Source organism: Lithobates pipiens, unplaced genomic scaffold (genome assembly GCF_037356315.1).
Source record: "Lithobates pipiens isolate NorthernLeopardFrog02 unplaced genomic scaffold, aLitPip1_a1.2 Scaffold_16, whole genome shotgun sequence".
Taxonomy (NCBI): Eukaryota; Metazoa; Chordata; class Amphibia; order Anura; family Ranidae; genus Lithobates; species Lithobates pipiens.
In genome coordinates this window covers 111,155,490-111,299,668 of record NW_027507748.1, presented here as the reverse complement: position 1 = coordinate 111,299,668, position 144,179 = coordinate 111,155,490, and the positions used below count along the sequence as shown (strand labels likewise).

The 144,179-nt window shown below is 43.9% G+C and overlaps 1 protein-coding gene across 2 annotated transcripts; it reads left to right on the top strand.

Moving 5' to 3' along the window:
- Positions 1-30,836: 30,836 nt before the first annotated feature.
- LOC143981969 (transient receptor potential cation channel subfamily V member 3-like) lies at positions 30,837-128,555 on the top strand. 2 transcript variants are annotated; one of them, XM_077480259.1, is made up of 16 exons: positions 30,837-31,066; positions 38,230-38,310; positions 41,867-42,012; positions 47,325-47,501; positions 52,504-52,644; positions 63,427-63,707; positions 66,918-67,094; positions 80,190-80,345; positions 83,623-83,721; positions 90,062-90,135; positions 90,918-91,083; positions 112,695-112,761; positions 113,059-113,330; positions 121,399-121,511; positions 124,134-124,204; positions 127,393-128,555. In XM_077480259.1, exons 1-16 carry the CDS (start codon positions 30,957-30,959, stop codon positions 127,497-127,499), a joined length of 2,238 nt encoding a protein of 745 aa, XP_077336385.1. In that variant the 5' UTR covers positions 30,837-30,956; the 3' UTR covers positions 127,500-128,555. The 2 variants fall into 2 exon arrangements, with proteins under 2 accessions (XP_077336385.1, XP_077336386.1); XM_077480260.1 differs by lacking the exon at positions 80,190-80,345.
- Positions 128,556-144,179: the final 15,624 nt, after the last annotated feature.

Genomic DNA, 144,179 nt, shown 5'->3' with positions numbered 1-144,179 from the left:
AATCGATTAAAAAAAAATCGATTAATCAAACACGAAAATTTTAATCAGTCACAGCCCTAATTGAAAAGCAACAATGTCATATATCCCAGTAACGGGACAGGGTCATCCAGCACCCAGGGCAAAGATACTGAATTATGCCCCCCTTCCCCACTAATAATACATGCCATAGAATGGGTTTACCATCCTCTGTCCATTTTTCTCCTTTTGCTTCCCTGCACCCAGGGAAACTTTCCCTCTTGCCCACCCCTTGTCCCGACCCTGCCTCCATCCATCCATGTCTCTAGGAAATCACTTTGAAAAACAACCCTCTAGCAATTTTGGCTGTGCCCATCTTGAGTAGGGGCAAATGATTCATTTACTTCCTGGAATCAACCTGCCCTTAGCTCAGGCATGCATGCACGAGATTGTCCTTAGCTGAGAAAACCCCTCCTCCTCTCCTTCCCTCCTGAAGTCTTCTGGGATGTATGACATTGTTTGCCTAGGCAAGAAACCAGGATGTAACTGAAGAAATGTAAAAAAAATGTTTAAAATAAGTAAATAGTATATACTTTTCTATCTTTTTTACTGATGCCAGCAGCCTAAGGATTACAAATAATAAATGTTGATTGGGAGAGTGAAGTTCCGCTTTACCAATGTATTGCCCATACCTCCCAAAATTTTGAGATGGGAATGAGGGACACCTACTAACAAACGTATGTAGGCATAGGACACGCCCCCTGCCACACCCTCTTAAAGGAGAATTAACCAAAAAAAGGTTAATTAAATCCAGAAGGGCTTTTTTTTTTTACCACTACTATTGCTTTATATTGGCTTTTAAAATGTACAAATGAAGCAATTTAGAAATTGGATGGAAGGTTTAGCACTGGGAAACACTTTTTGAAAGATAAAAAGTGCATTTTATATACATCTATACAGATCAGATCAAAATGAGGGAAAAATGAGGGGGAATCAGGGACAGTCCCTCAAAATCATGAACAGTTTTGAGCTATGATTGCCACCCACAGCAGATCGCATAGGCAGTGCACTCTGAGAGAGGTGTGGGAAATGTGCACAGAATGCGCCTTTCCCACACTGCGTTCTAATGTGAACCGGCCCTTAGTCCGCTCTGGTCAGGTCACATGATCCTGCAGCTCTCGCTCCATTCCTGGAATTCCCAGCCATGTGGCCTGAATAGTCAAATCAAGTTGAATGATTCAGTTGTTTCTAATGCGTATTCCCCAAATACATCACCAATGGTATGAAATCTTATAAATGCTGCTTTTATTTTACATATCCTACCACTATTACAGTACATAAATAGTAAAATAAAAAAAAAATGGCTGAGCCTGCTGAACAAACATTGTGTTAACAGTGGAAACTATTGTCTGTCAAAGTCTGGGGGGGGGGGGGGGGCTGGGAACCTTTGGCCTGGGGGGTAAATTCAGCTAAGTGGCCCTTTGATCGGCTTTGAGGGTCTTGGTATTCAGTCAGATGACATCATAGGAACACAGTGCTGTAAGACTACCCTCTGACAGATAGCAATTTAATGCACAGCACTTATTGCAAATCTTGCTCTGACAGTTATTTGAGTGGTGAGCTATCTGTACTTAGGGCTCCTATCCCATCATATCTTATTATCATCTCCCTCCATGCCCCCCAGCCCAGTCCTCCCTTAAATTCTTCCCTTAACCATTTCAGCCCCGGAAGGATTTACTCCCTTGATGACCAGGCCATTTTTTGCAATACGGCACTGCGTTGGTTTAACTGACAATTGCGTGGTTGTGCGACGTTGCACCCAAACATAATTGATGTCCTTTCTTTTCTGGGTATTTGATCACCTCCTGCGTTTTTTTTATTTCTTGTGCTATAAACAAAAAAGAGCAACAAATTTGAAAAGAAAATAATGCTTTTTTCACTTTCTTACTTACTGTTGTTATAAAACATATCTAATAAAAATATGTAAAAAATGTAACTTCATTATCAATTTCGGCCAATTTATATTCTGCTACATTTGTTTGGTAAAAAAAAACCTCAATTACCGTATATTGATTGGTTTGCGCAAAAGTTATCGCATCTACAAAACTATAGGCTATATTTAGGGACTTTTTTTTTCTTTCTTTACTAGTAATGGTGGCGGTCAGTGATATTTAGCGGGACTGCAACATTGCGGCGGACAATTTGGACACTAAGTGACACTTTTTGGGGACCAGTGACACCAATACAGTGATCAGTGCTAAAAAAAAAAAAAAAAAAAATGCACTGACACTGTATAAATGACACTGACAGGGAAGGGGTTAACATCAGGGGCGATCAAAGGGTTAAATGTGTTCCCTGAGAGTGCTTTCTAACTGTGTGGGGGATCCTGACACTAGATGAAGAGAGAGATCAGTGTTCCTGATTAGCGGGAATCACAGATCTCTCTCTTCCTTTGTGACAGAACGATGGTCTGCCTTGTTTACATAGGCAGACTACCGTAATGTCATTCCCAAGAAAGATCGCTAGTACCCTCTGATTGGCTCTCACTGTGTCTAATCACAGCTGGAGCAGGTCACCGGTGGCACATGCACACGCCCCAGACCGGGAATCATGAATAACGTACAGGTATGTTTTTTCACGCAGCTGGGCCATCCTGCCGCAGTATATGTGCGGTGGGCAGTCTAGTAGTAGTTAAAGTGTTACTAAACCCACAACAGTAAAATCAGTCTAATAAAAAATGCTAGAACCTCCAAAGAAAATACCAGCATTAGCAGCGCTAAAATAACACAAAGTTTAAAAGTCCTTGTGAGTAGATTCCTGATATCACACACAAAGTCCTTAAAACCAAACCCAGATAGGGTGACTGGTGAGTTGAAATATCATGTAATTAGGAAAACGCCTTGTAAAGTGATCCTCCTGTCACCACAACTTGTACTGCACCGCTCCCTTAGGATGTTAAACTCACCAGAAATCAAAAGGCATAATGCCTTATAACACATGTAGTTGTAACATCTCATTCTCCCATTAGCAGATCATGGTATGTACTACCTCCAAGGCTCCAATTAACAATACAATAGAGTGTGCATGCTTGTTATACTCAATGTGGAAGGGGTTAATCCTTTGCATTGTGTAAAAGGGCTGTTTGAGTCTATCTTCTCTGAACCCACCCTTCTTCCACTGTCCCCAATCCATCTCCTGATAGAACAGAGGCTTGGTGGTATCGCGCTCTCTCGCTCTCTCATATTCATATATATATATTTTATTATTTTTTTTTTTTAGTTCTTTTCCATTTTTTCATACTGCAGGCAATACTTCCTCCTTTCATGCCTAAGTGAAAATGATGTTGAGCACGCCTGTGCAGATGTGTTGAAAGGCGCTACCGAGCTTTGGAACCCGGCAGAGAACTTCAGCACATCTGTGAATGTGTAGATCTCTATCTGCAAGTGCACCAACATGGCGTAGTGAACAAGGCCCGGGACCTCTTTTCTTGTACATGCGGGAGCATAGTTCTATGTGCAGATGCGCTGCAGGACAGGTCCTTGAAAGTTGGGCATCTGCGAACTCACTGGACAGTTAAAAATGGCGGCACCAGTGGAGGGGCAGAGCCATAATCAATAGGGAAGGATTTGGGTTTCTAGAGCACTGGGCTGACATTTCATTGCGCTACATCCTTGCTATTTATGGTTTGCATGCTAAATGCAAGGGGGTCTGCTGTGCTGGGGAAGGGGCTACAGAATTTTTCAAACTAGGATTGAGGGGGGAGGGAGAATTAGATTATAATGGGGCAGAGGGGAGAGTGCTATGGCAGGTTGATAAGAAGGTCCCCATGTTACAAACAATCATTGGAAATGATACTATTTGTACTAAAATAAAAAATATGCAAAATACGTGTGCAAAATGAATTAAAGTGTTTGCTTACCAATGCCAGAAGTCTGCCAAGAAAATAGGTGGATTGGACGGTGCACAAAGAGAACTATGCTTTAATTGGTATTGCGGAATCTTGGCTTCATTCTTCACATGACTGGACAATTAATTTTCCTGGCTATGCTCTCTTACGGAGAGACAGGGTAAAACGGAAAGGAAGTAGTGTCTCTCTCTATGTGAGAAGTGATCTCAAAGCGAGTGTGAAAGACGACCTAGTTTATGTAGAGTGTTATGAGACTGAAGCATTATGGGTGGAACTGTATATTGGTGTACGTACTACAAAGGTAATCATTGGAGTTTGTTATAAGCCACATAGTGTTAACCACTTCAGCTCCGGGAGATTTACCCCTTCACAACCAGGCCATTTTTTGCAATGCGGCACTGCATTACTTTAACTGACAATTAGGCGGTCATGTGACACTGCACCCAAATCAAATGTATGCCCTTTTTTTTCCCCACAAATAGAGCTTTCTATTGGTGGTATTTGATTACCTCTGCATGTTTAACTTTTTGTACTATAAACAAAAAAAGCAGCCAATTTTGAAAAAACAAAAAAATAAAACATAGCCAATAAAAAAAATGTATTTTATATTTTGAGTAAAAATCACAATGGGTATATATTGGTTGGTTTGCGTAAAAGTTATAGCGTCTATAAACTATGGGATATATATATATATATATATATATATATATATATATATATATATATATATATATATATATATATATATATATATATATATATATATATATATTTTTTTTTTTTTTTTTTACTAGTGATGGTGGAGCTTAGCAGCTTATGGATTATATATAAGTTTGTGAAAAAACTTTTAAAGGGTAACTCCACTTTTGTGGGTAAAAAAATATCAAATAAAGAAAAAATAATATAGCGCAGGGGTAGGCAACCTTTTGAGCACAGTGTGCCGAAAAGTGTTTTCAAAGAAATTGAGCGTGCCAATTTTATAACAAAAAAATGTTAACTTCACACTTTAGAAAGTAAATGCTGTAAACGACTTGAGTAATAGTGACTAATTAACATCCTGCACTCTCGTGCCTTAGATCAACCCCAATTCCTGTACCTCCAGTCCTCAGTTTAGCCCCAATTCCTGCACCTTCACACCTCAGATCACTGTACCCCCTGCAAATCTGTTCCCCCACTGCTCATCTGTCCCCTCACTGTACTACCCGTCACATCTTCCCCACCTCTGTACCCCCCTGCTCATCTGTCCCACCACTGTAACCCCCTGCACATCTGTCCCACCACTGTACCACCCTGCTCTTCTGTCCCACCACTGTAACCCCCATGCTCTTCTGTCTCACCGCTGAACTACCTTCTCATCTGTCCTAACACTGAACCTATCTGTTCATCTGCCCCACAATTGTAACCCCCTTTCTCATCTGCGCCACCACTGTTCCCCCTGCTCTTTTGTCCCACTTCCATTCCCATGCTCTTCTGCCCCACCACTGTAACTCCCTGCATATCTGTCCCACCAATGTACCTTCTTTCTCCTCTTCCCCACCACTATACCTCCTGCTCTTCTGCCCCACCTCTGTACCCTCCCAGTGGCATCTCCAGCTTTCATATTTAGGGGACCACAGGGACAAAAGTAGGGGGGGGCAGCTATAAAATGCAATTCTATCTATCTATCTATCTATCTATCTATCTATCTATCTATCTATCTATCTATCTATCTATCTATCATTGGGCCCTTTATTACAATCCCGCAACGAGACCCTTTTACATGTTTTGCAGTGAGCCCCCTTCCTACTGTATTGCCCCCCCCCCCCCCCCCCAGGGTGGCAGAAAGCAAGAGGTATGTCACCAGCACACCAGGAAAATATAAGGGTCTAAAGCAGTGGGAGAACTACCAGGGTTGCAAAGGTTGTACTTGTGACTGGGCCCTGGTTTTCTGCCACTGTGAGGTTCCCCAGCCTCCTCTTGCTGTCCTGCCACTGCTATTGATAGCACTGGTCTGGCGTCTGTCTCCTTGGCAGCAGTGGCAGTCTATTAGGACCCAGTGCTGGTGACATTATGGGTGCATGCAGGGGGAGGCTGGCATTATTGGTTGTAGAGAGCTGAGTCCCCAGCTGGTCACCTAGCAGCAGTAATGCTACATAACCTTCTCTGTTGACATGCTGATTGGGATGTGATCCGGGTGATGCTCCTAAACAAGTTTTGTTGGCGGAAAAGTTGAGAACCTGCTATCAAACATTTGTTGGCAGAAATTCAGGCAGCAAATGTTCGATGGAGCATACACACGGTCAGACTCTCCGACAACAAGCTCACATCGAACATTTCCCATCGTTACATTACAGAGCTGCAGCCACCAGTTTCAAAAATTACAGGCTGATTCTCAATGAGGATGCAAGGGGAGGGAGCAGATCGGGCGGCCGTGGCTATGTGAGCAGCTCTCGCATAATGCATTGCAGAGTGTCAGCGAGCAGAGGGAGGGGGAGAAATACCCCCGCAGGAGCCGTCAGGGACGTGCTGCATCTCAGGAGAGCCTGTGTCCACTCGGTGGTGACCCAAGCAAGATGCTACATATAGAAACAAAAGGTGTTTTATTGGGGGGGGGGGCACATGGTAGGGCACAGCATAATGTTGGGGGGATCAGGGCCCCCTCTGACGTCTCCTTAGTGATGCCACTGGTACCCCCTGCTCTTCTGCCCCACCTCTGTACCCCCTGCTCATCTGTCCCACTAATGCACCTCCCTTTCACATCTGCCCCAACACTGAACCCCCCTGCTTATCTTTTCCACCACTATAACCCCCTTCTCATCTGGCTCAACCCTGAACCCCCCCCCCCCTCTGCCCCATCACTGTACTGTGCTCTTCTGTCCCACTGCTGAACCCCCTTCTCATCTTTCCCACCCCTGTACCTCCTGCACTTCTGCCAAACCACAGAACTCCCCTGAACATCTGCCCCACCACTGTCCCCCATTCTTCTGTCCCACTTCTGGACCCCATTCTCATCGCACCCACCACTGTAACCCCCTTTCTCATCTGCCCCACCACTGTACCTCGTGCACATCTGTCTCACCTCTGTATCTCCCTGCTCTTCTGCTCCACCTCTGTACATCCCACCAATGTACCACCTTTCTCCTCTGCCCTGCCACTGTACCCCCCTGCATAATTGCCCCACCTCTGTACCCCCTTGCTCTTCTGCCCCACCAGTGTAACCCCCTGCTCATCTGTGCCACCACTATAACCCCCTTCTCATCTGGCCCATCACTGAATCCCCCCACTAGACTGTTCCACCAATGTAACCCCCTGCTCATCTGGCACAATTTTAACCCCCCCTGCTCATCTGCCCCATCACTGTAACTCACTTGCTCTTCTGTCCCACCACTGAACCCCCTTCTCATCTCTTCCACCACTGTACCCCCTGCATATCTGCCCCACCATCGTACCTTCCTGCTCTTCTGTCCTACCACTAAACCCCCCCGCTCTTCTGTCCCACTGCTAAACTCTCCCTGCTCATCTGCACCACCGCTGTACCCTCTTCTCATCTATGATGTGCTTGATATACAGAGTAGTGCAAGGACTATGAGATGAGGCACATTTACCTGTCCTGGCACAATCATCCCCACTGATCCACCTTTTGCATCCAGCCCACATGCTTGTATGTGATGTCACAAGCATCTGGAATGGATGCGAAATGATAATCTCAGGTCAGGGGTATTTTTTGAAAGCAGTGGGCTTGTATGGAAGATTGAGCTCTCACATCTGAGAAAAAGTGTGGTGCCGAGCATCGCAGCAAAATTGGGTGTGATTTTCATTGCGCTGAATACTGGCTGTGGTGTAAAGGGACACAGAGTGCAGGGGTTTAGTAGTAAGTGATGCAAAGGGCGGGTGTAAGTGACGCAGATTTCAGGTTGGTTGGGAGTAGGTGATGTAGGTGATGTAGAGGTTGATAGTTGTAGATGATACAGAGCTGAGGGGTCAGTAATAAGTGGCACATACACATATACAGTATCTCACAAAAGTGAGTACACCCCTCACATTTTTGTAAATATTTTATTACATCTTTTCATGTGACAACACTCAAGAAATGACACTTTGCTACAATGTAAAGTAATGAGTGTACAGCTTGTACAACAGTGTAAATTTTCTGTCCCCTCAAAATAATTCAACACACAGCCAGTAATATCTAAACCTCTGACAACAAAAGTGAGTACACCCCTAAGTGAAAATGTCCAAATTGGGCCCAATTAGCCATTTAGGCTCCCCGGCGTCATGTGACTCGATAGTGTTACAAGATCTCAGGTGTGAATTGGGAGCAGGTGTGTTAAATTTGGTGTTATTGCTGTCACTCACTCATACTGGTCATTGGAAGTTCAACATGGCGCCTCATGACAAAGAACTCTCTGAAGATCTGAAAATAAGAATTTTTGGTCTGCATAAAGATGACCTAGGCTCTAAGAAGATTGCCAAGACCCTGAAACTGAGCTGCAGCACATTGGACAAGACCATACAGTGGTTTACCAGGACAGGTTCGACTCAGAACAGCCCTCGCCACGGTCAACCAAATAAATTCAGTGCACATGCTCAGCATCATATCCAGAGCTTGTCTGGGAAATAGATGTATAAATGCTGCCAGAATTGCTGCAGAGGTTGAAGGGATGGGGGGTCAGCCTGTCAGTGCTCAGACCATACTCCGTACACTGCATCAAATTGGTCTGCATGGCTGTTGTATAAGAAGGAAGTCTCTTGTAAAGTTGATGAACAAGAAAGCCTGCAAACAGTTTGCTGAAGACAAGCAGACTAAGGACATGGATTACTGGAACCATGTCCTGTGGTCTGATGAGGCCAAGATAAACTTATTTGGTTCGCATGGTGTCAAGCATGTGTGGCGGCAACCAGGTGAGGCGTAGAAAGACAAGTATGTCTTGCCTACAGTCAAGCATGGTGGTGGGAGTGTCATTGTCTGGGGCTGCATTAGTGCTGCCGGCACTGGGGAGCTAAAGTTCATTGAAGGAACCATGAATGCCATCATGTACTGTGACATACTGAAGCAGAGCATGATCCCCTCCCTTCTGAGACTGGGCTGCAGGGCAGTATTCCAACACGATAACAACTCCAAACATACCTCCAAGATGACCACTGCCTTGCTAAAAAATCTGAGGGTAAAGGTGATGGACTGGCCAAGCATGTCTCCAGACCTAAACCCTATTGAGCATCTGTGGGGCATGCTAAAACAAAGGGTAGAGGAGTCATCATGGAGGAGTGGAAGAGGACTTCAGCGGCAACCTGTGAAGCTCTGGTGAACTCCGTGCCCAAGAGACTTAAGGCAGTGCTGTAAAATAATGGTGGCCACACAAAATATTGACACTTTCGGCCCAATTTGGATATTTTGACTTAGGGGTGTACTGACTTTTGTTGCCAGGGATTTAGACATGTTGTATATATGTATGTATATATGTGAGTTTTTTGAGGGAACAGCAAATTTACATTGTTATACAAGCTGTACACTAACTACTTTACATTGTAACAAAGTGTAGTTTCTTCAGTGTTGTCACAGGAAAAGATATAATAAAATATTTACAAAAATGTCAGGGGTATACAAACTTTTGTGAGATACTATATATATTTTTTTTCAACAAAGTTCCCAGAAGCTCAACAGTAATTTCTGATTGTGGTTTTTGCAATCACAGTGAAATCCCTTCTTTCTGAGATTGGTAGTGAGTCATCTTCCTCCAGATGGTGGGCAGGGCTAGCAGAACTTTGATTGGCTTTAACAGTGGCCAATCACAGTCCTCCTCCTCCTGGAAACAGGGACCGCCCCCCCTAGCAGAAGTGCACCCAATCTCTTCCCCATCGCAAGAGCTGACGATCGCAGCTACAGCAAAGTTAGATAACCAATCAAGATTTCTCATTCTTTACAATGTGTGGGGGCACAGTGCCTTCCCCCAGTGCAGGTGCAGCATGGGGAATTGTGAGATTGGAATGCATTAGTGTCTCACTGACACTTCCCTGCACTGCTCTGCTGTTGGGGAGGGAGTCGGGTGCTGGCAAAAGATGCTTTGTGTTCCGGGGGATGCCTACGCCAGATATAGCGTATAGAATTGCAACACAAGTCATATTGTATTGTATTGCATTGTATTTTAATGTTATTAAAAATTACCTTTACTTTTTAATCTGCAGCCACTGTCATTTTCTGAAAATGTAAAGCAATATGGCTACCTGGAGTTGTTCTGTACACAGAATGTGTACTGACCACCTCCGAAACATAATTTCCTGCTTGTGTGATTGGCTCATCAATTTTTACAGAAGTCTGCCTAAGATACAAGTCAGATTTCAGGCATCCCCTGCAACAAAAATTTAATTTTTGGTAAAATACTCCCAATAGGAACGTGCCTAAAGGGATGCAGGCCCAGCAGATGTCTTCATTAGTGCTCTGCAGCATCACAGCTGATAATTATGAAACCACTCCCATTAGACCTAATCAGCACAGAGACACAAACAGGGAGTTCTTCAGAATAACAAAAGGTAGGAATCTGAAACAAACCTTGCAATGTACATAGATCACCCTGGGGGGAACTTTTTTTTCTCAACAAAATTGGAGTTACGCTTTAATCATATTTTTGAGGTCAAATATATTCAGATCCTGAACACAGCGGCTGCCCTGTAGCAGTAAAACTTAATGAGGAGTAGGAGACTGAGCTCCTTGCAGATAAAAAGGGCTGCAAGGGCTGGCACAGTGATAATAATATGGGATTTTAACTCCCCGGATATATACTGGAGTAATGGCACTGCAGGAATAGTTAAAGGGCAAAAATTTCTACCCCTATTACAAGACAATTTTATGGTACAGTTTATAGAGGCCCTGACTAGAAATGACGGTCTGCCGGACCTGGTCTTCTCAAACCATATGAATGGAGAATGGAAAAAACTCTGGACAGCCGCACTCCGGGTCGAATGAAAAGTAAAACGTGCCTTTATTTTCTCTAAATGAAAAACCTCACATCACACAAATCACAGCAGCAAAGGGAAAAATATAGAACAAAATTCCTGACACGTTTCACGCTAAAACTAGAGCTTACTCATAGCTTCTCAAACCATGCTGATCTTATTACTAATGTTCATATAAAAGAACATCTGGGTAACCGTGAACATAACATGATTTCATTTAATGTTAGCTGTAAGAAACAAACACATACTGGAAAGATAAAAACACTAAACTTTAAGAGAACACTTTTTGAAAGTATGAGGGCTGCTCTCCATGACTTAGACTGGGAGGGAATATTGGCATTGATGAACACAGAAAAGAAATGGGAATTCTTCAAAAAGACTATACAAACACACCCATAAAATATATTCCCATGGGCAACAAGTTTAAAAGACTCAAAATTAATTTGGCCAAAGTTAAAAAATCTATAAATAATGAGAAAAGAGCTTTTAAAAAATATAAAAACAAAGGAACACTATCATCATTTAAATGTTACAGAGAATATAACAGAATACATAACATAATATGTAAAAAGGAAATCAAAGGAAATCAAAAGGCAGCAAAAATTCAATGCGAATGAAAGATTGCAAAAGATAGAAGGACAAACCCCAAACATTCTTCAAATTTGTTATTGGCAAAAGGGTCAGGTCTGGGCATGTAGGCCCTTTACAAAATACGTGTGTGACTATGGACAAAGAGAAGCCAAATGTATTAAATACTTTCTTCAGCTCTGTGTATACAAAGAAGCATGGGGGGCTCATGTCTATAATGGGGATGGTTTTGACTGGCCTGCTCACAGAGAGAGTGCCGACTCCTGAAAGACACCTGTCACATGTACACACTTATTGAAACCTTCGTTATCTTGGTAACCACTTGTGTCTTCACACTGTATTAATTCTTGTACTACCGTCTTTATACCCCAATGTACTTAACTTCCCCAATGTGTGCCAGTTACTTGCCTTATACCACTTTAGTAAGTTCAGAGCAGGCAAGGGCAAAGTTTCAAAAGCTTTACTGAAATAACTTGGACATGACAGTCAAAACAGGCTTTCCCTAAACGAATCCCTAACTTAGGCTTGTACACAGGCAAGAGTCCTTCAAGGCATAGTCCCAGAGCCGTCTTTAATATTGATTGGGCCCTGGGCAAAAATTTGCTTAGGGCCCCCCTCCCCCCATGCAATTTCGCTCTCCACCTTCTGAGACATACAATAAATAGCAGCTAGACTTAAAATCAGTTTACTGTATCAGATCAGGCAACGATTGCGATTGTTTGCCAGAGATTACAGCATATCATTACTGCTTACTAACTGGTTGCTAGAGGTTACAGCACTCCTTAAGGCTCACTGATTAGTTTCTAGAGGTTACAGCACATGATTTTAGCTTGTTGATTGGCTGCTAGAGATTACTGTACAGTAATACTGCTCACTGGTTGTTGTAGGTTACAGCACATCATCTCCTCACTGCAGGGGGGCATGATATATATATGAATGCTGCCTTATTTACATATCAATGGTTGGCCTCAGCTATTTACATATGCATGTCACTGCTATTTACATATGAATGCTGGTTATTTACATGTAAACACAGGGTCTGCGGGTGAGTCGTCTGTACACAACAACAGGACTAAAACCTCAAGGGACAAGGAAATGTAAGCTGGGATAGTTGGCAAGTATGGGGCAGCTGCTTTGGGCCCCACAACAATGACAGCGCCCAGGGCAGCTTCCCCTTTTGCCCTGCCTTAAAGACGGCCCTGCATAGTCCATAGTTGCAGATCTCCAGAGCTGGTGTCTTCAGGGAGGAGTGCAAGTCTCAGCATTCCCCCTACATGGTGGATGTGACAGCAGGCAGGCTTGCTCTCTGAGGTAGAACTGCTCCCCCTCCTCTCTTTGTAAGCCGCTATAGGTTACATCTTGTGGCTTGTCTGTGTTTTTTTCCCATGCAGCAGACTGTCTTTCTGGGCTGAGCCCTCCCCCCTTTTATTATCTGCACAGAGAGAGACTAAGCTCACCAGAAAGTGCAGGAAATCAGGTTAACAGTTTCTCTCCTGGTCTATGGTAAGGCATGAACATAGAGTTAGAGGCTTCTTCCCACCCAAATCTCTTCAAAACCTTTCGGACCGATGACCCTGATTCGGGAATTACTGTACAAAACTTGGAGGAAAACCAAAAGCTTAGTTTTTTCTGCTCAGAAACACTTCTCTGAAACCCCTCCCACTGCATAAATGAGAACCATGTGTTGTCTTCATTCCCACTATTGCACTGACAGTGCCTTAAACTGTCACAGCAGGCAAATTGATCAATCCAGATGGCAGACAACAAACATGGTGGATAAACAGACTGAGGTCAGTTCAAGTGGCAGGTGGAGACATGGTCGATTAACAAGTCAGCGTCAGCTCAGGAGGCAGGCAAAGGCACGGTCATTATGCCGGAAAAGGGTTGGTCAAGACAGAAACCTGGTTGAGAAAACAGGCAAATGATTGGTACACAGGACATCAGATACAGGCAAAACTGTTGTTGTTGTTCAGTCGTTTAGTCGTGTCAAACTCTTTGTGAACTTATGGACCAAAGCACGCAAGGCTTTTCTGTCCTGTACTGCCTCCCGGAGCTTGCTAAAAAAGCAAAGTTCTGCCCCGCCCCCTCCAAAAATTAAAAGACAGCATACTGTAGCTGCTGGCTTTTAATACTAGGACACTTACCTGTTTCCATCAGCTGTCAGGTGCTGCTGCCGCCGTTGCCAGTAAGGGAATTACCTGTTCTACATTCCCTTTACTGTTGTGACTCATATGATGTGAAGGTTTTTTAGTGGAAATAATAAAGGCACAACTTATTTTACCTGATCCGGAGTGCGGCTATCCAGAGTTTTTTCGGTTCCTTCATTTTGCCAGTAAGGGAACCCGGCCATGAAGCATTGCAGTTTCACGGCCGGGTCCCTACTGCGCATACTTGAAGCGTGCTGCGCTCTCTTACTGGCCCGGCGGCAGGGGAAGAAAGGGGGAGGAGGAGGGAGCTGGACTTCTGATGCACCTCCCCGCAGCAAGGTCCGGCGGAAGTTTGGACAGGGTACCTGTCAAAAACAGGTACCCGCTCCCCCCAAAAGGTGCCAAATGTGGAACCGGAGGGGGGAGGAGACAGATGAGTGGAATTTCCACTTTTGGGTGGAACTCCGCTTAACTTCATGTTCATTGTTTTGATGATGCTATCTATCCATCTTGTTTTCTGTCGTCCTCTTCTCCTTGTTCCTATAACAGACCAAATACAGGTAGTCAAACATAGGGGAAACACCTTCACCATGCCTTAACTAATAGATTTGCCATCTATCTGGCTTCATGCTCAGATACACTAGTTCCTATGCAAACCTGATCCTGCTCCACTGTTTGCCCATTTTTGTAACTTGTAAGCAAATTGTCTATGGAATTGTATATTATCCAATGGTTATGCTTATCAATAATTTTACTATGGCACAACGCTTTACCCCACCCTCCAATTTTCTTAGGTGAAAATACCGCTCCTCTAGATTAAAGAAAAATATGCTCATGAAGACTCCCAAGATCTATTACATCATTTTGACCTAGGCCAGAAACCAGCAAGCAACAGATAAAATGTAAAAAAAAAAGTTTAAAATATGTAAATATGATATACTTTCCTATCTATTTACTAATGCTAGCAGCATAAAGATTAAAATAGCTAATATTGTTTGAGAGGGTAAAGTTCTGCTTTAACTCTTGCCTAGCTATCCAACAAAGGAACAAAGTATTAGCTTTATATACAGCATACTTTAATTTTGCCTGCCCTCTAGTGGTAAATAAAGATAGATACTTTTTTTTTTCGAATGAGTGCCTTTGCAAAATATATAACAAAATTCTAATGTAAAATATACATACTATATATTTATATTTATATTGTGAAAAGGAAATTAATCAAATTGAATCAATCAGTATTTTTTCTGAGATGAGCTAAAGCATGTGCACTTTTAATGATGTCTGATGGTTAAGCCACTGTAAACATATGTAGGATCTGCAGTCAGCATTTACATTGTTAAAAACTGCATACTAGACATTACACAATGTAGCATTTTTCATATAATTTTTTTTCAAGTGAAACATACTAAAAATTTCCAACAGAAACTTTTTTATTCTCTGTGTTCTTGTAATTATAATAGCAATCAGACCTGATGTCACCTGAATTCTAGCCATCTAGAAAATGGCAAGTAACATGCCTAGCTTTATGCTGAGTGTGTGACTTTTGAATGCTTTGAAAATAAAATAATGGATTTAAAAACACCATTAAATGTATTGCACTTTTTTTTGCCATGAAACTATCCCAAACACCATCTCTATATTGGAATTATCAGTGTCTCCCTAAAGATTGACACAAGTTTCACCCAAAATTCCCACATTCTATTGAGAAGAAAATTGAGACAAAAGTTTTGTGAGTCTTGAGTAAAACACTGATAAATAGCCCCCTTAGGCTACATGTAGATTAATATGATTTGGACACATGATGAATAATTTGCACTGCATTAGTCTCCGACACCATAGGTATATTATTGCCAAGACAGATTTATCAGGTGGGGTTTGGTTGCATACATGCAAAGTACAATGTACTGTATTATATCAAGAACATTAGAGGGGTCTACTAAGACTGCAGCATACAAAATCTGGCATAGCTCTGCATAGAAACCAATCAGCTTTCAGGTTTTATTGACAAAGCTTAATTGAACAAGCTGAAGTTACAGTAGAAGCCGATTGGCTACTATGCACAACTGCACCAGATTCTGAGTGCTCCAGTTTTAGTAAATCAGCCCCCTATGGGTACTGAGTAGTAAAATACATCACATTAAAATATTCTGGGTTGACGTGTGTTTTGCTGCTAGGCCAGAGTCTGAGGCCTATCCTGGAGACATCTGGCTGCTAGGCTGTCTGTGGGCCTATCCAGAAGCAAGAGAGCAGCGTAGGGTTGGGATTACGGCTTGCAGTCCGACCAGAAGTGACGGTTCTCCCGGCCGGAGAACCTGTCGTGGTCGGAGGTAGAGGTGAAGCACCATCCACCTTACTACCAGGGGCCACTGTGAGTAGCTAAAGCAAGTACCGGAGCAGTATTCTCACCAACCGGGGACGGTGAAGTATTGCGAAACTTCAGCAGGCGCCAAGCCAGGGACCCAGCCAGTGGAGGTGACGCTTGCAGAGCAATATTGTCATAGTTGCCAACATTGTAAAAAAAATTATAGGTACACTTTTTTGGCTGTAGGCAGAGTCTTATTATAATTAGGGGGTAGGGCCTGCACCTGTAGGCGTGGCATAGAAACAATAAAAATGTGGCGCTCCGCTGCAGAAAACGGGTGTGGTTTACGTGCAATAGTGGGTGTGGCTTAAATGGGCATGGCTCAAGTCAGAGATAAATGAGGGATGGAGGGAGAAAGAAATAAGGAAAGAAGGAGAGAGTGAGAAAGAAAGAAAGAAAGAAAGAAGGAGAGAGATGGAAAGAAAGAAAGAAAGAGGGAGGCCCAGATCCTACACCACAATAGAAATGTGTATTCCAGAGTTTAATAAATCAGCAGATAAAAATACTCCAAACACCTGGTGTTAGCGCTTCAATCATCCCGGCACCATACAGTGGTGTGAAAAAGTGTTTGCCCCCTTCCTCATTTCCTGTTCCTTTGCATGTTTGTCACACTTAAGTGTTTCGGAACATCAAACCAATTTAAACAATAGTCAAGGACAACACAAGTAAACACAAAATGCAATTTGTAAATGAAGGTGTTTATTATTAAAGGTGAAAAAAAATCCAAACCATCATGGCCCTGTGTGAAAAAGTGATTGCCCCCTAAACCTAATAAATGGTTGGGCCACCCTTAGCAGCAACAACTGCAACCAAGCATTTGCGATAACGTGCAATGAGGCTTTTACAGCGTCCTGGAGGAATTTTGGCCCACTCATCTTTGCAGAATTGTCCTAATTCAGTTACATTAGAGGGTTTTCGAGCATGAACGGCCTTTTTAAGGTCATACCACAACATCTCAATAGGATTCAGGTCAGGACTTTGGCTAGGCCACTCCAAAGTCTTCATTTTGTTTTTCTTCAGCCATTCGGTGGTGGACTTGCTGGTGTGTTTAGGATCATTGTCCTGCTGCAGAACCCAAGTTCGTTTCAGCTTGAGTACACGAACAGATGGTCGGACATTCTCCTTCAGGATCTCTTGGTAGACAGCAGAATTCATAGTTCCTTTTATCACGGCAAGTCTTCCAGGTCCTGAAGCAGCAAAACAGCCCCAGACCATCACACTACCACCACCATATTTTACTGTTGGTATAATGTTCTTTTTATGAAATGCAGTGTTCCTTCTACGCCAGATATACTTCCACACCTTCCAAAGAGTTCCACTTTTGTCTCATCGGTCCACAGAATGTTGTCCCAAAAGTCTTGGGGATCATCAAGATGTGTTGTGGAGAAATTGAGACGAGCTTTGATGTTCTTTTTGCTCAGCAGTGGTTTTCTCCTTGGAACTCTGCCATGCAGGCCATTTTTGCCCAGTCTTTTCCTGATGGTGGAGGCATGAACGCTGACCTTAACTGAGGCAAGTGAGGCCTGTAGTTCCTTGGACGTTGTTGTGGGGTCTTTTGTGACCTCTTGGATGAGTCGTCGCTGCGCTCTTGGGGTAATTTTGGGCGGCCGGCCACTCCTGGGAAGGTTCACCACTGTTCCATGTCTTCGCCATTTGTGGATAATGGCTCTCACTGTGGTTCGCTGGATTCCCAAAGCTTTGGAAATGGCTTTATAACCCTTTCCAGACTGATAGATCTCAATTACTTTCTTTCTCAATTGTTCCTGAATTTCTTTGGGTCTCCGCATGATGTGTAGCTTTTAAGGATCTTCTGGTGGACCTTACTGTGTCAAGCAGCTCCTATTTAAGTGATGCCTTGATTGTGAACAGGCGTGGCAATAATCAGGCCTGGGTGTGGCTAGAGAAATTGAACTCAGGTGTGGACAACCACAGTTATAGTATGTTTTAACAAGGGGGGCAATCACTTTTTCACACAGGGCCATGATGGTTTGGATTTTTTTTCACCTTTAGTAATAAATTTACAAATTGCATTTTGTGTTTACTTGTGTTGTCCTTGACTATTGTTTAAATTGGTTTTATGTTCCGAAACACTTAAGTGTGACAAACATGCAAAGGAACAGGAAATGAGGAAGGGGGCAAACACTTTTTCACACCACTGTAGTTGTTATGGTGTCAGGATGATTGAAGCACATTATTTTCTGTTATTACATTGTAATATAAAATTAAATCATTCAACTCACCATAAGGCATAATCAATGGGACCCCTGAGCGTGTCACCTGCCACCAGATGCCATCAGGTGCTCACAGCAGAGTCTGTCCTTGCATCAGGTGCCCCCAGCAGAGTCCGTCCTTACATCAGGTGCCCCCAGCAGAGTCAGTCCTTACATCAGGTGCCCCCAGCAGAGTCAGTCCTTCACTTTAAGCATTATTAAAATCCCTGCTACTGGAAAAACAGGCGTTTTTAAAACTTTTTTTACATTGATACATGGCCCCTGGGGAAGGACCCGGGTCCCCAAACACTTTTTATGACAATACCATGCATATAAGCCTTTAAAATTACTTTTTATTTCTCCTATAGACTTTTAAAGGGTGTTCCGCGACTTTCGAATTTGCTGAGAACACCCAAAATTGTTTGCTGTTCGGCGAACTGGCGAACAGCCAATGTTCGAGTCGAACTCTTGTTCGACTCAAACATAAAGCTCATCCCTATTCATCGATATGCATTACTAGATCTTTTGAGGAGGATAGTTGTTGTTGCTGTCTATCCAGTCCAGAGTGCACCCGATCCCTGAGTCCCCGGGTATGGAGACCCTAAAACACTGCCCAGGCTGTTCAAAGTACAGCGTATAATTATTAAGAAAGTAGCTATAGAGTATGGCTACCTATACCCATATATACCAGCTCCCTTAGAGGAAGAAATTTAGGATAAAGAAACACAGTAGGTGGATGAAACCGTGTAGAGTTTTTTTGCGGATCCCTGTGTGCTTGGATCTTTATAAGTTGTCACCTAAGGTAGCTGAGAGGTGTACTTCGGGTGCTGAAAACCTGGCATTATGGTCACAAAATGAACCCAGATTGTGTGGTTATCAGCCGGCTAAAACAAAAAGGACATCTGCCAATACATTACCACTGTTAATGCAAGAGGGGAAACCCCCCAGTTGCCGGATCCCAGGTATTACTGGTAAACGCTATGAAACTATATCTGTTCACCAAATCTTGTGGATTACAAATGCGTGCTTTGTGGAGTTAAGGACACTATGCTGGTAGACACTTCACCCCTGCACAGAAGTTGTTGCTAGTAGAGAATATTCCTGTTGGCTGTACTGCTGAGATTGTGCTGGGCTGATTGCTCCCGGCAATAAAGGGAGTGCCCACTTGAGTCACGCTGGCTAGTACTGTTAAATTGACTGTGGTTCCCTCTGAAAAGTGACCTGTGATGTTCAGCAGGTTGTTCCTTCAATTGATGAGGTGATAATATTAATGCACTCTGGACGATTCAAAGACAGTGGGGTGTTATTTAGCTAGATAGAATAGGTTATGGTAAGAAAGGGGGTAAAAGTCGTTACCGTGTACACTGAATAATGGACTGCCCAGTGTCGCATATTGGCCACTAGGTATGAGCCGAAAACCCCCCGGTTCGGTTCGCACCAGAACATGCGAACAAAAAATTTGTACGAACAAGCAAACACTGTTAAAGTCTATGGGACACGAACATGAAAAATCAAAAGTGATAATTTTAAAGGCTTATATGCAATTATTGTCATAAAAAGTGTATGAGGTCCTGCCCCAGGGGACATGTATCAATGCAAAAAAAAGTTTTAAAAACTGAAGTTTTTTTCAGGAGCAGCGATTTTAATAATGCTCAAAGTGAAACAACAAAAATGAAATATTCCTTTAAATATCATGCCTGGGGGGTTGTCCTTAGTATGCCTGTAAAGTAGCGCATTTTCCCCGTGTTTAGAACAATACCACACCAAATTGACATTTCTAAAGGAAAAAATCTAATTTAAAACTGCTCGCGGCTGTAATGTATTGTCGGATCCTGGCAATACAGATAAAAATCATTGAAAAAAATGGCATGGGGACCTGGGTCCTGCCCCAGGGGACATGTATCAATGCAAAAAAAGTTTTAAAAACTGCAGTTTTTTTAGGAGCAGTGATTTTAATATTGCTTAAAGTGAAACAATAAAAATTAAATCTTCCTTTAACTATTGTGCCTGGGGGCTGTCCTTTGTATGCCTGTAAAGTAGCGCATTTTCCCTGTGTTTAGAACAATACCACAGCAAAATGACATTTCTAAAGGAAAAAAAATAATTTAAAATTGCTCGCAGCTGTACTGAATTGTCGGATCCCAGCAATATAGATAAAAATCATTGAAAAAAATGGCATGGGTTCCCCCCCAGTCCATTACCAGGTGGGAAAATGGAAGCGTACAAAGTCACAAATGTGTAATAATGCATGAAAATTAGGCCAAAGACTACCAGTTGATACGTTAAGTAAGTATATTATATCAAAGTAGGTAAACAATGCAACACTTGGCATCAAGCAATAAACAGTTTGAAGTTGTAAAATTAATAAAGTGAATTCTGGCCTAACACAGGAGGAAATACCTAACTTGAGTCAATGTTGGTCCAAACATTACAAAGGAAACAATTAATGAGCGAAGTTAGACCCAAAATAGCTCATTAATAATGTTCTTGAGTGCATCAGCATCCGTACGTGTTCATGAGAGGGGTACCCCTATATAGTAGAAGCAAAAAATTGGCGCCTTAAAGCTGGTATTAGCCGACTTGTGGTGGGGCCCTTCTGTTGTTGGTATGCAAGAGTCTGTCCCTTGAACAGTAAGTAATGTATAGCTGCAGTGCTACTAAGTTGAAGGCAATCTATGTGGAACAGGGTGCAGCAAGGGGTTAAATGTGGGTTGTCCTCTTACCACTCATGGCAGGTGACAGGTCCCATTCTAAATTCTTAGCAGTTCGCAGATCCTGCTGTCGGGTCCTGGAGGCTGAGTCTCTCAATGATGGAACACACATGAGCAGTCTCGTCCTCTTAGCAAGGCCTCTCCTTTCAAATTACCCTGGACCCTTAGATGTGAAGCATGGACCCTGACAGCAGGTCTATCCTCATTGATGTCTTCCCTGGACTCCCCCGCTCTGGGCCGATTTGCACGGGAAAAGACAGTGGAACTCTCCTCCTCAGCAACAGGGATTTGTGGCAACTGAAGTCCAGTAATCATAATCTCCACTAACCAAGATGGTGCAGCTCGCTGCAGGAGATGAAAGAGCAGACACAGTCATCTGCAGCTACCCAGTTCTGCATAGTCATCTGCAGCTACCCAGTTCTGCATAGGACAATTGTTTCCAATGTAAGTCAGCTTATATAACAGCAGGGCTGCATTAATAGATTTTTCGCAGGAACCCATGGAGGGGGGGGGGGGGGGTCTGGGCATGCCATTTAAGTATTATTTTACCTTTTAGCATAGAAGAATAAGTAGCAAAGTAATCATTTAGTGCATCAAGGCCTAGATTAATCATCTTGAATGCCCAGCAGCACCAGTTCATGGGAGGTGAGTTGAAGGCAATGGTTAATAAGTTTAATAACCCCCAAAACCGAGCCACCCACAGGCAGCTACAGAACATGTGTATATACGTGCCTATACCATCTCTACACCAGAGATCCTGCGATCTCTGAGGGTGAAACCTCTGGGGCGTATAATAAACTTTGTGCAAGAATTTCGTCTGAACCAGTTTGTCCCTACACGATATCAAGAATCTAGTGCTATCCTAAAACAATCCTCCCAGTCTACTCTTTCAAGGTCAGGAATGTCAGTCTTTCATTGTTTCCACATGTAGAAAGTAGATAAAGGATGTATGATTTTTTCTGGATTTGGGGATGATATTCCGTCTCTATCATTTAAAATACACCTATGATAAAAAATTATAGACCCTTCATTTCTTTGTAAGTAGGCAAACTTACAAAATCAGCAGGGGATCAAATAATTATTTTCCCCACTGAGTAAGTTGTTTGCCTTAATTCCTAACAGGAACATATGTTATGCAGTGTCTGACCTCCTTAAAACATAGTGAGGTCCAACATAAGGTGAGTGTACACCTATCTGTGTACAGTGGTGGTGTTTGCTCACAGTTTCTTGGTCAGATTTTAAAGTCACAGTGTGGACAATATGATACATCATGGGATTTCTATTTGTTGGAACTACATTTTGCGATACTTTATTCACTATTGTATTTAAAGAGACATTTGTTTTTTTATATGAAATTGATATGAACACATATTTCACACATGAATTAATGGTGCCCAAACATGTCTTTTATTTAGTGACGTTTTATGCAAAATATATTTTTATTATTTAGTTATGTAAAAAAGCTTTTAAATAAGTGTGAAGGAATTATTTGCTTTTATTTGAACACTGTATGTTGTAGATGAGGAGCGCTCCACTATATTTGGGCTAACATAAATGAGAGAAAAAAAAGGGGAGGAGGAGTGTAAAAGGTTTCGCACAATCTTGGCTAACCTCCAAGTCGATGAGCTAGAAGTAGGTCAGGCTGGCAGGGTGCAAGGAAATGAAAGCAAAATTAATCCACAGTTCCCATTCCCATACTCAGTACTGGGTGCACTCTGGTATTCTTGTAAAGGCTCTCAGATGGAGAAGAACCCAGAAAATGGTGTATATGTGTGAACCGATGAGTGGTCCACCATATAAGTGTGCCTGATAAGGTAAAATGGGGTGGTTGGGGGGCATCGGTTTACCTGAGTAATATCTTGAGTCCAATACCTTCAAGCTGGGCATCATCAAGTGATTCAAAGAGGTGGGGCAGACTTTTTTGGGGGGGAGCCATAACAAGCCCATAATAGCAAGAGTCACAATTTGGAAGTTCCAGGAACACCCAGAGAGGATCATTCGAAGTGGCATGCAGTAAGGAGAGTTGTGAGATTTAAACAGTTTGGTAATATTTGGTTATATTTTGGGAAATGTGTGGTAAAAAGTGAGAATCCAGTTCTGAAGAAGACAAAGAAAGCAAGGGGGCACTCGAATTGGTAACATACAAAAGGGTTAAAGCATTTTTAAAAGGATGGTCAGTTTTATTGCATGAATGCGGTCTATGAAAATTCATTGACATTTTCAAGTTTGCATGAGGAAAATGAGAGTGCGTAATAAGAGGTAGTAATTAGCTGCAAATAGGAAACTATAATGGGAGGTCAGCTTGACATCTAGGCAATCTAACGCCAATATGTCCATCGAAAGGGAAAATAAGATTGGATATTGTGATTTCCTGAGAAAGAACTTTAAGGGTAGAGGATTTGGTTTAGTTTAGCATGAGGCCAGAGAGGACTACAAGTTGTGAAAGGGTTTTCTGGAGGTTCGGGAGAGTGGTGAGAGGGTTGGTAATGACCAGGAGGGTATAGTTCACAAACAAGTTTATATTACGATGTAGGTATGTAACAATTATACCTATATCTGTTGTGCCGAGTATCTAGGCATAGTGTCAGCAGCTAATATATGCATAAATTCAGATATTTCACTTCTCCTATCTTATGATGTAGTCTTACGTTCCAATCTCTGGTTATATCAAGGTTATCCCTGATAGCACTTGCCAGTGGTTCCATTGCCAGTTCGAAAAGGATCAGAGAAGGGGAAAATCCCTGCCGGGTACCACAATATTAATTTCTATTTAATCTTACAAATCTTAAATTTAATTTTCCTTCATGTTTATATGCAGACCAAGATGTTAAAAAAAATAACAACTGCAGTGACAGGAGTTGGAAACACTTATAGTGTCATAAATGCCTTTACAACTATCATCTGTAGCGCTTATCCTCCAGCAGAGCTGCTGATTTTTGGATCCCCTGGGTCTGGATGTCAGCGACCTTCTTGGCAATACCACACCTTCTGACACACCAACGCTAAAGAGAAAATATTTATTTGTGCAACACACAGTAAAATAATAACCAAAAGATGGAAAAGCAGTAATAAACACTTAACAAGTACATAACAAGTACATGAAAACTGGTTCAATATAATGAGTGGCTCAGTAAATAATAAGCGGACCAATAACTTTACCCCTAATCCCTATGTTTAGGGGGGTCCTGACTAAAACCAGCCACACATGAATCCTTTATCAGCTAGTTGGCTGAGCAAAAAAACAAAAAAACAAATGGATTCCTCCGTCCGCACAGTGGAGGTATATGAAAGAAAACCTCTCTGCTGTGCTATTGTATGCTGACAGCAGGACTCCTCTGTTCTTAGAATATATGAATTAGTGCTGTAGGCGATTGGCTGTATGCACTGATCAAACAGCAATTGTTAGATTGTTAAATCAACTTCTCTCAAGGGGGCACGGCCATAGATGGATCAAAATTTGGCTGGTCCCTGCTGAACTGGATAAATTGTAATCCATCTATGGTCAGCTTAAGGGTCAGTGCAAAAATAGAGGTCCAACAGTCACTTGCAAACCCTCTCTCATTGGCGGGCCCAAATCCAGCATTGGAACGCTCAAATGGTCCCACAAACCCAGGTCTAAGTGCCTAAATGATGTTCCAGGTGGCAATACCGTTCCTTTAAATAGTGTGTAGAGGGTATAGCCATTGGCCTCTCACTGACACATAGGATTATAAATTGCATCCTCCCGCTTTCTGCCTGCTCTCTGTCCGAGGCTCAGTAATACCAGCTGTTGTGAAGTCCTCCCCGTGACTAGGCGATGACACCAGAATTGACAGTGGTGCCGTTCCCATAGACCAGATTTCAGTGATTTTGCCTTTCTGCATCCCAGCCTAGTCTAAAGTGTGCCTCACATAATCTAAAAAAGCCTGATATTACTGTTAAAGGACATTTTCAAAAAAATATACACAGTAGGTTTACTTTATATCAAAAATTGATGAATGATCCATCTGAGTTGTTTCAGGGATCTGAAAATTGTCAGTCAACTAAAACTAAAATAAGCCACATTACCGATGAATGGAATATAGTATTCGTGTCATAAAACATGTTTTGTACTTTTTCCCGCGTCACATATCTTCCAGTGTCAGCCCTCCTGTTTTGGGCGCAGTGTGGACAGTAGTGCCATTACTCATAGACAGTGTATGCACGACTGGAGGAACCAGAGGAAAATACTTCAATGGATATCTTTATGCTCAAAGGCAAATTTTTGAAAGCGGGTGTATAGGCAACAGGTACAAAGGCAGAGCTATTGCCCTTATTTATATTGTTTGATTTCTGTAATAACAGAAATTGAATAGTAATCATGCTGTTTACACAAAATTTGTTTTGTTTCGTTTTTTACATTGCTATGAAATTGTTCCCCGGCCATCTGGGAGGTTGACCTGTACTGTACACTTATTAATTTAGGAAAACCTGCAAAGATAATTTTCATGTGGATTGATCCTTTATTTAACCTGCATTAGGACATGTCTTCTAAATGGCCCTTGCATTGGGTTCACAGCAGGGTCCATTGCTGGCTAAGCCTAGAAGAGAGCGAACTCCAGGGAAGACTGCTTAGGTCAGGATGGGTTACCAATGTCCTCTATGTGAATAGTGCTAAGGTTCTGGGGGCCCTATGATCAAAGCACTTTGCTGAAGAAGGAACCACCTGAGGGCTGGGCAGGAAGGGGTTAAAGAGTGGATGTGCTCCACAACAGAAACTACACAGGTAAGAGGAATCGACTAAATGATCACACAAAGTGTGACTATAAACAAACAGGGTCAAAATGGCAAAAGGGTGCGCAGACAGTACAGAGCAATGTTAAAGTGGTAGTAAAGCCCGCTTTCTTATTTTTACCTACAAGTAAGCCTATAATGAGGACACTAGAGCTGGCCATAGATGAGTAGTTTATTCTCATTCAGCCAGTGGGCAGGACAAAAAAAAAGAAACAGCTTCCTTCATCCATGCAAACTGGGTGGATGGAAGAATCTCCTCTGATAGGATATTATATTCTAATAGTGGGACCCAGTGCTGTCAGTATACACTGTCGAACAGGGACAGCCACACACTGATCAAAATTCAGGTGATTCAACCAAATTTTAATCTGGCTAAGGCCAGCTTAGGTTGCTGTTAAAGCATAGTCTCTAAGCTTCTGCAGTGACAGTTAATGGGGAATGACCACTAAATAGTAAACAGTACTGGTCAGTACAAACAGCTACCTGTTCTTAACCTCTGCAGCACTGTTTCCTGCACTGAAGTCCAGGGTAGATTTGGGTACCCAGGTGAACATCTGGAGGGCTCTTTGGGTTGGAACCACAGGCAAGCATCTGAAGACACAGGGACAACCCTATTTAAGCTAAATACTCTGCTGAAATTGGTGCAGTGCTCTCAAGAGTGGCTGGGACTTCTTTGGGAGCTTGGTGCTATTACGCTCCAGCTGCTCACATGAAGGAACTAACTGGAGGATCAATACCTAGTGCCAGATCACATCCTGTGTTTTCAGATGTGTGGGGGGCAGAGCAGCCAAAGTCATCAGTGCTTTCATATTTATATTTTGCCCAAAAGAGACACCCCAAACCAGCAGCTGTATGCTCTCAGCCCCCCCAACACCTATATGCTCTCAGCCCCCCTAACACCTGTATGCTCTCAGCTCCCCTCACATCTGTACCCTCTCAGCCCAGCTCACATCTGTACCCTCTCAATGCCCCTCACATCTGTACACTCTAAGCCCCCTCACACATGTACACAGGCACACACATATGTACACATGAACACAGGCAAACACACATGAACACACATGTACACAGGCACACACACATCAACACACACGTACACATGTACAAATGCACACATGCACTGGCACACACACACATATGTACACAGGCACACACACATATGTACACAGACACACACAGGCACACACATGCACACACACATATATATATATATATATATATATATATATATATACACAGACACACACATGTACACATGCACATAGGCACACACACACATGCACACACACACATGCACACACACACATATGTACACCGACACACAGGCACACACATATGTACACACACACACACATGTACACATGCACATAGGCACACACACACACATATGCACACAGACACACACACACACACACATGCACACACATATGTATGCCGACACACACATGTACACCACCCCACCCTTGTTCCTCTTCAGTTGTACATGAGTCCTTACTTGGAAGGTGCTGTTCCTGGTTCCAGCTCTTGTGCAAAACACACGAGCCGTGCACATGCTGGAATTGACCAGAGGTGGCAGCAAGGAGCCCGATGTCAGTGACACAGCAGCTGCTGACTCGCACACATTCTGAAAGCCAGCGCAGCCACGGAGCTTTCATACACCTCTCCCTGCCTTCTCTCATCCTCACCAGACAGTCGGGCCCTTCTAGACTGTGGGGCCCCTTGCAAGAGTGTGGGCTGTACCCCCCTGATGGTGGCCCTGTGTGGGGGTGCCATTAAGAATTAATGGCACCCCCACATGTTTGCTAATATAAAAATATTTTTTTTTTTTACATTTTTTATTTAGTGGTATGCGACATACAATGAAAAGGTAACTTCACAGAATATGTGATAAACAATTACAAACATATGATCACTTAGCATGGGTATCTGAGCTAATGGTGATTATTCTGAGGAAAATAACATGTGCACACCTCTGTAAACATGCCAAGAACCCGGATATCCAGGAGGTATGAGATTAAGGCTTCACCTCGTTGGGTTACCAGATCACTTATAGTACTATAGGTAATAGCCCGGATACCCTTGGAGAATTTGGGTATCCATACATAGGGGAAGATTATTGCGCAGTTGTCAGTTGGGGTCGAAACATACCAGCTTTTTGGGTTAAAATGGGAGATAGTGGAACTAAAAGAGAAAAGAAGGGAATAGAGAAATAAATGATGGAACAGGGAAAGAAGAGATGGGGGGGATTATGGGTGAAGTGGAGAGGGTGGGAATTCCACCCAGGGAGCAAGGGTCACCCCCGGCTCACCAGACCGTTCGTTGGCCATGGTTTGGTGTAATAGCCTCTGGCGATCATGAGGACCGTGCTATATCTCACGGAGGTATTCCTCCGAAAAGCAAAACTGGGTCCAGTAGAACCACCTGGTCCCATGGTCCTCCGTTTTATCCCGGATCGTGGCTGTCAGGTCTTCCATTCATTCAATGTCATTTACTCTTGCGAACCATTGGGCCACTGTGGGAGCAGATTGCTGCTTCCACTGACTTGAGATGCAGGCTCCAGCAGCATTGAGGAGGTGTTTAAGTAGGGATTTGTGGTAATACTTTCTTGACATGGGAGTGAGATTGAGAAGCACGGCAGCGGGATCATTGGTCAGGGATATGTCTGTGTACTTGTAGATGAGTCGTAGGACAGGTTGCCAGAAAGGTTGTAGTTTAGGGCATTCCCAGAAAATGTGAAGAATGGTGCCGGCTTGTTGCTCACAATGCCAGCAACAGTCAGATTGACCGGGGAATATTTTGGCCAGCACGGACGGCGTGCAATACCAGCGTGTGGTCAACTTGAAGGAAATCTCCTGGTATTTGCTGCAGAGTAATGACTTATGGGCGAAAAAGAGTATACGTTCCTTCTGTGGAGTAGTAAATGTGGTTCATAAGTCTCTTTCCCATTTGGCTAAGAAGGGAGGGTCTGTGGAGTCTTGTATGTCCATCAGGATTTGGTAGGACTTAGAGAGGGTACCGCGAATTGGGCCATCGTTCAGACAAAGTTCTTCGAAGGGATGGAGTTGTCGAGAGAAGAGTGAATGTTTGGGTAGGGAGACGAAGAAGTGGGTGAGCTGTCCGGCTCTCCAACTATCCAGCGCAATGGGTGCCTGTTCTAACATTATGGTCCCTGTGGGGATCCAGCCTGTGGGTATTAGAAATTGGGCTGCTCATAGAAGCCCTTTTGGTGCTTGCCTGGTAAAAGCCGGGTCAGATAGGCCCGGAGGGAATCTAGGATGACCAATGATTGGGGTCATGGGAGATGGAAAGTTAGTCAAGTAGGAAAGATGTAAAAATCGTTCCATCTCGGCGAGTGAGGGGCCGATCAACGGGTGAGTAGTCACACAAGGTTCCAACGGCCTGCCCGCCCAGGGCAGACCAGCCAATGGAGCCCGTGCCATCTCCTGCTCTAGTGTGACCCAGAGCTTCAGTTCCCCGTGCCGGCACCAGTCTACCACACGTGTCATGTGCGTCGCTGTGTAATAAAGAGCAAGGTCTGGGAAGCCAATACCTCCCCTCAACTTCGGCCATAGCAGCATCGCCCTACCAATATGCGGATGTTTGCCACGCCAGAGGAAATTAATAAATGTTGAACGAACAGCATGAAAGAAAGTCTGGAGTATCTTGATAGGTAAGGCTTGTAGCAAATATAGGAACTTTGCGTTCATCTTCAATACATTACAGCGGCCAAACCATGAAAGGGCGAGGGGGTCCCATCTCTTAAGGTCTGCAGTGAGCGTCGTCAAGAGAGGTTGAAAATTGAGGGAGAAAATATCCTTGGGGTTTGCAGGTATTCTGGAGCCCAAGTACTGTATAGATCGGGTAGCCCATTTGAACGGGAAGAAAGGTCGTATACCTGTCAGTGTACGGTCCGATATGGAAACGTTCAGAGCTTCAGACTTTTGAAGATTGACTTTAAATTTGGATAAAATACCATAGCGTTTTAATTCTTGTAGCAATGAGGGCAAGGATGTTATAGGTTTTGTGATAAAAAATAAGAGATCGTCCGCGTCCGCCGCATAGTAACCTCCAAAGCACCGTGTCCCCATGTTGATGGGGACAAGGGCCTCATCCTCACAACCCTTGCTCGGTGGTTGTGGGGGTCTGTGGGTGGGGGGCTTATCCGAATCTGGAAGCCCCCTTTAACAAGGGGATCCCCAGATACTGGCCTCCCCCTGCCCACAGACCCCCACAAAGCACCCTCCCCATGTTGAGGGTATGTGGCCTGGTACCTGAAGGGTCTGATATGGATTTTTGGGGGGACCCCTACACCATTTTTAAAAAAATTGGTGCAGGGTTCCCCTTAATTTCCATATCAGACCCGAAGAGCCTGGTATGGATTATAGGGGGACCCCCACGCAATTTTTTGTTTACATTTTGGTTTGTGGTTCCCCTTAATATTCATACCAGACCCAAAGGGCATTTTAATGGACTTGGGGGGATCCCATGCTCTTTTTTTCAATGAGTTTTATCTATATCGCAGAGACCCAAAAATTCATTACAGCCGCGATCAGGTTTGAATGACAATTTTTCCTTTAGAAATATCATTTTGCTGTAGTACTGTTCTAAACACGGGAAACACGCGCCACTTTACAGGCATACTATACACACCCCCAGGCAAGATATTTAAAGGAATATTTCATTTTTATTGTTTCACTTTAAGCATTGAAAAAAAATCACTGCTCCCGAAAAAACTGTCATTTAAAAAAAAAAATTGCATTGATACATGTCCCCTGGGGATGGACCCGGTTCCCCAAACACTTTTTATGACAATAACTTGCTTATAAGCCTTTAAAATAGTACTTTTTATTATTCATGTTTGCGTCCCATAGACTTTAACGTTGTTTGTGTGTTCTGACAAATTTTTTGCCTGTTCGCATGTTCTGCTGCAAACCGAATAGGAGAGTGTTCGGATCATCCCTATTTATCACTGATCTTTGTTAATAGTCATTTACTTTATTCAAATTTAACTGCACGAAGAGCGGTTTACTTTTTACATTTTTATATTGTTCTAAAAAAAAAAGTTATCAGAATTTAGAGACATATTTGATTTTCTTTGTTCTGTATCACTGTCAACAAAGCAATGCATCTCATAGCATTATGCAATGCTGAAGCTCGAATTTTTTATTTTATTTTTCCAGGTCAGTGTTGATATGCACATTCAACGTCGTGTAACAGGTTTGGCCAGTAGTATAATGTCCCAGCCCCCAAGTGAGTGTCTTCACCTTCATGTACATTCATGTTGCCTGATCACACAGCCGATAAAGCCTGCTACATCTCCCCGACAAGCAATGGAAACGGATTTCTAAATTTTATAAGATATTATTTAAACATATACTATTGAATTTTGGCAAAATGACTTCAGAAGCCCCCAATCTCGTGGAGCCTAAAGATTTTATTGTTTCATCATTCACGTTTATTTCTCCTGTGTTTACAAAGCCTATGGATTCAAGTGTTACTGAAAGGTGTGTAAATTGCTTTATAGTTACTTCCTAAAATGTAAGTTTATCAGAACTGGTTTATTAATGCTGCAGCAAAAAAAGGCACAACTTCGAGTTATCTGTAGCAAAAAAAAAAATCAGATCTAATCTTTTATTACTATAAAATTGAAACAATGCTCTTGTTTTTATATGCAGCATCTACAACTTTGTTCCTGTTTTCCTTTTTTTTACAGTACTATGTTATTATTCTTCAGTTACAACAAACTTTGTTTGGAATATAACTAAAGTTACACTATTAACATAGCCATGCCCAGGATAAAATATAAATGATTTTAGCTACAATTTCTTTGAATATGGCATCTGAATAAATTCAATTAAGAAACTGGTATCTATTTCACAGCCTTGCAAAGTTTGTCTGTGCTAGTGACACAGAGCTGAGCCCAAACAAGCCGGTTTTTCCTTGAGAGAACAGCTAACAACACAATGAATAATAGTTGTGAATGTTGGGTGTATATAGGATTGTGAGTATCAAATGCAAAATGACAAATACAAATGCTGCTATTGCCGACTTCCTGGAAAATACTATTGCTTGGCTGTTATGCAAATCCAAAAGCTTCTTTCTGAGTCATTGTCCCAAAACAAAATTGGAGTTCAGGAGAATCAATGAAATGACATAAGTACTTATCTGTAAATTTGTTTCAAGTTAGTGAAGTATAGAAGTAAGCGGATTAGCTTTGCAGCCAAGCATTAGCATGTTCAGAAGATTACCACAATGGCAGCCTCCAGGTTTCTTTTCTGACAGATTGACATACAGTGCCTTCAAAAAGTATTTATACCCCTTGAAATTATCCACATTTTGTCATGTTACAATCAAAAACTAAAATTGTATTGGGGTTTTATGTGATGGACTAACACAAAGTGGCACATAATTGTGAAGTGGAAGGAAAATGATGAATGGTTTTCAAATTTGTTTGTGTAATTTAATCTCAGTATAAATACAGCTGTTCTGTAAAGCCCTCAGAGGTTTGTCAGAGAACCTCAGTGAACCAACAGCATCATGAAAGTCAAGAAATTCACCAGACGGGTCAGGGATAAAGTTGTGGAGAAGTTTAAAGCAGGGTTAGGTTATAAAAAAATATTCCAAGCTTTGAACATCTCACGGAGCTCTGTTCAAAATATCATCCGAAAATGGAAATAGTATGGCACAACTGCAAACCTACCAAGACATGGCCGTCCACCTGAACTGACAGGCCAGGCAATGATAGAATTAATCAAAGAAGCAGCCTAGAGGCCCATGGTAACTGTAGAGGAGCTGCCGAGATCCACAGCTCAGGTGGGAGAATCTGTCCACATGACAACTATTAGTCGTGCACTCCACAAATCTGGACTTTATGTAAGAGTGGCAAGAAGAAAGCCATTGTTGAAAGAAAGCCATAAGAAGTCCGGTTTTGCAGTTTGCAAGAAGCCATGTGGGGGGACACAGAAAACATGTAGAAGAAGGTGCTCTGGTCAGATGAGACCAAAATTTAACTTTTTGGCCTAAAAGCAAAACACTATTTGTGGCGGAAAACTAACACTGCACATCACCCTGAACACACCATCCCCACCCCATGGTGGTGACAGCATCATGTTGTGGGGATGCTTTCCTTCAGCAGGGACAAGGAAACTTGTCAGAGTTGATGGGAAGATGGATGGAGCCAAATACAGGGCAATCTTAGAAGAAAACCTGTTAGAGTCTGCAAAAGACTTGAGATTAGGTTAAGGTTCACCTTCCAGTAGGACAACGACCCTAAACATACAGCCAGAGCTACATAGGAATGGTTTAGATCAGTGGTCATACAACCCTGTCCTCAGGGCCCACTAACAGGCCAGGTTGTATGTATTACCTTGGGGAGATGTAGACTAGAATACTGCAAGCACTGAGCAGCAAATTATATCACCTGTGATGTATTTCAGTTATCTTGCAAACCTGGCTTGTTAGTGGGCCCCTAGGACAGGGTTGATGACCACTTGTTTAGATCAAAACATATTCATGTGTTAGAATGGCCCAGTCACATTCCAGACCTAAATCCAATTGAGAATCTGTGGCAAGACTTAAAAACTGCTGTTCACAGATGCTCTCCATCCAATCTGACAGAGCTTGAGCTATTTTGCAAAGAAAAATGGGCAAAAATGTCACTCTCTAGATGTGCAAAACTTGTAGAGACATACCCAAAAAGACTTGCAGCTGTAATTGCAGTGAAAGATGTTTCTACAAAGTATTGACTCGGGGAGTGAATACAAATGCACGCCACACTTTGCACATATTTATTTGTAAAAAAAAATTGAAAATCATTTATTATTTTCCTTCCACTTTACAAGTATGTTCCACTTTGTGTCGGTCTATCACATAAAATCCCAATAAAATACATTTACATTTTTGGTTGTAACATGACAAAATATGGAAAATTTTAAGGGGTGTAAATACTTTTTCAAGGGACTGTAGAATAGAACTCAAACGGTGAATATTTGCTATATTATAGAGAATATCTAGAAGTATAAAACTGGGGCTTAGCTGCAATCTGTACTGGGCCATATGATTTGTAATGGTGACCCTGATGATAGGACAGTGGGGAGGATAACTCTGATTCACTGCATTGACAGTTTGATTTGGCTGCACCCAGTGGCAAGTAGGAAGTGCAGGGCGAGGAATTTTGGGAAAGTAGAAGTTATTGGTGGGACCCACAAGCAGGAGCATGCAGACAGAGCCAGCAGGGGCTGGGGAGTAAGCGACCTGCAGTACAGGAGATGTTGGGTGGAGAGAGGACTGCAGCAGAGAGTGCTTTGTACAAATTTAGGTGAGGCATGAGGAGTGGAAGCCAGGGAGTGAGTAGCTGTGCAGGGAAAAACACCTGGAAGCAATGGCAAAGCCTTTGTATACACAGAGGCAAAGCAGTTCTCTCTGTACATGGTTAGGAGACCCCAATTAGCCAGAAGCTCAGCCCTAAATATAATGAAAAGTCCCTCTATAAACAGCCTTACAGACTGACTGCTTTAGAAACCAGACATTGAAACCTAATGCTTGCCATACACTATACAAAAAATTGGCTGATACCAATTTTCGAAAAAAGGAACATTCGTATGTGAGTGCAAACGATAGTGGCATCATGTAATGACGGATAAATCGTTCAGTGGACATAAATAAATGCATTTTTTTTTCTACATATACCTAGTGCAGACATTTCGGACAGGAAAAACATTAACCTTTCAATTTATCGTTCGTTCGGCAGCAAATTTCCATACTTGTCCTTCGTTTTTTTGGCTCAAAAACATCCCAACGATTATCAGTTTTTGTGCCCATTAACTGGCTGAAAAACTAACAAACTGTCTAAATGACCGAATTTCGGACGATTTTTCGTAGTGTATAGCCAGCATAAGTCCAAGTTTACTATTTACTTCACCGGCAGATGTCCCTACTGGGGGCACTATATATACTGTATTTATACACTACAACTTGTCAAAGCATGGCAGGCGTGCTAATTATTATTCTCTGGGTACTTAAGCCTGAATCTCCCCAGGAAAAAAAATTATCTACAGCTCTGATGTGAGTGTAAAGGCGGGTGCCCCAATACTTTTGGAAATATAGTGTATATATACAGAGAGACTCCCTAGAGAATAACAACCAACCCAAGTGAATGTGCCCAGTTGGGGGAAAGGATGGTAGCAGATTCAGGCAGCCCTGTAAGTGCAGGAGACCTGAAATCCTCCCCCTGTCCTAAGCAGCCCAGCATAGGAAAAATACAGCTTATTAGGATGTCAGGCAACAAATTATATTAAAGTGGATGTAAACCCTCACATATCCCCAGCGCAGCGGCAACTGCATATCAAACAGGGGCAGCTTCCTTACCTGTAAAGGATAGTAGGCTTTGGTTCCCCTTTACCAGAATAGTTCTCCAGTAAAAGTGGCATTTAGAGGGTTGAGACAAACCATTTTTCACTGACAGGGGTGCTTTCAATGGTCTGCTTTTTTGTAAAGCCTTCACCCCAAAGAAAAGAAAAAAGTGTTAGCTGGAGTTCGGCTTCAATTTGTTAGTCAAGTCCATCTAAATCTGCTAGTGAATCTAACGCTACCCTCCCCCCAGACTGACAATGTTGCTGTCAAAGAGTGTCTCCGATGTTCCTTGAACCGGAGTGGAGACACCCTTAGACGCAAAGGAGCTAATTTACTAAAACTGGAGAGTGCATAGAAACCAATCAGCTTCCAGGTTTTTTTGTCAAAGCTTAATTGAACAAGCCGAAGTTAGAAGCTGATTGGCTGCCATGCACACCTTCCCCAGATTTTGTACACTCCAGTTTTAGGCCCCTTTCACATGACAAGCCCCCTCGGATCTGCTGTCCGTTTTTTAAGTGGATCCAAGCAGGCCATCCATTGACTCCTATGGACAGGTGGATGTCAGCGGAGATGCATCCTCTGACACCCATCTGCCATCCGTTCTGCTCAAGACGGACGTGTAGCAATACATCTGCCATCTGTCTTGGTGGATCGGAATGAGATCTGATGAAAACGTGCATGCTGTCCGTTTCGTCCAATCTCCCCATAGAGATCAGTGGGGCGCTGACAGGTCCCTCTCCGCTCAGTGAACAGAGACGGACGTGTCATCCACCGGCTCAAGCGGAGATCAACGGAACGATCTCCCGCTGAGCTGGTGGACTCCACTGAAACGGATCTCCCTCGTGTGGAATGGGCCATGGTAAATCAACTCCAAGAACGCACCGGACGCCTGCTGTGAGCCGCATCTGATTCAGGTGTGAACCCAGCCTTATGGATTGGTAAGCTGCAATATATAAAACATTTTGCATTTGGGTTTAATAGCACTTAACCGCTTCTTGTCCAACCCATGTACATAAATGAGCAGATGGGATGCATGTAGGGTTGCCACCTCATCCCTTTAAACACAAATACATATAAATTACATAAGTTCTGAGGCTAGTTGAATGCAGATAAGGGACTAGGTGAGTTTAATTACAACTTTAACCAGCCCAGAACCAGTGTAATTAATATGTGTTCTGTTTAAAGGGATGAGGTGGCAACCCTAGATGCATGCCAAAGCGAGTGGACATACCCGAACATCCCCCTGCATCCTATGAAATGAAATTGGTCCTGTACCATGTGATTTCTGTGTCCAATCACAGTGAAAATGTAAACAGAAGCCATGTGGTGCAGCTTCCTGCTTCTTCTTCTCACACAGTGATCTATTTGTGAGAGGAGAAGGACTGTAAGGTATTTTCAAATTAGTTTACCACAATGCCATCCACCTTAGTGTCCCTGATCACTGCCACCTGTCACTCAGTCCTGTTTATGCATGCAGTGTGCCCTGATAATCACACAGTGTAGCTTGATCACCATACCAATGGGTCCTGATCACCATCCCAATGGGTCCTGATTATTGCCACGCCAGTGTACCATGATCACTGTCACACTATGTCCTGATCCCTGCCATATCAGTGTGTCCTGATTGCCTTACCATTAGGTCCTGATCACCACCATACCAGTGGGTCCTGTTTCCCATACCATTGGGTTCTGATCACCACCATATCAGTGGGTCCTGATCACCATACCAGTGGGTCTTGATCGCCATACCAGTGGGTCCTGATTGCCATACCAGTGGGTCCTGATCACTGCCATACCATGTTCTGATCACTGCCATACCAGTTGCTTCACAGTCCTGGTGCTCCAGAGCCTCCAAAAATGTGATAAGTCGTCAGAAAGTTAAGTGTGTAGTTTATGCCTCTAGAACGCCTGAAGGTGCTCGTTGGATTTTGGGCCTTTTTTTGTGGCTAGGCTGTAAAAAAAGCCTCACACATGTGGTATTGCCATACTCAGGAGGAGTAGCAGTAAATGTTTTGGGGTGTAATTGTAAGTATGCCTGTGCTGTAGGACATGTGAAATAGGATGGCCACACACTCCACTGAAAAGACCTAAAGCTCAGTAGGATTAAGTGCTGCTGTGAGTGAAATGCGTTAACCTTCCTACCCATTTGTTGTTGTGTGCTGTCATTGTTTATTCTGAATCTTCAATAAAGATTTTGGCATTTTCAGTGTAGTGTGCGGCCATCCTGTTTGACATGTACATCTCTTTGAGGCAAGCCAGAAGGGCACCTTCATCTGTGAATAATATATGGATTTAACTGTACTCACCTTGAGCGGTGTCACCCCTTTCTGTGTGGAATATGTTTGTGATGCTTGTGAGAAATATTTTGTTAAAATTACAATTTTGTAAAGAAAAAAAAAAAAGATTTAGTTCTATCATTTTCCAAAATGTTTGGCAAAAAAATTACAACTTCAAAAACTCACCATGCCTCTTATTAAATATCTTGAGCTGTCTACTTTCCAAAAACGGGTCATTTAGGGGGTATATGTACTGTCCTGCCATTTTAGAGTCTCGAGAAATGAGGTCAGTACATAAGGATAGATCACGTTTCAAATCTATATACCATCGTTTGTAGACTTTCACACAGACTAAATAATATACACTGTATAATATACAGTGTATAATATACACTGATTTGGGTTATTTATACCAAACAAATTAGCAGAATACATTTTGGCCTAAATTTATAAAGAAAGGTTATTTATTTGCAAAATTTTATAACAAAAACTAAGAACAATGCTTTTTTTTCAAAATGTTTGGTATTTTTTTGCTTATATAGCAAACAATGAAACACGAGTGGTGATTACCACCAAAAGAAAGCTCTATATGTCTCAAAAAAATTATAAAAATTTAATTTGGGTACAGTATTGCATGTTTGAGTAACTGTCATTCAAAGTGTGACAGTGCTGACAGCTGACAATTGGCCTGGACTAGAAGGGGGTATAAGTGTTCGGACTTGAGGTGGTCAAAAAAAGTTAATGCATGGACATGGACATTCTGGATGCTTGCAATTATCCCTTAATTGAAAACTTGTCATGTTATAATGGAGTGTACCTTTAACAAGTGGAGGCATGCAGTTAAGCATATGTAACAAAAGCTAAAATGTGCCCTTAGGTAGTCCACAGATCATGCAATTTTCATTATTGCCACCGCGGTTTGGTTTGTACATGAAAAAAAGGGAAACCTAAATAACTGTGAACATATCTATTTAGTAGATTATTTTGCTAATAGCACATTGAAGTAGATGTTTGTTAAAATATTTGTTTCTCATATAAAGTGACAGAAAACACGAAGAGATCGATTCGCCTTGTTCACCTGTTGATGAATCTGTTCGCTTGCTTTTAGAAGAAAATAGCAGGTAATGATCTGGGAAAATTATATTTCATTTGCCATATTGCCATGACAAAATTTCAGTAATCATATAGTAAACACATATTGCATTGGGTTGCTCAAAGGATTGATAAAACAGAGTGTAAAATTGGAAGGTGGCTTTTGATTCGATCGTTTTCAGCATTTCTATTCAACAATACGCTTTGAGGTAAAATAATAAAACATTATTTTGGTGAGATCATAAAGAAATGATGTGCTGTATTGTTCTATCTCAGTTGTTGAGCTAAATGTATTATTAAATTACAGCTTTCACTATACAGTCCTTCAGTGCAGCATTCCATGGTAAAAATTAGGTATTACCAAAATTGGTTAATGTAGAACTAAAGGCAAAACATATTTTCATTTGGATAGAGTAAGGGAGGGTTATAACCCCTGTCAGTTTTATTTTTGCCATATGTTTCCCATTGGGAAGATTTCCCTTCACTTCCTGTCCAACAGCCAAAATAGAAAATGATGGATTGATGGTGTCACCAGGGACAGCAGAGCTAATGTTTCCAGTGGGAAATTTCCTCTCTATTGCTGTTCTGGTGAGAACCCAAAATTTGGGATTTTTTTTTTTACTTTCAGTGATTACGATAAACATGGCAAATAAACAGATTCAATCTCTCTAACGGGGACACAAACAGCAATAAAAAAAACTGACAGGGGTTCTAATCCCTTTCAACTCTATGCAAACTAAAACAAGGTTTGCCTTTAGTTATACGTGAATGGTTATATTGTTATTCTGGAATTGTCATAGGGTATAGTGGACCTGTTACTAGCAGGGAACAGGGAATGGTCATCGAAAGACAACATGCCAACATCATCGAAAACCAAAATTATGAGTTGAAATAAGAGTCAGACAGACAGCAGTATAACTGAACTAAACAAGAAACTGATTGGACAAGATGGAGAGCGTGACATCACTGTCCTGCCAGGGATCCAGAGACAAGTAGAGATCACTACCTTTATCCATACCTGGACTTGTTCTTTAAAATATCAGCACTGGTGAATTACTATGAAGAAAGGAGAGAAAGGAAAATTGGAAAATTTTGGGCCAAGGCAATCACACACAGCTGATGGATTTTAAGTGTCAGGTTCTGAAGGGATGACATGAGCCCGTCTTTACCATTCATAGGTGTAGCACCCTCTAGTCTGTGTGCTAGATGTTAGGGTAGGTAAATTTAGGGGCTCAGGGCTAAGCCTGAGCTGTGAATCTGGGTCAGGGCTCAGTGACTCACCCTATCAGCCTCTCTGGTGCCCCCCCTCCCCCTGCATTTTCTGGGACATTGGAGAATGTTCTAGACATAGTGGGTGGAGGTAAGGAGGAGCTGCTTGGAATATTTGTGAGGGCCAATCCCCAGTAAAGGTCTGGCAGGGGGCAGGCCCCCTCACAAATAGGCATGAGTCATGCCAGAGGGGCGGCCAGATGAAAGATGGAGATGGATTGCGGTGGAGGCTGTCAGTGCCCCCTAGTCTTAAGGGGCGGGGCTTGGGTGCTGGAAGGATCCTGCCAAAACACATGGAGTAAGCCCTTCCTTGAGGCACGGGAGCAAGAGAGAGGACAGCAAGAGCAGGTTAGCACTACTGGGTGATCTCCTGAGAGTCATCCAGGTGGGCTGGTGAGTGTCAGACTGAAGGACTGTGAAGTTAGCCTGGAGGGCAAGTGAAAGGGTCAGCTGCAGCCAGGTGGGTTGGCAGTGCCTGAAGAGGTGGTGCCAAGATCAGTAGACACAGGAGTGATACAAGCTAGACACTATAAATTCTTGCAACTAAGGGGCCTCGGGTTCCTGCCTGTAATGGGCCATTGCTTCTAATTTGACTGTCAGAACTTCACAGTGATCCGGCTGGGTTCTGCAAACAATTGAGTGCTGGAGGGAGAAGTGGAACTGTATATAGAGACTGTATATAGAAAGAGTGTCCCTGAATTTGTTGTTGTCTGTCTAGTTGCCATAAATATAACTAGAACTACTTTGAATTCCTTTTTTAGACAGTAAAGGGAGGAGTTAGAAGGTGTAGAACGGCTTCCAAAGAATATCTACATAAATTCTGATGTCTCTTACATATCTGAATGTTTCATATTCATATTATGAGGAATATCTACAAAATGTTAACTGTGCATAAGCAGTACTTAGAAAAATGTTCCCTTTGTCCAAATGTTCTCCTACAAAATATAGTGTTGTACTTCCTGTTATGTGTGCCTAGGCACTAATGTACCTATCTGCAGTTTGAGATCTAAAGCAGCTGGAGGAAAAAGTGGAGCTGTATATGGACTCTGCTAGTCTCATGAGATTTGGTGATGTCACTACTGTGCTTCTCACTGTTCTTGCTGGAGGCTCGGACATGAGGAAGCAAAGCCTTGCCTCTACTGAGATGGTCGCCTCCACAAAAAGACAGTGCAGAACAAGGCATAGGAAGTCAGTAATGGTGAAAGATCAGGCACAGGGAGACTGCAGGTAATACTGTTGAGTAACCTTTTGCCCTGCCTGCTTTTTTTGGTGGCACAGCTTCCAGAGTTCAGTTCCTTTCTAAGTTATAAATCCTGATCTAGTGACTTTATGACTTTGTGCAGGGCCACAAAAATATAACACGCTGTGCCTGGACAGACTTTTTACTATTACTGTTGGACTTAGGTACCACTAGCACTGGCATATGTGTTTTCGAAGACCAATATTATAACACAATTTTTAGATGTGTCTCTTTACATATCTCTCCAATCTTCAGCCTGAAGTGGAAGTGGAACTTCAGTCATTTTTTTTTCATTTTAATTTTCCTTTCCATCTATTAAATCTTCTGCCCTTGTTGTTTGAACTTTGGATAGTAAAACATTTTTTTCTGCCAGTAAATACCTTATACAGCCCACTTCCTGTTTCCTGTCTGGTAAAAAGCCTAGGCTTATGACATCATGCACAGCTCTCCCTCTCACTCTCATGAGAGTTTGCCAAGAAGGGAGGGGGTGAGTCATAAAAGGGCCAATGAGAGTTGCAGAGCTGGAGGTGTGCCTCTGTGTGTCTGTGTAAATCCAGGAAGTGAACAGGAAGCAGCTTCAGCTGCCCACAGTTAAAACGGTTGCAGCCAGACTGAGTGGAGGGAGATTTCTGCAGCATATTTGGCAAGTAAGGAATCACAGTATATATAAAATAATATGCAAAGTGGTTGGAGGGAAGCTTCAGAATGGCAAAGATGTTTTTATTACAATTTATGTGGGCAGACTGCAGTTCCCCTTTAAGTGTATTTCTTAATTCTTATCCCCATCCCAACATCTATGACATTACTGATTTTTTTTTTTTGTCATGAATGAAGCTATGGAAAGACATACTGTACATATTACATTTTAGTATTTTTTTTGGGCTTGTATTCTGCTTTGTGAGCTTGGAGCTATCAGTATGCAGTAAAGTTTGGGGTGCGGGTGGGGGTAGTCCATAAGTTGGTTGATATGTTATGAAATCATATTGTATTCCTGAGTGATATAGTATACATTTTGCATCTAAATGACTTCTACTAAGTATAATATCTATCTTTTTTTTTTACCATTCTCGGGAAAGTAAGCCATCGAATGCAAATCATGAAATACATAATCATGAAATACTTTTATTGTCTGCTGTTTCTGATGGAGACAGGGAGTTGTTAACGAGGCTTCTCAAAAACATTAAAGACAGGTCCTCTAGCTTTTCAAGGTCTGGTGCTCAAGGTAATTTTTGTGTTGTCAGTACAGTAAATGTAAAATGTTATTGTATAAAGTTGAAATGAGTTAATGCGCAGATAGCAAGAATAACTTGCCACAAATTTGTGGCAGTGTTGAACTACGACCAGACTTTTCGTCAGCAAAGGTCCGACGGAACGAATCCGGAACGATCGTGTGTGGGCTCCATCGGACCTTTGCTGTCCAAAAATCTGACAGACTTTAGAAATAGAACATGTTTCAAATTTTTCGGCCGGAACTCCGTTGGACCCAGTTCCTCTCGAGAAATCTGTTCAGGTGTATGCTAGTGCGACGGACAAAAACCAACGCTAGGGCAGCTATTGGCTACTAGCTATGAACTTCCTTATTCTAGTCTAGTCGTACGTCATCATGTTATAATACATCAGACTTTGGTGTGATTGTGTGTGTCCAAGTCCATTCATTCGGAAAGTCCACCGGAACTCCGCCGAAAGTTAGTAGGGAAGACCGTTGGACCTACCCTGTTTCCCCCAAAATTAGCCTTACCCTAAAAATAAGACCTACAAGGACTTTAGCTAGGGCTTATTTGGGGGGTAAGGCTTATATTGCAGCCATCACCGACAATCACGCTAGGTCTTATTACTAGAAAGTAGTCCGTCAAAAAGTCCGGTCGTGTGTACGCAGCATAAGGCCTCATGCACACGGACATTTTTACAGCCGCTTTTTGAGAGTTTTTTTGCAGCTTAAAAACGCCTGTCCATGTTAGTCTATGGCTTCATGCCCACCTAGGCGTTTTTGAGCTGAAAATGGCATAGGCGTTTTTAAGCTGTAAAAAAAACCCAGGACCAGTGCGTTCCGTGGCGCGGAGCTAGAGCTAGAGCTGTAAAAATGCGAATCGCGGAAAAACGCGCAAAAAGGCGCACAAACGCGTAACATATTTTCTTTGTTTTCTGAGTGCTATAGCCAAGAGATGTGTTTCTTTAAAAACGCTAACGCTAAAAAAACGCGCAAAAACGCCAATGCAAAACACGGTAAAAATCCAGTTTTTAACGCCGATTTTTCCAGGCGTCAGAGCTAGCTTTGCAGCCAGTTTTTTAAAACGTCCGTGTGCATGAGCACTAAGTCTGTCAACTTGCTGCACATTTTCACTGGCAAGTTGTACACTTGCAAAACACTTAAAGCACAAGTTCAAATTGACTCTTTTCCAATTTGTAGCAAATTTGTGTGGCAAGTCTCTAGCAAGAGCAAAGTTGCAGTGGTGAGTTTACAGCAAGAGCTCTGCAAGTCACAGCAACCTCTGTGGTGGGATGACCATTGCACAATATAACAGAACCAGAACTTGCAGCAGACTTGCAGAATGTTTGCAGAGAAAGTTGTATTGGAGTCATGCAATGCTGACTTGCAGCTCAATTGCTTGCTATCTGGGTTGAATCCAACATAATGAAATGGTTGCACACACAGCTTTTAGATAAGGTGTGATCAGGCCAATAAAGTCATATTACTGAAATTCAGCCTATATGAAATGATACTGACCTATCCCACACTATCCACAAATTGGCAGCAGTAGAATGTCTGTAAGCTTTTTACTGCATGTCAGCTATAGAGGGCCAATCCTCATAGAAATACATATGTCATATGGGACGTCATACGTCACTCTGGTTCTGCATTGCTCCATTACAGCAGCAAGGGACCATTAGAGCAAGCCTACACAGGCAAGTGTTCTTCCTCACTCTGCTAAACCCTGTTTCTTTTTATAAATTATTTGTCATTGATTGAAAATGCTTAAAGCGGAGCTCCACCCAAAAGCGGAAACTCCGCTTGTTTGCACCTACTCTCAACTGCCACATTTACCACTTTTTTTTTGGGGGGGGGGCGGATATGTCTGTCCAAACCAGGTACCTGCCTCCACTTCTGAGTAAGATCGCTGCAAACAATGCAGCAATCTATAAAATTTCCAGCCCCTCGCTGTCTTCTGGTAGACACACAGGTCCCAGAAGACAGCAGGACCATTCAGAAAGTGCAGCGTAACTTGCGAATGCGCAGTAGGAAACAGGCTGTGAAGCAGCAAGGTTTCACTTCCTGTTTGCATTAGTAAGGATGCCACCGGCACCTGAAGCCAATAGACGATGGGCTAGGGGTGCTGACATTGCAGGATAATTGTCCTTATATTAAAAGTTAACAGCTACAGTATTTGTAGCTGATGTCTTTTAATTTCTTTTTTTAATACAAGCTGGAACTCCACTTTAACTACCATAACATACTTGTACATATTTGGCAGCTGTAGGGACCCGAGTTACTATTTCCTTTTGGCAGGAACGCCAGTCCACAGAAAAGTCTTTGAAACAAGTTCTTTAAAGATTAGCAGGTACAACATGGATGGCATTATCCTCTTATGCTGCGTACCCACGCTCAGACATTCCGACATCAAAAACCTGGATTTTTTTTTAGATGAATGTTGGCTCAAACTTGTTTTGCCTACACACAGTCTCACGAATGTTGTCGGAAATTCCGAACGTCAAGAACGCAGTGATGTACAAGACATTCGACAAGCCGAGAAAAATGAAGTTCAACAGCCAGTGCGGCTCTTCTGCTTCCAAGCATGCATGGAATTTTGTGCCTCGGAATTGTGTACACACTATCGGAATTTCCAACAACAAGTTTTGTTGTCGGAAAATTTGAGAACCAGCTCTCAAATTTTGTTGTCGGAAATTCCGACATCAAATGTCCAATGGAGCATACACACGGTCGGAATTTCCGACAACAAACTCCTATCGAACATTTGTTCTCGGAAATTTTGACCGTCTGTATGCAGCATTATTCAGTAAACAAGTAGAAGGAGCAAAACACTGGTTTTGTAACCCAAACCATCCCTTCAAATTATACTTGCCTAACTTCAGCAAAGTTAAATTGTTTTTGTTGCAATGGTTTACTCCACTTTGTTGCAGCTGAACTAAGGCTTGCCACTACTTTCTGTCAAGTCTCTAGTGTGAGGTCGGATTGCTGAGAAGGCGTCCCTTGCGGCTGAGTGTAGCACTCCCCTGGGAGTGATACAGGGAATGTAGTGCACAGAGGTGCACAGGTTGCCAGGAATGCTGCAGACTGGCTGGTAGGCTGTAGGTAACTAGAGTGCGCTGGTAGCAATGTGGGCAACCGTGCGGAGAGAAGTTTTGAGATGGAAACAGCAGGGTAAACCAGGAACAGGGTCCGCAGCCAGGCCAGGGGTCAGATACCAGAAAACAGTTCGAGAGGAGTACAGGAACAAGCCAGGTCATATACAGAGGGCAGAGGATCGAGGAGTGGTCAGCAAGCCGGGGTCAGAGTGAGGAGATAGACAGGAACACAGGTCAAGCCAAGTAGAAGTCAAGCCAGGGGTCTTCAGAATATACAAGGCACAGGAACACAGGAAGCTGTTGATAATCCAGCAAACTGCAAGTGTTAGTGGCAGGTTTAAATAGGCCGGGGGTGTGTGCCCACAATGTCATGGCATGCGCGCACTGGCACGCGCAGACTTCAGTGTCCTGGCTGTCACGCATCTGCGTGCGTGCAAGCGCGCGGAAACTCGCCTGGTGCCACCATGACAGTTACTGGTGGAATTGCCCACAACACGCCCATTTCCCTGACACTTTCCCACAACTAACTGATGGTTTGGAGGAGTAATACTGAACAACACTTGCTACATAGTTTGCAGGAACAAGCGATATATATCAATTGTATCAATAATATCAATGATAGCGATAGTTTTCCCTTTATAGAATGCACTATAACAAGCTCTGGGCCCTGCTCTGCTCTTAATGAGATGAGGACTCTAGAGCTGTGTAGCATGGCGGTGCAGAAACCACGGAAATCAGTCTAGCTGTGGGGCGGAATGGAGGATAGAGGAAATAAATCTCCTTATTGATCCCCTAGACACAAATGAGCAATGAACCCTTGCAGTGCTAGCACAGCCCCAATGAAAGGGATCATTTTTTATTTGCCCATCATTGGGTCCAGCTCAGCACAACTGCAGCTGAAGGCTCCCAGCAGGCCCAGACAGGCCATAGATCACATCGGGCTCAACCTCGGGGACGCGGTCCGATGACCGTTGATGACCAGGCCACACAGCCGGACGTAAACGGTGACCGCAGCCTGGAGAGGGTTAACACAGGCCGCGGTCGCCACTCACCTCCCACTATGCCTGTGTCTCCTCTCCAGGTTCTTCTGCCCTGCTGACGATGTCATCTATCAGCAGGGATGGGAAGAGCCGGAGATCTGTACACTGAACAGCCTGGGCAGCAGGTCGGATCCAATTAAAACACTGATCACTGTCCACAGCCGGCAATAGCTAGGCAACGGGGGACGCTGCCAGGGCTGGGGCTGCTGATGTCATGGAAACCTATGACGTCAGGAGACACCACCCACCTATTATGTCCATTCAAAAACCCCAGAGGAATGAAGGAGACAGTTAACGTTAGAAGTGAAGCCATCAGATTGGGAGTGCATACAAGGAAAGGAGACACAGAAGGTAAATGAGAAAAGGTAGAACAAGGAGTAATGGGGGATGCAGGAAAGTGTAAATTAGATAAAGATGAATAGTGGCAAAAAAGAGATAAGGAAGGGGGAAGAAGAGATGAAGGAGAGAAGAAGAACAGATCGAAAAAAAGGGGGGGGGGGGTATGTAAAGAGAGAAGGAGAAAAAACAGAGACAAAGGAGAGGAAGATAATAAAGAAATACAAGTGAAAAATAAAAAAGGATAAAGATAGAGAAATGAGAATAGGAAAAAAGGAAGAAATGAGTGGGAAAAGGAGACAAATTAAGAAGATAAGGTGCAATTGAGAAAAATGTTGTAAAATAAACTGAAAAAAACAAGTAAAGAAAATTACCTAAGTAAGAAAAAATAACTAAAGTGTGAAAAATTAAATATAAACAAAAATAAAATAAAAATATAAAAATAAATAATAATGAAAAGAAAAGAAAAAAGGAGAAATACAAAATGAATAAAGGATAAAATTGAAAGAACACGAAGATTACATAAAATTACATAAAAAAAGGGGCACTGTAATGGGGGGCTGTGATTGGTAGGGGAACTGTGATGAAGAGGGAACTGCACTGTAAAGGGGGACTGTAATCATTAGTTTCCTTTACAGTGCAGTCCGATTTATATCACAGTATTTTTTGTCCTAGTCCAGGCCTGGCCTGGCTCCCAGTGTGTCCCCACACCAGTTTCAGCAAGGCTTTAACACTGGGATTTTTTATGTGATTGGTGAGGACATGGAACAATGTCAATATCACAATAAAATGATAACTTGATAAGACCTGCCCAAGTCGTAAAAAAAAAAATCTTACAGCTTGTATTTACTTTCAGATTATCTTTTGAACAAACTAACAGCAAAGGACACTGGGAAAACATGTTTGATGAAAGCGTTATTGAATATAAACAGCAACACCCCTGAGATAGTGCGTATCCTCGTTTCATTTTCTGAAGATAATGGATTCTGGGACCAATTTATTAATGCTGAATACACAGAGGAAAATTACAAAGGTAATTTAAAGTCTGGGTGTCTTTATGGGAACATATTGTTATTATGTTGAGATGTAAATCATTATACTTCTTTTCCACTCTATATTCTGCATGCAGCCCTAGCTTTTAACCACTTTAAGACCGGGCCTCTTTTTTAGATGTGGTGTTTACAAGTTAAAAACATTTTTTTTGCTAGAAAATTACTTAGAACCCCCAAAGATTATAAAAAAAATTTCTAACATCCTTACAAGTGCAATGTTTTCTGAAAAAATAAGACAACAGTAAAGTTAGCCAAGACAAATATAAAGTTTTTATATTGTGAAAGATAATGTTATGCCGAGTAAATTGATGCCCAACATGTCACACTTCAAAATTGCACCCGCTCGTGGAATGGCGACAAACTTTTATCCTTAAAATTCTCCATAGGCGACATTTAAAAAATTCTACCGGTTGCACATTTTATGCTACAGAGGGGGTCTAGGGCTAGAATTATTTCTCTCGCTCTACCGATCGCAGCGATACCACACATGTGTGGTTTGAACACCGTTTTCATATGCAGGCGCTACTCACGTCTGCATGTGAGCTCAGCTGAACGGGGCACGTTTTAAAAATGTTTTTTCTTATTTATTTTACGTTTTACTTTTTATTTTTACATTGTTTTAGAAAAAAAAAAATCTGTCACTTTTATTCCTATTACAAGGAATGTAAACATCCCTTGTAATAGAAAAAAAGCATGAGAGGACCTATTAAATATGAGATCTGGGGTCAAAAAGACCTCAGATCTCATATTTACTCTGCAATGTAATAAAAAAAAATTGCCATTTAAAAAATTAAAAAAATGAAATGTCCTTTTAAGAGCTATGGGCGGAAGTGACGTTATAACGTCGCTTCCACCTTGCAGTGTCATGGAGATGGGTGCTGGCCATCTTCCCATCACTTGTCTCCATGTCAGCCCAGGGGACAGACGCCATTGCCTATGCCGCTGCCAACGACTCCGGTAAGTAGCGGAGGGCACCAGATAGCGGTGGGAGGGGGGGAGACCCTCTCCTGCCATAGATAAAAGTGATCTTGTGGTGAATGCGCTGCAGAGACCACTTTTATCTTGTACCGGACCGCTGGCCGAACGCGGGGACACAAGGGTTATGGCAGCTAGCTGTTTCCATAACAACGATATCCGTTCCCAAAGTAGGGATGTACATTGGTGTGCGGCAGTCTGGTAGTGGTTAACAGTGCTAAAACATTATCCAATAATTAAAGTATAACTAAAGGCAAAACTTTTTTTTAGTTTTGGATAGAGTGGAGAAGGATTAGAACACTTGTCAGTTTTTATTGCTGGCTGTGACACTTTTAAGGAGATACACCCTCTCTATTTGTCCTTTGTTTAAAATTATCATTGAAAATAAAAGTAAAGGAAAATTCCACATTTTGGGTTGTCCCCAGAAAAGTAATAGAGGGGACATCTTCTAATAGGAACACTAATGCTGGTGACCTGGGGGTCCCCAAGGAATTCCCTTAATTTGCAGAGATTTCCTCACTTCCTGTTTGAGACAGGAAGTAAAGGGATATCTTTACAATAGGACATAGATGGCGAAAAAGAATCTGACAGGGGTTATAACCCTCCCTTACTCTATCCAAAATGAAAAAAAAAAAAGTTTTGTTTATAGTACTACTTTATTATTCAATTGTACATTAACTAAAATGCTTCTATATAGTAATATATGCTGTCTATATAAAGGTGCAGGTCTAGGAACATTTAGAGTTTCTGGTGTGCTAAAGATTTATTTAATAGACTGGCTGTAGCAACCCCTTGCACAAGATATTTTTCTTGTGCCATGGATATACATTTTTATCTCCTACTAAAACCATTAATTTCAATGTATCCAAAGGCAAAAGCAACCTCCTCCTCTATATTGGCAACAGCAATGATTATGCTTGCTATTATAGTAGCTTCAAAGTCCCACTTAAAGAGGAAGTAAACCCTGATGGGTTTACTTCCTCTTTCATTCCCTGCAAAGGCAAAGCATAATGGACTACTATGCATCGCATAGTAGTCCATTATGTGTCACTTACCTGATACAGGAGCCAGCGAAGTCACCGCTGTCCCCTGTAGTCCGGCGCATCCATCTTCTTGGTGGGGTCTTGCAGCTCCGCCGCTGTCATTCGGCCAAGCCGCGATGACGTCACTCCCGCGCATGCGCACAGGAGTCGCCACGCACGGCAGCTCCGTCATTGGGAAAGCCACGCTCAGTGCGCTTGCGCGCCGCTGTCTACGGCACATGTGTTGTAGACAGCGGTGCCTGTCTTTGGGCAAATATCTCCTAAATCGTATAGGCAACTGGCAGGTCTTTAATATTATATGCCTCGGTTAGGGATATGTATTCATCTATCATGTTTACCATGATTACTGAAAGTGAAAGTAAAAGAAAAACTAACATGTCCTTAAAACAGTAATATAGGGGTAATCTTCCACTGGGATTGCTAGTTCTGGTGACCTTGGTGAAGTTTCCTAAAGAACAACTATCATTTATATATATATACATATACATATATACATATGTATATGTATATATATATATATATATATATATATATATATATATATATATATATATTACCATTCTGTCCCTATGGAACAAAGTACGTGTAGTATCCCAGGTGCTTTCTAAACCCTAGCTATGAGATCTGACCTTGCCCCCCCCCCCCCTTTCTAGGCAGTGCTGGGACAAGGTCATCTGGTGCCCATGGCAAAAATGGAAAACTGCGCCCCCCCCCCCCCAGTGATAAAGAAGGAGCGAATTATAGTGGGACTCAGTGACACAAAAGCTCAGTTCACACCTAGGCGTTCCGGATTGCAGGCGGAATTGCTGTGATTCTGCCCACAATTCCCAAATTGACACACAGACACGCTTGCGATCCCACGGTATGATTTTGTGCCAATTGTCCCCCAACAAATCGTGACAAAATTGCAGAACGCCTGTTGCCCAAAATAAGCTCTGGAATGCCTAGGTTCTGAATGTAGCTTTATACAGTGCTAATAATATGCCCCGACACTGTACTAATGACAATGGCTGAGAAGGAGTTAATATCTAGGGGCACCCAAGGGGTTAATTGTGTGCACCCGAAACCCTAAGCCTAGGTTCACACTGTAGCAATGCGAGAACAAGTGCGATTCTAGCACCGGCTCTCGCATCGCATTTCCCCTGCAGGCAGTTCATGCTGCCCTCTGCAAACCACTGTGGGTGTCCATACAATGTTAATAACACCCCCCAGATCGGTTTGCAGGTTGCAGTGCGAATTGTGGATTCGGACAGGAATCGGATTGCATGGGTGAGAACACACAAACATACAATCTGATTCTAGTGCGGGAAAAAAAAGTCCCTGCATCTTTTTTGTGCAAATCCAATGCGAGTTCAGCCATACAACTGTATGGCTGAACTCGCACTGCAAAGATATTGCATGTGATCAACAGTGTGGGTGCAAATCACATGTGATGTCTGTGTTCGCTACAGTGTGACCCTAGGCTGAAACAGGCATTGATGGGTACGTTACGGTGCTTGTAGCTGCCACCCCATTGGAGTATATGTACTGCGACGGGTTGGCAAGTGGTTAATTACCAATGGTATTTGTGATATGCAGCATGAAGGGGTTAATGTGTTTTGTCAATGCTTCATTAGTTACCAGTGGCAGTTTTTTTCATTGTTAATTAACTGCTGCAACAGGGCTTAATTAACACTGACACTTGTGCCACTAATGCAACCCAAAGGGGTTAAATAACTGCCTCTTGTCAATAATGCAGCAGTGATAATACACATTAACTACCCTTCATGCATATTAAAAAAATACTATTGGTAATATATAAACCGCCCCCCAAAAAAGGAGTTAACAAATCCATCTGCAGATGGCTTATTATTGCTTGGTTCCTACTCCTCTAGATCACACTCGTTGCGACAGCACTCTATGCTCCTTTACACTCCCGGCCAGCCTCTCAGTGATGTCACGCCGGACAGGATTAGGACGGAGATGGCAGTCTGGTGGAGATTTCTCCTGACAGGGAATTGAAGGGCTCGTCCTTGCTTGTGCCGGGTGCAGAAGCACATGACACATCATAGCAGCTCTGACTGGCTGTGCAGTATTCTAGCGCAGCCTGTGTGTACAGTTCAGCCACTTCACCTGCGCAGTGCGCCCCCCTTCCTCTTGTAAATTGTCCCGCCCAGGGAATCCGCCCCTGCCTTGTACCGGCCCTGCTTCTAGGATTGCCACCTGTTTGGGATTCACCTGGACAGTTCGGGTTTTGAATCATGTGTCCAGGTTTCAGGCAAACTGCCCACGTAATCAAAATAATCACACTTTCTGGGGGTAGGTTCGGCATCACTGAGGGGGCCGGGCGATGATGTCAGCAAGAGCAATTTGGCCACACCCACTATTCGCTACAACATGCTATGCGCACCACATTATTACTCTACTTGGGGCACCCAAAGGTGTCCCAGACCGCTAAAGTGTTTGGGTTTGACTTGTAGAAAAGGGGGCAAACCTACCCCCTTCCACTCCTTCTGCAGCTGATCTGACAGTTAGAACAGAGACGCAAGCTGCATAACAGCAGTTTGTCTTGACTTTGCACACTTGACAAGCAACAGCAAGAGGTATGTAGAGAGTAACACCTCTCCCTCTCTGCACTCCTCTTGCCTTGCTTGTTTAAAAAAAATCCTCTGAGCCAAGGCAAGCTGCCATTATACAGCGCCCATCTACTTCATAGCTGTGGTCAGCTTGGCCATGCCAGGGATCAGGCCAAACTTCATAGCTAAGGTTAGGAAGCACCTAGCAACATGTAACAAAGTCCCATAGAGGACAGAACATTAAAAATTATATATATACTGATAGTTTTTCTTAAGCTGTAAGGATGTTGCAGCTGAACAATGATATTTTATGTTTTAGAGTAGATCAACATACATTAAATGCATCATCGTATTTTGTGAACCAAGAACACAAAAATTTATTTGGACAACTTTTCGTACTTTTCATCTAGGTCAGACTGCTTTACACATTGCCATTGAAAGAAGACAATTTGAAATTGTGAAGTATCTCATTGCAAAGGGAGCCAAAATTAATGTACAAGCAACTGGTCTTTTTTTCAACCCAGTGGATAAAAATAATGGGTTTTATTTTGGTAAGTGGCAATTTTTTTCTATGGTAAAGCAAGTATTGGGATACAATTTCACTATCTAATACGCATCTCTTTAAATTCAATCCTTTCTAATAACGCATTATTATGTGTTTTTTTACTTGAAAGTAAAAAAGATATCCCAAGCTGGTGCTGAGAGGGAACTGAAACAGTATGCTTGGTGGTAAGAGTATGTGCGCCGTCAATAAATTAATTTCATTCCATTCTGTTTCGTATTAGTCGTTAATTCGTATTTGGTATTTCGTGTCTGAAATTCAATTTGGATTCATACGAAATATGAATTTTCATTAGGTTTGTTAATTTTTCGGAACAATTACGAACGATTATTATGATGAATTTATCATTATGAGGGGCTCCCATCATCCCTGTGCTGTGCTGACTTCCTGGATTTCATCACAACGAATAATCGTAATTAACGAAAATTCTTATTTTGTCTGATTTTGAATCTCCCATTGACTACCGGTCTCCCACTCCCATATTAAAAAAGCTAATTTTCCCAACCCTCACTCAGCAGCAGAAGAAAACCTCTGATTGGTCAACAACACCAGTCACGTTTCCGTTGTAACTGAATTTGGATCTGAAATCGTAAACAAAATTTCTTATTTCATACAAAATTCAGAAGCATAGCAATTCGTATCTCGGATCCTCTCGAATGTATGAATTTTCGATTCATACGAAAATTATCGCACATGTCTAGTACTGCCGCGTACACACGATTGGACTATCCGGCAGACTATATAAGTCAACGCACAACACGTCTCTGCCATTGCGGCTAGAGAAAGTGTCATGTCAACATCGCATGGAAGAAGAAAAGAAGAAGGAGAAGAGGAGAAGAAGGCAAGAAGGCAGCGACAGCGACAGAAGACCAGGCCAACGCTAGTAAAAGAGCTGGAAGAAGGAAGCGGAGACCGGCAAGAAGAACCGAAGAGGGGGACAAGACCCCAAAGAGTGGGACAAGACCCCGAAGTCGAAAGAAGATCCCCCGGATGGCAGCAACGATGAAGAAGAAAGCTGGGCTCCTCCACTAGTAAAAGAGCTAGCAGAAGATAGTGGAGGAGTCTGGCGAGAAGACCCCACAAGACGGAAGAAGAGAAGACCACCGGAGCTGTCCAATAAATTAATTAAAAAAATTGTGTTGTGTTTTTTTATTTACACTTTTTTCCCCCAGGTGAATGGGTAGGGGTACATTGTACCCCATACTCATTCCCATAGGGTGGGGGGCCGGTATCTAGGGGCCCCCTTATTAAAGGGGGCTCCCGGATTCCGATAAGACCTCCGCCCGCAGACCCCGACAATCAACAGCCAGGGTTGTCAGGAAGAAGCCCTTGTCCAGGGCCCCCCCTTCCCCAAAGCACCTCCCCATGTTGAGGGCAGGCACCCTGGTACAGCTCAGGAGGGGGGCGCTCGCTCGTCCCCACCCCCTTTCCTGACCGGCCAGGCTGCGTGCTCGGATAAGGGTCTGATATGGACTTTAGGGGGACCATCATGTCATTTTTTTGGTGTAGGGCTTCCCCTTTAAATCCATACCAGGTGACAGGGGGCTCATGAGGTGTCAATCTCGCTGATGGAGATGGCGACATTCATTTCCTTCGCTAGTCCCATCTACCTGGAGCCACGTTCAAAATGAACTGACTTTTCTCCGTGTGAAGTCTGTTCCTTTCAAAAGTCTGGCGGTCTAGCACACAGACAGGCGGATTGTCCGCTGGGCTGCCGAGTCCGACGGACAATTTTGAGTCAAAACTTCTTTTTAAGTCCGCCAGACTTTTGGGAATAGAAAGTCCGCCAGAGCCCACACAAGGGCAGATTGTTCGGCGGACCAGAGTCCGCCGAATAGTCTGATCGCGTGTACGCGGCATGAGAGTACCTCCAGTAAAGACTGAAGCCCAATACACAAGAGAACATAATCATTTCTAGTCCCCATCTGAGCAGACAAGAATAGTTTTAGATTTGTACACAGTACAATAGAAAAACCCCTCAGATCGGCTGCATCCTTGATAAGCAATATGGTATTCTCAAAAGGTACACCACTCTTCAGTAAGGGATTGTTCATGCTTGACTACATTTCTAAGGCTTAACAAATGCTCCTATAGAGTTAGTATTGGCGTTAGACTCGCGTTAATGAACTTTAGTATCGGTGTTAGACTGGCATTTTACAAGCGTTAATGAAGAGTTAAAATAACTCCCCAAACGCCCTATGAGCAGTTTTGAGACATTTGATGAGCATTAAAAGGTTTGTAAACCTTCTGTTTTTTCACTTTAATGCATCCCATGCATTAAGGTGAAAAAACATCTGAAGATTAACGCCCCCCCAGCCCCCCGGTTTACTTACCTGAGCCCTCGAAAGTCCCGCATTGAAAACGCGCTGGCTTCTCAGATCTTCATTGAATAGACTGATAGCAGCGCAGCCATTGGCTCACGCTGCTGTCAATCAAATTCAAATGACGTGGTCGCCAGGGGGGGTGGGACCGAGACATACACTCTGTGTCTATGGACGCAGAGTGTATGAGATGGGAGCGTGCCTGCAAGGTAACTCCCTGGGGAGAGAGCTTCCCGAGGGAGTTATCTATTGCGGGGGGAGCTGAGAGAGCCGCCGTGGGACCCCAGAACAACAGGTTCGGGGCCACTCTGTGCAAAATGAACTGCACAGTGGAAGTAAGTATAATATGTTTATTATCTAAAAAACAAAACAAAAAAAGAACAAACCTATACAACCACTTTAAGGCATGTTAAAACCAACCAACAAATGCCTATTCCATTACATAAACTAATCCTTATGCTCCACAACCGCACCTCAACTGCCTGCCTGTTTGCAAAGCGTTACCATAGACTTGAATGGGAGGTATTGAAAGGTTTCAAACGCCTCCTGACTGGACATGAGGCTTCAATTTTGAAGCGATACAATGCTAACGCTTCATGTTTTGATAGTGTGAACAGGACTGTGTACTGTCCATTGTATCATTTGCACAGGCGTTAGGCGTTTTTAATGTCTTTCAAATGCCTGCTTTTAATGCCAGTGTGAACTTACAACTAACATCCTCCAACATAAACCCATCAAGAGCTTTTCATAAGCCTAGATGTGTGATTGATATAATTGCTTCTAATGACCTTAAAGCATCTGATTCTTCACTATCTCCTTCCTCCAGGTCTTAACATTTGTGGGTTCTACAAATGTGGTAAATGTAATTGTGTTTATACATGCCTTTATGGGAAATAGAAAACACTCTTTCACAAATGAAAAAGGGTAGAGTTTCAGGTTAGGCAATCCATTAACGTCATATGTAATATACTGTCTCGCTTGTTGCTGTGTAACACAATTCACATCCCCAAGGCAAGATTTGGCAACCATAAAGTGAATATTATTAACAAAAATATGGACCATCATGTCCCACACCATTTTATACTTTACCACAACCCTAATAAAATTACAGTTTGTGGGGTCAAACCATAAATACCTAATGGATTTTCAATATGTAAAGTTTATCTCCACACTTTCTTATCGGAGAACTACATATATATATATATATATATTATCATGGGCGAACTGACCATTCGGGCACTGCCCGAGGGCCTCATGCCACTAAGGGGCCCCATCAGGGTTGCCAGCCTCAATAAAACCAGGGACAGTACGTTAAAGTATGTGTTTTTTTTTTTAAATACCAAGATTATAGCTGCCCCGCCTCTCCAGTGCCTTTTCAGTGTGTGTGTGTGTATTCTGTGTGTATATTGTGTGTCTGTGTGTGTATACTGTGTGGCCCCATTATCTATTGCCTGAGGTCCCCATGATCTCCTATTGCCTTCCATTGTCCTTTTAACCTGAGGGTAGTTTAAAGCGGGAGTCCACCGGGACTCCGCGTTTTTTTTTTTTTTTTTTAAAAGCCAGCAGCTACAAATACTGCAGCTGCTGACTTTTAAATAGTGACACTTACCTGTCCAGCGCGCCCGCGATGTCGGCACCCGAAGCCGATCGCTCGCTCGGCTGCCGGGTCCCGCCGCCATCTTGGGTATGGGAATCAGGAAATGGAGCCTTTCGGCTTCATTTCCCGGTTCCCTACTGCGCATGCGCGAGCCGCGCGGCGCAATCCGGACGGTCCCCGCTGCCTCTGGGAGCTGTGTGTTTCCCAGCAGGCAGCGGGGCACTTGCTGAAGGGGGCGGGGCATTGCGGAACGGGGGCGTAACCTACGCTCGTTCCGCAGACAGCTAGCCCGGAAGTGGGTGCAGTTACCTGGATTATCCAGGTAACTGCACCCCCCTCCCCCCTGAAAGGTGCCGATTGTGGCGCCGGAGGGGGGGAGGGATCAGATGAGCGGAGGTCCATTTTAGGGTGGACCTCCGCTTTAAGAGATATGATGGCAACAATGTGTGATAGTTTTTCTGATACTTTGTTTCTTCTTCCATGTTCCGTTTTGCTGTACTGTAGAAAACTATGAGGATGGGGCGACATCTAGTGGCCAGTTTAAACATTTTACACAGTCCCAATAAGTCAAAAATGCTCCTTTATGAATTTTATTAGATATTTGTTCCCTTTTTTTTAATCACACACATACACTATATTACCAAAGTATTGGGACACCTGCCTTTACACGCACATAAACTTTAACCACTTGCTTACTGGGCACCCCTTTCCTGCCCAGGCCAATTTTCATCTTTCAGCGCTGTCACTTTTTGAATGACAATCACGCAGTCATGCTACACTGTACCCATATGAAATGAGTTTTCAGCACTGGTAATTTTTCTCTTCATTGATGTGCGCTGATGAGGCTGGACTGATGGGCACTGATAGGCTGCACTGATAACGCAGCACTGAAAAGTGGAACTGATGGGCACTGATGAGGCGGCACTAGTGGGCACTGATAAGGTGGCACTGAAGGGCACTGATGGGCACCGGTAGGCACTGCTAGGTCACACTGATGAGCAGCACTGATAGGTGGCACTGATGATGAGGGACTGATGGATACTGATAGGTGGCACTGGTGGGCAATGGTAGGTGGCAATGATAGGCACTACTTAGCACTGCTGATATGCACTGGTGGACACAGGTAGGTCGCGTTTACGCCAGACAGTAAGCTGATTTTTCACACTGTCAGTATGAGGGGGAAAAAAGCAGATGATCGGCTCTGTTTACAACACATGATCAGTTGACATTGGCTGACAGCTGTTCTGATCAAACATTCCCATAGACACATTCCTAAACCTTGTGGACAGCCTTCCCACAAGAGTTATAACTGATATAGCTGCAAAGGGTGGGCCAACTCAATATTAAACCCTACGGGCGAAGACTGGGATGCCATTAAAATTCATGTGCATGTAAAGGCAGGTGTCCCAATAATTTTGGTAATATAGTGTATTTATATATCTTGTATATGCATCCTCCTACCTTTGTTCCAAAGCGATATGCACCTATATGGTTTCCATTACCGTTGCATTGTCATTGTTGTCTTCTATTATTTTCTTATCTTACCTTAACTGGTTGTGGAGTGGTGCACAATATACAATATATACTAACTTTCTTTCTCCAAAGAAAAAGAATACCATTTACAGGAAATTGCTAGTAAATGATATTTACTTGCCAGCTTTGTTGGGGGTTTTTTTTTTTTTTTAACAGCATGGGCACAACCCAAAATACATATCAGACACAGAAGATGGCATGGAAATGTAACTTACTGACTGAGTTTTTTATTTTTTGTATACTGTAATTTTTGTCACCGACAAAAATGTGTGGGGTATCCCCAAAAAGTGCATGCCAGACATTTATCTCGGTGAGGACCTTGTATAGATTTAAAACTGAACCCTATGCAAAGGCAAAAGAAAAAAAGGTGTTGGGTCCCCCCCAAAATCCACACCAGACCCTTATTCCAGCTTCCCTCTAAATAAATGAACATACCACACTTTAAAAAAGTTATTTATAGAGAAAAAAGCCCCCATAAATTTCCTATTATTTAAATCAGTTGTCAAACACACCATCCAACATGGTAGATCCTCATCAATTGTGATAGCCTCTAATTGGCTATCACAGTGATCAATCACTGTGAGCCTGCCCCTGAGTTTGCTTCCTCTTCTGTATGAGGAGAAAGATACATTGGGGCTGATTTACTAAGATGAATGCGCTGCGCCGGTTCATACCTTAATTTGTGCACCAGATAAATTATTAAGTGAGCGTATGAACCGGCACGCACACATAAGCGCAACAGATAATATGCTGGCGCATGCTATAATAATATCCCATTGATAATAGCGCACGCCGTGTCATTAACAGTCCATTCACACAGGGGCAATACGACTTCCAGCGCAACTTTGGGAGGCAACTTGGACATGACTTGAGTGTGAATCACAGAGCGTCTTGGGGCGACTTACAACACGACTTGGGGCAACTTACAACACGACTTTAAGTCGTCCCTGGGCCAGGCGACTTTAATAAAAAAAAAACGGCATGGGTTCCCCTCCAAGAGCATACCAGGCCCTTCAGGTCTGGCATGGATTTTAAGGGGAACCCTGCACCAAAAAAACCCCCTCAAAATCCATACCAGACCCTTTATCCGAGCAACCTGGCAGGCCATAGGAAAAGAGGGGGGGATGAGAGAGCGCCCCCCCTCCTGAACCATACCAGGCCACATGCCCTCAACATTGGGAGGGTGCTTTGGAGTCCCCCCCAAAGCACCTTGTCCCCATATTGATGAGGACAAGGGCCTCATCCCCACAACCCTGGCCGGTGGTTGTGGGGGTCTGCGGGTGGGGGGCTTATTGGAATCTGGAAGCCCCCATTTAACAAGGGGACCCCTAGATCCCAGCCTCCCCCTGTGTGAAATGGTAAGGGGGTATGTACCCCTACCATTTCACCAACAAAGTGGAAAAAGTGTCAACAATGACCGTTTTTGACAAGTCTTTTATTAAAGTCTTCTTCTTTCATCTTCTTTCTTCTGGTCTTCTTCCTTCTTCTTTCCTTCATACTTTGGTTTCTTCCTCCATCTTCTTCTTCTACCTCTGCTTCTCGCTCCGGTGTTCTCGTCCGGCATCTTTCTCCAAGGCTTCTCTTCTTCCTTGCTTCGTTCTCGGGCCGCTCTACGCAATGGGAGGCTCCCACTGTGTGAAGCTTCTCTTCTTCTGACACTTCATATATAACGGAACAGTGCGCCAGAGGGGGCGGGGTCACTGGGTGGCCCCTCCCTCCGTTGTATAAGAACTGTCAGAAGAAGAGGAGCGTCACATAGCGGGAGCCTCCATTTGCACGGCCCGAGAACGAAGTGAGGAAGAATAGACGCCACGGAAGAGGATGCTGGATGAGAACACCGAAGGAAGAAGATGGAGGAAGAAGATGGAGGAAAAAACCGAAGGATGAACGAAAGAAGAAGGAAGAAGACCAGAAGAAAGAAGATGAAGGAAGAGGACTTTAATAAATGAATTGTCAAAAACTGTCTCTTGTAATTTTTACCACTTGTCACTTTTTTGGTGAAATGGTAGGGGTACAAGTACCCCTTTACCATTTCACACAGGGGGGGAGGCCAGGATCTGGGGGTCCCCTTGTTAAAGGGGGCTTTCAGATTTCCAATAAGCCCCTTGCCCGCAGACCCCCACAACCATCGGCCAGGGTTGTGGGGATGAGGCTCTTGTCCTCATCAACATGGGGACAAGGTGCTTTGGGGGGTTCCCCAAAGCACCCTCCCAATATTGAGGGCATGTGGTCTGGTACGGTTCAGGAGGGGAGGGGCTGTCTCTCGTCCCCCCTCTTTTCCTGTGGCCTGCCAGGTTGCGTGCTCGGATAAGGGTCTGGTATGGGTTTTGAGGGGGGGCCCCACGCCATTTTTTTTGGCGCGGGGTTCCCCTTAAAATCCATAGCAGACCTAAAGGGCCTGGTATGGATTTTGAGGGGGACTCCCAGGCAATTTTTTTTTTGGTGCGGGGTTCCCCTTAATATCCATACCAGACCTGAAGGGCCTTGTATGGAATTTCGGGGAACCCCCATGCCTTTTTTTTTTCTTGATTATTTTTTTTTCTTAATGCTAACATGACCTGTGTGCAAATACCCTTAAATACCCTTAAAAAAAAAAAAACATAGAAGTGAACCAGCGCATAAAAAAAAATTAAGTTGAGAGGTGCACCTGTTCAACTTAGGCAAAGATTTTGCTGACACAGTGAACCAAAGCACTTGAACGAGCGCAAATAACGCTTGCGCATGCGCAGTGCATAAATTGACCTTGTGCAGTTCCAAGTGTATTTGCAGGCGCAGCAAGCTTGCTCAGAGAAAGTTACTTTCCATTCTATTTTGGGCATATTTGTTACTTGGACAGTTATAACTATACTTCCTCACATCACCCACATCACCCCCATAATATTGGCACTTCCAGCTTCTTTTAATTCTGAGTTGAATAATGCGTGCTCCATGTCTATAGCGGCACACAGATCACTGCCTCCTGTGCGCCGGCATGCTAATAGTATATGGGGAATTGCGCTGTGTTACAGGCACAAATGCTTTGTGAATATGAAAACGGCCGTTGTGCATCGGCGTGCGCTGCAACTCATGACTCAAACTGTTTGTAAATCAGCCCTATTGTATCTTCCTCTTCTTGCAGGAGAGGAAATGTAAAAAAAAAACAAAGTGTGTAACAAAAAATAAATAAAAAATCTAATAAGAATTAAAGAATGAAAAAATAAAGAAAAAAATAACAACATCAAGATCTGCCAGGGTAAGGCCTCATGCACACGAGATGCAGGTGATAACTCTGCTCAAAAAAAGCTGAAACGTGTGTTTCTAAATGCACGTTTTGCCGCGTTTGCATGCCGCGTTTGCATGCCGCGTTTAGACGCGTTTCGCGTGTTCAGCCGCGTTTGCGTTTAGAAGCGTTTATAAAGATAACATCATGTAGACCCTCCCCAAGCTCTCAAAGCATGTTTTTTTTAACTATTTCTGCTATTTTGATCAGAGTGAGCAGCAGCAGCAGCATAGAGAGCAGTTGCACACTTGCATTTGCCTCTCTTTCTGTGGTATATATTTTGAAATGGATCCCATCCCATATCTGTCCTTTATTTTTTTTTTAAATAATGTCTATTTATAGCAAATTATCCAATTTTTTTAAATATCTAAATTTTTCTTGTGGCAATTTTTAACATGTTTTCATTATTTCTAATATAAAACAATATTTAAATAGTTAATTATTTATTTTTGAATCTTAATATATGCTTTTATTCATGTTTTCTAGTTTCAAATTGTTTTATTTAAAAGCAAATCTATGTTAATTAGATTTTTTATAATTGTTTAAAATTTATTTGGCCAATTTTTTTTATAGATTTTTATCGTGAAATATGTACTGATATATTTTAATTATTTTCTGCTGTATATGGTAGTATAATATTTTTTAATGCCTTATTAAAATATCCAGAATCCTAACCCTAACCATTCTTTCTAACCCTAACCCCAACCACTAACCCTAACCCCTAACACTAACAGCTAACACTATCCCTTACACTAACCCTAACCCTAAACAACCCTAACCCTAATCCAACCCTTAATCCTAAACAATAACCCTAACGGATAACCACTTACCATAACACCCAATCCTAATGACCAAATTACATTGCCACAGATGGTCACAGTTGACTTTGAGGCCATGTATCTCTGATGCAGAAAAGTTCATGACATTTTGTGACCCGACTTTGGGGCCCCTGTGTCTGCATACCAAAATTGGGGTTCCTGGCAACAACTGGCCCTAAGATATGGGCCCCCAACTTCGGGTCGCAAAATGTGATTCTCTGATGCAGAAAAGTGCATGACATTTTGTGACCCAAATTTGGGGCCCCCTATCTCGGGGTCACTTAGTGATAGGAACCCCAAATTTGGATATGTTGTAGTGCTCGATACACAGTGTCTGCATACCGAATTCCTGGGGTTCCTGGCAATAATTGGCCCCAAGATATGGGCCCCCAAACTCGGGTCACAAAATGTAATTCTCAGATCATATTTCTGAGTTTTCAGGTCCAAAAAATTGGGTTCCTTTAAAAACACATATAAACGCAAACGCAGCTAAACGCGGGTGACGCGTTTAGCCACGTTTTGCCATGTTTTGCGTCTGAAATGTGGAAATTTTTGCGTCTGAACCCATTTTTTTGCTTCTGGAAAAACGAGGTTAAACGCAACTGCATAAAAACGGCAAAAACCGAGACTGTGTGCATGGACACATAGGATAACATTGAATGAGTTCAGGGGCAGTTGAAAAAAGTGCCCAACTGCATCTGAACACACGTTTAACTGCGTCTCGTGTGCATGAGGCCTTAGGGTCATGGTTGGGGTTAACAGTCACAGTCAGCATACTTTGGATAAAAAAAATGCAAAATGCACACCATTGTTTCTGGGCTGCTCTACGGGTACAAAAGACAACTGACATATATGGTATCACTGTGATCTTCTGTCAGCAGGAGAATTTATTTTGGTTTGTTCTTTGGTGATAAGTTATGAATAAAACAATATACAACTAAATTTAAGAAAAATATCCTTTGTGAAATAAAAAAAAAAAAAGAAAAATATTGTTTAGTTTTTTACTATTTTGGGCCGACTCCTTTAATTATATATTAACTATTTACCATTAAAAAAAAGCCCAATTTGTCCTGAAAAAAAAAACAAAGTATAATCCACCTGGATACACTAATCTGTTGTCATGATATGTACAGTTTTACTTAAACATGTTAAAGTTGCAAAATTGTACTTAGGCATTTGGATTTGTTTTACCCTTAGGCATTAATGGGTTAATATCTAATTGTATTATATTTAATTATTTTAGGTGAAACACCATTGGCTCTTGCTGCGTGTACCAACCAACCAGAGATAGTTGAACTGCTTATGAATGACAGCCAAACCAATGTTTCCATGCAGGACTCTCTCGGAAATACAGTGCTCCATGCTCTAGTTACTGCCTCAGAGGGCTCAGAAGCTCACAATACATTCATAATAAATATGTATGATAAAATCATACGAAAGTGTAAAAACAAGTCTTTAGAAGACATTAGAAATAAAAATGGTCTTTCACCAATGCAGCTGGCAGCAACGACAGGTAAACTGGAGGTAAGCCCCCAAAAAGGTAAATAAGTATCAAGTATTTGTTTTGTTTTATATAATGTAGCATTTACCATAACTACTTCTGGACCTTCTACACTACTAACATCCCCAGGACATCCCTTAAAGTAATTTTGTCACAAAGAAAATATTCCATAATGTGCTATAAGTTGGTAAAACAATAACTACTCTTGCCAACTCTGCTACCTGACATCTGGTTATTTTCTCATTATATGCTGTTAACAGCTTGAAACTTGTGCAAACCATAATTATTATGGTCTTTGTTTTGTAAAGTAGGTATCGTTTTTTCTTTTTCTTTTTGTCATACGTTGCCTTATTTCAAACATTGTAATGTCAAGAGGCCTGCATTGTGAAAAATAGTTGTAGGCACCAAGGTTTCTCATACACATCAGGGGGGTCTCCAGGATTTATGGCTGATAGAGAAAGCAAACGTTGTGCATTTCTCAGAATTTGAATAAGCTCTGTTCTGGCTCCTGGAGCCCAGAAGCTTTGTAGATGTTAGGATGGGATAAAGTAGAAGTCCACCCTAACACAAAAATCTCTAAGCAGTGGCAAGCCTTCTATACAGAATAGAGGGGCGCCACCCCCCTAATCCATGCTCTTGGCCCCTAATCTATATGCAGGGTGTTGGACGAATGGATTTCAATGGTTTTTTTTTTAACTACGTGATTAGAGCCTGAGGCTCTACTTGGCTTCAAAAAAGAGTGAGGTCGGGGCACAGAGCACTGCGTCCTGAGCCCACCCAGTTGTGTGACAATAGCAAATTAATATTCACTATTGTCTTTCTGATTTTCCTCCCTGCCAATCAGGAAGCGGATTTCACATTCTGTTCAGCCAGGAGGAGAAGCAATGGCCCGACTCTTCCTTCCCCCTGCTTCCTAAGGTAAGGCCTCTGATTGGCACCTTGGTGGGTTCTTTTGCTGCATTCCTGTCACTTTAGTTTGCCCCCCCCCTAAAATATTGAACACCGACTGCCACTGGATCTAAGACTAACCTATCTAGCCATGTAAGGAAGAAAACGCCATACATACCTTTTTTGAAGCTGCTCCGGTCTGGTCTCCAGCGGCGGAAGCTCTACAGAGGAGACAGCTGACAACGGCTGTGAAATTAATGGGAAATGAAGTCACCCATAGATTTAATATGGGGCTTCTGTTGTTGGCTGTGTCCTCTGCACCCGCCTTCAAAGTGAAGCTGCCACTGACAGCTCAGCGCGGGACCAGACTGGAGCGCCTTCAGAAAAGGTATGTATAGCGATTTCTTGTTTACAGGGCTAGATAGGTTAGACTTAGTTTGTGAATACCTGCAGGTTTACAGATTTTAGTGCTATGGTGGACTTTTACTTTAATTCTTAGGTCCACATCCTACCTGGTAGTCAGACCACAATATTAGTTTCAGCTGTCTGTAGGTCTTTATATATGCGGGTTGACTGATGCTCAGGGTTGTTCACTATTTTGCTCTCTGCTGTGGGAGCCTGCTGCAGGGTGAAAAGGCTGAACGCTGACAGAACACAGAAAAAAGTACTTGTTTGTTTTGGTGAACATATTGAGTGGAAGAAATTTCACAGAAAAGTGCTAAAAAACAATGTTATTAAAACTATATTATAACGTACCTAAGCAGTTACGGCTGGTGCTCAAAATATTTGGGGGGTGCAAACAAACTGAAAAATTCTGAAAAAATATAGAAAAAACCTCATAAATTGCATCCTCGCTGTCACAACATATGCAGCCACTGTGCCCATCAAATTCAGCCACTGTGCCCTATAAAATGCAGCCACTGTGCCTTATAAAATGCAGCCACTGTGCCCATAACATGCAGCCACTGTGCCCATAACATGCAGCCACTGTGCCCATCATATGCAGCCACTGTGCCCATCATATGCAGCCAATGCGCCCATAAAATGCAGCCTCTGTGCCCATAAAATGCAGCCACTGTACCCATAAAATGCAGCCTCTGTGCCCCTCATATGCAGCCACTGTGACCCCCCCCCACCCACTCACTCTCTGACCGGCACTTACCCCATCTTGGTGGCGGTTCAGGCAGCGGGTGACGACGGCAAGCTGTGGGTCAGGTGACAGCTCTTGTGTCCTCCATGGTTCCTGTGCATCTCTTCTTCCATACCGCTAGGCGTACAATAAGGATGCCAATCAGGTGACAGGTATTAGAACCGCACTTCCTAACTGGCGGAGTGGCGGTTCAGTGTTAGAAAAGCAAATATTAATTTGCTTTTCTAACACACTTAGGCAATTCTCTGCTCTCCGAGTCCACCTTTTTTTGAAGCCTATTACATCCTGTGCCTCTAATCAGGTGCTTAACAAAAACACCCCCGCCGATGTAATTCAGGCGCCCGGCGCCCAAAAAGGGGCCCGGACGCCTGAACAGGGGGTGGCTACAGTGGCCATGGATAGATTCATGCTATGCATGAATCTATCCACTTTACATATAGGAGGGTGGCATGATAGAGGGCACCCTTAATGGACAGTACCTAAGATCTAAAATAAACTGGTTAGCAGAAAAATATCTGTACGTGTATATTACCTCTGAGCATAAAATGCATACAGTGAACAGTTTTAGAATTAATTATACATTGCCATTGATTGCTGGAAAACTTAAAGCGGAGGTCCACCCTAAAATGGACCTTCCGCTCATCGGATGCCTCCCCCCCCTCCGGCGCCACAATTGGCACCTTTCAGGGGGGAGGGGGGTGCAGTTACCTGGATAATCCAGGTAACTGCACCCACTTCCGGGCTAGCTCTCTGCGGAAAGGGGCGTACGTTACGCCCCTTTCCGCAAGCGCCCGCCCCCTTCAGCAAGTGCCCCGCTGCCTGCTGGGAAACACACAGCTCCCAGAGGCAGCGGGGACCGTCCTCATTGCGCAGCGCGGCTCGCGCATGCGCAGTAGGGAACCGGGAAATGAAGCCGAAAGGCTCCATTTCCTGATTCCCATACCCAAGATGGCGGCGGCAGGACCCGACAGACGACCTAGCGATCGGCTTCGGGTGCCGACATCGCGGGCGCGCTGGACAGGTAAGTGTCACTATTTTAAAAGCCAGCAGCTGCAGTATTTGTAGCTGCTGGCTTTTAAAAAAAAAAAAAAACGCGGAGTCCCGGTGGACTCCCGCTTTAAAAGACCAACGATGTTGTGAAAGGCTGAAAAACATGTTATTTTGATTTGTCTTTAAAATAATGTTCTCTTTTTAGATACTTAAATACATTCTGAATAGAGAAATAAAGGAGAAAGAAAACAGAATGCTATCCAAGAGATTCACAGACTGGGCTTATGGCCCTGTTTCATCTCATCTGTATGATCTGCGCGATGTGGACACATGCTCAGAAAACTCGGTGCTAGAAATAGTCGTATACAATACAGATATTCATGTAAGTGGAATTAAAGGGAATGTATGTTTTATATATTTTTTTACTACTTGTATATTATGGCTAGGACTTAAATTCTAACTATATGCTGAAATCATAGGTGTGCGCACAGTACAGTGTATGTCAGATGTGCTTGGACACACCCTAATCACCCCATGCATATTAGCATTATTGCTTTGTGTGCCAGCGGGAAGATAGGAAAGATCTCCCTCTTACTGGCTCGATCATTAAAGAAGTGCTTACGCACTTCTTTCACTGTGCCAGCAGTGAGATCATTGAGTCAGAGACAGAGCACATCAGGGTACAGAGCCCAGCACATCAGGGCACAGCACATCAGTGTACAGAGCCCAGCACATCAGGGCACAACATATCAGGGTACAGGGCACAGCACATGAGGGCACAAGGCACCTCAGGGCAAAGGGCACAGCACATCAGGGTATAGCACATCAGGAAACAGCACATCAGGGTAAAGGGCATCAGGGTACAGAGCCCAGCACATCAGCGTACAGGGCACATCAGGGCACAAGGCACATCAGGGCACAACACATCAGGGTACAGTGCACAGCACATCAGGGTATAGCACATCAGGACTAGAGATGGCCTTGCAGTTCGCCCGGCAGTCAGTTCGCTGCGAACTTTGCTTGTTCGCGATTCGCCGAACCGGCGGACTTCTGGCGCTGTTCGCGTGGCGGACATATGCGTTTACATTGTGAAGAACTTTGACCCATGATGACACATCCATCATGGGGTACAGGACAGCCAATTGAGACATTTCAGCACATGGACAATTGAACATACCCCCTACCTGATAAATAGACCTGATCTGGCGGCCATTTTACATTGTCAGTGTAGGGACAGGACGCTGTGTGGAGCAGGGACAGTCAATTTAATCACTAGCTATTACGATTAGGTCCACAAAAGTCCTTTTAAGGACTGGTATAGGTGTACACAGTGACGGGACAAGGTCCAGAGCCCAGGGCAAACATGCCAAACTGCACCCCCCGCCCCCAAAGGGGTATGAGCATTGTGCATCATCAAAAATACTGAGCACTAATCGTTTTCACCCCCTAAGCATAAATTCCCCCCCCCTCCCAGTGCAAATCTGTTCCCCTGCTGAAATCCCCCCTAGCTAAAATCTTACCCCCACCCCCCAAATCCTCCCCAATTCAAGTGCCCCCCAGCAAAAAAATCACTCCTCCTAGCACAAATTATCTACCCCTAAGATTACCCCTCCCAATAACCCCACTGCAAATCCCCCCTTCCAGCACAAAGCACCCCAATCATCCTTCCTAGCACAAATCTTCATTCCCCCATTCCTTCTCCCCCTAAATGTTAGCATACCCCCCAAATTTCCCCTCCTAGAACAATACTTACTCCCTGCTGCCCCCCAAATCCCCCTTTCCAACAAAAATCCCCTCCCCCTATTTCCTTGTGGTGCCCCCCCACCGCCCATGATACCACAGTGCCCGGGGCAGCCAACCCTCCTGCCCACCCCTTGTCCCGGCCCTGGGTGTACAGTATATAGGGTTGTAATACACTTAGAATATACTTTCTTTCAAAGATACAAAGTATATTCTGGTGCACTGCTGTGCTGATGAGTACACTGCTGACCGATTCTGCAGCTGTCTTTTGTCAGTGTAGGGACAGGACGCTGTGTGGAGCAGGGACAGTCAGTTTAATCACTAGCTATTACTATTAGGTCCACAAAGCTCCTTTTAAGGACTGGTATAGGTGTACAGTATATAGGGTTGTAATACACTTAGAATATACTTTCTTTCAAGTATATTATGGTGCACTGCTGACTTCTGTGCTGCGTAGTGCTTGCTGACCAATTCTGCAGCTGTCTTTTATCAGTGTAGGGAGGGACAGTTTGGTGTTTGGAGCAGGGGCAGTCTGCAAATCACTAGCTACTATGACTGCTGTGCTGCTGATTGCTGACCGATTCTGCAGCTGTCTTTTATCAGTATGGGGACTGAGGGACAGTCTGCAAATCACTAGCTACTAGGTCCACAAAGGTCCTTTTAAGGCCTGGTATAGGTGTACAGTATATAGGGTTGTACACGTATAATATACTTTCTTTCAAGTATAGAAAGCATATTATACTCGACTGCTGAGCTGAGTGCTGACTGATTCTGCAGCTGTCTTTTATCAGTGTAGGGATTGAGGGACAGTTTGGTGTTTGGAGCAGGGACAGTCTGCAAATCACTAGCTACTAGGTCCACAAAGGTCCTTTTAAGGACTGGTATAGGTGTACAGTATATAGGGTTGTACACATATAATATACCTTTTTCAAATATAGAAAGCATATTATACTTGACTGCTGTGCTGCTGAGCTGATTGCTGCCAGATTCTGCAGCTGTCTTTTATCAGTGTAGGGACTGAGGGACAGTTTGGTGTTTGGAGCAGGGACAGTCTGCAAATCACTAGCTACTAGGTCCACAAAGGTCCTTTTTAGAGATGGTACGAACTTCCGACGGGACGTTTCGCGAACGCGGCCAAAAGTTTGTGAACCGCAAAGTTTGCCGTGGGCCCCATTGACTTTAATGCCAGGTGAACCTTAAAAACCTCCAGGTCATATTTTCAGCCACAAAATACTTACTAGCTGTGCACACATAGTCCCACCACATGGACACTGACATAACAGAAGTATGAAGTGAATCTGGGATCGACAACGACAAGCATTCTTTTTTTATCTGTGAAATATTGACAATTCAGGAGCGCATGAAGGCCATGGAGGAGAGGAAAGGTCAGGGCAGGCTATAAAGAGGGTGCAGGAGATGATCACCAGCACCGTTATAGAGAGCACTGACACCAGCACCGTGATAGAGAGCACTGACACCAGCACCGTGATAGAGAGCACTGACACCAGCACCGAGATAGAGAGCACTGACACCACACCAGCACCAAGATAGAGAGAGAGCACTGACACCAGCACCGAGATAGATAGAGAGCACTGACACCAGCACCGTGATAGAGAGCACTGACACCAGCACCGTGATAGAGAGCACTGACACCAGCACCGAGAGAGAGAGCACTGACACCACACCAGCACCAAGATAGAGAGAGAGCCCTGACACCAGCACCGAGATAGAGAGCACTGACACCAGCACTGAGATAGAGAGCACTGAGACCACACCAGCACCGAGATAGAGAGCACTGAGACCACACCAGCACCGAGATAGAGAGCACTGAGACCACACCAGCACCGAGATCAAGAGCACTGACACCACACCAGCACCAAGATAGAGAGAGAGCACTGACACCACCACAGAGATAGAGAGCACTGACAGCAGAACTGATACCAGCAACTCGTTGCGGGACCCAGAAGTATGACACCACTCAACCTCAGCAGTCAGCAGCAGTGCACCAGAACACTATATATTGTACACCTATACCAGTCCTTAAAAAGACCTTTGTGGACCTAGTAGCTAGTGATTTGCAGACTGCCCCTCAGTCCCTACACTGATAAAAGACAGCTGCAGAATCGGGCAGCAATCAGCAGCACAGCAGTCAGCAGCAGTGCACCACAACCCTATATATTGGACACCTATACCAGTCCTTAAAGCGGGATTCCACCCTAAAGTGGAACCTCCGCTGATCGGAACCCCCCCCCTCCGGTGTCACAATTGACACCTTTCAGGGGGGAGGGGGGTGGAGATACCTGTCAAAGACAGGTATTTTCACCCACTTCCGGGCATAGACTCCCACGGGAGTCTACGCCATTTCCTGCCCTGCCGCGCTGTCTGCTGGGACACACACGGGTCCCAGTGACAGCGCGGACCATTCCCATTGCGCGGCGCGGCTCGTGCATGCGCAGTAGGGAACCGGGAAGTGAAGCCGATTCGCTTTACTTCCTGATTCCCTCACCTCGAATGGCGGCGGCAGCAGCCAAGGCCCGAGCGGTCGATCGGCCTCGGCTGCCGGCATCGCTGGAACCCGGGACAGGTGAGTTTCCATTTATTAAAAGTCAGCAGCTGTAGTATTTATAGCTGCTGGCTTTTAATATTTTTTTTTGAATCCCTCTTTAAAAGGACTTTTGTGGACCTAGTAGCTAGTGATTTGCAGACTGTCCCTCAGTCCCTACACTAATAAAAGACAGCTGCAGAATCAGGCAGAAATCAGCAGCACAGCAGTCAGCAGCAGTACACCACAACCCTATATATGGTACACCTATACCAGTCATTAAAAGGACCTTTGTGGACCTAGTAGCTAGTGATTTGCAGACTGTCCCTCAGTCCCTACACTGATAAAAGACAGCTGCAGAATCGGGCAGCAGTCAAGTATAATATTATTTCTATATTTGGAAGAAAGTAGATTATACGTGTACAACCCTATATACTGTACACCTATACCAGTCCTTAAAAGGACCTTTGTGGACCTAGTAGCTAGTGATTTGCAGACTGTCCCTCAGCCCCTACACTGATAAAAGACAGCTGCAGAATTCGGGCAGCAATCAGTAGCACAGCAGTCAGCAGCAGTGCACCACAACCCTATATATTGGACACCTATACCAGTCCTTAAAAGGACCTTTGTGGACCTAGTAGCTAGGGATTTGCAGACTGTCTCTCAGTCCCTACACTGATAAAAGACAGCTGCAGAATCGGGCAGCAGTCAAGTATAATATTCTTTCTATATTTGGAAGAAAGTATATTACCCTATGTACTGTACACCTAACCAGTCCTTAAACGGACCTTTGTGGACCTAATAGTAATAGCTAGTGATTAAACTGACTGTCCCTGCTCCACACAGTGTCCTGTCCCTACACTGACAAAAGACAGCTGCAGAATCAGTCACCAGTGCACTCAGCAATCACCAGCACAGCAGTGCACCGAACCCTATATACTGTACTACACCTATACCATTCCTTAAAAGGACTTTTGTGGACCTAATAGCTAACAGTGTTTTGTGTCACTACAGTCTCAGTGACAAACGCAATTAAAAAAAAAGTATTATAACTGGTGTGATAGACCAGTGGCTCCCAAAAACGACAGATTGAAGCGGGGTGTTATATACATTCTTGCACATACATACTGCACTTCTCTAGAGACTTTTGTCACAGGGTCATTTAAAAAATGACAGGCAGAGGAAGAGGCAGGCCCTTCCACAGGGGTGGTAGGGGTAGGACAGGAGCAACAGGCTTGTGCCAAAGTGGCAAATTGCAGAAGGTGCGTGCGATTACGTCAAAGGACGCACCAGACTTGGTTGAGTGGCTCACTCAGCCTTACTCTTTTGCACCCTCCTCATCCTCTCGATCTGCACCCTCTTCTTCACTCTCTGCTGTGTGCACCCCCAAAGACACTACCACCAACACCACCACCACCACCATATACTCTCCGCTTGAGTCACAGGAATTATTTTACGATCCATCACAAGACATTGTCGATGCGCAGCCACCCTTGGCATTGGATCAGGAAGAGGAGGTAGCAACAGCGCCACTCTGACGACAGTACCCAGATCAGCCCAAGGAGGAGGTTGGTCCCTGGTGTTGCTGCCTACTCCGAGATCTCTAATTATAGCGTTGGGGAAGGTGACGTCGATGATGACGTGTCTAGTGATGTCACGTGGGTGCCCACAAGAGAGGAAGAGGAGGGGGGTTCAGAGGGAGATATGGACCAGCAGATAGGGAGGAGAAGCAGGCGGAACTTAGATTGCACAGGAGGGACAAAGCAGACTGCTAATGTATCAGGAGCGAGGCATCAACCATGTACGGTCACATCTGGCGCTCCCAGGACGTCGGCAAATGGCTCCGCAGTGTGGGCTTTTTTAACGTGTCCGCTGCTGACAATAGTGTTGCCATCTGCAGCCTTTGCAGTCAACGCATAAGTCGCGGTAAGCCCAACACTCACCTAGGGACAACCGCCTTAAGAAGGCACATGAGCTGCCATCACTGAGCCCAGTGGGAGCAACGGAACCCACAAAGCCACATTCCAGGCTCTCACCGTCCAGCCTCGTCTTCTACTTCTCCTTCTCCTCTCTCCTCACAATTGTCCTCCACTCCACCCTCCATCATGCTGTCCTCACGTTTTTCTGGAAAAAGGCAGGCTTCCGTGGGCCAAATGTTCGAGTGTAAAAAAATGATGACGCCGCATAACCCTCTTGCCCAACGGTTGATGGCTGGCTTGTCAGAACTGATAGCTCGCCAACTACTGACATAAAAACTGGTGGACTCCGAGGCCTTTTGAAAATTTGTGGCCATTGGAATACCACAATGGAAGGTCCCAGGAAGGAAGTATTTCTCACAGAAGGGCATCCCAGAGCTATATGGCAAGTTCAGCGGCAAGTCAATGTATCTCTGGCACACAGTGTCGGTGCCAAGATACATCTGACCACAGACACGTGGTCTAGCAAACACGGGCAGGGTAGGTATATAACTTTTACTGCCCACTGGGTGAACCTTCTGACGACCGTCAAGCATGTAACCCGTGGCACCCATGTAGATTTGGTTTTACTGCCACGGATTGCATGCAGGCCTGGCCCTTCTTCTCCTCCTCCTCCAACTCCATCCTCCTCCCTCAGCTGCTAGCATCTCTTCCGCTGCGCCGCCCAAGATCCCCAGAACCTATTCCACATGCCAGGTGAGACGTTTCCATGCTGTGCTGCGTCTGTTGTGCCTGGAAGCCAAGAGCCACACTGGCCCTGCACTCCTTTCAGCTTTGTGTTCACAGTCAGATCAGTGGCTAACACCGCTCAATTCGACAGTTGGTAAAGTGGTGTGTGACAATGGTGCCAATCTGCATAGCGCATTGAAACAGGGCAAAATTACACACGTGCCATACATAGCATACGTCTTAAACTTGGTCGTGCAGCGATTCGTTGTCAAATACTTTGGGGTCCAGGACATCTTGCGGCAGACAAGGAAAATATCGAGCCCATTACACGGCCATGGCTCGCCTTGCTGACATTCAGCGGCAACAAAATCTGCCGGTCAGACGTCTTATTTGCGATTGCCCGACGCGATGGAACTCAACCTTCTATATGCTTGATAGGCTGCTCCAGCAGAAATGTGCAGTTAACGACTACCTGTACGAACTCTGCGGCAGAACAGGTTCTGGGGAGCTTGTTTTTTTTTCACCGCGCCAGTGGCTGCTCATGCGCGACGCATGCAGACTTCTGCGGCCATTTGATGAGATCACCAAACTGGTCAGACGCAACCATGGCACCATCAGTGACATCGTACCTTATGCCTTCTTTATGGAGCGTGAATTGCGTCATGTCATTGATCAAGCCGTGGAGGAGCAGGAAGATGAGGAAGTCGCAATGTTGGATGAATTCCCAGGGGGGGCTACTTTATCTGAGACAAGTCAACAACGGGAGTCTGAAGAGGAGTCAGAGGAGGATGGTGCCGGAGCGGATGAGGAGGAGCAAGAAGAGCATGTTTTAAACCTTTCTGGGACCCCTATTGTTGTGCGTGGATGGGGAGAGGAGAACGAGGAGGATGACATTATCCTGGATGATGAGCAGGAGCCAGGCCACCACACCGCTTCCAGTTTAGTGCAAATGGGGGCCTTCATGCTCCAGTATTTTAACGAGGACCCCCGTATAAAAAGCATAAAGGTCAAGGACGTTCTGCTTTTGCGTGCGCTGGTAGAGGAGGAATTCCCACTCCCAGAGAAAGAGTTGCGGGTACCAATCCAACAGCGCCTGCAAGAAGAGGCCGGTTTGAAGATGTGTTGGTGACTTCTGATATGAGGTCATTCTTTCAGCTGACCTATCGACAGGTCTCATCCGGATCCAGCATCAGGGAACGCCTAGACCGTCAGGTGTCCGACTACATTGGATTAACGGCCGATGTGGATGCTCTGAGGAGTGATGAACCCCTGGACTACTGGGTGGGCAGGCTTGACCTCTGGCCAGAGCTTGCCCAATTTCCAATGGAACTGTTGGCTTTCCCCTCGTCCAGTATCCTGTCCAAAAGGACGTTCAGCATAGCAGGGGGGATCGTGACCGATAAGCGCACTCGCCTAGCTGGCGACAGTGTTGACTACCTCACATTTATATAAATGAATGAGGCATGGATCTCAGAGGAATTCAATACATGTGATCAGTAGACCATGTATATTCATAACTCTATAAACAATTTATTTAATTGAGCACACAGACCTTTTTTCTACCTTTGGCTCACCTCCTTGTACAAAAAAAGCACACCGTACTATATGCCCGTACCCTCCTGTGTGAAGAGGTTGAGCGGTGTCATATTTTTGGGTCCCGCAGCAAGTTGCTGGTATCAGTGCTGCTGTCAGTGCTCTCTATCTCGGTGCTGGTGTCAGTGCTCTCTCTCTATCTCGGTGCTGGTGTTAGTGCTCTCTATCACGGTGCTGGTGTCAGTGCTCTCTCTCTTTCTTGGTGCTGGTGTCAGTGCTCTCTCGCTATCTTGGTGCTGGTGTCAGTGCTCTCTATCTATCTTTGTGCTGGTGTGGTGTCAGTGCTCTCTATCTTTGTGCTGGTGTCAGTGCTCTCTATCTTTGTGCTGGTGTCAGTGCTCTCTATCATGGTGCTGGTGTCAGTGCTCTCTATCATGGTGCTGGTGTCAGTGCTCTCTATCATGGTGCTGGTGTCAGTGCTCTCTATCACGGTGCTGGTGTCAGTGCTCTCTATCATGGTGCTGGTGTGGTGTCAGTGCTCTCTATCTCGGTGCTGGCATCAGTGCTCTCTATCACGGTGCTGGTGTCAGTGCTCTCTATCATGGTGCTGGTGTCAGTGCTCTCTTTCACAGTGCTGGTGTCAGTGCTCTCTATCATGGTACTGGTGTCAGTGCTCTCTATCACGGTGCTGGTGTGGTGTCAGTGCTCTCTATCTCGGTGCTGGCGTCAGTGCTCTCTATCTCAATGCTGGTGTCAGTGCTCTCTATCTCGGTGCTGGTGTCAGTGCTCTCTATCTCGGGGCTGGTATCAGTGCTTTCTATCACAGTGCTGGTTTCAGTGCTCTCTATCATGGTGCTGGTGTCAGTGCTCTCTATCACAGTGCTGGTGTGGTGTCAGTGCTCTCTATCACAGTGCTGGTGTCGGTGCTCTCTATCTCGGTGCTGGTGTGGTCTCAGTGCACTCTATCACGGTGCTGGTGTCAGTGCTCTCTATCACAGTGCTGGTGTAAGTGCTCTCTAACTCTGTACTGGTGTCAGTGCTCAGTTTCTATCGCGGTGCTGGTTTCAGTGAGGGAGATAGCAGCGGAGAAGCCAATCAGCAGGCAGTGCCAGCATCATGGCTGAGGATCAGCACTGGACTGGCACCTCCAGACCACCGCAGTGGAGCCCTGCATAGATGGGGGTAAGGGCTGGGCAGCGGGAGGGGCTCAAGCACAAGTAAGTAAGTATTTTGTGGCTGAAAATATGACCTGGAGATTTTTAAGGTTCGTCTGCCATTAAAGTCAATGGGGTCCGCTGCGAACTTTGCGGTTCGCAAATTTTTGGCCATGTTCGCGGTTCGCGAAACGTCCCGTCGGAAGTTTGTCCATCACTAATCAGGACACAGCATATCAGGGTACAGGGTATCAGGGCAGGGTAGAGCCCAGCACATCAGTGTACAGGGCACATCAGGACAAAGTAAATCAGGGTACAGGGCATAGCACATCAGGGCACATCAGGGCACAGTACATCAGGGTACAGGACATCAGGGCACAGAACATCAGGTCACAGCACATCAGGGCACAGGACATTGAGGCACAGCAGACCATGGCACAAGACATCAGAGCACATCAGGGCATGGGGCACATCAGGGCACGGGCACATCAGGGCATGGGGCACATCAGACCACATGGCACATCAGGGAACAGGGCCCATCGGGGCACATCAGGGCACAGGACACACATCAGCACATCAGGGCATATAGCACATCAGGGCACATCAGAGCACACAGCACATCAGGGCACACAGCACATCAGGGCACATAGCACATCAGGGCACGGGGAACATCAGGGCATGGGGCACATCAGGCCACATGGCACATCAGGGCACAGGGCCCATCGGGGCACATCAGGGCACGGGGCACATATCAACACATCAGGGCATATAGCACATCAGGGCACGGGGCACAGGAGGGCATGGGGCACAAAGGGGCACATAGCACATCAGGGCACAGGGCACATCAGGGCACATAGCACATCAGGGCATGGGGCACATCAGGGCACATAGCACATCAGGACACGGGGCACATCAGGGCACATTGGGGCACATCAGGGCACGGGGGAAAACCAGGGCAAGGGGCACAGCAGGGCACGGGGCACATGAGGGCACATAGCCCATCAGGGCATGGGGCACATCAGGCCACATGAGAGCACACCAGGGCACATATCAGCACATCAGGACACATAGCACATCAGTGCACAGGGCACATCAGGGCACTTAGCACATCAGTGCACTGGGCACATCAGGCCATATGGCCCATCAGGGCACAGGGCACATGGCACATCAGGGCATGGGGCACATCAGGGCACATGGCACATCAGGGCAAAAATCAGGGCACATTATGGGGCACATTAGAGCACATTATGGGGTACATCAGGGCACATCAGGGCACATGGTACATTATGGGATTGTTTATTAGCCTGGCTAGCATGCAGAGTAGCGCAGGAAGCGCCTGTTTGTAATAAGTTCTCTCTCTCATGTCACACAGCATTGTTCGCTCCCGGCGGCCCCTCCTCTCTTCTTGTCTATCCCCATTGGCTTGTGACATCATCTGGGATAGACAAGAACAGAGGAGGGGCCGCTGGGGAGCGAACAGCGCTGTGTGACATGAGAGAGAGAACTTCTTACAGACAGGCACTTCCTGCGCTACTCTGCATACTGGCTTAATCTCGATCTACCAGTCAGGTGCCAGCTGTCGGCGATTGGCTGGTAGATTGCCGGACCTCCGAGGCAATAGGAGGCCGCTGAAACCGGCCCACTGAGCCATCGGCCCACCAGGAATCTCCCGGTAGTCCAGATGGCCAGTCCATCCCTGTCCACATATGGACACATGTAGAAACACGCGCATATGTGTTTTTGAGCTTTAGGGTGCACACTCTAATGCAATAGGCTGGAAAAACCTATGGCTGCAATGGTATGGAAAACACAGGATTTATAGATTTACAAGTCTTTAAGTTGACCTTGATATGCTGGCTACTTATTGATGGTGTATTAATGGTGTCCCCTAGCTATATTATATAAGACGTGCAGCTGTAACTGCAGCAAAAGGAGGTTCTACAAAGTATTGACTCCGGGGGGCTGAATACAAATGTACACCACACTTTTCAAATATTTATTTGTAAAAAAAAATTGAATACCATTTTTCATTTTCCTTCCACTTCACAATTATGTCCACTTTTTGTTGGTCTATTATATAAAATCCCAAATAAAATACATTTAATTTTTGGTTGTAACATGACAAAATGTGGAAAATTTCAAGGGGTATAAATACTTTTTTAAGGCACTGTATGTATTGGTATCTAAAAAGGCCCTGAAATATGGTGGTGAATACATGTTTGGTTATATACACAAGTTATTTAAATTCCATAGAACTTATTCAGGAAGTAGTACTATATACTATACTTTTGCCTATCACTTGAAAGATTTTGCCTGAGTACATTTGGCCATGTCAGTGCACTTACCTGAGAGACAGGGGTGTCCATTTTGGTCTATTGGGACACACTTTCATGCAAAAAATGTACATGTTATGATTTCCAGTAGATTGCATTGTGTTTTATCCTTTTGTAAAGATCAGTTGTAGGTTCTAATGTATTGATTCCCTCACATGTGCTTCTGAAATAGGAATTCTGAAACGTGAAAATACAGTATGTGTGAATTACACATGGCAAGCTGACTGTTCTCCCAGCACTGGGGAGGATATGCCTCTATGCCTAGTCAATTAGGAAATAGGAAAGCAAAAGGACTGGCAGGATCCAGTGGCGGCTGGTGCTCAAATTTATTTGGGGGGTGCAAACAAACTGAAAAATACTGAAAAAAACATCAATTGCAGCCTCACTATGCCCATCAAATGCAGCCATTGCGCAATCAATTGCAGCCATTGTGCCCATCAAATGCTGCCACTGTGCCCATCTTATGCAGCCACTTCTGCCCATCCTATGCAGCCACTTGTGCCCATCATATGCAGCCACTTGTGCCCATCAAATGCAGTTACTTGTGCTCATCCTATGCAGCCACTTGTGCCCATCATATGCAGCATCGTGTGCCCATCATATGTAGCCACTTGTGCCCATCAAATGCAGACACTTGTGCCCATAATTTGCAGCCACTTGTGCCCATCGAATGCAGCCACTGTTCCCATCATATGCAGCCACTGTGCTCATCATATGCAGCCACTTGTGCCCATCATATACAACCACTTGTGCCCATCATATGCAGCCAATTGTGCCCCAAATGCAGCCACTGTGCCCATCAAATGCCGCCAGCTGTGCCCATCAAATGCCGCCACTGTGACCCCCGCTGTCTGCCGGAACTTACCCCATCTTTGTGGCGGGTCAGGTAGCGGGTGACAGCAGCGAGCTGTGGAATGGCTCCTGTGTTCTTCATGCTTCCCCCTCCTCTATTGTTCCGTTTTGCTAGGTGTCCATCTTTTCTGAATCCTATTAGAGCCTAGGGCTCTAAATCAGATAACGGGTATTAGACCCGTGCTACCTGATCGGCGGAGAGGCGGTTCAGTGTTAGAAAAGCAAATATTAATTTGCTTTTCTAACGCATCTGGGTGGACTGCGAGTGCAATGATCTGTGCCACCAGTCCACCTTTTTTGAAGCCTATTAGAGCCTAAGGCTCTAATTAGGTGCTTCAAAAAGACACCCACCGCCGCTTGAATCCAGGGCCCGAAAAGGGGCCGGACGCCTGAATAGGTGGTGGCAGCAGGGGCCATGGATAGATTCATGCAATGCATGAATCTATCCATTAGTTATAGAGGGGGTGGCTAGAGAGAGGGGGCGGTGCCCATGTGCCCTTAATGGATGAGCCGCCCCTGGCAGGACCACTAGATATTTCGCACAAATGAAGCAATACAAAGAGAACAGGATACTTTTTAACATAAGTACATAGTACCATATACACATATCAGAAATATGAAATGTTGGGGTAACATATTCTTTAACATTTAACAGTTTATTTTATTTTTTCCCCTTAGAACCGCCATGAACTGTTGGCTTTAGAACCCCTCCAAACTCTACTTCGGATGAAATGGCAGACGTTTGCAAGAAGCATGTTCTTAGTGTCATTTATTTTTACCTTTAACTATAATTTAGCTTTTACTCTTCTCTACTACCAACCACATGCAGACAAGGTACTTCAGCAGCCTATGTAATAAAAGTAAACACACATTTGTTACTAAACCCAGGACCCTGCAGTTACTATATCTGGTCTCCCACAGTACACAGAACATGGAAATGCAATTATTTTAGTAAATATAAACTGCAAAATACCTTTTCTTATCAGCAGTATTTAGCAGTCTTGTGACTTCTATCAGGCGGAGCCAAGCACTGGTTAAAGCTTGTAGTAGGAGTTTTCATTCTCCGATTGTCCTAAGAAGATGCATGACCCCTGACCCTCAGTCTGGACAGTGCTGATTGGCCCTGTGATGATCATATGCACCCTCCCAAGAAAAAAAAAACTCTCTAGCAATACACGCTGAACTGAGCATGTGCAGAGTTTCCCCAATGCTCTGTTCTATCAGGAGATAGATTGGGGACAGTAAAAGAAGGGCAGAATCAGAGAAGACACAATCAAACAGCCTTTATATACAATGCACATGATTAACACCTTAGGTTCCATAGTGACTATAACAAGCATGCATATACAGACTGATTTTACTGTTCTGGGTTTAGATATGCCCCATACACACGGTCGGACTTTCCGACGGAAAATGCGCGAACGGATCGTGTTGCTGGAAAATCCGATCGTGTGTGGGCTCCATCTGGCTTTTTCTGTCAGAATTTCCAACACACAAAAGTTTGAGAGCTGGATCTAAAATTTTCCGACAACAAAATCCGATCGTTTGAATAACGATCATGTGTAGACAATTCCGACGGAAAAAGTGCCATGCATGCTCAGAATAAATTACGAAAGCTATTGTCTACTGCCCTTTTTATAGTCCCGTCGTTTGTGGTTTACGTCACCTCGTTCTGAATGATCAGATTTTCCGACAACTTTGTGTATGCAAGACAAGTTTGGGCCAAAATTCGTCTGAAAAAATCTGACGGATTTTGTCGTCGGAATGTCTGACCGTGTGTATGGGACATAACACTTTAATATCTCTTTATATAATTATATTATTTCTAAACACGGTTTTTAAAGTTTAATCTGTAATTGGTTGACCTGATCAATTCCTATTGCTGCTAATTAGCATCATTACAGAAACTTTCTCCAAAGTATCTGCTCTATTTTGAATCAGAAGGTTAATTACCTATTTGCTTCTTTCTATGCCTTTTAATGATCCTTTTCAGTGCAATATTCTTTTTGCTTAAAAAAAACCTACCAAAAAGGCCCATGAAATCTACCAGAATTGTACATAATGGTTATAGCTGAAGAGTTTTTACATTCATAGAAGCTCATTCAAATAGACAGTACAGGGAATGATGCAGACGTAATTGAAACAGTTTAAAAATGACTTGAATGTTTGTTATGGGTTATTAAACTTTGCGTGTGTATACTGTTCTTAGTACTACTTCCTGAATAAGTTCTATGGAATTTAAATAACTTGTGTATATAACCAAACATGTATTCACCACCATATTTCAGGGCCTTTTTAGATACCAATACATACAGTGCCTTAAAAAAGTATTTATACCCCTTGAAATTTTCCACATTTTGTCATGTTACAACCAAAAACTTAAATGTATTTTATTGGGATTTTATATGATAGACCAACAAAAAGTGGACATAATTGTGAAGTGGAAGGAAAATGAAAAATGGTATTCAATTTTTTTTTACAAATAAATATTTGAAAAGTGTGGTGTACATTTGTATTCAGCCCCCCGGAGTCAATACTTTGTAGAACCTCCTTTTGCTGCAGTTACAGCTGCAAGTCTTTTTGGGGATGTCTCTACCAGCTTTGCACATCTAAAGAGTGCAATTTTTTGCCCATTCTTCTTTGCAACATAACACAAGATCTGTCAGATTGAATGGAGAGCGTCTGTGAACAGAAATTTTCAAGTCTTGCCACAGATTCTCATTTGGATTTAGGTCTGGAATTTGATTGGGCCATTCTAACACATGAATATGCTTTCATCTAAACCATTCCATTGTAGCTCTGGCTGTATGTTTAGGGTCATTGGAAGGTTGAACCTCCACCCTAGTCTCAAGTCTTTTGCAGACTAACAGGTTTTCTTCTAAGATTGCCCTGTATTTGGCTCCATCCATCTCCCCATCAACTCTGACCAGCTTCCCTGCCCCTGCTGAAGAAAAGCATCCCCACAATATGATGCTCCCACCACCACGTTTCACCGTGGGGATGGTATGTTCAGGGTGATGTGCAGTGTTCGTTTTCAGTCACACACAGCGTTTTTTTTTTTTTAGGCCAAAAAGTTCAATTTTGGTCTCATCTGACCAGAGCACCTTCTTTCACATGTTTGTTGTGTCGCCCACATGGCTTCTCGCAAATGGAAAACTGGACTTTTTATGGCTTTCTTCTTGACACTCTACCATAAAGGCCAGAATTGTGGAGGGCACAACTAATAGTTATTCTTTGGGCAGATTCTCCCACCTGAGGTGTGAATCTCTGCAGCTCCTCCGGAGTTACAATGAGCCTATTGGCTGCTTCTCTGATTAATGCTCTCCTTGCTTGGCCTGTCAGTTTAATTGGACGACCGTGTCTTGGTAGGTTTGCAGTTGTCCCATACTCTTTCCATTTTCAGATGATGGATTGAACAGTGCTCTGTGAGATGTTCAAAGCTTGGGATATTTTTTTATAACCTAATCCTCCTTTAAACTTCTCCAAAACTTTATCCCTGACCTGTCTGGTGTGTTCCTTGGCCTTCATGATGCAGTCTGTTCACTAAGGTTCTCTAACAAACCTCTGAGGGCTTCACAGAACATCTGTATTTATACTGAGATTAAATTACAATCAGGCGGACCCTATTTACCTATTAGGTGACTTCTGAAGGCAATGGGTTCCACCAGATTTTAGTTAGGGGTATCAGAGTAAAGGGGGCTGAATACAAATACATTCCACAGTTTTCAGATATTTATTTGTAAAAAAAAATTGAAACCATTTATCATTTTCCTTCCACTTCACAATTATGTGCCACCTTGTGTTGGTCTATCACATAAAATCCCAATAAAATAAATATTTACGTTTTTGGTTGTGACATGACAATATGTGGAAAATTTCAAGGGTTATGAATATTTTTTCAAAGAACTATATTGACAACTTTTTTAAAGCATTGCTTTTTGTTGAACTCTAATTGTATCTAAAACATTCCTAAAATATTGTGGTGGATACATTTTTATTTAATAGTTTATGAGATGTTGATACAAGTTTTGCTCCCAGAAATATATTCTTGTTTAATGCATTGAAAATGTACATACCTTTACTCATCTTTGTATATTTTTTTTTACTTCAGACTCCAAAAGCTCTGAACTTCTCGGGTATAACAGGATTTTTTGAACTGTTTGGTCAAGCGTTTGTCATGATTTGGGCCACGTACTTAATTGTTCAAAAGGTTTGTGATTACCATAAATTGATGCTTCAAAAATGGACATTTTATGGCAAATAAATAAATAAAAAAAGTTCAACACAATAATTTTTCAGCATACCATATTTATCGGCGTATAACACGCACCCCAAGTTTAGGAGGGAATTTTAAAGAAATTTTTTTTTAGGAGGGAAGTTTAAGGAAACAAACACATTTAAATGCCCATTGATGCAGCCTTGTCAGTGTCATTTGCAGCCTTCCATTGCAGCCTTGTCAGTGTCATTTGCAGCCATGTCAGTGTCTTTGCCGGCTTGCCGTTTAAAAATGGTGCCGCTCTCGGCCGTTCTCGGCGGCTTTCGGCTATTTTCGGCCGCACTCGGCCATTCTCGGTGGCTTTCGGCCGCACTCGACTGTTCTCGAGTGTGGCCGAAAATAGGTGAAAATAGCTGAAAGCCGCCGAGAACGGCAGAGAAGCTGAGAAATGGTGGGGGATCGGCGTATAACACGCACCCAAGATCTTCCACTGATTTTAAGGGGAAAAAAGTGTGTGTTATATGCCGATAAATACGGTAATTTAAAGTATAACTAAAAGCAAAACTTTTTTTTTCATTTTGGATAGGATTTAGAAAATTTTGATTTTAATTGCTGTCCCTATTAGGGAGATTCATCGCTCTATTTGTAGTGTTTACCATTACCATTGAAAGTGAAAGGAAAAGAACATCCCAAATTTTGGATTGCCCCCAGAAAAGTAACAGAAGGGGAAATTTTCCAATAGGGACACTAGTTCTGGTGAACTGGGGGTCCCCAAGGAATTCCCTGAATTTGCAGGAATTTCCTCTCACTTCCTGTTTGGCTATGACACAGGAAGTAAAATGAAAGCTCCACAATGGGAAACAGATGGCAAAAAAAAAAAAAAGACAATATAACCCTACCTTCCTCTATCCAAAATGAGAAAAAAATAAAAATGTTTTGCCTATAGTTCAGTGGCGGACTAAGTGGGGGGCGGGGGGGCGGGCCGCCCCGGGTGCCACACATTGGGGGGGTGTCAGGCCAGCGCCCTCCCCCTCCGCAACTGAAGAGGAGACAGTGCCGTGCCTCGGGTTCGCAGCCCACACAGAGAGAGCCAGAGGCACTGGCAGTGGGTGGCATTGCAGGGGGGAGGTGCGAGCAGCACCCGAGTGGAGTGACACCTTAGTGATCTGGGACCCGGCGCAACAATCCCCATCTCTCTGTGGTCAAGTCGCGCCGTTCTGATCAGTCTCGGCAGCGGCTGTCACTCACAGCCGAGCAGAGTGAAGCCGCTTCCCCCTCCTCCTGCTTGCACAGCACTGTGAAGACGTAAAGGAGGAGGGGGAGGCGGCTTCACTCTGCTCAGCTGTGAGTGACAGCCGCTGCTGAGACTGATCAGAATGGCGCAACGCGAGTCAGATTATTGCGCCGGGTCCCGGATCACTGAGCCACCAGGTGTCACCTCACTCGGGTGCTGTTCGCACCTCCCCCCTGCAATGTCACTGCCTTGGGCTCTTCATGTGTGTTCAGGTACATTATGGGCCTGTGGGGGCTGTATTGTTAGGGGGTCTGAGCACTGTAGGGGGGGTCTGTGCACTGTGGGGGGGGGGGGAAGGGGTCTGCACTGTAGGGAGTGGGTCTGAGCACTAGAGGGGGTGTCTGCACTGTAGGGGGGTCTGTGCACTATGGGGGGAGTCTGCACTGTAGGGGGGTCCTGCACAGTAGGAGGGGTCCTGCACTGTAGGGGGGGTCCTGTACTGTGGGGGGGGTCCTGTACTATAGGGGGAGGGGTCTGTACAGTAGGGGAAGATTTGGCACTGTAGGGGGGTTCTTTACTGTAGGGGGGTCTGCACTGTGGGGGGGTCTGCACTGTAGGGGAGTCCTGCACTGTAGGGGGGTCTGCACTGTAGGGAAGTCCTGCACTGTAGAGGGGTCTGCACTGTAGGGGGGTCTGCACTGTAGGAGGGGTCCTGCACTGTAGGGAGGTCTGCAGTGTAGGGGGGGTCCTGCACTGTAGGGGGGGTCCTGCACTGTAGGAGGGGTCCTGCACTGTAGGGAGGTCTGCACTGTAGGGGGGGGGCCCTGCACTGTAGAGAGGTCTGTACTATAGGGGGTCTGCACTATAGGGGGAGGGGTCTGTACAGTAGGGGAAGATTTGGCACTGTACTGAAGGGGGGTCTGCAGTGTAGGGGGTATGCACTGTAGGGGGGTCTGCACTGTAGGAGGGGTCCTGCACTGTAGGGAGGTCTGCACTGTAGGGGGGGTCCTGCACTGTAGGGGGGTCCTGCACTGTAGGGAGGTCTACACTGTAGGGGGGGTCCTGCACTGTAGGAGGGTCTGTACTATAGGTGGTCTGCACTATAGGGGGAGGGGTCTGTACAGTAGGGGAAGATTTGGCACTGTAGGGGGGTCTGCAGTGTAAGGGGGTATGCACTGTAGGGGGGAGGGGTCTGCACTGTAAGGGGGTCTGTACTGTAGGGGAGGATTCTGTACTGTAGGGGGGGTTTGCACTGTAGGGGGGAGAGGTCTGTACTGTAGGGAAGTCTGTACTGTAGGGGGGTCTGCGCTGTAGGATGGAGGGGTCTGTACTATAGGAGGGTTTGCACTGTAGGGGAGGATTCTGTACTGTAGGGGGGTCTGTGCTGTAGGGGGGGTCTGCGCTGTAGGGTGGAGGGGTCTGTACTGTAGGAGGGTCTGCACTGTAGGTGAGGATTCTGTACTGTAGGGGGGTCTGTACTGTAGGGGGTTCTACACTGTAGATAGGGGGCCTGTACGGTAGGGAGGTCTGCACTGTAGGGGGTCTGTGTAACATGCAGGGGGTCCAGAGCTGTGAGGGGCTGTGTAATGTAAAGGGGTGCAGAGGTGCAGGGTGCTGTGTAATGTAAAGGGGTCCAGAGGTACAAGGGCTGTGTGATGTAAAGGGGTCCAGAGGTTCAGGGTGCTGTCTAATGTAAAGGGGTCCAGAGGTACAAGGGCTATGTAATGTAAAGGGGTCAGGAGGTTCGGGGTAATGTGTTATGTAAAGGGGTCCAGAGGTACAAGGGCTGTGTAATGTAAAGGGGTCAGGAGGTTCGGGGTACTGTGTTATGTAAAGGGGTCCAGAGGTACAAGGGCTGTGTAATGTAAAGGGGTCTAGAGGTGCAGGATGCTGTGTAATGTAAAGAGGTCCTTAGGTGCAAGGTCCTGTGTAATGTAAAGGGGTCCAGAAGTGCAGGGTGCTGTGTAATGTAAAGGGGTCCAGAGGTGCAGGGTGATGTGTAATTTAAAGGGGTCCAGAGGTGCAGTTGTGGAGAGGGGGGGTACACAGTAGTGACAAAAAGATATTGAAGGATGCAGAGGTATGCAGGGGGCACAGTGGGGTGTTTTTACATTTTAAGGTGGGGGGTGCCAGATATAGGATATGCCCCGGGTGCCAAATGCTCTAGGTACGCCCCTACTATAGTTCTACTTTAATAATAAAACGGATCATTTTATATGTTAAACAAAAATGGTGCTTCCCCAATTTAGAACTAGCCTTAAAAGCAAGGCGCTTATGGATGGGCTATGCACTCCACGTTAAGAGTATATATAGCAATGGATACATTCGTGGAAAATATGCCTGGAGTGGGTCCATTCATCCTTAAAGGCACAGGAACACAACAGAAGTCCAGCAGAGCACAATGCCAGCATAATGCTCCAACATTAGACTTAGAACCACAAAATACAGAGGGGCCTTGATGAGACAGTGAGGCTTCTCCATATACAGTGCCTTGAAAAAGTATTCATACCTCTTGAAATTTTCCACATTTTGTCATGTTACAACCAAAAACGTAAATGTATTTTATTGGTATTTTATGTGATAGACCAACACAAAGCAGCACATAATTGTGAAGTGGAAGGAAAATGATAAATGTTTTTCAACATTTTTTACAAATAAATATCTGAAAAGTGCACCATCCATTTGTATTCAGATCCCCTTTACTCTGATACCCCTAACTAAAATCTAGTGGAACCAATTGCCTTCAGAAGTCACCTAAATAGTAAATAGTGTCCACCTCTGTGTAATTTAGTCTCAGTATAAATACAACTCTTCTGTGAAGCCCTCAGAGGTTTGTTAGAGAAATGTGAACAAACAGCATCATGAAGGCCAAGGAACACACCAGACAGGTCAGAGATAAAGTTTTGGAGAAGTTTAAAGGAGGATTAGGTTATAAAAAAATATCCCAAGCTTTGAACATCTCACGGAGCACTGTTCAATCCATCATCCAAAAATGGAAAGAGTATGGCACAACTACAAATCTACCAAGACATGGCCATCCACCTAAACTGACAGTCCGGGCAAGGAGAGCAATAATCAGAGAAGCAGCCAAGAGGCCCATAATAATTCTGGAGGAGCTACAGAGATCCACAGAAAACGAAGAGAAGTGGCAGCACATTCAGGAATTAAAATCAATTACTTTATTGGAACTCCATAAAAAGATAAAACATGACACACAAACGACCCAAAAGTGCTCAGTAGATGTGTTTCACACAATTTTATGGAGTTTCAATAAAGTCATTGATTTTAATTCCTGGATGTACTGTCACTTCTTTGTTTTCCTTGGACTTTTCTGGCTGTGGACCAAGCGAGCATCCAGGTCTTCACAGCAGTATACGAGATCTTGTAGGTTGCTTTGGAGTGGTGTATACCCTGCACTCTCTTTCATTGCAGAGATCCACACCTCAGGTGGTAGAAACTATCCATGGGCCACCTATTAGTCACACACGCCACAAATCTGGCCTTTATGGAAGAGTGGCAAGAAGAAAGCCATTGTTAAAAGAAAGCCATATGAAGTCCCATTTGCAGTTTGCACAAAGCCATGTGTGGGGACCATAGGTGTACACAGCCTTTTTCATTAGGATGTGCACCTTTAAGCTCAAACACATGCATGCGTATATACATTGACAGTGTCAGTAGAGCAGTGGATGGTGTCAGTCATTTTTTATTTTATTACTTTTTAGAATTGTATTTTTATTTTTTTTTTAGATTTTTTTTATTAGTTAAAAAAAAAAATTATAAGCCCCATTAGGGGGCTTTGCTGAAATATCAGGGGTTTAAACAGCAGGAATCTGTGCCACACAAGGTTATTAGGGTGTGCCCAGGCACACCTAGCACACCCTGTGTGCACGCCTATGGCGGGGACACAGCAAACACGTGGAAGAAGGTATTCTGGTCAGATGAGACCAAAATTAAAATTTTTGACCTAAAAACAAAGCGCTATGTGTGTTAGAAAACTAACACCGCACATCACCCTAAATAACCCCCATGAAACATGGTGGTGGCAGCATCATGTTGTGGGGATGCTTTTCATCAGCAGGGACAGGGAAGCTGGTCAGAGTTGATAAGAAGATGGATGGAGCCAAATACAGAGCAATCTTATAAGAAAAGTTAGAGTCTGCAAAAGACTTTAGTCTGGGGTGGAGCAGGACAACGACCCTAAACATACAGCCAGAGCTACAATAGAGTGGTTTAGATCAAAGCATATTCATGTGTTAGAATGGCCCAATCAAAGTCCAGACCTAAATCCAATTGAGAATCTGTGGCAAGACTTGAAAACTGCTCTTCACAGAGGTTGAGCTATTTTGCAAAGAATAAAGGACAAACATATCCCTCTCTAGATGTGCAAAGCTGGTAGAGACATATCAAAAAAGACTTGCAGCTGTAATTGCAGTGAAAGGTAGTTTTACAAAGTATTGATTGGGGGGCTGAATACAAATGCACGTCACGCTTTTCACATATTTATTTGTAAAAAAAAAATTGAAAACCATTTATCATTTTCCTTCCACTTCACAATTATGTGCCACTTTGTGTTGGTCCATCAGATAAAATCACAATAAAATACATTTACGATTTTGGTTGTAACATGGCAAAATGTGGAAAACATCAAGGGGTATGAATACTTTTTCAAGGCACTTTATTGGCAAATGTTGTGTAACTAAAACTTCTGGTTTTAATACAAATTGTTAAAAAGTGTAATTTGTTTATTTTGCTAGATAGCTGGTAAGTGTGCTGGGAAAAAAATGTTTGATCATTTCAAGTTAGCTTAATTTTTTGATATCTAATATTTCATATTTACCTGACAAAAATGTATTTTCAAAAGCCAATAACCTTGACCGTGATAAATGCAGAAAAAGATAAGTACAAAACCAGTACATGTTCCCTTTAATTAGACAACATTTTACTTTAGTTATCATAACCCAAGTGACAGATAATGTTACATTTACCTAAACTGAGATCAAACGGGAAGGAAGGTTGATAACGCCACCTTAGACTTCAAGATTCAATGATTAATATGTAATTAATATGTAATGTAATGTATCCACTTTTTCCATTCTTTAGGGGATTTCAGTGTTCTGGCTGAGGCCCTCAGATCTGAAATCGATTGTGTCTGATGCCTGGTTCCATATTCTTTTGTAAGTAAAATCTAATACAGTATTTCTAAAAACGTTTTCCTCATTGGACTGATTGAAAATTTTTCAGGTCTCGGGGAACCCCTTTTAATAATTTATTTTAGCTAAAGCTTATTGTACATCAGTGTGATCAGTAGGGATGAGCCCTATGTCAGAGTCAAACGTAAAAAAAGCCTAACCCAAAAAAGTCCCTTCTCTGCCTAGGGCCTGCCTGAATTGATGGGACCCAGGGAACTGTACTTTAATTGTTTGAAGCTTCAGCCCATGGTAGTGCCTGCACCCAGATATAATTAAGAAGTCCCCTCTCTGCCCTCAAGCTCCTCTGCTGAAAGGATGGGCCCATTAAAGGAAGGTTGGCTGTACCCCACTATGTGGCCCTGACCACACTACATTAGTATGACAATTCTTATTGTTTCCTGATCTAGCTTTTCAACTCTGTGTCAATTGCCTACTCATTAAGCAACAAATAAAGAGTAATATGATGCTAATGAATTACCATTAAACAGACTGAAGATGGACACATGGTATATCATGAAGGGAATGGGTATTCCTGCTAAAATTGTACGCATCCGGTCAAAATCATAATCGTGCCACAAATACCACAACAATTCATGAGTGGTTGATGGAGTCTTTTTTTTTTTTTTTTAGTATAGGTAGACATTAAAAATACTAAAATACCCACAGACAACCCCAGGTGTTGGCTTCATACGTTACACATACTGTGTCATTTACAGTTTTCAACCAAATGTAGAAGTTTTAAGTTAATTATTTTTTTTTTTTTACAGTTTCATACAAGCAGTCCTTGTTATGGTATCAATGTTCTGTTGTATATTTGGAGTAGACGTGTACCTGGCCTTTACTGTCATGGCCATGGTCCTTGGATGGACAAACCTGATGTATTATACAAGAGGATTTCAATCCCTAGGAGTCTACAGTGGAATGATCCAGAAGGCAAGTACCAATGTCCAAAATTCTTCAGTTAGATATGGACCTTCCCCTTTTTATTTGGGAGGGGCTTTGTTTTCTGTAATTTTGTCACCACAAATTCAGGAATAGTGCCCCATTGTTGGTGTCAGCAACGGGGTTTATGTTTGTATCAGTGGATGGAATAGTGCCCCAAGGGGTGGATAAAGGCAAGCAAAGGGCCGCATCTGGCCCCCGGGCCATAGTTTGGAGATCACTGCTATAGTGCATTGGAGTGACATGATTTCATTTGTTTTTCCTTTTATAAAAATATCATGATATCATATAAATATACAGGTATATCTATATAATCTATATAATAATACAGTACTGTACAAAAGATTTAGGCGGGTTTAAAAAAAATGGTGTAAATTAAGAAAGCTTTCAAAAACAGAAGTGTTAATAGTTTATTTTTACCAATTAACAAAATGAGTAAAAAAAGTAAATGAACAGAAGAGAAGTCTGAATAAAATCAATATTTGGTGTGACCACCCTTTGCCTTCAAAGCAGCAGCAATTCTTCTAGATACACTTGCACGCTGGTTTTGAAGGAACTGGGCAGACAAGTTGTTCTAAACATTTTGAAGAACTAACTACAGACCTTCTGTGAATGTAGTCTGCCTCAAATCCTTCTGTAATCCCAGACAGACAATGTTGAGATGAGGGCTCTGTGGGGGGCAAACCATCACTTCCTGAACTCCTTGTTCTTCTTTAGATAGTTCTTTAGTTAAATATGCATTAATGGCATTGGCTTTGGGGTCATTGTTCTGCTGTAGAATAAATTGTGGGGCAATCACACACCTCCCTGATGGTATGGCATGATGGATAATTATCTGCCTGTATTTCTCAGTATTGAGGGCACCATTGATCCTGACCAAATCTCCAACTCCATTTACAGGAATTCAGTCCCAAACTTTCAAGGAACCTCCACCATGTTTCACTGTTGGAGCCCTTCACAAACAAACTGCCTCTTGCTACAGCCAAGTATTTCAAATTAGACTCATCAGTCCAGAGCACCCACTGCCATTTTTCTGCATCCCAGTTCTTATGTTTTCATGCATAGTTGAGTCGCTTAGCCTTTTTTCGCATCAAAGCTATGGTTTTTTGGCCACAACTCTTCCATGAAGACCACTTCTGACTAGACTTCTCTGGACAGTAGATGGGTGTAACTAGGTCCCACTGGTTTCTACCAGTTCTGTGCTGATGGCACTGCTGCACATCATGTCGAAGGGAAGTAAACATGATGTGTCTTTCATCTGCTACACTAAGTTTGCTTGGCTGATCACTGCATCTATGGTCCTCAATATTGCCCATTTCTTTGTGCTTCTTCAAATAACCATGAACAACACAGCTTGAAACCCCAGTTTGCTTTGAAGTCTTTGCCTGGGAGAGACCTAGCTGATGTAGTACAATTACCCTGTGTTTTGTTGCTGTGCTTAGTCTTACCATGGTGTATGACCTGTGACATGAAACTGTCTTCCACAACCTCAGCTTGGTAGAAGTGGAGAAGAAAAAGTTTGCCTGTTCCTCACTCAGTTTTAAGTCTCCTACACAGCTGTTTCTGTTTTAGTTAACGACTATGTTTCAACCTACAAATTAAATTGATGATCATTAGCACCTACTTGGTATTATTGGTTAAACTTACACCTGAATTTAATTCTACAAAATCCCTAACTTAATGCAAATGTACAAAGTGTGCAAGTGTAAGAATTGATGCTGGTTTGAAGCCAAAGGGTAGTCGCACCAAATATTGATATGATATAGATTTTTCTTCTGTGGGCTCACTTTGTATTTTGAACAACTGATAAAAATAAAAAATATATATATTTGAAAGAATTCTTACTTTACAGCATTTCTTCATGCTAAAATGTATGCACAGTAATATATATATATATATATATATATATATATATATATATATATATATATATATATATATATATATAATTCCCAGCCGGCCAATGTACATATACGGCTGGGTGGGAGCCGCCTCCTTCTGACTGGATGTTTAGGAACGTCCTTCAGAAGGAGGGGGATCGCTCCCGATGCGCTCGTGTCACTCGGACCTCACGGCGCATCTCGGATTGGCAGGAGGGTCACAGCCGTCATGTGATCCAGTAGGCAATCGGCTCCTCCTCTCCTCATATGGAAGTCGTCGCTGAGGAGAGGAGAGCAGATCGCTGCAGCCGGCTGGTGATCAGTGAGTATGAGCTGTTTTTACAGCTTTTTACTCACTGATCACTAGTCTTTTTTTTAACAGAAAATTTTTATTAGACAAATCAGCATTACATTGCAAAGTACAGTAGAACCAATATTACACAGTTGTAAAAAGGAAAGAAAAACAAACACCTTCATCCAGTAGCCATTCTGAAATCAATAATCCAGCAGTACAGATAACAGGAGTGTCCATTACTCTATCATAAATGCAGGACATCCCCAGGTGAACTTCACAGCCATCATGCAGGTACCTGACATTTGCGCGAGCCTGCGGAAGGGGGAGGCCAGGGAGGAAATGGTCAGGAGAGAGAGGACAGGGCGGTCAACCGGGGGGGGGGGGGATCACCACCGTCTCAGCTCAACTCAAAGTTAGGGGGAGGGGGAACCAAGATCAGCGGACGCATCTATCCAGGATGACCAAATTTTATCAAATTTCCCCGGGCATTGTCTACTTTCATAGGTCAACTTATACAGGGGGAGCACCAGGTTCACTGATTTCCTCCACAAGGCCGGGGTAGGGGGGTCCTCGAGTTTCCATTTCAATAGAATCTCGCGTCTGGCATAATACAATGTGAAGGTAAGGCACAGTTTACAGTACCTGTCCCCCTCAACGTCTGCCAAATGGCTCAATAGTAGGGTTTGAGGGTCGACCTGAAGGTTCGACCCGGTCACAGCATTTAGCGTAGAAACCACTTCCTCCCAGTAGGGCTGGATTTTGGGACATGACCAGACCATGTGCCAGAAAGTGCCCACCTCCTGTTTACACCTTTGACAGTTAGGGTCTCTTTGGGGGTAAATCCGCGCCAGCCTCTGCGGGGTGAAGTAGGCCCTATGCAGGAATTTAAATTGTATAAACCTGTCTTTCGCGGCTATCATTGTTGGAATGTAAGAAGTCAGGCACTCCTCCCATTCCTCCTCCCCCAGGGACGGAATGTCCGAACTCCACTTCTCCCGGGTCTTGGTCAAACTAGTATCATGTTCCACCGTTAGGTAAAGATATAAGGTCGACAGGGTTCTCCCCATCACCCTGGAAGTCAGTAGGCGTTCAATGGAATCCGATTCCAGAGTCAGAGGGGCAGGAAACTGAGCCCCAAAGGCGTGCTTCAGTTGCCAATATCTGAACTGGAAAGAAATTGGAAGCCCATATGTACGTCTCAGTTCTTGGAAGGTCATTAGCCTACCCTGATGAACTATGTGCTTTAAAGTAACGATTCCCCTTTTCGCCCACAGAGAAGGGTCTGGGATACTATTCAGGTGAGGGAGCATGGGGTTGCCCCATAGGGGCATATGTGGGGAGATGTGATTGGGCTTTCCATAGCTCCTCCTTGCCTCCCGCCAGACCCTCACCGTGGTACGCATCAAGCCCGTCATGGAGGAGCTCGCTCTAAGCCCCCGAAATGGTAGGTTGCTCAGAGCTGCATAGGAGCCAAGGATGGCTGCCTCCAGGGTGACTGCCGGGTTTTGTGTGGGCTGGGAGAACCACCACCGAATTGTGACCAAAACGGCCGCCCAGTAGTAGATCTGAAAGTTCGGGAGCGCCAGGCCCCCCCCCGATAGTGGGAGATATAGTATCTGCTTAGCTACCCTGGGGGGCTTCCCAGCCCAGACAAATGATATCAACAGACTCTCCAGTCTCTTGAAAAAAGTCCTGGGGATGTGGATGGGGGTATTACGAAAGAAATACAGGTACTTGGGGAGATAGATCATTTTTAACAAATTGACTCTGCCCACTGGGGATAAAGGGAGAGAGCGCCATGCCGTGCACCTAGCCCCTAGTTGTGTCATGAGTGGCTGTATATTGTCCTCCAGATAGTTCTGAACTCTACCACTGACCCTTATCCCCAGGTACATGAAGCTGTCCACCCATTTAAGCTGCGGATGAGGCACGCGAGGGGTCGAGGAGTGGAGTGGGAAAAGAACCGATTTGTCCCAATTGATGCGGATACCGGAGTACCGACCGAATTGATTAATCAGTTCCAGTGCAGTGCCCAAAGAAGACGACGCGTCCGCTAAATAAAGCAGAGCGTCATCAGCATACAAGGACAGCTTTTCCTCGATGGGCCCTACCTGTATTCCCTTTATCCCAGCATCCGCTCTCAGCAAGATAGCCAAGGGCTCCATCGCGAGGGCGAATAAGGCTGGTGAGAGGGGGCACCCCTGTCTCGTACCCCGTGCCAGCCGAAACTGCCCTGAGAGACAGCCATTGGTACGGATTCTAGCAGAGGGGCTGCGGTACAGCATGCGGATCCAATTCGTAAATCCCGGGCCAAATCCGAATCGCGAGAGCACCTCCCATAGGTAACCCCACTCGACAGAGTCGAAAGCCTTCTCCGCGTCAAGCGAGGCCACCACACCAGTCTCCCTCCCGGCCGCTCTATCTATGTGCGTGAGTAGACGTCTGATATTAATGTCTGTGCCTCTACCCGGCATAAAACCTGTTTGGTCGCTATGGACAAGGGCCGTGATGACTAAGTTTAGTCTGTTGGCCAGGATTTTGGCCAGTATTTTCGCGTCCGCATTTAACAGTGATATAGGGCGGTATGACGAGCACAAGGTGGGGTCTTTCCCCGGCTTGGGGATCACCACTATGATCGCCTCGCTCATGGTGTCGGGAAGTTTATCAATATGTGACGACGCAGAGAAAAGATGGTGGAGTCTTTCAGAAAGCTCCGTAGCGTAGTGCTTATAGAATTCCGCCGGGATTCCGTCCGGTCCCGGCGTCTTACCTGCCTGCACAGATTTAAGCGCCTGGAGAATCTCCAGGACCGTGATAGGAGCGTCCAGCCTATTTCGGTACGTTTCCGTGAGGATTGGTATATCTATGTCGGCCAAGTAAGTCGTTAGTTCTTCCTTACTGTAATCCGACCTAGAGGTGTAGAGAGATGTATAAAACTCTGCAAAACAGTTGTTAATTCCGTCTGGAGTGTGAAGCAACTGACCGGAGTTGTCCCTGATATGTGAAATGCTCAACCCCCCTGCCTGTTCCCTGGAGAGCCAAGCCAGCATCCTACCCGACCTCTCCCCCTGCTCAAAGATCCGCTGGGACTGAGCCAGCATTCTCTTCTGGGTGAGAGAGGTACGGAGATCAACAACCTCCCTGGTCAGGATTTGCAGTTGCCGATAATGGTGGGGATCCCGAGTGCGGACAAAAAGAGCCTCCGCGCAGACCGCCTCTCCCTCTGCCCTTTTTAGTTCTGCGCTACGTTCCCTGCGTATTTTGCCAATGATAGTCTGATAGTGTCCCCTCGTGGTAGCCTTAAAGGCATCCCACACTACCGTGACCCCAGCCGAACCTGCATTCTCCTCCCAATAGCTGTTCAATTCAGTCCTAAAATGAGTATCCACAGCGGCATCTGAGATCCAGAACCTGGAAAGCCTCCATAGTCTAACCGCTGGTCCCAGGGAAAGATCCAATGTCAGAAACAGAGGTGCATGGTCAGATATCCCCCTGGGCAATATTTGTATATCTACGACCCTTGGGAGGACTGGGCTCTGCGCAAAGACCAAGTCAATGCGGGAGAATGTTTTGTGGGTGGCAGAGTGACATGTAAATGCCCGAGACCCGGGGTGTCTCCACCTCCAGACATCCGTCAGGCCATATGTGTCTGCCCAGGCAGCAAGCCCAGGTCCCTGTTGTCCCCCTGGAGTCAGTCTGTCCATGTCTGGGTCAGGAACTAGATTAAAATCACCCAGGATAAGAGCATTATCAGAGGCAAACTCGGCCATCTTACTAGTGATTTGGTTCAGCACCAGCAATGAGGCCGGCGGGGGCAAGTACAATCCCACAATGGTCCAGGTCATAGAGTAAATTGTCGCATGAACAATGACATACCTGCCGTCCGGGTCCAAGGCCAGATCCAGGAGCCGAAAGGGGAGGGACTTCAATACTAGGACACTCACCCCCCTGGCAAAACTAGAGTGGGTGGAGTGGTAATGGTACCCCACCCAGGGTTTTTTGAGGGAAAGAAGCCTACTTCCAATGAGGTGCGTCTCCTGGAGTACGCATATATGTGGGTTATAGCTTTTAAGAAATTGGAACACCAGGGATCTCTTAACCGGGGAGTTCAATCCCCTGGTGTTCCAGGATACAATGTTAAGTGTGGACATGGATTCTGGGGGCAGTGGAAGGATCAGGATCATTGTGGAACCCGGCTCCCGGATTGGACCGCTGGACCCGGGACATACATATCTGAGGACAATGCAACACTGAAATATCAACATTTTTAGTAAACAAGTACAACAAAACTAAACAGAGAACAAACAAAAAACTCCAATAACCAAACATGGAAAAAGAAAAAGGGAAACTAAAGTCCCTGGCCCCGTTAGGGGAACAGTCCCCACCCCCCACCCCACCCAACCCCCTTAAACTGAGGAGGGTATCCATCCCAAAGTGCATCAGCTCGCCGGCTGCAACTGGGGGTCCGTGCAGGAGGCAAGTTCCACCCCTCCCAGACATCCTGGGGGGGTGCAGGTAACCAAGTGAGCGGCTCACTGGGCGTGAGGCAACCGCCTGCTCTATAAAGAAGGCCGACAGGGACGGGGATAAGGGAGGATAAAGAAAAGTTGCAGATTGTCCCATCAGTGAAAATGATCCAAAAAGGGGGGAAGAAGGAGCACATGGTATGAGCCCCCATGCTCCAGGAGGGAGCAGGATAGGGCAAAGAGGAGCGGCATGTCACAGTCCTCTCCCGACCGTATCTCAGGTCAGGGGTATCAACTTAAACTCCCGCTACTGGGGAGGTTTCTGCCAGCATTAAAGGTGAGCCCACCAGCGGTGCAAACTGGGCACAACAGGTGCAACAAAGGTCGTGGGCATCCCAACAGTAGAACGGATTGTAAACAATTCCAAAGAGGCAGTTAGGTGATCAGCGGGCGGGCGCCAGCGAATCAATCCAGGCGGATGCCTCTCCGGGGGTGTTAAAGAAGCGGGTCGTCTCTCCATCCTGGACTCGTAGACGGGCCGGAAAAAGAACACTATAGCGGATGTTACGTGCTCTCAAAGTCGCTTTCACGTAATCAAAGGATTTCCTGAGCTTCTGAGTCTCCACCGAGTAGTCAGGGAAGATCATCAGTCTGGCATTCTGATACTGAAGGTCGCCGACCGTCCTAGAAGCGTGGAGAACTGCATCACGGTCTCTGAAATTAAGGAGGCGGAGGATGAAGGTTCGCGGGGGGGCTCCAGGAGGCCCCGGTTTAGGTGGTACACGGTGCGCCCTTTCCACTGCAAAGTGAGGCGAGAAACGAGCAGCAGGGAGGAGGTCCCGCAGCATGCCCTCCACAAAGCAAGTGGGGTTGTTCCCCTCAACCCCCTCCGGGAGGCCGACAATGCGGAGATTATTGCGCCGGTTCCTATTCTCTGCATCTTCGGCTCTGTATTCCAAGGCTTTAACTTTAGTTTGAAGGGTGCGAAGTGCAGCTCCATGCTCGGACACTGTGTCTTCAGTATTGCTCACCCTTTGCTCGGTCTCAGTAACCCTGGATCGGAGTTTGTCTATGTCCTGTCTGATAAGACCCATATCCAGCTGCACGGCTTCCATTTTGGCTGTTAGGGTGGTTTGACAAGTGGCAATGGCCGCCATGACCTCCGCCAGCCAGGGAGGCCGGGACTCGGCTGGATCCATGGGGGCCGTCTGGGAAGCTCTATGGGCACTTCGTGTGGTACGGGTCTCCTCCTGGGGGACCAAGTCTTCCTGGGGGGGGTCCGGCTGGGATGGAAAAGACAGACGCTTACCCCCTTTACTAAAACTCTTGCCAGAGTTCCGGCGCCTCATTCAGATGGAGTGGCGCAGGACAAGTCCAGGTGGGTTCAGAGAGTGTCCGCCGGCAAATCCCTGGCGCCCCGGCTGTAGAGTCCGGGCGTCGTCGGGCCGTAAAGGGAGGGCTGTGGTTTGTGTGGGCAAAAGGGCCCGTTCCCGTGCCAAGGCTGCCCCTGATCCGTCAGCTAGGGTCCCCCAGGACAGCTGGGGCGCTAAAAAAAGGGGGGGTCCCCCGCCCGGTTTCACCCCTCAGGGGCCGTCAGGGGGGCCGCCCCCCAAACTCCCTCCAATCAATGTCCCAGAGAGCGCAGTATACCGGGGGGGACAGGGAGTCAGCAATGTGCAGGCCCGGCAGGGGATCCCACCTCAGTGCAGGGGGGGGTTTGCAGAATGGAGCCCCCGGGCCGTCCGCAGGCCGTCAGGAAAGGCCCCGGTCGCGGCCCAACTGCCTCCAGACGTCCAGGCACTGCCCCACCACGTATGGGGTCCGCCACAGGCCGCGGGGGGTGCCGCTCCGGGAGTACTGCAGGTGCTCGGGCAGGGGCCGTCAGGAAAGGCCGCGGTTGCGGCCTACTCACCGCCGGAGGTCCGAATTCCGCCGCCGGGCCGCCACCATCCGCCAGGCAGGGGTCCACCCTCCGTGCAGCCGCCGGTCTCGGGGGTCCCGCCGCGATCCTCCGCGAACACCGCGCTCCGCAGCCCGGGCGAGGGCCGCCAGGAAAGTCCGCGGCTGCGGCCTAAATCACCGGCAAGGCCGCGGAGCGGCCGGGAGAGCGCCGCGCCCTCAGTCTTCTCCCGCTGGGCCTCGGGGCCAACTAACACCAGCCCCAGGCTCCAGAGGGGCTGATTGTGGAGGAGGAAAGTCCTGGATCCGGGCTATTTTTTCCCCACAGAAGCGGAGCTCACTAGAAAAGCAGCCGCTCACAGTGCCATCCTGGCCACGCCCCCCCACTGATCACTAGTCTAGTTTAAACCTACAGTGCAAACACACATGTCCACTGGTAGGTGGCATTGATAGGCAGCACTGGTAATGACGCACTGATTCATTTATAGGTGGCACTGTGGGCACTGATAGGTGGCACTGTGAGGTTACACTGTGGGTACCGATGGGTGGCACTGTGGGCACTGGTGGTACCTTCATGATCAAGGCCGATGTCCCTCTTGCAGCTGCCGGTAATCTGCTTTTTTTTCCTCCTTGCGCTATCAGCTTTGTTTAAATGACATGATCAGCTGTCATGACAGCTGATCCTGTGGTAAGGGGTCGGGATCGACTCCTTACTTAGATCTGTGATCAGGCGAGTCTCATAGACTCGCTGATCACAGAGCGTGCCACGCAAGCCCTGCAAGGGGTGCACAGGACGCTCGAGCATGGGAGGACATCCAGGGACCCCCTCCTGGCAAATTGTGCATGATTTCCCTTCACCATTAGTAGTGGCTATTCATTATATAGGTGAAATTTGCTCCCACATCACCTCCGTGCTCTCTAGCCTCTCACCTCAGGTATGTTAAAAACCAGCATAGCATATGGTTCATTGGGTGGTGTACTGGCTTATGGTCACCTCTTGGGGTCCTCTATTGTAGTCTCCAATGATCTGCTCTCACATGTGTTATGTCTCTGTTTCTCCCAAGTGTTCCCTCCAATGTCTTCTCAGTATGGATATATAAAGGAAGAGCGCTGTCATAGTGTAAAACCATTGTATAGATTTATTAAGAAACTAACATAATGGGTTACACTCACATTTAAAAAGCTGAGTAGCGGTGAAAATCCACGAGCACCGAGCTTGTTCCCAAACCGCGCCACTTCCAGTATGCCTCCACTCACACCCTACGCATTACGTCACAATCATGTGACTTCATCAAGGGAACCTATACATATATATATACAGTTAGGTCCATATACAGGGGTCAAGTCCTGGGGAAAAAAGTGTGGGAACTCTCACCCAAGATCCACTCCCCCACCAAAAAAAATAAAAATAAATAAAGGTACGCTCATATGCATATATATTTCACAGAAAATACAGTACATTTATTGTAAAGTTCCAGTTTACAAATACAAAATAAGTTAACTTGTCAAACAGAATAATCAACACAATGGGTGATGATCTTTCCCTCGCAGGGAATTTCTAACACAAATACACCCTGTTCCAAATTCAAATACAGCAAATTAGAAAATATCACACAAACTGGAATAACGTTGCCCTTGCCGTGCAAGATTATCGGCAACGGATCAAAAAACTCACGGATCGGATCATTCCTTGGATCTGAGTCACAGATCGGATCTTTTTTCGGATCAGCAAATAATAATTGAATTTGCAAAAACCTGTGAAAAATTTCACCACCATATAGTCCCCACTGCAATATACATCTCCCCTACTGTAATATCCACATCATCTCCCCCAATAATATTTTGGCTGAGCATGGATGGGTATGGCTGGGTATTAGCAGAATATGTATTGGCAGGGTATTGCAGAATATTGGCAGGATAAGTATTGGCAAGGTATTGCAGAGTATTGGCAGGGTATGGCAGATTATTGCTGGGTATTGCAGATTATTGGAGGGCATTGCTGGGTATTGCAGGGTAAGTATTGCAGAGTCTTGGCAGGGTAAGTATTGCAGAGTAAGTATCGGCAGGGTATGTATTGCAGAGTATTGGCAGGGTATTGCAGAGTATCGGCGGGGTATGTATTGCAGAGTATTGGCAGGGTATTGCAGAGTATTGGCAGGGTAAGTATTGCAGAGTAAGTATCGGCAGGGTATGTAATGCAGAGTATTGGCAGGGTATTGCAGAGTATTGGCAGGGTAAGTATTGCAGAGTAAGTATCGGCAGGGTATGTATTGCAGAGTATTGGCAGGGTATGTATTGCAGAGTATTGGCAGGGTATGTATTGCAGAGTATTGGCAGGGTATTGCAGAGTATTGGCAGGGTATGTATTGCAGAGTATTGGCAGGGTATTGCAGAGTAATGGCAGGGTATGTATTGCAGAGTATTGGCATGGTATTGCAGAGTGCTGGCAGGGTATTTCAGCGTATTGGGTAATGCAGAGTATTGGGTATTGCAGAGTATTGGCAGGGTGTTGCCGAGTATTGGGTAATGCAGAGTATTGGGTATTGCAGAGTATTGGCAGGGTATTGCAGAGTATTGGCAGGGTATTGCAGAGTATTGGCTGGGTATTGCAGAGTATTGGCTGGGTATTGCAGAGTATTGGCAGGGTATTGCAGAGTATTGGGTAATGCAGAGTATTGGCAGGGTATTGCAGAGTATTGGCAGGGTATTGCAGAGTATTGGGTAATGCAGAGTATTGGCAGGGTATTGCAGAGTATTGGGTATTGCAGAGTATTGGCAGGGTATTGCAGAGTATTGGCGGGGTATTGCAGAGTATTGGGTAATGCAGAGTATTGGGTAATGCGGAGTATTGGCAGGGTATTGCAGAGTATTGGCAGGGTATTGCAGAGTATTGGCAGGGTATTGCAGAGTATTGGCGGGGTATTGCAGAGTATTGGGTAATGCAGAGTATTGGCGGGGTAATGCAGAGTATTGGGTAATGCGGAGTATTGGCAGGGTATTGCAGAGTATTGGCAGGGTATTGCAGAGTATTGGGTAATGCAGAGTATTGGCAGGGTATTGCAGAGTATTGGGTATTGCAGAGTATTGGCAGGGTATTGCAGAGTATTGGCGGGGTATTGCAGAGTATTGGGTAATGCAGAGTATTGGCAGGGTATTGCAGAGTATTGGCGGGGTATTGCAGAGTATTGGGTAATGCAGAGTATTGGCGGGGTATTGCAGAGTATTGGGTAATGCAGAGTATTGGCGGGGTATTGCAGAGTATTGGTGGAGTAATTCAGAGTATTGGCAGGGTATAGAAAAGTATTGGTGGAGTAATGCAGAGTATTGGTGGAGTAATGCAGAGTATTGGCGGAGTATTGGTGGAGTATTGGCGGAGTATTGGTGGAGTAATGCAGAGTATTGGTGGAGTAATGCAGAGTATTGGTGGAGTAATGCAGAGTATTGGTAGGGTATTGCAGAGTATTGGGTAATGCAGAGTATTGGTGGAGTAATGCAGAGTATTGGCGGAGTATTGGTGGAGTAATGCAGAGTATTGGCGGGGTATTGCAGAGTATTGGGTAATGCAGAGTATTGGTGGAGTAATGCAGAGTATTGGCGGAGTATTGGTGGAGTAATGCAGAGTATTGGTGGAGTAATGCAGAGTATTGGCGGAGTATTGGTGGAGTATTGGCGGAGTAATGCAGAGTATTGGTGGAGTAATGCAGAGTATTGGTGGAGTAATGCAGAGTATTGGCAGGGTATTGCAGAGTATTGGGTAATGCAGAGTATTGGTGGAGTAATGCAGAGTATTGGCGGAGTATTGGTGGAGTAATGCAGAGTATTGGCGGGGTATTGCAGAGTATTGGGTAATGCAGAGTATTGGTGGAGTAATGCAGAGTATTGGCGGAGTAATGCAGAGTATTGGCGGAGTAATGCAGAGTATTGGCGGAGTAATGCAGAGTATTGGTGGGGTAATGCAGAGTATTAATGGAGTAATGCAGAGTATCGGCTGGGTATTGCAGAGTATTGAGTAATGCAGAGTATTGGTGGAGTAATGCAGAGTATTAATGGAGTAATGCAGAGTATCGGCTGGGTATTGCAGAGTATTGAGTAATGCAGAGTATTGGTGCAGTAATGCAGAGTATTGGTGGGGTATTGCAGAGTATTGGTGGAGTAATGCAGAGTGCTAGTGACTAACCTCGTTTACTTCTCGGGAGAGCACTGGGTAGAGGGGAAGGAGGAGACAGTCCATATCCCAGCGACGTGTGTCTGTCGCTGGCTGCGCTGGAGGCCGTATGCGCACTGCCCACTGACTCCAGTGCGTGCCCATGTGTATGGCCGACGTCATGTGACCGGTTGCTAGACGCGGAGCGGCCCTAGCCTAGCAACCAGTCACTCGGGCGGCAGAAGAGCGGCGGGCTACGCACGAGCGGCGGGCTACGCTCTGGCGGCGGGCTACTCAGGCAGCTAATGGGAATGGCGTTCCCGTTGTGGAAATAGTACAGGAACGCTGTTCCCATGCGTTCCCGCAGGACTCGAGCCCTGTCCATATATATTTGGACACAGGCACAATTTTAGTTTTTCTCACGAGTTTATCAAAACATATTCAAGCTAAAAAGTTATATAATGGATATGGGCTGAAAGTGCACACTCTCAGGTTTTATTTGAATGAATGAATGACTTGTATAGCGCTACAAATGTGAACTGAATCGCCTCAAGGCGCTTGATCCGTCCTGTGTTGTCCTGCTTCTTAGAAGAGGTGGGTCTTGAGTTTTTTCCTGAAAGTCCGATGGTTTTTTTCCATGCGGATGTTAGTGGGTAGAGCGTTCCATAACTGTGGTCCTTGGACTGTGGATCTTCGATCTCCCCTTGATTTGTAGTGGGATTTGGGGATGAGGAGGAGGTTTTGGTTAGTTGATCGGAGGCTGCAATTGGGTGTGTAGTGTTTTATTTTATCGCATAGGTATAGAGGAGCATTTCCTTGTGTGCATTTGTGGGTGAGGCAGAGGGTCTTGAATATGATCTAATCCTTTACAGTTAGCCAATGTAGGGTCCTCATGGATGGGGAGATGGATTCCCAGGGTTTGTTTCCCATGACTAGTCTTGCTGCTGTGTTTTTGCTGAATTGGTGGCGTGCAATCTGGTATTTCGGTAGTCCTATGTAGAGGGAGTTTGCGTAGTCAAGTCGGAAATTGATGATTGTTCCAACTACTACTGTTTTCTCCTCTTCTGGAATGAAGGGGATGAGTCTACATAGAAGGAGGAGAAGAAGGTGAGATCTGCTGACTACTGATCCTATTTGTGCATCCATTGACATCTCTGAGTCGAAGATGACTCCAAGACTTTTGGCTTTGGTGCTTGGGGAGATGGTCTGTCCAAGGATGGTGGGTGGAGTCCATGGGGTCTTAGTTTTTGTATTTTAGTTTGCATTAAGGAGAAGAAGTTCTGTTTTGGATCCATTGGGTTTGAGGGAACTCATGGTCATCCAGTCATCTATCAATGTGAGGCATTTTTCTAGTTATATGATATTGGTCTTTTTGTCCGTTGATGCAACAGTAGAGTTGAGTGTCATCCACGTATGAGTGGAAGCATACATCCGATTTGCTGATGATTTTGAGGAGTAGACGGATGTAGATGTTAAAGAGCATGGGTGATAAGGGTGATCCCTGAGGGCCTCCATAAGAAATTGCGTGAGTTTCAGGAGGTGAATGCTCCTAGTTTCACTGTCTGTGAACAATTTCCTAAGAAGGAAGCGAACCCGTGGTAGATCTGAATCTGTGACTCCTGCTACTTCCTTGAGGCGGATGAGAAGAGTATTGTGGTCCACTGTGTCGAACTCTGCATTGAGGTCCAACAGTACTAGTAGACATAATTCTCCATCATCTGCTGCTTCAAGGGCGTGTCCCGTATTTTGAGAAGTGCCGTTTCTGTGCCATGGCCTGTGCGGAAGCCTGATTGCAGTGAGTCCAAGAGTTTGTGTGTCCAGATGGATTTGTAGCTGTTGTACTACTGCTTTTTCCATAATCTTGGAGATGGTGTTCAGGCTTGTTACCGATCTGCGGTAATTAGGGTCTTTGGGGGTCGAGGTTGGGTTTCTTTAGGAGGGGTTTGACTATGCCTTGCTTGAGGGCATTCGGAACAATCCCTTGTTTGAACGACTGATTTACGAGATGTGAAAGCCCTTGTACACACGGTCGGACATTCTGACAACCAAATCCGACGGATTTTGTCCGACGGATTTTGTCCGAAACTGTTGCATACACACTCGGACATACTCGGACAAAGTTGTCGGAAAATCCAATTGTACATAACGTGATGACATTATTTCATTACGATGGGACTACGTTCAGGCTAGTAGCCAATAGCTTTGGTCTAGGAATTTGTTCTGAGCATACGTGGCACTTTGTCCGTTGGAGTAGGCTACACATGATCAGAGTATGTCCGATCGGAGCATGTTGTCGGAAAATTTTATAGACAAGTTGGAAAACTAGGCCCGTCGGATATTCCGACGGAAACAGATGGAGACCACACACAGTCGGATTATCCGACAATACGGTCCGATCGGACACATACCATCAGAATCTCCGACCGTGTGTACAAGGGCTTATAGTAGGAGCCAAGATGTCTGAAACATTCTTTCCGGAGTTTTGTGGGAATGATGTCATTAGGCGATGTGCTGAGTATTTGAGGGTATGTACATCCAAAGGAAGGGTTTAGGAATTACAGCTCTTAAGTACAGCCACCCCCCCTTTTCAAGGGTCCAAAATTAATTGGACGATTGAATTAAAAGCTTCATGGCCAGGTGCGGGCTACTATTTTGTTATTTCTTCATCAATTGGGCAGGTAAAAGGTCTGGAGTTGATTCTAAGTGTGATATTTGCATTCAGACTCTATTGCTGTAAACCTACATCATGCAAGGAGCTTTCAATGCAAGTGTAACAGGCCATTGTAAGGCTTCAAAAACAAAACAAATCCATCAGAGAGATAGCAGTAACATTAGGAGTTGCCAAATCAACAGTTTGTACATTCAGAGGAAAGAAGAACGCACTGGTGAGCCGAGCAACATAAAAAAGGCCTGGACATCCACGGAAGACAACAGTGGTGGATGATCGCAGTATCCTCTCTGTGGTAGAAAAAAAAAACATTCACAACATCCAGACAAGTGAAGGACAGTCTCCAGGAGGTGGGCATATTATTGTCAAAGTCTACAATTAAGAGAAGACTTCACGAGAGCAAATACAGAGAGTTCACCACAAGGTCCAAACCATTCATAAGCCTGAAGAATAGAAAAGCCAGATTAAACTGACAAAAAACAACTAAAAAGAATAGACCAGTTCTGGAAATAGCAATTATTTGTATGGATGAAACTAAGATTAATCTGTATAAGAATGATGGGAAGAAAAAAAAGTGCGGAGAAGGCTTGGAACAGCTCATGATCTAAAGCCCACAACCTCATCTGTAAAACATGGTGGAGGCAGTGTGATGGCTTGGGCATGCATGGCTTCCAGTGACACTGGGTCATTGTTTTTTATTGATGATGTGGCAGAAGACAGAAGCAGCCAGATGAATTCTGCAGTGTTTAGAGATACAATATCTCACAAAAGTGAGTACACCCCTCACATCTTTGTAAATATTTTATTATATTGTTTCATGTGACAACACTGAAGAAATGTCATTTTGCTACACTGTAAAATAGTGAGTGTACAGCTTGTATAACAGTACACATTTGCTGTCCCCTCAAAATAACTCAACACACAGCCATTAATGTCTAAACCACTGGCCAGAAAGTGAGTACACCCCTAAGTGAAAATGTCCAAATTGGGCCCAAAGTGTCAATATTTTGTGTGGCCACCATTATTTTCCAGCACTGCCTTAACCCTCTTGGGCATGGAGTTCACCAGAGCTTCACAGGTTGCCACTGGAGTCCTCTTCTACTCCTCCATGGAGCTCGTGGATGTTAGAGACTAGAGGTCGACCGATATATCGGCCGATATTTGCCGTTTTTTAATTAATCGGCATCGGCCGATTGTGCTGATAAAAAGACGATTTAGAACTACAGCGGGACTTTGAAATGACTTCTGTAATAGAAGTCAGTGTAAGTTGCCTGAGTCGTCATGGAAACGTCTTTCCTCCTCTCTGGGCAGGCTGCCAAGAAAAGAACAGAAAGATACAATGTTTACACTTGAATGAATGAAGTCATCTCAGTGTGTAGAAGTTCTCAGTTTAACCATTTAAAGACTAAATCTTTTCTGACACTTGTTGCTTACAAGTAAAAATCCTGTATTTTCTGCCAGAAAATCACTTAGACCCCCCAAAAATTATATATATTTTTTTAGCAGAGATCCTAGGGAATAAAATAGCGGTTGTTGCAATATTTTATGTCACACGGCATTTGCACAGAGGTCTTTCAAATGCATTTTTTTGGGAAAAAAATACATTATTTAAAAAATAAAAATAAAATAAAAACAGTAAAGTTAGCCCATTTTTTTTTTTCGTCCAAAAGTTTTCACTACCTGTTTTTATTTAATATATAGTTTTTTTTTGTTTTTTTTTTAATCTAAATGATACATACAAGTAAACTGATTGGAGGTTTGTTTTGTTTAATAAATGTTTAAATGTGAGAAATTTTCTGTATCACTTATGAAGGCTGCTTTCACACTAGAGCGGGCAGGCGTTGATGGTAAAACGCAAGTTTTAGCGGCTCTTTACCATCATTTTAGCGGTGCTATTTGGCTGCTAGTGGGGCGCATCTAACCCAGATAGCGGCCAAGGAAGAGGCTAAATGAACCCATGAAGCACTGCTGCAAAATCGCATTGCATGCGCTTCGGCAGTGGTGCCCATTCATATCAATGGGCAGGAGTGGTGGAGGAGCGGTATACACCACTCCAAACGTGCTGCTTGCAGGACTTTTTTTTAAGATCCTGCCAGCTCATCGCCTCAGTGTGAAAGCACTCTCTTTCACACAGACTGCAGGGGAGCCATTTTGCAGGCACTTTACAGGCGCTATTTTTAGCCCAAAAGTGCCTGAAAAACGCCCCAGTGGGAAAGGTGTGTTAGATCAAGGGGGATTAAAAAAAAAAAAAAAGGAAAAAATAAATAAATAAAATAAAATTGGGCCCAACATATCGGCCCAAAAAAATCGGCATCATATATCGGCTATCGGCCGCCATGATTTCTAAATATCGGCATCGGCCAGAGAAAAACCCATATCGGTCGACCTCTATTAGAGACCTTATGCTCCTCCACCTGCCATTTAAGGATGCCCCACAGATGCTCAATAGGGTTTAGATCTGGAGACATGCTGGACCTGTCCATCACCTTTACCCTCAGCTTCTTTAGCAAGGCAGTGGTTGTTTGGGGTCGTTATCATGTTGTAATACTGCCCCGTGGCCCAGTCTCTGAAGGGAGGGGATCATTCTCTGCTTCAGTATGTCACAGTACATGTTGGTATTCATGGTTCCCTCAATGAACTGTAGCTCCCCAGTGTTGGCAGCACTCATGCAGCCCACGACCATGACACTCCCATCACCATGCTTGACTATAGGCAAGACACACTTGTCTTTGTACTCCTCACCTGGTTGCCGCCACACATGCTTGACACCATCTGAACCAAATACGTTTATCTTGGTCTCATCAGACCACAGGACATGGTTCCAGTAGTCAATGTCCTTAGTCTGCTTGTCTTCAGCAAACTGTTTGTGGGCTTTCTAGTGCATCATCTTTCCTTCTGGGATGACAGCCATGCAGACCAATTTGATGCAGTGTGGGGCTTATGATCTGAGCACTTACAGCCTGACCCACCATCCCTTCAACCTCTGCAGCATGCTGGCAGCACTCATATGTCTATTTCCCTAAGACAACCTCTGGATATGACGCTGCACACATGCACTCAACTTCTTTGGTTGACCATGGTGAGGCCTGTTCTGAGTGGAACTTGTCCTGTTAAACCGCTGTATGGTCTTGGCCACCGTGCTGCAGCTCAGTTTCAGGGTCTTGCCAATCTTTGTATAGCCTGCGTATCTTTATGTAGAGCAACAATTCTTTTTTTCAGATCCTCAGAGAGTTCTTTGCCATGAGGTGCCATGTTGCACCTCCAATGACCAGTATGAGAGAGTGAGAGCGATAACACCAAATTTAACACACCTGCTCCCCATTTACACTTGAGACCTTGTAACACTAACGAGTTACATGACATTGGGGAGGGAAAATGGCTAATTGGGTCCAATTTGGACATTTTCACTTAGGGGTGTACTCACTTTTGTTGCCAGCGGTTTAGACATTAATGGCTGTGTGTTGAGTTATTTTGAGCGGACAGCACATTTACACTGTTTACACTGTTATACAAGCTGTACGCTCACTACTTTACATTGTAGCAAAGTGTCATTTCTTCAGTGTTGTCACATGAAAAGATATAATAAAATATTTATAAAAATGTGAGGGGTGTACTCATTTTTGTGAGATACTGTATACTGTGAGCCCAGATTCAGCTAAATGCAGTAAAGTTGATGGGACAGCGCTTCACAGTACAGATGAGCAATGATCCAAAAATGCACTGCAAAAGCAGCTTTTGAAGGAAAAAAGTGGAATATTCTGCAATGGTCGAGTCAATCACCTGATCTCAACCCAATTGAGCATGCATTTCACTTCCTGAAGGCAAAACTAAAGGCAGAAAGACCCTCAAACAAAGATCAACTAAAGACAGCTGCAGTTAGAGCCTGGAAAAGCATCAGAAAGGAGGAAACCTAGTCTTTGGTAATGTCCATGGGTTCCAGACTTCAGGTAATCATTGCCAGTAAAGGATTCTCAACACAATATTACAAATGAACATTTTATTTATGATTATATTAATTTGTCCAATTTCATTTGAGCCCCTGAAAATGGAGGGACTGTGTATAAAATGGTTGCAGTTCCTAAAAGTTGTACTTGATATTTATGTTTAACCCCTTGCATTAAAGCTGAAAGTCTGCACTTCAAATTCATTTGGATTGTTTCGTTTTAATCTTACTCTGGTGGCATACAGAGCCAAAAGTATGAAAACTGTGCCTGTGTCCAAATATACAGTGCCTTGAAAAAGTATTCATTCCCCTTATAATTTCCAACATTTTGTCATGTTACAACCAAAAACAAATGTATTTTATTGGGACTTTTTTTGTGATAGACAAATACAAAGAGGCACATAATTGTGAAGTGGGAAAAAAAATTATAAATATTTTTCAAATTTGTTTACAAATAAATATGTGAAAAGTTTGGCGTGCATTTGTATTACCCCCCCCCCCCCCCACAATACTTTGTAGAACCACCTTTTGCAGCATTTTCAGCTGCAAGTCTTTTCTGGGTATGTCTCTACCAGCGTTGCACATCTAGAGAGTGAATTTTTTGCCTATCCTTTGCAAGATAGTTCAAGCTCTGTCAGATTAGATGGAGAGTGTCTGTGAACAGCAATTTTCAAGTCTTGTCACAGATTCTCATTTGGATTTAGGTCTGGACTTTGACTAGACCATTCTAACACATGAATATGCTTTGATCTAGATCATTTCATTGTAGCTCTGGCTGTATGTTTAGGGTCGTTGTCCTGCTGGAAGGAGCACCTCCGCTCCAGTCTCAAGTCTTTTGCAGACTCTAATGCTGCATACAAACGATCGCACATTCATATTTTTTTCCAACGGATGTTGGCTCAAACTTGTCTTGCATACATACACGGTCACACAAATCTTGTCGGAAATTCTTTTGGAACTTTGTGCGTCAGAATTGTGTACACACAATCGGAATTTTGTTGTCGAAAAATTTGAGATCCAGATCTCAAATTTTGTTTGGCGGGAATTCTGATGGAAAATGTCCGATGGAGCCTACACAAGGTCGGAATTTCCGACAACAAGCTCCCATCGAACATTTCCCGTCAGAAAATCCAACTGTGTGTACACGGCATAACAGGTTTTCTTCTAAGATTGCCCTGTATTTGGCTCTATCCATCTTCCCATCAACTCTGACCAGCTTCCCGGGCCCTGCTGAAGAAAAGCATTCCCACAAGATGATGTATTTTCTTCCACATGTTTACTGTGTCCCCTACATGGCTTCTCACAAACTGCAAGCTGGACTTCTTATGAATTTCTTTCAACAATGGCTTTCTTCTTGCCACTCTTCCATAAAGGTCAGATTTGTGGAGTGTATGACTAATAGTTGCCCTGTGAACAGATTCTCGCACCTGACCTGTGGATCTTTGCAGCTCCTCCAAAGTCACCATGGGCCTCTTCGCGGCTTCTCTAAATTAATGTTCTCCTTGCCCGGCCTGTCAGTTTAGGAAGATGGCTATGTCTTGGTAGGTTTGCAGTTGTGCTATACTCTTTCCATGCTTGGATGATGGATTGAACAGTGCAACCTGAGATGTTCAAAGCTTGGGATATTTTTTTTTATAACCTAGCCCTGCTTTAAACTTTTCCAAAATGTTATCCCTGACCTGTCTGGTGTATTCCTTGGCCTTCATGATGCTCTTTGTTCACTAAGGTTCCCCAGCAAACCTCTGAGAGCTTCACAGAACATCTGTATTTATAATGAGATTAAATTACACACAGGTGGACTCCATTTACAAATTAGGTGACTTCTGAAGGCAATTGGTTCTACTAAATTATAGCTAGGGGTATCAGAGTAAAGGGTGCTGAATAGAAATGCACGCTACACTTTTCAGATATTTATTTGTAAAACATTTTGAAAACCATTTACAATTTTCCTTCAATTTCACTATAATGTGCCACTTTGTGTTGGGATCACATAAAATCTCAATAAAATATATTTACATTTTTGGTTGTAACATAACAAATTGTGGAAAATTTCAAGAGGTACAAATACTTTTTCAAGGCACTGTATATGGATTTAACTTTATATATTAAAATGAACATACTAAATAGCAATACAGGCATTCTTGAATGTTTGTTTGAATGTAAAACACATTATGATCAAACTCCGTTATTGCTTGGATTGCTAAAGAATAATATAGTAGAATGTGTGTTCTTAACAATATTGAATAAAGCTACAATTGTACAAGAAGCATTATATGATTTAAAAAACCAATATATTATGTTTTACAGGTCATCTGGAATGATGTCTTAAAATGCTTACTCGTGTATGTTCTGTTCTTATGTGGCTTTGGTGTAGGTAAGTGCTCTGTCTTCTTAAGCATTTGGCCACATTATTCCATTGGGCACTCTGTGTACAGGGGAGTGGCAAATACAGTCATGATGCAGGGTAGAAGGGCAGGGTGATGAATTCTTGTGGTGCTACCTCTACCAGATGGAATTTCGCATGGAGAAAAGTTCTTTATGCACACCAATAGGGTATACAGTCAGAAAATATGTTCTCCTGAAAAAAATAGAACAGGCTGCCTATAACATAATTTTTGATATCATTAGTTTGTTCTGTTTAAATAAGAATATAAAATTGTTGTCTTTCCAGCTCTTGCCTCATTAATCGAACACTGCCCCGATGACGCAGATTGCATGAGATATAACACCTTTGGAAGAGCAATTATGGAATTGTTTAAACTCACCTTAGGATTAGGAGATTTGGAGATACAGCAAGATTCAAAATACCCAGGCCTGTTTCTGCTGCTTCTTATTACCTACGTCATTCTAACATTCGTGCTTCTTCTAAACATGCTGATTGTGTTAATGGGACAGACTGTTGACGACATTTCAAAGGACAGTGAGAATATTTGGAGACTTCAGGTTGGTATAAGCAACAATCTTGTCAGTTTACAATGGTAAATATATAGCAGAGTAAAGTCTTTTTAAAACAGGAAGTAATGTATATACACTCACCGGCCACTTTATTAAGTACACCTGTTGAATTGCTTGGTAACACCAATTTGCTAATCAGCCAATCACATGGCAGCAACTCAATTTATTTAGGCATCTGGACGTGGTGAAGACGATTTGCTGAAGTTCAAACCAAGCATCAGAATGGGGAAGAAAGAGACTTTGAAGGTGGCATGGTTGTTGGTGGCAGACAGGCTGGTCTGAGTTTTAAAAAAGTGCTGATCTACTGGGATATTCACGCACAACCATCTCTAGTGTTTACAGAGAATGTTTGGAATGACAGGAACCATGAAACAGACAGAGACAGAAGTACAATCAAATCACACTTGTTTATTAATAAAAATAAAAAGGTAAACATGAAAAAAAGTGTAGTCGTGCATAGCCAGAGTCCAGTAGCTAGATCGGGTAGTCAGCCAGTCCAAAGTTCATAAACCAGATCGGGTAATCAGCCAGTCCAAATGTCAGGGATCCAAGGAGAGCAACTGCAAGCAGGATAGAAGCCAGGAGGGATGTCAGCAAGCCAGTCTTGAAAAAAACAGCAGGAGATGGTTCCTAGTGATGTGATCAACGTGAAGGCAAAGGAGAAATGAGCTGGAAGGCTTTAAATAGGCAGATCAGATGAGCATCATCGGGAACAGCTGGTAACTGTGGAAAGAGAAGAGAGCTGGCAATTAGCCGACAGCTGAGCGGCCAGCCCAGAGGAGGAAGGGCTAAGCCAGCCCTAACAGTACCTCCCCTCAATGACCCCTCTCCCTCGGAGGGCCACCTGGCTTGAGGGGAAACTCAGGAGGACAGGGGCGTGTACTTCAGAGGATGAAACCCAGGAGCATTCCTCCGGACCGTACTCCTTCCAGTGCACCAGTTACTGTATGCTCCCATGGAACCTACAGGAGTCAACAATGGATTGTACCTCATACTCCTCATGGTTCTTAACCTGAATAGGGTGAGCACGTGGCACCAAGGTGGTAAATCGGTTACAGACCAACGGTTTCAATAAGGTAACATGAAACACATTTGAGATGCGCATACTAGGATGAAGGTCCAATGCGTAAGCTACTGGGTTAATCCTGCGAAGGATACGGAAAGGCCCAATAAACCGAAGTGCAAACTTCAGTGAGGGAACATGAAGCCGGAGGTTGCGAGATGACAGCCAGACCCTGTCCCCAACCTGGTAGGAAGGCGCAGGCAGGCGTCTGCGGTCAGTATGGAGTCTGTACCTATCATTAGCATGACGCAAAGCCTCCTGGACTTGTACCCAAGTGGAACGGAGACCACGGAGATGCTCCTCTAACGCAGGAATACTCTGCGGAACAAACGAGTCAGGCAACATGGAAGGTTGGAAACCATAATTCGCCATAAATGGAGACAATCGGGAGGCAGAATTCAAGGCACTGTTGTGAGCAAACTCTGCCCAAGGTAATAGGTCAGACCAGTTGTTATGATGTTCAGAAATATAGCAACATAGGAATTGATCCAAGGACTGATTGGCTCGTTCTGCGGCCCCATTAGACTGCGGGTGATACGCAGAAGAGAACGCAAGCTGGATTCCCAACTGTGCACAAAAGGCTCGCCAGACAGGTGAGTCCAAGGCCTCTCTCTATTGGGTATGGATTGTAGGAGGCCCACTGGAAGGTGTCGGGGAGTCTTACTCTGAGCACACATGGGACAGGCAGCTATGAAGGCAGTAACATCAGCCTGTAGACCAGGCCACCAGAATTGTTGGGAGATGGCCCAAATGAGTTGATTCTTCCCAGGATGGCCAGCTGCCTTGGTAGCATGGTAAGTCTGGAGCACTGCAGTACGGAAACTCTCTGGGACAAAGCAGCGGTCACAAGGCTTATCAGGAGGAGCATGGACCTGAGCAGCAAGAATCTTATCACCCAGTGGAGAAGTAAGACTGGTGCGAACCGTAGCCAAGATATGATCAGGAGGAATCATAGGAACCGGAACTGACTCCGACTTGGAAGTAGAGGAAAATTGTTGTGACAAGGCATCAGCCCTTACATTCTTAGTGAAAAAAGGGAAAAAACTGCGCTACGGAATACAAATGGTATTGAACGGAAGCTGCAATTCAAAATGTACACCAAGAATACACCAAACAGAAATAGAAAAAAGAAAGAACTGCGCTAACCACGAATACCCAAATGTGAGTAGGGTATGTATATGTGCCAGATCCACGATATGGGTCTTAGTGCCTTAATGTCTCCAAGACCACCTCCAAAGTATAATGCAAACCATATACAAATAAGTGCAATTTAAATGCAAAAACAAACCATAAATACGTGTCAAGAGTGTGAGTTCCCCAAACACAATATGAGTAAATCAAACTCAGTGCATATACCTCTAAAAATAAAGAGTTAAAAAATTGAATAGAATATGAAAAAAAATATTTGCAATTTTTTTACATAAATGAAATATCAAGAAAAAAGATTATATTTAGAGACACCCTATATAATGTCCATATAGTCATATGTCAAAAAATAATAAAATGTCCATATAGTAAACAAACACCAGTGAAGTAAAGCTTCAAGTGGAGTGCAGCAGTGAAGGACAAACTCCAAACAGCTGAGTTATAAGTACACAAAATAAAATCTTCTCCAAAGATGTACTGTGCTTTTCCCAACACCGAATGAGTGAATTGGCTTCTTACCAGATCCAAGCGACCCCCCGTTACAGAGGGTCACCACAGGCGACAATAGTCAAAGGGTATCCGGATAGCGATTCCTCCTCAAGCGATCCTGAATCTTTCACGCGGTAGGGTTATGGCTGTTATTCCACATATCACTCCCAACTCAACGTGGTATCACATAGGGAAAAACATAGGCTCCAGATAGTGTAAAACCAAAAGACTTTAATTTGCAAAAACGAACGTATACACTTACATAAAAGACTTTAAAAGCAGGTTCAAAACAGAAGCGTGCACCGGCCGGATGCACGCCAACGCAGAGACCGACCCGTCCTTCCTGGTCCAAAAAGCATGAACACGACTGGGGTGACGTCGACACGTTCGCACCGCCCTACGCGTTTCGTAATAATTTACGTCGTCCAGGGGCTAAGTACCAGGTAAGAATGAGACAATGTAATTAAAGCTCGACAAGAAAAGAGCCCATTGCGCCCTTCTGGGAGAGAGTCGCTTAGCCTCAGACAAGAATGTAAGATTGTTATGGTCATTAAGAATAAGAACGGGCACAGTGGTACTTTCAAGGAGATGTCTCCATTCTTTCAGGGCTAAAATGATCGCCAACAGCTCTCTGTCACCAATCTCATAATTGCATTCAGCAGGTGACAATTTCTTGGAAAAGTAACCACACGGATGCGTAGCACTCTCAGAGTTAGGACGATGAGACAGAAGGGCGCCAACTCCAGTCTCAGAAGCATCAACTTCTAGGATAAAAGGCAACGTAGGATCAGGATGTGCCAACACAGTAGCAGAAACAAAGGCAGCCTTGAGAGTCTCAAAGGCCTTAATGGACTCCGGAGACCAACTCTGTGGGTTACCGTCCTTTCTGGTCATATCAGTCAGAGGGTTGACCAGAGACGAGAAGTTACGATTAAACTTCCGATAGTAGTTGGCAAAGCCCAGGAAAGCTGCAGAGGACATAAACCCATGGGTCAAGGCCCCTGTAGGACTGCCGACAGTTTCTCTGGGTCCATTGAAAAACCAGAAGTGGAAATGACATAGCCCAGGAATTTAACCTGTTCACGATGGAACTCGCACATTTGCAGTTTACAATAGAGATTGTTCTCTCTTAGTTTCTGAAGTACACGACAGACATCTGTGTGGTGGCTCTCCAGGGACTTGGAAAATATGAGGATATAATCGAGATAAACCACCACACATAATTACAACAAATCTCGGAGGACATCGTTAATAAATTCCTGGAAAACTGCCGGGCGTTACAAAGGCCAAAAGGCATTGCCAGGTATTCATAATGGCCTATTCTGGTATTAAAAGCAGTTTTCCACTCGTCGCCCTCCTTAATGCGCACGAGATTGTATGCCCCTCTCAGGCCAACCTTGTGAAAACCGTTGCTCCCTTGAGGCGGTCAAATAATTCTGTAATCAATGGAATCGGGTAGGCATTCTTAATCGTGACACGATTGAGACCCCTATAATCTATACAAGGTCTCAGTTCACCGCTCTTCTTTTTCACAAAGAAGAAACCAGCACCAGCAGGAGACGAGGACTTGCGTATGAAATCTTGAGAAAGTGCATCAGCAACATACTCCTCCATGGCTTTATCCTCCAAGACCAACAAAGGGTAAACCCGGCCACGAAGAGGTATGGCACCAGGTTGAAGGTCAATTGCGCAATCATAAGGCCGGTGTGGAGGCAAACTGACCTTTATCAAAGACATCGCCAAAATCACGGTACTCCTCTGGCAGGGAGGGGAGTGAAGCGGTGCACAGGACCTTGGATACCTTCAGGAAGCATTTCTCCCTGCATTGTGGTGACCAGGAGAGAACCTCAGCATGGAACCAATCAAAAGAGGGGTTGTGCCTCTGTAACCAAGGATAACCAATAACCAGCGGAAATCTGGTTGAGGAAATAACTTGGAATTGGATTATCTCATGGTGAAGAGCCCCTACGGCCATGGACAATGGAACCGTCTCATGAGTCACATGGGCAGGCTGTAAAGGTCTCCTGTCAAGAGCCTCAATGGTACGTGGAGTGTCACGCAGCTGCAGCGGAATCGAGTGCTGCAAAACAAATGCAGCAACAATGAACAGGCCTGCAGCCCCAGAGTTGATTAGCGCCTGTAACTTGATGGACGACTCAGCCCAAGAAAGGGTGACCAAAACCAGGGGCTTATCCTTCTGGATAACTGGGGACAAAACAACGCCACCTAAGGTCTGTCCATGACGGGACCTCAAGGTTCGGGCGTTCCCTGGACGGGTAGGACAAGACTTCGAAAAGTGACCTGCCTGGCCACAATAAAGGCACAATCTCTCCCTCCTCCTAAAGGCTCTCTCATCCACAGAGAGACGCAGGAAGCCCAGGTGCATGGGTTCATCTTCACTGACCAACTCGGTACCAGGAGGCATGGGAGGTGAGGGAGGCAAGGGTGGGACTACAAAGCTCGGAGGCAAACGTACAGGAGGCTTCCGCAAGCGCTCCTTAAGAGAAAGTCTTTCTCCGAGTCTGGAGTCAATGAGGATGACAAAGGAGATCAAGCTCTCCAACTCAGTGGGTATATCTTGGGCTGCTATCTCATCCTTGATGGAATACGAGAGACCATGAGAAAAAGCAGCCACGAGGGCCTCATTGTTCCAAGCAACCTCTGCTGCCAGAGTACGGAATTCAATGGCGTAGTCGGCAACAGTTGTCGTTTGATGGACATGAGGCACTTGGCAGCAGAAGCGGAGAGTGCGGGAACGTCAAAAACCCTTTTAAAGGAGGCCACAAACTGAGGATAACTCAAGACAACAGGTTTTTACGTCTCCCATAGAGGGTTAGCCCAGGCCAAGGCTCTCTCAGAAAGCAAAGATATCACAAAACCTACTTTGCTTCTGTCCGTGGGAAACGCCTGGGGCAGCATTTCGAAGTATATCTCAACCTGATTGAGAAACCCTCTGCATTGAACTGGATTGCCCCCAAATTGCTGGGGAAGCAGAGCAGAACCAGACATACCTCTCATAGAGGTAATACTCGAGGCGGGTGCCTGCACAGAGACTGGTGCAGCAGCAGGGATGGCCTGCGACTCAGGTTGTACCGGAGCAGCCACCATGGGGGGTTCCAGCTGAGCCGTACGATTCAGGAGCATTTTGTAACACCAAGGCAAACTGATCCATGCGGTGATCTTGCTCATCCAATCTGGAAAAAATATTACCAACAAGTGGATTGACTGTATCTTCTGAATTCATGGCCTTCACGTACTGACAGGAACAATGAAACAGACAGAAGTACAATCAAATCACACTTGTTTATTAATAAAAATAAAAAGGTAAATAGGAAAAAGTGTAGTCGTGCATAGCCAGAGTCCAGTAGCCAGATCGGGTAGTCAGCCAGTCCAAAGTTCATAAACCAGATAGGGTAATCAGCTAGTCCAGACGTTAGGGATCCAAGGAGAGCAACTGCAAGCAGGATAGGAGCCAGGAGGGATGTCAGCAAGCCAGTCTTGAAACAAACAGCAGGAGATGGTGCCTAGTGATGTGATCAATGTGAAGGCAAAGGAGAAATGAGCTGGAAGGCTTTAAATAGGCAGATCAGATGAGCATCATCAGGAACAGCTGGTAACTGTGGAAAGAGAAGAGAGCTGGCAGTTAGCCGACAGCTGAGCGGCCAGCCCAGAGAAGGAAGGGCTAAGCCAGCCCTGACACCGAAAAAGAGAAAATATCCAGTGAGCGGCAGTTGTGTGGATGAAAATGCCATGTTGATGTCAGAGGTCAGAGGAGAAACATGTTCAAGATGATAGAAAGGCAACAGTAACTCAAATAACCACTCATTACAACAAAGGTATGCAGAATATCATCTCTGTACGCACAACACATCGAACCTTGAAGCAGATGGGCTATAGCAGCAGAAGACCACACCGGGTGCCACTCCTGTCAGCTAAGATCAGAAAACTGAGGCTAAAATTCACACAGGCTCACCAAAATTGGACAAAAGAAGATTGTAAAAATGTTACATGGTCTGATAAGTCACAATTTTACCTTCAACATTCAGATTGTAGGGTCAGAATTTGGCATAAACAACATGAAAGCATGGATCCATTCTGTCTGGTATCAACAGTTCAGGCTGGTGGTGTAATAGTGTGGGGGGAATATTTTCTTGGCACACTTTGGGCCCCTTAGTACCAATTGAGCATCGTTTAAATGCCATGGCCTACCTGAGTATTGTTGTTGACCATGTCCATCCGTTCATGACTACAGTGTACCCATCTTCTGATGGCTACTTCCTGCAGGATAATGCAGCATGTCACAAAGCTCAAATAATCTCACCACTGGTTTCTTGAAAATGACACTGAGTTCACTGTACTCCAATGGCCTCCACAGTCACCTGATCTCAATCCAGTAGAGCACCTTTGGGATGTGGTGGAAGGAAGATTTGCATTATGGATATGCCATGAAGAATTAAAGCAGTTCTGAAGGCAAAAGGGGGTCCAACCTGGTACTAGCAAGGTGTACCTAATGCAGTGACCAGCGAGTGTACATGTCTCATTCCATCACATATCCCAAAATAAGAAGTTTATTCTTCATTTCTGGACAGTGGAGGGAACCATACCAATCGATCCATTCCCAAAAGCCAAATCAAGAACAACTGGTGTACAGTGAAAATGTTGCCTAATATTATACAGCCTTTTATTCCAAACTGCATACAGCAGTTTCAGGCTTTTTGTTTTACCATCAGTAAGAGCTCTTTCACACAGGTTTGCAGGCCATGTTAGCGGTAAAGCTGTTATAGCATCGCTTTTCGGTTGCTAGCGGGGCGCTTTTAACCCCGCTAGCGGCCAAGGAAAGGGTTAAAACTGCCCACAAAGTGCCGCTGCAGAAGTACTTGAGGAGCGTTGTATACACTGCTCCCACACCGCCCCAAAGACGCTGCTTTCAGGACTGTTTTTTCATACCGAGACAGAAAAAATATGCTTACCCTATAGCTGGCTTTCAGGTGAATTCTGTAGATGTGAGATCCTGATTATTCCGATTCTCACAAGGAGATGCCCCAGTGCTACATATGAGATTTTGAATGCTTTCCCAGAATCTCCTCTGAAGGTCCAGTTATGACACCCATAGCACCTAGGCTTGTAGGTGCTTTTTTACATATTTCTAAAAGATCATCTTACTTTTTAATGGAAGGCCCACTTTAATGAATCAGGCTTTTGGACAAACTGAATTTTTTTTATCAGTGCTATTGCGGGATGACATTTTTAACCTTCTGCAATAAACTATAACCATGATCTATCAGTAGAAGGAATGTTACAATGTATAAAAACTTTGTTTTCATGCACATTATAAGGAGAAAGATATTTCTTTTTCAGAGAGCTAGAACCATTCTGGAGTATGAGAAATGCTTGCCAACCTGTTTAAGAAATAAATTTAAAATTGGAAACATTTGCAAAATCTCAGAAAATGACCGAAGATTATGTTTAAGGTAAAAACATACTGTATAAAGCTTGCATAAATGTATACGGGTCAGTCTACCCAAATATGATATTTTATTTATGCATCAAGCCTGTTTGAGTTAGATCCTGGCTTCTTATACAGCAAGATCTCCCTGCCATAATTCCCAACTCTGCTGCAGCTCACCAATGAAATTTAGGTGCTCCCATCCACCTTTATGTGATCCTCAAAAAGTACATAAGAAAGATTATAAAAAACTTTCAAAAAGGGGATCAGTAGATGTGCAAATCCACAACTCAAGAGAAGAGCTCAATTGAGTCCCGAGAAAAATATAGGGAACTGCCAGATGGGATAACTCTCCAGCACATACCAAAAGTAATATATCGGTTTTGGATGGAATGGTCCTTTACATAACAGGTATAAATGCTGATAAAAAATATACTGTATATATATATATATATTTAAAGTATCAAGCATACACAGAGCAGTATATCACATTAGACATATACTGTACATGAAGTGACCCCTGAGAGATCCAGAATTAACCGTGAATACTTATTATTAGTTATAATTAGTATGAAGTGCATGGGCGACCTTTCTGGAACACCTAGCAAACACAAAATCTACAGAGCTTAAAATGGTGTAAGAGGGTTCGCCTCTCTTGGATCAATTAGTCGCTGCCACCATGAATGCAGGGGATAGAGCACTTTTCACATTAAATCAAGTGAAAGGAAAAGGCAAGAGCTAGAGAAATGTAGGAGTGAGAAAACAATAGGGGAAGGGGGAAGGAGAAAGAAAAAATAAAAGGGGTGGAGATGGGGGGTAAGACTAGTGTAGTTTCTGGCAGAGGGTTGAAGGACCCCGAGGAGGTGCCATTAGGATACCGTGTCTTTGTACCCTTCCAGAAGTGAAGCAGGCCTTTCCTTCTTCCGAGAATGTTAATATGTTCCAATGGACCCAGGTTTGATAATAAATATTTTAATATGAATAGCTTTGCAGGAAAATGAAATAGTTCACTGTATTTGTAGTAAGTATGATTGTGCTGACTATATGTCTAACCCTGGGTTATATATAACTGTTTTCCCCGATGAGAAGAGTGTCTAATAAGTAAATATATACATATATTGTCTACCTAACTAAACAGAGTTTCTTGTTCTTCCAAACGATATATAATTAAGCTTTCTATGTATGGTCAAGCTACAGTATGTAAAGTAAAATACATTAATTTGAAAAACTGTTAAAACATGTATTAAACTGCTTAAAATAACGGATAAATATTTGTTGTCCATTTGTCAGCTTATAATAAAATATCAGCATATAGACTTTATTTAAATCACTTTAAAAGTGTTATATGTTCCTAAACATAATGTAAACATGAACTAGATAGAAAATTGAGCATTATTTCTAATTTCCCTATCTTTTCATCAATTTCAATAATTTTTATTCAAGTTTAACATGTAGCCAACGTACAATAGTTGCGCCCACGCAGGGACTAGCATTGACAGTTATCACACAAGTTAACCCAAAAAATAGCCAAAAGAGGCAATGTAAACATAAAGGAGAAAATGAGAACTAACACGGCAGCATATGCCTGTTTGAAATAATGCTAAATTTTGAAAGCTAAAACACAAGGATCCCCTATTTTCAAAAAAATTACAGTTATCTTCAACTAAGTCCAATGAGATCTGAAAGTTACACTTACATGGCTGAAAAATATAATAATAATATTAATAATAATGATACAATATATTATTATTTCATAACCAGGACTAAGTTATGAAAATGTATATTTCCTTCAGCCAATCCAGTAGGAGGTTTAGGCCAACAGTGCATGATGGGGTAGGATATAAATATTTAAGGACAGGCCATGTGCTCCTGGAAGGAGCTCTTCTGTTAGGCACAAAAGCCTGTTTGAAGCCTAACTTGAACATGGTCCTGAAGCTGCCTTGCCTGGTGTGTGGAGGAAGCTGTGCCAATGAGAAGATCCAGGGGATGCCCCTTTGCTGTAGAGGGCCAGGAAGTAAGCTGGCCTCTCATAATGGTTTGGTGACACTTGGATGAGACAGAAAATTAGGAAATATGCTTACAGTGTTACCAAGTCGCCTCAAAGGTTCTGACACTGTGAAGCTGTGTAACCAAATTTTCTAAGAAATCTGCTATGGTGTCTGAGACATCTAACCCTCACCTCCTTATAACTGTTCTCTGCAATAAAACTCTAAAAAGACAAATGTGACTGGTGTCTAATGTTCTATTTCAGTTCCTCATTTTAGGCATGGACTTGGGGCTAAATGCTAACTCCCTGCCTCTGGAGGTGCCATCCTGCCTTTGGGTCTCAGAGGGGTCCTACATTTGTTTATGAAAGGTTTAAGGAAGCTAATTAGAAATCATGTTTCAATAAGCAACCTTCATCAAGCTGAGATTTGATTCATTGCTCTGGGTTCCTACACTTTGCAAAGAAAGGTTGTGTCCAGCCAAAAGGTTTTTCTTTTTTTTTTTTACGTTTTAGAGTGGTGGAAGGATTGGAACATCTGTCGAGTTTTTACTGCTATCTGATGCTCTATTTGATTTATATCGGTTTTGCTCAAATTTTTTGAATCTGTACACTATTGCCACCAATAATTATTCAATATGTTTCCATTTTTGTTGTCTACAGAATTAATGAAGTTAAATGGACGGAGTGGCATAATCAGGTTACATGCTTGAATGAAGAGCCCAAGTTACATGGTTTGTATTGTTTTACGATGGTAAACCTAAAAAATGCTGAGTGCAGCTCCTGCTGGGAGAGGCAGAGGAAGAGCACGCAATGCACATGTGTGGCTTTTGAAACTTGAAGTATGCTTGTTCCTGCAATGATAGAGGTATTCGCCAAAGGGTGCTGTGTCTGGCAGTTATTATAGGACACACGGTCTATTTGGGACAGGCAGCACAGGGAACAGAAAGGTCCTACTGGTATGGCATCCACATCTACCTGTATTTTAACAAAAAACTAAATACATTTAAAACTGCTGAGGTTCCTTGTCTGCCTGGGCCTGTTTCTGTGAAAGATGAACTTAAATTTTAACTACTGTGCTGATTTTCCTGATGCCAGACTTTCACAACTATCCACGACTGGTCAAAGGTGGGGCTGGCTGCAGGGCTTATTACTGGCAGTGGAAGGAAGTAACAGTTTAAAGACTAAATCCACCCTTTGCAAAGAAATAATAAATGCATATTTGCATTTATTATTTAGAAAATCAGCCTGCAAAGTACTGCAACTGGATCAGTGGATCCTGCAGACTCCTCCTCCAGCTTTTTTGTCCGAACCTAGGTACAGACTTTCAGTTGAAGACTTATGCCCCATACACATGATCAGACTTTCCAACAACAAAACCAGTGTTCAAACATATTGGCTCCAACTTGTCTTGCATACACACGGTCACACAAATGTTGCCCAACAATTTTGAATGTGGGAACATGGTGACGTACAAGACGTACGATGAGCCGAGAAAAAGGAAGTTCAATAGCTAGTGTGGCTCCTTCTGCTTGACTCCGAGCATGCATGAACTTTTTTTTCCGACAACAAAGTTTTGTTGGTGGAAAAGTTTGAGAACCTGCTAGCCAACATTTGTTGGCGGAAAGTCTGACAACAAATGTTCGATGGAGCATACACACAGTCGGACTTTCAGCCAACAAGCTCACATCCAACATTTGTTGTCGGAAAATCAGATCGTGTGTACGGGGAGTCAATGGACAAGTGATGTCCTCACTTTACCATTGAGAACTACAAGAACTACAAGTCCGTCTGCTGTGGTGGAAGAGCCACAGTAGGAATCTCTGATTCCTGACGCTAAAATTCTCACCTGCCAATTTGCCACTTTGAAAGTAGCCTTTACTGTAAAGCTAAACTTTAACTAGATAACATTTAGTTTGCTAAAGCACTGTGTACCATAAGCAATTGCCTTTTCTTTTTTTTTTTTTTTTTTACTGTTTTATATTCTTTTTGTATCTCGGTATCAGCTGCACATCATTGCTCTGGACCAGCCTCCTAAAAGTGAGAACAGTATAACCTGTGCAGTGTGTTGGCACAGGCTACGTGTCGTTTCTGACAGAATTGATGTTGAAAGGGTGACAGGAGCAAAATTGGGAGACAGCTGTCTCCCCATAACAGGAAAGACCTGAATAAGGACTTTAATGCCAGGATTTTCTATTTTTTTTTGTAAAATCTGCAGCTTTGAAAATATTCATATATTCTTTAATTACATTACATGCTAACGTTTATATGAATTTTTGGTGATTGGGTTTAGATCTCCTTTTAGTAGCACTAATCATAGGATTGTTCTTGTTGGGAAAAAAATATTCATAAAGATCCTAACAGGCACTTCAATACAACTACAGTATTAGGATATGAGACATTATGAATGCTGGTACATCTCAAATACATTTTGATCCACCAAGCAAGTGTACACATTTGTTTTTTTAATTCTGGAGTTAGACTATAAATAGGTATGATGATATAAACTGACCTCTCCATATTAAAATTAGAAAGACAATTACACAATCAAATGCTTTATATATTTGTGAAAAAGTACAATTGGGACAATGGGGCAGCAGGATTGTCTCAGTACCGTTGTGAGACATCATACAATTGTTTATAACACAATATATTTTATTTACACATATAGTTTGACAATACAGCATAAGAAAACAAGGAAATTAACATATATATTAATAAAATATATGCGTTCCTCTCGATAGTTGCTACACCTCCCACACATGTATGGGATCCCCTCTACCTGGCAATACTCCAGAGAGGGCATATAACATCGGACTCTCTCAACATGTTTTGCAGTGACCCGCTTCTTCAGGAGATAGACAAATAAGACACAGAACACTATAAATTAGATGTAGATAAATGTAGATATATCACAATAACATCATTCATGGAGTACATTTTGTTATACAAGCCATATAATGTGTTCACTTGGAATAATGATATGTGAACCATTTACCTCAAATGCAGATTTAATCGACCAACTGATTGAATCTGTGTTTGTGTTATCTACAGTATATATGACTACTAAGCATACACAGCCTCAGCTGATATACACAGCTCTGTAGTGCTACATGATCTGTCTCTTTTATAAATGAACAATCAGTGCTGTAGGGCTGAACCATACATGGTACTGGCTTGGGTTGCCACCGCATCCCTTTAAAACCGAACACATATTAATTACACAGGTTCTGGGGCTGATTAAGGTGGTATTAAACTTGATTGGTGCCTTATCTGCATTAAATTAGCCTCAGAACCTGTGCAATTTATATGCGTTCGGGTTTAAAGGGATGAGGTGGCAAACCTAGTACTGGCCCAAATCCTTCATTCATAAAAATGAAAGATCACTCTGTGTTTTGGGGCTGTGTGATCTATTGGCCAAGGCTGTGTATGTTTAGAAGTCATAGATGCTGCAGGACTTAGTGACCTTCCAGTATAATGAACAGGAAGTGCTGCTTTTATACTCTCAGTTTTAATTTATCTGTGGCTGCTTGTAAGCATCCAGGGCAGCTGCAGATATATCACACAGCCCCACAGCACTGCTCATAAATTGGGCTTCACACTGGGGAGAAGCTACAGCCAGCTTTCATATAAATGAAGAGGAACATTTACTCTGCAATGGGGCTGCAAATCAGAATGGGACCAAGTGGCATCCCATGGGATTTAATAAAAGTTTAAAACATTTGTGAGAGTTCTCGTTTAAACCAGATAGCATTCTTCTTGTGATCAATGATTGTCATTAGTACTCTGCAACATCTATAGGAAAGCTCAAGTAAAACATGGTACAACATATTTTTCTGTACTGCAGCAGAAGCAACATATGTTGCTTAAAAGTGAAACAAGATACCGATGTATTTATATAATATATTCTTCTTTTTAATAGGAACCAGTTGCTCCGATTTGCGTGACATCGATGGACCGGACCATCCTAAACAAACGCCCCAGATTACTTTTCAGGTGTACAGGGCAGATGGCCGAATTCCTCAATAATAATTGAAACCATGTAGCCACTTTTTTTGTAACAAGCATGGGTACATGCTGTTCTACATTGCCAAAGATCAGGCAGCTACAGATCTTTTTCCAAAAATGTGTCCAACCTGATTTCAAGTGTTCTGGTTCCTGCCATAATGTGATTCTCATCTATTTCTATCTGGGAGAAGAATCAAAGACAGTGGTTTGCATTTGCTTTTTTTTCAGTAAGAGGAGTGAGACTTCATTGATGGAGGTGTGGAGAAAGGTGAAGAGGGAGTTCAAACAAAAGTTTTATTCTGCCATAAGGGGGAGGTTGAACTGTCAAAGATGCAAGTGGTGCAGTCATAAACACCCTCCATTAATGGATGGACATCCAACACCTCTATGCCACCATAAAGATTGTGAGAAGTCTTCAGTGAAAGTCTCTTTCTGCACAGATATGACACACAAAGACTGCTGAAGCAAAACAGAGGCTACATATTCACAGCACTACCATGTTTATATCATTGATGCACTGCCATACCTGGGAAATATTGCATTTTTTGGGGTGGTACCACACCACACTGCACCAACAGTGTATGAGGCTTAAAGGATTGGTATATAAAAGTCTAATTAATATAAAGTCTCTTTACAGCTTCATGTCTGACTTACAAATGGTGCCAAGCCTAGAACACCGTGACCTCATACAGCCATAAATATGACATCACTGTTATGGTATCACAGTGTATACATGGTTCTGCAAAAGAATACATTGACAACACACTGCATGCACAACCCACAGAACAGAGTGTTCAAAAAAGAACTTTATTGTACTGCTCCAAAGTACAAATTACCAGTGCAACATTTTATTTTATTTTCACAATCAAGTTTATTGAGAATAAAGAACAAAAACGGAACATGTTAGGTTAAGTTACAGAATACAAGAAATACGTTTTTGATGTATAAGGAATAATTCCATAAACTTTCATAGTGAAAAGAAACATAATATGACAGATAAAGTTCAATGAGTATCACCATATCATTTGTTGACATCTGTAGGTGACAGATGATAATAAAGACAATTGTGTGTTAAGATGTTGGCGTAACCAAGTTGTTTTTACTATTTTAGTCCGGGATCTACCTAAAGTCGTGTAAAATCACAAGCAATCAGTTGTTGTTTATAGGGGTCAGATGACGTTTTTTATTCCAGGTTGTGAAAGGGACTGTGGGGGACTCTATTTCTTAAACCTTAAGTTGTTTAAGCATTTAGATTTCTGAAGGGTTCTGAGTTAATGAAGGTAAGCCAGGGTTTCCACCCCTGCTGGAACTGCTCAGTGTTTTCTCTCTTAATAACAATAACTTCTTCCATATCATATATAGAGTTTATTTTTGTGAGCCATTCTTTGACAGATGGGGTGCTACACGAATTCCAATGGAGGGGAATTAGACTTTTTGTTGCATTAAGCAAGTGGCTAATGAGGGATTTTTTGTAAGCTCTATAGGATAGGTCATTTATGGGTAGAAGACACCAGGCAGCATTAAGATCGTTTTTGTAACCAGTGATGTGTTTTGTCCATTGCCTCACCTGGGACCAGAAAGGTTGTATGTAGGTGCAATCCCACCAGAGATGTAGAAAGGATCCTATCTCCAGCATGTGTCAGACTCCCCGGAAAACCATTGTTTCTTTTTTGTTGGTGTAATGTACCACTGGGAACTGATTTTATAGGAGGTTTCTTGCATGTGGGAACTCAGAGAGAATTTGTGAGTGAAGACATTTGCTTTTTCCCACAATTGTTTATGTCTGTCCGGGGTGTCCGACACCGGCTGAGTTAGCCACTTATACAACAGAGATGTAGTTTTCTTGATTGGCTGTCTTTTGGAGTTCGAAAATGGTTAAAGGTCTAAAAAAATCATCTTTGTTTTTATTGTTTAAAATTAAGTCTTGTATTTGTATATAGGACCAAAAGTTCAGGGGGTAAGACTCAGTCTCACTGGGGAGCCCAGAAAATGTTTTTAGTTTGTTGTTTTGAAGGCATTGGAAGACCATAATGAGGTCGATGGGGTGTTCTCTGAACATTTTATTTATTGTTCAACCCTGGGGGAAGTCAGGATTATTGGCTAATGTGGATAGTGGGCTTGGGGTGGAGGAAATCCCATGTCTTGCTGCTATTTTATGAAAGATCTTCAGGGTAGTGTTTATAATAGGGTGTCTCTTAATGTTGAGTGGAAGGGGGGTATAGTATGACCAAGGTAGGTGGGGGATGGCTAGATCCAAACTCACTTTTTCTAAACTATCCCAGTCCTTACAATGTTCATGGCAGTGCCAATCTATAATTATAGATAGATGTGTTGCATAGTAATACTTCCTGAAGTCTGGGAGGCCTATTCCGCCTTTTTGTTTAGGTCGTTGTAAGAGGTTGAGTTGTATGCAGGGTCTTTTATTGGCCCAGAGGAAGTTTCCCTGTATTCGCACTAGTTGTTTGAAAAAGGAGTCTGGGATGTCTATAGGGAGAGTGTGGAACAGGCATTTTTAGTATGGCGGCCCTGCCAAACCATTAAAACCTTCCCATGTTCCATTTTTTGAGATCGGCTTCTATCTTTCTGAGCAAGGGTTGGAAATTGAGTTAAAAAAAGAAGTCTATTTTCGGGGATAGCTGTATTCCTAGGTAGTTTATTGAGGTATGCTCCCACTTGAATGGACAATTAGATCGTGTTAGTCGCTCTGTGTTTTGGGTGAGAGTAAGTCCCATGACTTCACATTTTTTATGGTTTATTTTGAAGTTCGAAAGGTAATTAAATTCTTGGAAGGCTTTAATAAGGTTGGAGATCGTGATATGTGGCTGAGTGATATAAAAAAGCAAGTTGTCAGCATACGCAGCTGTCTTAAATTCCTTCCCATCTAGTTCAAAACCATGAATTGCTTTTTGGAGATTGATGGGTCTGATCAATGGTTCAATAGATAAAATGAAAAGGAGGAGCAATAAGGGGCAGCCTTGTCTCGTTCCATTATGGATTTCTACCGAATTGGAGAGGGTCCCGTTAATTTTAATTTTAGCGCTTGGATTAGCATATAAAATGATTTAATCCATTTCATCAAATTGGATCCAGAGCCTATATGTTCACAAACCTGGAACATGTAATAATATGCAACCCGGTTGAAGGCCTTCTGTCATGGTTTTGCAATAGAGTTTGTCTGCTTACCTGTTTCCATGTGTTCATCTCTAGAGACCAGCCGACCCTCACCTGACTGCTTTTGTAATCCATCCTCTGGCATGACTCCACCCTAGCTCCTATCAGAGAACTCTATATTAACCTGTGCACTGCAGGCCAACCCGGCTGATCAACCTTTGTGTGTTAGCTTCCTGTTACCTGCCGTGTGCTCTTCTGTTGTTCTGTTACTGACTTTGGCGTGTCCTTGACTATCCCCGTTTGCCTGTGATCCTGACCTATTGGCGTGTCCCTGACTATTCCTGTCTGCTTGTGGCCCCGACCTTGGCTTTATCCCTCACTATCCCTATCCTCCTGTTGCCTACTGTGGGTGCGAGCTGGGGGACCCTGGGGGTCGTGACCTGGAGCCAGTTGCAGCCCAGTCCATCCTCACCTCTAGAGGCTCTGGTGAACACCTGCTGGCTCTTAGACTCCGCGCCCCAGGGAATCTTACGCTCTAACCCCGGTGGGATCCATCTTGGTGTTCTGGCGGCCCTGCCTTCCTTATCACCTTGACCCCCGTCCGCAGCAGTCAGCCGTAGGGTCCACAACCTTGCGGTGCACTCCTGATCCCTACGGTGTGCATCTGTCACCTCGCCTCAAGGTGACCTGACAGTTTGATCAGCCATGGACCCGGCTGATGTGCCACTTCCTGCAGTCAATCCGTTGCAGGGCTTAGTTCGCAGACTTGAGACCCAAGAATAGCATCAGACCCAGATGATGCGATTTCTTCAGGATTTGGCATCCCATTTTGAACAGGTTCAGGCCTCATTAGGACCCCCAGTTCAACAACCTCAACCGCTATCTGCTGCTGCACCTATCGCATCAGTCGCAGCCACACATTCATTACAACTACCAGCTCCGGTCCGTTTCTCTGGGGACTCCAAGGCTTGCAGGGGGTTCCTTAGCCTGTGCACAATTCATTTTGAACTTCAGCCCCAAAACTTCCTGTCCGATCGGGCAAAAGTTGCATATATCATATCCCTCCTGTCCGGCGAGGCGTTAGCTTGGGCTGCCCCTCTGTGTGAACTGAATGATCCAGTGGTTTCTAGCCTGTCTGATTTCTTGAAACTTTTTCGGAATATCTTCGAGGAACCGAGTCGTGTCTCCTCAGCGGCTAGCGCTCTTTGTCTCCGCCAAGAGTCCGCATCTGTGGGACAGTATGCTCTTCAGTTCCATATCCTCACAGCTGAATTGAGCTGGAAAAATGAGGCCCTAGTTGCAACCTTTTTACATGGCCTCTCTGATAGAGTGGAGGATGAATTAGCAGGAAGATCCCTTCCTGCTGATCTGGACAGTGTCATCACCTTGTGTAACCAGATCGATATTCGCTTTCAGGAGAGGGCCCTGGAAAAAAGATGCCAGCACTCCCCATTCTTTAGGCAGCCTGAGCCCCCTGTCCCTTCTCTTCGATCCGAGGAGCACCCCCTGCCTACTGAGGAACCTATGCAGTTGGGCAGGACTAAATTATCTCCCGAAGAACATGCTAGGCGCAGAACTCGGGGCCTATGCCTCTATTGTGGGGTCAAAGGTAATTTCCGTGACACTTATTCTCTTCGTCCGGAAAAACGCTCAGGGCTAATACATCTGGAAGGTGGAGTATTAGACCCTGAAATATCACCTTCACCTTCTCGTCTTCTCCTTTCTGTGTTGCTTCATGTCGGCGCTTCCTCTCGTTCGGTCTCAGCGCATCTGGATTCCAGAGCCGCTGCCAATTTCATGGATTGGGAAACTGCATCCTCCATGAGACTTACCCTTTTGCCCCTTACAACGCCAATGGTGGTCTTGGCGATTGATGGCACTGTTCTCCCAGGGGGCCCTATCCGCTTCCAAACTCTTCCTGTTAAGATGTCAGTAGAGACACTCCACCAGGAGTGGATATCCTTCCTTGTCTTACCCAAGGCTTCTTCTCCTATCATATTAGGTCTTCCTTGGTTACAGCTCCATTCTCCACACGTGGACTGGTCTGCTGAGATCCTGGCTTGGGGTTCCTCCTGTTCCTCTTCCTGCCTACTCAAGGGTACCCCAAAAGAGAAACTTCCTGTTACCACCATCCCAGTATCTTCTGCTATTCCCGCGGTATATAGCGATCTCTGGTATGCGTCCTGCAATAGTTGGACTGATGCACTCTCTAGGTCATGTGGTACTCTGGATGAGGGGCCCACCTATGAACCCGAGTCAATCATTCACTCCAGTTTGCATAACCATTTACATTTGCCTGTCCCTAATCTCCCTTGGACGCACAGCCAGGCTAACTTGTCTGCAAGTTCCACAGTTGCTATGCCCTGTGATGCGATTGAGATGGTCGCTACACCTGACAATACTATTCAGTCGGCCTCTGCACCAGTTATGCCAGTCCAGCCCATGCCCAATGAGCTTCCTGCTTCTTGTTCAGGACCTTTTGTGACCTGGCCTCACCCTACTGCTACTATGTCCGTTCAAACCCGTTTAAGAGGCTCAATCCATCCTTTGGATAGACTGCCTCATTCGGCCAGGTGGGGTTTTCAATCTTTTTCTCAGGGTTCTCTGCATTCTGTTTGTGTTTCAGCTATCCAGCTTGACTCTTGTGACATGTCACCTTCTAACCAACCTGACCTCAGGGATCCACTGACCTCTGCCCAGTCTGGTGGTCCTGTTCTGGATGCCCAGCTCATCTTTAAGGGTCTGGGAGACCCTGCTCAGGCTCCTGATCTTCTCATGCCCTTACCCATTCCTAAAAAGCCTTTAGTCCTCAAGTCCTCTCGTCCTCTCCCTACCTCAGTTCCAGTCTCTGAGGATAATCTAAAATACGAGGTTAGTCAAGTTTTGGATTCCCGACTCCGTAAAGGCATTCTTCAGTACCTTGTACATTGGAAAGGGTTTGGCCCTGAGGAGAGGTCTTGGATCACTGCATCTGAGGTCTTTGCTCCTAGTCTGTTGAGGAGGTTCCATCTGGAGTTTCCCTTTAAGCCTGGACCCAGGCGGGGGAGGGGGAGGCCTCGTAAGAGGGAGGGTACTGTCATGGTTTTGCAATAGAGTTTGTCTGCTTATCTGTTTCCATGTGTTCATCTCTAGAGACCAGCCGATCATCACCTGACTGCTTTTCTAATCCATCCTCAGGCATGACTCCACCCTAGCTCCTATCAGAGAACTCTATATTAACCTGTGCACTGCAGGCCAACCCGGCTGATCAACCTTTGTGTGTTAGCTTCCTGTTACCTGCCGTGTGCTCTTCTGTTCTGTTAACGACTTTGGCGTGTCCTTGACTATCCCTGTTTGCCTGTGATCCTGACCTATTGGCATGTCCCTGACTATTCCTGTCTGCTTGTGGCCCCGACCTTGGCTTTATCCCTCACTATCCCTATCTTCCTGTTGCCTACTGTGGGTGCGAGCTGGGGGACCCTGGGGGTCGCGACCTGGAGCCAGTTGCAGCCCAGTTCATCCTCACCTCTAGAGGCTCTGGTGAACACCTGCTGGCTCTTAGACTCTGCTCCCCAGGGAATCTTATGCTCTAACCCCGGTGGGATCCGTCTTGGTGTTCTGGCAGCCCTGCCTTCCTTATCACCTTGACCCCCGTCAGCAGCAGTCAACCGTAGGGTCCACAACCTTGCGGTGCACTCCTGATCCCTACGGTGTGCATCTGTCACCTCGCCTCAAGGTGATCTGACACCTTCTCTGCGTCGGTTGACAGCAGGAGGCCTTTAACCTTACTCTGATTCTGTGGATTAGGTTAAGGGTTTTAGTAGTATTATCTTTTGCTTCACGATTTGGCATAACACCAACCTGCTCCAGGCCGAGGAGTTTTCCCAATAGGGGTCTAATTCTATTCGCTATAATTTTTGCTAGAATTTTTAGGTCTAGATTTAGGAGCGAAATGGGTCTATAATTTGTGCAATCAGTGGGTTCTTTATTTGGTTTGGGGAGCACAGTAATGCATGCCAATAAAAACTCGTTGGAGGCTTTATGGCCAGTTGTGATGGCATTTAGGGCGTTGGTTAAAGGTTCCGTCAGAGCGTTTCCATATAGTTTATAGTATTGAAATGTGAGCCCGGACTTTTCCCAGTAGCTAACTCTCTAATGGCCTTTGTGACTTCAGACGAGAATATTGGGTGGTCTAGGAGGGCTGAGTCTTCCCGTGTGAGTGAGGGCATGTTGCAATTAGTTAAGTAGGAGGAGAAAGCCTGTTTCCGGTCCCCTGTGTCTGGAGTAGGTTTTTTTGTGGGGGGATGCTATATAACGAAGAGTAAAAAGAGTGGAAAATTTCCGCTAATTTGGAGGAATCATGTGTCAGAGTGCTATCTTTGGAAGGTATTCCATAAATGTTATTGGAAATAATTTCTTCTTTTAGAGCCTTAGTCGGGATCTTACCTCTCTTATCTCCCTGTTCATAATAGTTAGATTTCTTTAAAAATAGTAGCCTCTTTGTTTTATTGTCTAAAAACTCCTGAAGGTCCTTTTTAGTTTTCGTGAGTTCTGTGTAATTTATCTGGGCAAGAGACTGTTTGTGTGTCAATTCTAGCTTTGAGATTTTTTGCACTAACTCATTAATGTGTTTTTCTTTTTTCTTCCTAGCACCCCATCTGATCAGCTCGCCTCTGATCACGCTTTTATGTGCTTCCCAGACTGTCAGAGGAGAAACACCTGGCGTATTTATGGAGAAGTAGTCTGTGAGGGCTTTGTGGATTTGGGCTTGAATGTTTGGGTCTGTGAGGAGTAAAGCATTTCTTCTCCAGCAAAACGTTCCATTCTGTCGGCTATTTATGTGCAATTTAATGGATATGGGGGCATAACCTGATAAGTTAATGGATCCAATCTCAGCCTTTATAAGATCTTGTAGATCTCTTTGAGTAATAAAAAGGTGGTCTATTCGTGTGTAGTGGTTGTGAGCATTAGAATAAAAAGTAAAATCCCTATCAGTGGGGTGTAACGTTCTACAGGTGTCAATAAGGGTCAGAGACTTTAGTTTTTATTTTCCTTAAAATATTGTAGCAGATACTGGATTTGCCTGTGGATGTGTCTTGATTTGGCCCGAGAGGGATGTTAAAGTCCCCACCAAGAATAATGCATCCTTCAGCAAAACTTTTCAGCTCATCTACAATCAGTTGGCAGAAGGAGACATGTGATTTGTTTGGGAAGTATACATTTGCCAATGTTACCGGTTTACCATTCATGGAGCCGTTTAAGAAAATGTATCTACCATCTGGGTCTGTTAGTTGGTGTTGTATAACAAAAGATGATTCTTTGCTTAAGAGAATTGAGACTCCTTTTGTTTTTGCTTGTGGGTTTGTGGTGTGAAAGGCCTCAGTGAAAAAGTTATTTGTTAGTTTAGGTATCTGGTGTCCTTTGAAGTACGTTTCTTGTATAAAAACGATTTGTGGTCTACTCTTTTTGAGTTCATTGAGCAATTTGTTTCTTTTTTTTCTGGTGTGTTTAAGCCATTTATATTATGTGGAATGATTGTGGGTGATCTTCCTAGGCTTACATATGCTATTTTGTGGGAAGTTTAAAATTTGGGGGGAAGAAGGGTCAGTAGGGAAGTAAAGAAGGTAGAGAAGAGAGGAAGACGAAGGGAGAGAAAAAAAATGGGGGGGGGGGGGGGTTAGGGTCTGAAAGGGAAAAAGATGCAAGGAGGGAAGATGGGTGAGTTTTAAATCCCATCGTTGGGGATCAATCTATCCCTGACAACAAAAGACTTATTAGAAATGGTTATTGTAATATCTTGTTGTATTCGGTGTGAGTTCTCAGGGGGGTTAGTGGTAAGGTGCACACGAGTTTGATAGTGTAATCTAGAGTACGGATATATGGAGATTTAACAAAAAGTCAAACAGGTTCATTGATGTGGAGGGGTGAAAGCTCCCTGAATTGAGTCAGTTTCTGAAAAGTTACTCTGTCAAGCGATCGGTTGAGATTCCTAAATAAGTGAATCAACTTAAAACTTGTCCCACCTGTGTACCTTAAAAAGGCATATGATTTTAACCATACCTCGGGTGCTTAGGCAGTGATTACAATACTATAAATAAAACAGAACAGTCAATGGCGCACACACAAAAAACTTCAAAAACTGCAGGACTAACAGTCCAGTGAACAACCGTCAAGAAAAGATAATAAAAGAAAAAACCCTAATCTTCTTTTGAACTTGTATGTTGTTTCACGTATAATACTGGCAATAGAATGTATTCCCATAGGGTATAAGTGCATATCTTGTTCATGAGTATTAGGCATAAAACATTTAGTATATTAACATATAACCGATAATGAGAGAAGAATAGCAGAATGCTGTTAGGCCTCAAAAGAGGTCATTAGGCAGTTGTGCCCAGTGTTTTTAGCCGCGAGGTAAGAAACACCACATGGTGGCGCAAAAATAAAATTTGGTGGATGTGGGCATTATAAGGGCTCCCGTTATATTAATTTAAACCTGATAACCCAGGGTGTTTCTGATAAACGGAGGGTTAAGGCCGTCAATATTATGTGGTGGGCTTCTTCTCCCCTTGCCAACACTTCTCTGGAATACCCAACAGCATCTGCATCTGAATCACAAACAACAGTATATAACTTTTATGTAAATTCTGTTGTATCAGGCTGATAAGGAAGAATGAAGGGCCTTGAATACATATCAAATGCTCACGGGCCTGGGTTCCATTCGTCCTTAGATGTTGTCTGGGTACACCGGTGTCTACAGTGATAATTTTTATGTCCTTCAAAAAATTTTCTTATAGGACTACAATAACTATATAGTGATAGTGTAATCCCTACAGCTGAGAAATAGCTGTGAGTGTAGGGTGGGATTATAACCGTAGAACAATCAGTTCAGTTGAAAAGTAGGTTCAGTTGCTCTTTAAGAGAGTGTCTAACCATTTCACCAAAATTGATGAATGAATTTTATGTGATCTCTACTATATTATATATTTAAGGCAACATGAAGGGCCTATAATTAACATCAGATGGTCTAGGAGATAGTGTCTTTTCACCATTAATTGCCATCCTGTCTCATGTGGGTCTTTTGTGGAAGTCTCTTTTCTTACAAAGATATTTGTTAAAGTTTCAGTTAACTGTTAGTTTGTAATTTAGTCTATATAACTGAGGAATAGTAATGTGAATAGGAAGGTATTGTAGTCACAAAACGAGTTCACCAGTAAAGCAGCTCTAAATTGTTCCTTGTAGAAGTGACATGTAATACTCGATAGCTGTTAAACTGTAAACCAGCTCCATCTAGTGGAGAGTGGAATGTGATGGCTAAAGAAAGTTAGTAAGTAAATCTTGAGTTGAGTATGGTCAGCTTTGGTGCTGATACATAGGGTTAGGCATCTGTGAATACAAAAATGAAAGTAAAATATTGGGCTTAAAATAGGGATAGCTTGCCATATGTTGTATGAAAGTTTTGGACTGTCACTATTGTCCTTTGGAGTGGATCAGGTGGTTTAGCGATTGTCTTTTGTTTTTCTGGATTTTTGTGGTGGAGTAGCCGGATGGTAACTCTCATAGGGCTTTTGTTTTTTCCCTCCTACTCCTTTGACATAAGGTCAATCTGGATGTTGCTGCAAAACTCAGGTAGCTCATTTGGGGTGCGTAAAAGATGCTGTTTGCCATTAAATGTCGCCTGTGCAGCAAAAGGAAACTTCCACCTGTAGGTTATCCCTTTCTCCCTCAGGGCATCTAGGAGAGGTGCCACGCCCCTCCAAAATGTTTAATACATCCAGTATATCCCTTAAATATGCATTACATGCCTGTAAGGACATTGTTATTACATTAAAGCCTGAAGTTGCCAAAAATCCATTAAGATTGTACCTGCATGTTTCATTCTGTGAGGTCTACATCCAGCTTATAGTGTATACATCTTAATCAGTGCAACCCCTTAATACGCTAACCTACAATAAAGTAATAAAGTGCAATATAAATGTTATAAATACATTAAAGCGGAGGTTCACCCTAAAGTGGAGCTTCCGCTCATTGGAATCCTCCCCCCCTCCACAATTGGCACCTTTCAGGGGGGAGGGGGTGCAGGTACCTGTACAGTACAGGTATCTGCACCCACTTCCGACGTAGATTCTGCAGAAGCTACGCCCCTTTCCGCAGAATCTACGCCCCTTTCCGAAGGTCCCCCCGCTGCCTGCTGGGAAACACACGGATCCCAGAGACAGCGGGGACCATCCTTATTGCGCAGCGCGACTCGCGCATGCGCAGTAGGGAACTGGGAAATTAAGCCGCAAGGCTCCACTTCCTGATTCCCATACCCAAGATGGTGGCGGCAGCACCTGAGAGACGATTGAGAGATCGGCTTCAGGTGCCGACATCGCGGGCGCGCTGGGCGGGTAAGTGTCATTATTTTAAAAGTCAGCAGCTGCAAGTATTTGTAGCTGCTGGCTTTTAAAAAAAAATAAAATGGCGGACTCCCGCTTTAATAATGAATATTGTGAAAAAAATAAAAATCATAAAAAAGCAAAACACGTTAGTGAATCTGCAATAAATTGTTGCCAGCACCAGCACGCAATTATTTAGCAAAGTACAAGATTACTTCATATCAAAAAAATTCATAGTAAGGTCCCTTTCACACTTGTGTGACCTACAAATGTCACGTGACTTTGTCGCGATTTTGCCGCCACTTTGACAGGACTTGAAGCAATGCCTGTGTAATCTTGAGGTCTATGGACCTCAAGTCGCATCAAATTCAGACCAAAGCAGTGCAGGGATTACTTTGAAGTAGCTGTGACTTGAAATCACACAGATATGAATGGTACTTATTGGAAATCACAAGGTATGACTTGTCATGCAACTTTGCAGTCCCAAGTTGCAGGACAAGTCCTAAAATGTCCATAAAGTATAGAAAAGTGACAAATATTCACAAGTAAATCTCTTAGAAATGTCCATAAATCATCATCTTGCATCTCTGTGCAAATATCACAAAAAACTACACATAAAGTGACTGTGTAATCCTCCACCTGTGCTCTCTGGCCGCTCACCTCTTGTTATGACTCCTGTTTTACCAGTAAGTCACAATTCGCTATTCTGCTTTAGGGTGTAATCAAATCTGTATAGCGTGCTATCCTTCCGTTCTCTTTACCCGGCTCTCTCCTTCACAGATACAACAGAAGATACTGTGTCTGGTGCTCTCCGTCTAAAAAGGTTTTTATTACTTTTAAAACATAAGCAATCACACTCACATAAAAGGCATTTGAAGCCATGCCAGCTATTATCAGCTCGAGACAAATACAACGACTTACCGTCATGCAGTTAGCAATGGCCCTCAGGATGAGATCAAATGTCAAGCTTCTAGCTCCATATGCATTGAGTCAACACTTTGTTTACAACACTTTGTTTACAATCATTCCCCAACAGGCCAACGTGTAAAATATTCTGGTGAAAAAGTAGCACATTTCCGTTATTATTGGATCCAGAAGGCACTGAGGCCTAAAGGTGCTAAATTACAATCCTAATGAAACTCATTAATATACGGTATTAATTGTTTTGATTACTCAAAAAAAAATCTCAACTAATTATGTAAACATACCTATATCCCTGAAACTGTGAAACTGTGCATAATACTTAGACACATACATAGCTTATATATGTAAAGGTACGATATAGGGATCTATTTATAAAAAAAAAAGTAGCTGGACAAATGTCACAAGCATTTGCACAGCCATCATGGATGAGTCATTCCTGAATTTTGTTTAATATTTTTATTTCTTATGATCCTCAGCTCCATCTATTGACCATAATCCAGTGTTTTCTGAAATACTCCAATTCTGGAAAATACCACAATATGGCCACTAGAGCTGTGGAGCTAATGATCATAAGAAATAAACATATTAGATAAAATACAGGGGTAATTTGTGACGGCTGCTTGTGACATTCAGCTAGCAAATGTTTGTAAATATGCCCAATAGTGTATCTATATAGTGATCATATAGCTATTATTGCATTTTTTTGTACTGTAGTGTATTTTTGAAATTACTTCCATGCTTTTATATTGTTTTCTTCCCTTTTTTGTTGAATGAAATAAAGATATATGTAGATAACCCATTGGATGGATCACTGTAATTTAGTGCAATCACTTCTCCTTCTTGCTTAAAGTGAACCTATCATAAGATGTAAGAAAAAGGCTGACCTTTTTTCTGAAAATGCTGAAAATGCCTGTCTGGGCTGGTTGTTAGCCCGAGGTTTAACACGATAGTCACATAACAAGAAAAGTCATGGCTGATGTTTGGAGCTGACCTTTACCCTATTTTACTAAAATTCACATCAGCGTGCCTTTCCTCATGCTAATGTGTAATTATCGAATTCCACGTACACACGGTCGGACTTTACGGCAGAAAAAGTCAGATGGAATTTTTTCATCAGATATTCCGATCGTGTGTATGCCTCATCTGACTTTTTTTTAATGAAAATTCTGATGGACCTAGAAATAGAACATGTTTTAAATCTTTCAGACAGAACCAATTCCTATCGAGGAAAACTGCTCATCTGTATATTGTTCCGATGGACCAAAAACTACGCATGCTCTAAAGCAAGTACGAGACAGCAGTTATTGGCAACTTCCTTTTTCTAGTCCCATCAAATGTGTTGTATGTAACCACATTCTAGATGGTTGGACTTTGGTGTGATCGTGTATAGGCACGACCGTTTCAGCGGAACTCCTTTGGAAAAAATCGTAAGAGTTTATTCCGATGGAAAAAAACGGTCGTGTGTATGCAGCATAACTGCTTTTTTATTACTTGCCTGTCCACTCCCTGGCTCCCCTAAGGCCCGTTCACACTAGAACACAGTTTGGGAGGTCTGTGTGCTTTTCCGGAACCGTGCTTGAAATGCAGTGTTTGCCTGCACTGGATCACATCGTATAGAAGTACCATGTAATCTGGTTGCAGTGAGTTTGTTTCCAAAAGTAGTGCAAGCATTACTTTTGTTGTGGTGCAGTACCAAAGCTCCCAACTGTCCCTGTTTTTGAGGGACTGTCCCTGATTTGGAGCAATGTCCCTCTGTGCCTCTTTTCTCCTTATTTGTCCCTAATTTTGGTCTGATCCTCAGTTGTATAATATAATGCACTTTTTATCTTTCAAAAAGTGTTTCCCAGTGCTAAACCCTTCATCCAATTTCTAAATTGCTGCATTTGTAAAATTTTAACGCCAATATAAAGGAATAGCAGTGGTAAAAAAAAAGCTCTTGTGGATTTAATTAACCTTGTTTTTGGTCAATTCTCCTTTAAGGGGGTGTGGCAAGGGGCGTGTCCTATGCCTATATATGTTTGCTAGTAGGTGTCCCTCATTCCCATCTCAAAATGTTGGGAGGTATGCAGTACGATTTGAGCCCATTCAAAATGAATGGGCTCAAATCATACCGCACTAAATCGGGCCTTAAGGCACTGATGACATTGCCCTGGCCATACTGATAGTCCCTGGGAGAGCAACCTCAGGTTTGCCATCAGATCTCACATCTAATCTGTGAAAGTTTACAGCATTGTTTTACTGCACATGTCTGACATGGAGCGCAAGACATCACTTGGCTCATCTTGCGCATGCACAGTACAACATTACATTCACCTGTTTAACCACTTGCTTACTGGGAACTTAAACCCCCCTCAGTCCCAGACCAATTTTCAGCTTTCAGTGCTCTCACATTTTGAATAACAATTATTCAGTCATGCAACACTGTAACCAAATGATTTTTTTGTCCTTTTCTTCATACCAATAGAGCTTTCTTTTGGTGGTATTTGATCACCTCTCGGTTTTTTTTTTTCTGCACTATAAATGAAAAAAGACCGAAAATTTTGAAAAAAAATGAATTTTTCTTCGTTTCTGTGACAAAATTTAGCAAATTAGCAATTTTTCTTCATAAATTTTGGCCACAATTTATACTACTACACATCTTTGGTAAAAATAACCCAAATTTTTGCATATTATATGATCTGTGTGAAATTTATAGAGTCTACAAGCTATGGTGCAAATCATAAAGATTTGCAAAAAAAGATAACATCTGATGTACTAAGGCCTATCTCCATTCTTGAGACCCTAACAAGCCAGGAAAGTAGAAATGCCCCCCAAATGACCCCTTTTTGGAAAGTAGACATTCCAATGTATTTAGTAAGAGGCATGGTGAGTTATTTTAAGTTGTCATTTTTTCCCAGAATTCTTTGCAAAATTAAGATTTTTTTTTTTCCCCACAAAATTTTCATTGTAATAGCTTATTTCTCCCACACGGAATGTGCATACCACAAATAACACCCCAAAATACATTCTCCTACTCCTCCTGAGTATAACGATACCACATGTGTGACACTTTCGCACAGCCTGACCACATACAGAGGTCTAATTTTGAAGTAGCACCTTCAGGCATTCTAGGAGCATAAATTACACAACCACCTATTACAGTTTTGAAGGCCCTGGAACACCAGGGCAATGGAAACGTCCACACAAAGTTGTCCGTTTATAAGATATTTCCAACGCATAGCATTTACATAGCAAAAATAGCACCCCAAAATACATTCTCCTACTCCTGAGTATAACGATACCACATGTGTGAGACTTTTACACAGCCTGACCACATACAGAGGTCTAATTTTGAAGTAGCACCTTCAGGCATTCTAGGAGCATAAATAACACCCCAAAATACATTCTACTACTCCTCCTATGGCAATACCACATGTGTGAGACGTTTACACAGCCTGGCCACATACAGAGGCACAACATGCAAGAAACACCGTCGGCGTTCCAGGGACACATAGCCTGCACATACCAAGAATTACAGCCCCAAATACATTATGCTGAGCAAAGGGTAAAGAAAAGATTACCTGTAGTTTTAGAAGCGCAGTTGTCCACGGGAGGATATCACTGGTCCAGGCAGCAGGCAGGGACTTGGTCAGCAACAGCGAACACAGTTTTTCAGGCAGCAGGCAGGGATACTGTCCATATTACAGTCCAGGGTCAGTGCAGAGATGTCAGCAGTGCCAAAAATATTGGTCCTGGTAGTAGGCAGGTCCTTGTGGTGTGGTCAGTGCGGCATGATGGCAGTAAGTCCAACAGGTAGCAGACAGAAGTAGAGCCTCGTTCAGGACAGAATGGGGATAGGGGTAGAGGCTTCTCCCTCCCAAATCTCTTTGAAGCCTCCGAGTCTCCAGACCCTAATCTAGGTATAAGAAAACAAAGAAAATTGTTTTCTTCTTCCAGAAAAACTATACTGGAGCCCCTCACATATGTGAGACCCCGTGTTGAATCCCACTAGTCCAGTTGCAGAATACAAGATCAGTCCAAGAGGCAGGCAAATATCGTGGTCAAACAGTCCAAGGTCAGTTCCAGATCAGGCAGAGATATGTACAGAATCGTTAGACAGAAGCATGGTCGAATAACAGTCCAGGGTCAGTTCCAGATCAGGCAGCGGTATGTACAGAATCGGCAGGCATAAGAGTGGTCAAATAACAAGCCAGGGTCAGTTACAGAGCAGGCAGTGGCATAAGGGGTGTGAAGGTGTATGAAGGCAGGAACTGAGGATTATGTTTACCATACTTCACTAAAAATTTATTGAAGTATGGTAACGCCGAAAACA

What these genes read in the sequence shown, in the direction of transcription:
- LOC143981969 (XM_077480259.1), top strand. Translation starts at nt 30,957, where the DNA reads ATGACTTCAGAAGCCCCCAATCTCGTGGAGCCTAAAGATTTTATTGTT. An exon ending in TTCAAGGTCTGGTGCTCAAG is followed by an intron (nt 42,013 to 47,324) that starts GTAATTTTTGTG and finishes ATTTACTTTCAG; the next exon opens with ATTATCTTTTGAACAAACTA. An exon ending in GCCTGGTTCCATATTCTTTT is followed by an intron (nt 90,136 to 90,917) that starts GTAAGTAAAATC and finishes TTTTTTTTACAG; the next exon opens with TTTCATACAAGCAGTCCTTG.